A 144,179-nucleotide genomic window follows, 5' to 3' on the forward strand; every position below is an offset into this window, starting at 1 on the left:
AATTTAACACAGGTGGAGGCCAATTAACTTGGTGTGTGATTTTGAACGTGATTGGTTACACCTGAGCTAATATAGTATCGATATTACAAGGGGGGTGGACACTTATCTTACCAAGCTATTTAATTTGAATATTTCTATAGATAACAACAACCAAAAAACAGAATATTTTTTTCACTTCAAAGTTGTGGGGTAGGATGTGTAGATCAATGGAGAAAAATAACTATTTTAAATCATTTTATTTCCAGGCTATAAGGCAACAAAAGGTGACATTTTGAAAGTGTGTTTAGACTTTCTATAGGCACTGTATGTATGTTTGTTTTAGCTCTCATTGCAATTTAAGACTTTCAGTTTGTGTCCCAATAGTGTAGGTGGTGGCATTGTGGCAAAAATTAAGGCAGACCAGTTTAGGAGTATAATGCATGTTGGGGTTGGGGTCCATTCAGGGGATGTATTGACATTCAATTCATAAATAGAAGTTGGACATTCCTGTTATATGTGGACTTTTCTCTTCATGAGTTGAATTTTTATTTGCTCTCCTTTAACTTCCTGTCCTCTCCAGCTGGGTGAATGGGAGAGAGAGGGAGAAAGGGATGGAAGTTCTTAATCCCAGTGTAATCCTTGCCTAAATCTGAACGCATTAGGAAACAGCAGAAAAAGATAAAGCCGCCCAAGAGAAACACTGAGCTGAGGGTTGTTGGACAGATGTTGGGAGGGAAATACCTTATAATGACTGCAACGGCGTAGTACAGAAAAGCTTTCAGCAAACACTGTTTGAGTCCACATCTAGGAGGGATGGTAAAGGCAGTGGGGAAGGGGGCAGCTGTGGTTGAGACATTTAGTCTGTTTTGCAATGGAAAGCATTAGAAAGGCCATTTTGGCCAGAGATGGCTGTGAGACTAAAGGTGAAGGGTTTGCTTTTCAGTCTGCTTTAAACTGGTGCCTCGTGTGGACCTCTGCACTTACAGTAATACTGTACCTACAGATGGGTTTGGCCATTTGAAGTAAGGTCATAAAATATATATATATATACGTTTTAAAGGCTTTCGTGAACTAACACTCACACTTGACTTTATTCCCCCCTACTAGCACTGACTTTGCTAATAGCTACTTTATTAGGTAAAAATGTACTTACTATGACTGAGATATGTGGTTGTCCCACCTAGCTATCTTAAGATGAATGCACTAACTGTAAATCGCTCTGGATAAGAGTGTCTGCTAAATGACTACAATGTAAATGTAATCTGCCTGTTTGATGGATGTGTCAAGTGGACGCCACTAAAATTACTCTTTTTATATATTGAACTGTGTTCTACAATTTAGGGTGACTGTTACATTAGGCTTAGGGGTAACTATCGGTCTCTTTGAAATGCCTCGATCAGAATTTCTTCAGAAAAGAGGCGTCGTAGTCAAGTGAGATGTATTTTCCATTATCCTGTAGGAGGAGATACTTTGTCATTCGAGAGAGAAAAGGGGGAGCTGGAGGATATTTTAGAAGGTGTGTTTTGCCTGAAGGATGGGGGTAGGAGGACGGAGGGGGGCTATATTGGTGTTACAGACATCATGAGCTCACACTTTAGGGTTAATGGGTTTCGAGGAGTGCGTGGTGTGTGTGTATGCGGTTGTGGGGGGGGGGGGTTATGTTGAGGCGCAGGCATCAGCCCCGGGAGTCCCATTGCTGGGTTACAGGCTAACATTCTTAACACCTCGTAAATCTCACCTGGTGCAGCAAGGCTGCTGCTGACACAGTCTGCAGTGTTTGCACACACACACCCTTGCGCACGCACACACATGTGTCACACACACACACACTTACATTCATACACATGCATCGCACCCATGTGTCGTGCACACCCGCTTAGGCCTACACACGTACACGCACGTCGCACACTCTCCTTGAGTTCTGACGGGAAGTAAACTCTGTCAGCAGCAGGATTTGGTGCAGAATTGAAACGATTGAGATCATTCTTTGATAGATCATCTGATAGGCTTTATTATTCAAACAAAGTCAATCCCAAAATGTGTACTGGTGCTGGGCGAATAAAATACATCCACAAAATAATGAATTCTATTATAACAGACAGACATACAGGCAGGCAGGCAGACATGCTGGCAGACAGACAGACAGGATGTGTCATGTAATCTACACGATGAACTATAACCTATACTGTATATGACCTAGAACTGTCTATGTGGACAGTATTTGGGCGAAGAAAAATACTCCTACTGATTTATGCATCAGGCCTGGTATTAAGGCAAGCAGCTGACATTTTCCGCAGAGATTGGAGAGCATTCCAACCGGGGAAGAAGAATCACCGTAAAGGCCTGGTGTTGAACAAGTGGCATTTTACTGTTGACTTGGCAGCGACAGCCCCGCGTCATCCTGTAGATTCACCCGTTGGACTGTATGTGTGAACGTGCAGACCTATACATGGTCCATGGCAACTGGCACTGAGGCACTGTAGATCAAGGTCGTTAGCTAATAGATACTGTCTGGTCGTTCTGAACTGCTCCACAGTGACCCCATGTTATAAAAAGTGTTCCTGCTTTATAAACAGTGTTGAAAAAGCAGGTGGATGTGAACAAGGCTCTAATATGCCTGAAATATCGCATGGTAGTCATAGTTGCACTATGAAACACTGCCTTTCACCTCAAAATTGGTAGATCTTCTGCTCCTAACAAGCAAATATCACCATGGCAATGTGGTGTGTAAAATAATTGGATGACCCATGTTGTAGGTAGGCTACAGCAAGTTCTTCTAATGCCTCGTAGGCTACAGTGTGTTGGTGCTGGAGTTAACAAGGGCATACATCATATGACCTCAGTGATCTGCTGTATAGCTGAGGATGTTTGTCTACAAACATTTATCTGTCCACCTAGATCCCCTGCATGTTTGGCTTTGGGTTCCTGTGTGGTTTACTGTGTGTGCGCTGGCCTTACCTTCCTTTATGTGCGGATCAGAGGAGGCTGGTGGGAGGAGCTATACGAGTACGGCCCGTTCCAGCCATTACAATGAGCCCGTCCTCATATAGGTCCTCCCACCAGCCTCCACCAGTTTGTGAGTGTGTGTGTGCTTGCATGTGTGTCTGTGTCTGTGCAGGCTTTTGCTTCAACCCTGCTCTAACACTCTGGATTTTACTAATCAGCTACTCATCAGGGCCTTGATTAGCTGAATCAGGTATGTAAGAACAAAGCCTACAGTAGCTCTTTAGGAAGAGGGTTGGCCACCCCTGCCATAGACGGGTTAGCTGACAACGTCATGAAAACAATGCACACGCTTCAATGGGACAGAAGGCAGTGTGTTGTTGTGATTCTGGATGGCCAGATATCTAGGAACAATGACAAGAAGCTGCCATGTGGGGGATCGTAGGTGGCTTGTTTCAACTAGTTTTATCTTGTTCTTGATACCATGTCTTGTTTTGACTGATGTCACGTCTATGCTAATATGACTAACATTTGCTAGTTAGCTTACCAACAACTGTAACAATGTATTTGAGTGACAAGTGCTCATTGTGCAAATGTATTCATGTTTTCAATAAACATATATATTATTTACAAAAATTAATAAAGATTTGGTCATAAAGAAAAATGTAACATTGGAGACTAAATATAGTTTACATGTCAACAATCTAAGCCAACCCCGTCTGTTTTGCCCCATAGTTGCACACACGTCGGTTTTGTTGCTAAACAACCAACCCATCTATAGACCTAGGTTATAGATAGGGTGTTGGGTATCGCTGCAACAAGATCTCATAGTTTCCCTTCGGAATTCTATTTAAAAAAAAATAATTCTATATTTTTTACGCATCAATTCAGCGTGGTTACATGATTAAAACCTCTACGGGTCGGTGTCCCTATACCGGGACAGTTGCTGCTCAATATGCGATATGTGACAAGAATGACGTTGTAAACAACAGCCAACTTTCCGGGACATAGACATGTCTTATATGGGCAGAAAGCTTCAATTCTTGTTAATCTAACTGCAGTGTCCAATTTACAGTAGCTATTACAGCTAAAAATGCCATGCTATTGTTTGAGGATAGTGCACAACAACAAAACACTTTTATCACGGCAACTGGTTTGATACATTCACCTCTGAAGGTAAATAATGTACTTACATTCAGTAATCTTGCTCTGATTTGTCATCCTGAGGGTCCCAGAGATAAAATGTAGTGTAGTTTTGTTTGAAAAATCAATTTTATATTCCAATTTAAGAACCGGCCATCTAGAGGTGTGAAGGTTAGTGTATTTTCTGTAGGGAAGCAAATGATCCATCATGTAGGACATTACTGGGAGTGTGTAAACTTCCATTTTTTAGTACCATAGCATTTTTGTATATTCTCTGTAGTTATGTACATGAAAATGTATACATTTACCAATTCGGCACATTTGGGAAAACTCCTGGCAGACTTGATACAAAATATTGTGTAGTGATGTACAGTGAGGGAAAAAAGTATTTGATCCCCTGCTGATTTTGTACATTTGACAACTGACAAAGAAATGATCAGTCTATAATTTTAATGGTATGTTTATTTGAACAGTGAGAGACAGAATAACAACAACAAAAATCCAGAAAAACACATGTCAAAAATGTTATAAAATGATTTGCATTTTAATGAGGGAAATCAGTATTTGACCCCTCTGCAAAACATGACTTAGTACTTTGTGGCAAAACCCTTGTTGGCAATCACAGAGGTCAGACGTTTCTTGTAGTTGGCCACCAGGTTTGCACACATCTCAGGAGGGATTTTGTCCCACTCCTCTTTGCAGATCTTCTCCAAGTCATTAAGGTTTCAAGGCTGACGTTTGGCAACTCGAACCTTCAGCTCCCTCCACAGATTTTCTATGGGATTAATGTCTGGAGACTGGCTAGGCCACTCCAGGACCTTAATGTGCTTCTTCTTGAGCCACTCCTTTGTTGCCTTGGCCGTGTATTTTGGGTCATTGTCATGCTGGAATACCCATCCACGACCCATTTTCAATGCCCTGGCTGAGGGAAGGAGATTCTCACCGAAGATTTGACGGTACATGGCCCCGTCCATCGTCCCTTTGATGCGGTGAAGTTGTCCTGTCCCCTTAGCAGAAAAACACCCCCAAAGCATAATGTTTCCACCTCGATGTTTGACGGTGGGGATGGTGTTCTTGGGGTCATAAGCAGCATTCCTCCTCCTCCAAACAGGGCGAGTTGAGTTGATAGTCTCCCGAGTGGCGCAGTGGTCTAAGGCACTGCATCGCAGTGCTAGCTGTGCCACTAGAGATCCTGGTTCGAATCCAGGCTCTGTCGTAGCCGGCCGCGACCGGAAACCCATGGGGCGGCGTGCAATTGGCCCAGCGTCGTCCAGGGAGGGAGCATGGCGTTAGCAACGCCAGGGTTGTGGGTTCGATTCCCACAGGGAGTATGAAAAAAAATAATGTATGCACTAACTGTAAGTTGCTATGGATAAGAGCGTCTGCTAAATGACGTAAATGTAATGCCAAAGAGCTCGATTTTGGTCTCATCTGACCACAACACTTTCACCCAGTTCTCCTCTTAATCATTCAGATATTCATTGGTAAACTTTAGACGGGCCTGTATATGTGCTTTCTTGAGCAGGGGGACCTTGCGGGCGCTGCAGGATTTCAGTCCTTCATGGAGTAGTGTGTTACCAATTGTTTTCTTGGTGACTATGGTCCCAGCTGCCTTGAGATCATTGACAAGATCCTCCTGTGTAGTTCTGGGGTGATTCCTCACCGTTCTCATGATCATTGCAACTCCACGAGGTGAGATCTTGCATGGAGCCCCAGGCCGAGGGAGATTTACATTTATTTTGTGTTTCTTCCATTTACGAATAATCGCACCAACTGTTGTCACCTTCTCACCAAGCTGCTTGGCGATGGTCTTGTAGCCCATTCCAGCCTTGTGTAGGTCTACAATCTTGTCTCTGACATCCTTGGAGAGCTCTTTGGTCTTGGCCAGGGTGGAGAGTTTGGAATCTGATTGATTGATTGCTTCTGTGGACAGGTGTCTTGTATACAGGTAACAAGCTGAGATTAGGAGCACTCCCTTTAAGAGTGTGCTCCTAATCTCAGCTCGTTACCTGTATAAAAGACACCTGGGAGCAAGAAATATTTTTGATTGAGAGGAGGTCAAATACTTATTTCCCACATTAAAATGCAAATCAATTTATAAAATTTTTGACATGCGTTCTTCTGGATTTTGTTGTTGTTATTCTGTCTCTCACTGTTCAAATAAATCTACCATTAAAATTATAGACTGATCATTTCTTTGTCAGTGGGCAAACGTACAAAATCAGCAGGGGATCAAATACTTTTTTCCCTCACTGTAATTATTCACTGGATCAGTCTGAAACTTTGCACACACACTGCTGCCTTCTTGTTGACAACATCTAAAGTACACCTAGAATCCTACATCCCTGTCTGGCCTTTCTCTTGCATTCAAAGATGATTCAACAACAACAAAAAAATAGAAAATGCATGTATTATCTTTTACCATATCTAATGTGTTATATTCTCCTACATTAATTTCAAATTTCCACAAACTTCAAAGTGTTTCCTTTCAAATGATATCAAAAATATGCATATCCTTGCTTCAGATCCTGAGCTACAGGCAGTTAGATTTGGATATGTCATTTTAGGCAAAAATATAAAAAAAGGGTGTGATCCTTTTAATTCTGCATGGTTACAGGGTTAAAACAGAAACAACTCAAAGGTTTAGGCATTCATTCCAAGTGGTTAAGGTTGGGGCTATGGTTTGGGGAAGGCTTAAAACAAAATAATACAAAATGAAGCGCAATGGTCTGAGTGCGCTTTGGCTCCGAGCATCATGAGTTCACGCCCAGTGCTGGGCAATCATTTCAAAAAATTATTGTGAGCACCGATTAAGGCATATAAAAACGTTCTCAGGACTTTTTCAAACGTCCGGAATCTATTTCTAGTGATCAGGCTGATCTGTCTATGCCCCTGGTCCTCACTGATAAATGGGAATAACAGCAATAGAACTGTCACCTGCATGTTGACAAAGGCCTCATGCCCTTATCATTGACAGATGCCAGGATGTGGGCACTGGCCAATGCCCGACTCACCCCCCTGTTCCACAGCTGGCTACTGGAGATCCCCAACCCTCGGCACCTTATCTAGGCCCTGTTCTCACCAGCCACCAGCCAGCTTGCCACCACACACACACACACCTACAAATTAATATAGACATACACAAAGACATAAAAACGCAAACGCACCTACACACTCCATGGCAAAGGCTTATAGTGAGCTATTTAGTAAGAAGTATTTCACTTCATCGGCTCTATAGATCACAGTAGGACTCCTGGGGCCAAAAGGACTATAGTATGTGCAGCATTTTCCTCCCCAGTGGACTCTGTCTGCCACTTTACAATTGTTTGTGTTATTGTAAGGAACATTAGCCATGATCGATTTTCCTAGTCAGCACACACACACACACACACACACACAGACACACACAGACACAAACATATCAGTTCACCAATTTTAGCTCAGGCAGATATCAGTGATTTGTGAGAATGTGAAATCAGTTCTGCTAGATGTGTTTGGCAGGTCCCTGTTCAGTGGCTGATTATTCCTGTGCTCCCTCCTCCCTTAATCACTTCAATGTTGACCTGCTTTTGAATCTGAGAGAAACTCTGTGGTCTATAGCAACTTATATACACACAAAGACACACATACACACTGTACGCCCAGGCACCCTGCCACGTTTTTCTCCTTCCCCCGGTTTCAGAGTACATTGTGTCAGAGTTGTCCCAGCTAAACCCCTCTCTTCTCCCCCTTTCACATGCCCATGCAGAACACACACTTGCCTGTGAAGGCTTGCACAGTAACAGCAGGCCAAAGCCACCAAACCCATCCCGGGCACACACTTACAGACTCCCACACACGCGTGTGTTTGTGTGTGTTTGTGCAAGTGTGTATATACAGGGGCTGTGACTGCCTGACTAGTGCTGCCTATACAGCACTGAGTCTAAACTCCAGTAGGGAGTGTATAGCATTAGTGCCTAGCGGGCTAGTGGTTAGCGTCTACCTTTCACAGCTCATTGATTGTGCCCTCCATGTGCGATATGCCACTCTGCAATAACAAATGGTTTCCTGGTAAACAGACTAACACTGGCAGTATAGAGTTTGGACTGTAAAGACGTGTCCTAGCTGAGATAATTTTGTCAAGTAAGCAACCTTTTTACCCTTGCACCGCTAATATGGAAGATTGAATAGGGAAAATTAGGGAAAAAGTGGAGAGGGTCAAAGCTTCAAGTTCCTAGGCGTGCACATAACTGAGGACCTGAAATGGTTCCTTCACACCGGCATTGTGGTGAAGAAGGCGCAACAAAAATGTGGCTCCCAAGTCCCTCACAAACTTCTACACATGCACCATTGAGAGCATCCTGTCGGGCTGTATCACCACCTGGTACAGCAATTGCACCGTCTGCAACCGCAGGGCTCTCCAGAGGGTGGTGCGGTCAGCCCAACGCACCATTGGGGGGCACACAGGCTGCCCTCCAGGACATCTACAGCACCCGTTGTCAGGAAGGCCAAGAAGATCATCAAGGACCTCAGCCACCCAAGCTACGGCCTGTTCACCTCGCTACCATCTAGAAGGTGGAGACAGTACATGTGCATCAATGCTGCCCAGTACCCTACTCTGCCCCTCAGTCTCTGTCAACAGCCGGCTACCACCGGGCACTCTACCCTACACCTTAGGGACTGCTGCCCTATGTACATAGTCATTGAACACTGGTCACTTTAATGATGTTTACATACTATTTATATATCTAGTGCTGTACAAAATGTGGGATTATTTTTTTAAATGTTGGATTATTGTGTGCTTCTTGACATTTACTGCATTGATTGATAGGAACTAGGAACAAAAGCATTTAGCTGCACCTGCCATAACACCTGCTAAACTGTGTACGCAACCAATAAAATTAGATTCGATTTATTTTAGAATGTCAAAAATCCCTAGATGCTTATTTTGGCCTATTTGCTTTCTATTCACGGCCCAGATCATATTAATGATGTTTAATTGTAGCGACAAAGTTGGTACGTAATCAATCCTCTCGATAACGGTGTGTGTCAACAAGGTGGTTGTTGGGTGGTAAAGTCTAGCCTATAGACTAACCTATAGCATTCACATGTACAGTAGAAACATTCTACAGTACTGTACTGTACCTATTTTTACATTGTTTTCATTGACATGGTTCTGTCAAATAGCCTTAACACTAGAACCGCCATAGGCCAACGGCCACTGACGTTTGATTTTGTAAATTAGAAAAATCAGCCCCCCAAAAAAGCTATGTCCTGCTCCTTCCCTGACTTTTCCTAAATGCTTATATTTTACACTGCTCATTTGTCAGAATTTTGAAATAAAAAAGAAAATAATTTAGAGCCTTTTTACCTGTTTTTTTCACACCTATTCCCAACTTTACCCACCAAGACAATGTGCTGTAGGACGTTGGTACCCAGCCAGACACTAATGCGTCTCTCTCTCCTCACTGAATGAATGACAAATGGATGAATGGCCGATAATTGTGTAAAGGCATGCGTATAAGGGCACAATAGAGTGTCCGATACAATCAACAAATTACTGTTTTTATATCTTGTCATGAATATATTTCCACAAATAGTTCTTTATACAATTCATCCTTTACAATTGTTCATGCACTGGTGCTTTAGAATTACGTAAAATAATTTCACCTGTGCACCTGGCTGGTTATATTATTATTATCTTTGTCAAAAGAAGCTGTAACTGGACTTTATTAATTACTGTAACTCTATTACTAATCAAATCTATAAATAAAGTTGATCAAATGGATCACACTGTAATGTTTTTATTGTAAGGGAAACAAAAATAGATTATAGGCCTATGTTTTTTTCTAGGACTTTATAGAATTATACAAAACATATCCTTAACTCTAAACAAATAACTATTGTTATATTTCCACAAATATTTCTTCATATAATTAATCCTTTACAATAGTTTATGCACTATTTATCAAGCATTGGTGCTTATGTTTGCCCACTTTGTGGGTTGATATGCATCTGATACATATGCTAAAGAACGCCCGGCAATGTTCTCTAGTATGGACTTATAGGCTGAAAGGCCAGGCGGTTCTAGTGTTAAAGGGGCAATCAGCAGTTGCTACACCAATTTCTGGACTTAAAATGTATTATATGTACCCATTGATTCTTGAAGAATATACAGTGGGGAAAAAAAGTATTTAGTCAGCCACCAATTGTGCATGTTCTCCCACTTAAAAAGATGAGAGAGGCCTGTAATTTTCATCATAGGTACACGTCAACTATGACAGACAAAATGAGATTTTTTTTTCCAGAAAATCACAATGTAGGATTTTTAATGAATTTATTTGCAAATTATGGTGGAAAATAAGTATTTGGTCAATAACAAAAGTTTCTCACTACTTTGTTATATACCCTTTGTTGGCAATGACACAGGTCAAACGTTTTCTGTAAGTCTTCACAAGGTTTTCACATACTGTTGCTGGTATTTTGGCCCATTCCTCCATGCAGATCTCCTCTAGAGCAGTGATGTTTTGGGGCTGTCGCTGGGCAACACAGACTTTCAACTCCCTCCAAAGATTTTCTATGGGGTTGAGACCTGGAGACTGGCTAGGCCACTCCAGGACCTTGAAATGCTTCTTACGAAGCCACTCCTTCATTGCCCGGGCGGTGTGTTTGGGATCATTGTCATGCTGAAAGACCCAGCCACGTTTCATCTTCAATGCCCTTGCTGATGGAAGGAGGTTTTCACTCAAAATCTCACGATACATGGCCCCATTCATTCTTTCCTTTACACGGATCAGTCGTCCTGGTCCCTTTGCAGAAAAACAGCCCCAAAGCATGATGTTTCCACCCCCATGCTTCACAGTAGGTATGGTGTTCTTTGGATGCAACTCAGCATTATTTGTCCTCCAAACACGACGAGTTGAGTTTTTACCAAAAAGTTCTATTTTGGTTTCATCTGACCATATGACATTCTCCCAATCCTCTTCTGGATCATCCAAATGCACTCTAGCAAACTTCAGACGGGCCTGGACATGTACTGGCTTAAGCAGGGGGACACGTCTGCACTGCAGGATTTGAGTCCCTGGCGGCGTAGTGTGTTACTGATGGTAGGCTTTGTTACTTTGGTCCCATCTCTCTGCAGGTCATTCACTAGGTCCCCCCGTGTGGTTCTGGGATTTTTGCTCACCATTCTTGTGATCATTTTGACCCCACGGGGTGAGATCTTGCGAGATCGAGGGAGATTATCAGTGGTCTTGTATGTCTTCCATTTCCTAATAATTGCTCCCACAGTTGATTTCTTCAAACCAAGCTGCTTACCTATTGCAGATTCAGTCTTCCCAGCCTGGTGCAGGTCTACAATTTTGTTTCTGGTGTCCTTTGACAGCTCTTTGGTCTTGGCCATAGTGGAGTTTGGAGTGTGACTGTTTGAGGTTGTGGACAGGTGTCTTTTATACTGATAACAAGTTCAAACAGGTGCCATTAATACAGGTAACGAGTGGAGGACAGAGGAGCCTCTTAAAGAAGAAGTTACAGGTCTGTGAGAGCCAGAAATCTTGCTTGTTTGTAGGTGACCAAATACTTATTTTCCACCATTATTTGCAAATAAATTCATAAAAAATCCTACAATGTGATTTTCTGGAATTTTTTTTCTCAATTTGTCTGTCATAGTTGACGTGTACCTATGATGAAAATTACAGGCCTCTCTCATCTTTTTAAGTGGGAGAACTTGCACAATTGGTGGCTGACTAAATACTTTTTTCCCCACTGTAACTTATAAATGCCTCATGAGCTTAGTTCAACTGTCAGAACCCAAAATATAAGCTTGTTTTACTCCAACGTTTGTAAACAAAGAACATGTAAACAAACACTATATAGCCTCAAATTATGGTTAAAACTATAATGTTGATACCATGGAGGGTCAGTCCTTGCATCCATAGCTCTGTCTATGAATTTGAGAGTGATTACATTTCTCCAGCCCCATCCCTCAGGTTTTTACCGAACCAGGGGCATGGAGCCCACTTTGCTATTGTTTCTACTGCTCATTTCCACTTTAATGTTTTTGAAACTACCAAAATAGAGACAGTCCCAGGTATTACACTGTACATGTCGCAAAATAGTACTATTTTGCATGGTAGCCCAGAGATGTAGAGAGGCCTGAGTTTGCATTTCCAAAGGCAAATAGATAATTCAATCTGAGATAATTGTCTTTTAAACCCCTCTCCTTCTCTGATAGCAGGAAGGTTAATGCCTTCACATCTCTCCTCCTCCTGCTCCTTCCCTCCATCCCTCACTCCTCCACACAGGGCCACCATCATATCACTTCATTACACTGCTTTCCTGCTGCAAAATTCCTGTTTATTGAGAAAGCTGGCTTTGGAATCGGCCCCAAAACACCTATTGTGTGTGTGTGTGCATGCGTGTATTTGTGCGAGCATCCATTTGCGCACACGTGTGTTTTTTTCAACTATTTACAGCCTGGTACAACATCAAATATGAAAGACTGTCAATATTCCCACTTTGCTTGTTAAACCAACATTTGTAAGAAACCTACCTTCGAGGGAATAATGAAATCTTTGTTACACTGCCAAAACATGTTGTGCCGCTTTCTCCATCCATACAAAGAAGGAACCCAGAATTTTTTGCAGGGTCTGCGTTTTCCAACCAGATGGCCAGCTGTGTTACAGTATTCACCTGGGTGACTGGCAAGTGTTGATGACATCACAAAGGTCTTGAATGTGACTGTTGTCTGGCCATTGTCATATCGTCAAGGTTGGATATGTCCGAAGTGGGATGTGGAATAGTGTAGAAATAACTTAAGGTTTATGTTGAATTGCTCTAATAGTGTAGAGCCAGATCTCACTTCTCTGTACTGTGCTGATAGCCTGATACATGGGACAGATTGGAACACTAATACATTTTCTTTGCTAGGCTCTGAGATCTGCTAGTTGAAATTCACATATTAATCTAGTCAATGGACTGCTTGGTTAGTCACTTCATACGGCAATGGTTCATTCAGAGAAAACAGCAGTGACAAATAATTAATGGTCAGCCAAATATGTTCAATGGGACTTGGTTAGTATGTTTTATTGTGTTGTGTTGTGTAGATGCTCTTTTCACCATGCCCTTGAAGGCACATTCATCATAAGCCATTTTTACACTGTAATGAGACATTGTCCACAAACACAGGTCTACAATCAGCTCTCAGCAGCACAACCACAATCCAATGCTCCCAAAGTGACTACAGGAAACTGACCCAGGGTCTGTGCTTAGCTGGGGCTCCAGTGGTGATGAGGATTAGTGCTGGTTGACTGTATCAGGGCCGTTACTGTCTATCTGTATGATAGGCTAATTACCCTGATTATACACTGTGCCCCAGAGACAGGGCTACATGGAGAGAGGCACTAGGTGATCTCTCTGTTTTCTATCTCTCATTCCCATTTTATTATCTTTCCCTTACTCTCTCTGACTCTTTCACCATCTATCTTCTTTCACCTCTCTGTCTTTTACTATCTCAGCCCCTCTCTATCTTTTACTATCTCAGCCCCCCTCTGTCTTTTACTATCTCAGCCCCCCTCTGTCTTTTACTATCTCAGCCCCCCTCTGTCTTTTACTATCTCAGCCCCCCTCTATCTTTTACTATCTCAGCCCCCCTCTATCTTTTTTATCTCCCCCTTAAATTTGTCCTATCAATTCAATTTCAATTTAAGGAGCTTTATTGGAATGGGAAACATATGTTTACATTGCCAAAGCAAGTGAAATACAGTGCCTATTTTGTTGCATTACAACCTGTAATTTAAATGGATTTTTATTTGGATTTCATGTAATGGACATACACAAAATAGTCAAAATTGGTGAAGTGAAATGAAAAAAATAAAATAACGGAAAAGTGGTGCGTGCATATGTATTCACCCCCTTTGCTATGAAGCCCCTAAATAAGATCTGGTGCAACCATTTACCTTCAGAAGTCACATAATTAGTTAAATAAAGTCCACCTGTGTGCAATCTAAGTGTCACATGATATGTCACATGATCTCAGTATATATACACCTGTTCTGAAAGGCCCCAGAGTCTGCAACACCACTAAGCAAGGGGCACCACCAAGCAAGCGGCACCATGAAGACCAAGGAGCTCTCCAAATAGGTCAGGGACAACGTTGTGGAGAAGTACAGATCAGGGTTATAAAAACATATCAGAAACTTTGAACATCCCACGGAGCACCATTAAAGCCATTATTAAAAAATTGAAATAATATGGCACCACAACAAACCTGCAAAGAGAGGGCTGCCCACCAAAACTCACAGATCAGGCAAGGAGGGCATTCGTCAGAGAGGCAACAAAGAGACCAAAGATAACCCTGAAGGAGCTGCAAAGCTCCACAGCGGAGATTGGAGTATCTGTCCATAGGACCACTTTAAGCTGTACACTCCACAGAGCTGGGCTTTACGGAGTGGCCAGAAAAAAGCCATTGCTTAAAGAAAAAAATAAGCAAACACGTTTGGTGTTCGCCACAAGGCATGTGGGAGACTCCCCAAACATATGGAAGAAGGTACTCTGGTCAGATGCTTTTTGGCCATCAAGGAAAACGCTATGTGTAGCGCAAACCCAACACCTCTCATCACCCCGAGAACACCATCCCCACAGTGAAGCATGGTGGTGGCAGCATCATGCTGTGGGGATGTTTTTCATCGGCAGGGACTGGGAAACTGGTCAGAATTGAAGGAATGATTGATGGCGCAAATACAGGGAAATTCTTGAGGGAAACCTGTTTCAGTCTTCCAGAGATTTGACACTGGGATGGTGGTTCACCTTCCAGCAGGACAATGACCCTAAGCATACTGCTAAAGCAACACTCAAGTTGTTTAAGGGGAAACATTTAAATGTCTTGGAATGGCCTAGTCAAAGCCCAGACCTCAATCCAATTGAGAATCTGTAGTATGACTTAAAGATTGCTGTACACCAGCGGAACCCATCCAACTTGAAGGAGCTGGAGCAGTTTTGCCTTGAAGAATGGGCAGAAATCCCAGTGGCTAGATGTGCCAAGCTTATAGAGACATACCCCAAGAGACTTGCAGCTGTAATTGCTGCAAAAGGTGGCTCTACAAATTATTGACTTTGGAGGGGGTTGAATAGTTATGCACACTCAAGTTCTGTTTTATTGTCTTATTTCTTGTTTGTTTCATAATAAAACATATTTTCCATCTTCAAAGTGGTAGACATGTTGTGTAAATCAAATGATACAAACCCCCCCCAAAATCATTTTTAATTCCAGGTTGTAAGGCAACAAAATAGGAAAAATGCCATGGGGGGTGAATACTTTCGCAAGCCACTGTAGATAATAAACAAAAGTGAAATAAACAATAAAAAATGAACAGTAGACATTACACTGACAAAAATTCAAAAATAATAAAGCCATTTCAAATGTCATATTATGTCTATATACAGTGTTGTAATGATGTGCAAATAGTTAAAGTACAAAAGAGAAATTAAATAAACATAAATATGGGTTGTATTTACAATGGTGTTTGTTCTTCACTGGTTGCCCTTTTCTTGTGGCAACAGGTCACAAATCTTGCTGCTGTGATTGCACACTGGTATTTCACCCAATAGATATGGGAGTTTATCAAAATAGGATTTGTTTTCAAATTCTTTGTGGGTCTGTGTAATCTGAGGGAAATATGTGTCTCTAAAATGGTCATACATTTGGCAGGAGGTTATGAATTGCAGCTCAGTTTCCACCTCATTTTGTGGGCGGTGTGCACATAGCCTGTTTTCTCTTGAGAGCCAGGTTTGCCTACGGCGGCCTTTCTCAATAGCAAGGCTATGCTCACTGAGTCTGTACATAGTCAAAGCTTTCCTTAATTTTGGGTCAGTCACAGTGGTCAGGTATTCTGCCACTGTGTACTCTCTGTTTAGGGCCAAATAGCATTCTAGTTTGCTCAGTTTTTTTGTTAATTCTTTCCAATGTGTCAATTAATTATTCTTATTTTTATCATAATTTGGTTGGGTCTAGTTGTGTTGCTGTCCTGGGGCTCAGTAGGGTCTGTTTGTGTTTGTGAACAGAGCCCCAGGACCAGCTTGCTTAGGGGACACTTCTCCAGGTTCATATCTCTGTAGGTGCTGGCTTTGTTATGGAAGGTTTGGGAATCACTTAAGAGCTCTTTTCTGGATTTGGATAATTAGCGGGTAACAGCCTAATGGATGGTCAGTCCTTGCGTCCATAGCTCTGTCTATGAATTTTTTGAGAGTGATTACATTTCTCCAGCCCCATCCCTCAGCTTTTTACCGAACCAGGAGCAGGGAGCCCACTTTGTTATTGTTTCTACTGCTGATTTCCACTTTAATGTTTTTGAATCTACCAAAATAGAGACAGTCCCGGGTATTACACTGTACATGTCGCAAAATAGTGCTATTTTGCATGGTAGCCCAGAGATGTAGAGAGGCCTGAGTTTGCATTTCCAAAGGCAAATAGATAATTCAATCTGAGATAATTGTCTTTTAAACTCCTCTCCTTCTCTGATAGCAGGAAGGTTAATGCCTTCACATCTATTTGGTGTTTTATGTTGTACACTGAGGATATTTTTGCAGAATTCTGCATGCAAAGTCTCAATTTGGTGTTTGTCCCATTTTGTGAATTCTTGGTTGGTGAGCGGACCCCAGACCTCACAACCATAAAAGGCAATGGGTTCTATAACTGATTGAAGTATTTTTAGCCAGATCCTAATTGGTATGTCGAATTTTATGTTCCTTTTGATGGCATAGAAGGCCCTTCTTGCCTTGTCTCTCAGATCGTTCACAGCTTTCTCTTTCTCCTTCACTGCTCTTCCAACGCTCTTGGAAATGAGAAACACATTTCCCCCCTTTTAGCATAATCGATGGCTGCCGTGGCACTGTTACCTATGCTTCTGGCTGGTGTGTGTTAAGCCCCCCTGACCCTGGGGAAACAAATTACCATTCTTTGCATAGGAGCAGTTCCTGCTCGGAAGGATTAGGGTCATTACATGGCAAGTGGAGCTGACATTCCAACCCAGTGCATTATAGCCTTAAACTTTAACCTACATCTAATACCCAAAGAGCAGGAAAACAAACAACATTGACAGAAATGGGTTTCCTGGATTTTGTTTCCTTAAAGGGGCAATCTGAATGCAGAGGCAGGCGGTTGCCGAGCCAAAGCATACATCACATGCATTTCAGGACCCAGCCACCAGTTTTGTCTAGACTTATTTAAAAAAAAAAATGTTTTACTAACATTCCAGAACTTTGAGAGAAAATGCAGTTGTAGGCTCACGATTTAACCTCGATTCAGTTTGCTGAAGTTGTGGAATTACGAATTCCCCTATGTGCTAATGCACAAGTTCTTATATGTTTTCACACTGTGTAAAAAATGAGCTTTACATTTCTGCAGGATCGTTTCTGCATATATAAACGACAGCCAAGCACGGACCACAGACAAAAACCACATACTCTGGACCTATGGACGGCTTCTAATTTTAGAGGCTCGTTACGGAGGCGAGGTGTGGTGTAAAGATGGAAAGCTCTTACAGGTGATCCCACCGTTAAATCCCCTCTATAGGATAATACAGTGGGTACAGGGTGGACTCTTAGAAGATACCAAAAAATATGGACATGGGGGGATATGGTCATTCATTTTCTCCCTGTGCATCTGTGGAACTATTTGGTCGTATCCTTCCTTTGACAATCTGCTTGTCAAGGACACTATGACTCTTTCAGATCTTTCAGTCTGCCAATAAACATGTCATCAGTAGAGAGCTTTATCGTCCCCCAGGTGGGAATCAGTTTTGCTGCAAAATCATAAGTAACAACAGAAATTTCAACAAATATATTGGACACAAGATACGCAGTATGAGCATAAACCATAAGTCAGACATTGCACATGGTTGCTGGGAAGGGTTCCCTTGAACAGAAGTACAGGAGGTCAGGAGAAGCAGAGCATGTGATGATGTTTTGACTTGGATGACCACCGTCCTGGATCTGATGATCAGACATTCGGCCTAATACACCATGACTGTTACTATAGCGCCAAGGCTGTGTGCAGCAGGTGCGAACCATGCAAACCTGAACTGTAATTGCCATGCTGATAAAACTAGGGGACTGATGCCAGAAGCCACAACAAACAGTGAAATGTGGGCATGTGGGGGGTATGTGGGCATGTGGGGGGTATGTATCCTTCTCGGCCAATCAGGATATGTTCTTGAACAGGAAGTTGTCTTGTGCCACACGTGTTTCAGCAACAAAGAAATCAAGTCATGAGCAGCAGCTAGTGGGCAGAACGTACATTAAGGCTATTCTGTGCCAGGTGCTGCATCTGCAGTATTTGATACCATTCAGTTCAATGCAGTTCCATTTGAATGGTGCTGCAACAACTGCATTGTCAAAGAGTAACATATAGCCTACTGTGGCACACAGTCAAAATCATGTAATAGAATATAATAGGCCTATTGTGTGATCGTGTGTGAAGGGCCCTGCTGCATTTAAACAGACAGACACACACACACACACGATTGTTTACTATCCTTGTGGGGACCAAACAATTGATTCCCATTCAAAATCTTATTTTCCCTAAGCCCTATCCCTAACCCCAAACCCCTAACCCTAACCTAACTCCTAACCCTAAACCTAACCCCTAACCTTAACCCTAATTGTAAACCTAACCCCTAAGCTTAAAATAGCCCTTTTCCTTGTGGGGACCACCACACAGCACGTGTTCTATTATCCATTCATGGACAACCAGAGAATATTATCTTTGTAATCATTATTTCCCCTAGACAGTCATACAAAGACACAAAGACATCCTAGCACATAGCAACAGAGAGAGATGTAATGACAGGTACATACAACCCTGTGCTTGTCATTTGCCTGTACTGTACATGAAATATGGGGAATACAAAGAAAAACCTACTGTACATGTATAGCTCTAGCATGAGACACCTCAGCAGAGAATAATGAAAGAAAAGCCCACACATGGTAAACCGTGTGCCCCAGGGCTTTATTCAATAATATGTATTCGATAAACAACGTTTTGCCTGCAATAGCCTCCATCAGGAGCACAGCCTTGTAGTGAGCAGCCCTCCATGTGGAGGTGGGTGTGTGGTTGGGCAGGGCACCTGCACTTGGCATCCGTTATTGGTTTGGCCTGGGCATTTGCCTGGCATGGCACAGCGTGGGCAGCTGGTGGTCAGCCTGTTCCACGCTGATGAGTGTGTGTGTTCGACTCTGTGTGTGTGCGTGTCTGCGTCCTTGGTGTGTGTGTTGATGAGTGGATCGTGGGAAGAAGAGAGGAGGCCTGGCTGACTCTCTCTCTCTCCATCTCCATCTCCATTTCTCTCTCTCTCTCTCTCGTTGGAGTGCATGCTGGGAGTGAGTCGTGAAGCAGGAGTGATTTGTGAGAGCGACTGGAATTATTTTCACTCTATTGGGTTTTGGTGTGTGTATATATATATATATATATATATATATATATATATATATATATATATATATAGATTAGTTTAGTTGTTTTAAGGTTATCTTGTCTAACTATCACTAAGCACGTATATGGGTGGTGGGATCGTTGAGGTTGTTTTTCGCGAGGGCACAACCAGGTGGGGCTGGTTGCAATGGCCACTCGTGGAAGTTTGGAGTTTGAAAACTTTAGTCGGCGGCATGGAGTAAAGATTCCTGCTGCGGCAGGGTGTTCAGTGGAAGAATGTAGCTTGGCAGCGGGTGCTATCATTGGGTATGATAGCATAAAATCAGCCTCATGGATGAATAGCGCTGTAGTGATATTCTTAGATTCCATTGAAAAGGTGAATACGATAGTTGAGAGTGGTGTTGTGTTGCGGGAGACACAGACGCCGGTATTTCCGCTCATGAATCCGGCGAAGAAAGTTAGACTTTCTAACGTGCCACCATTTGTTAGAGATGAAGTGTTGGAGCGAGTGTTATCTCGTCATGGTCAAATTGTATCTACAATAAAGAAGGTTCTTTTTGGATGCAAATCTCCTTTGGTGAAACATGTCGTGTCTCATAGGAGACAAGTGCATATGATTTTAAAAAAGGACATTGATGAACTGAATTTAGCATTCAGTTTTAAGATTGATGGATTTGATTATGTCTTCTACGCTTCTACTGAATCAATTACATGCTTTGGCTGTGGAAGAGAGCGGCATTTGGTACGTAATTGTCCCGAGAACGAGCGCACAGAGTCTGGTAGCAGCTCTAGTGCTGGTGCAGCTAATGCACCACCGCGAAGGGATGAACATGCTAAGGGTGCAGGGGAAGGGAGAAGGTGGGCAGATGTGGTTGCAAAAGTAGGAGAGGAAGGCAGTGTGGATACGGGGGCAATTGTGGTAGATCAGAACAAAGAAGGAGGGGAAAAAGTCGGTGAGATTGTGACTGCCGTCGCTGAGATGGTACTGGAAAATGAAATTGGAGGTCAAGAGGAGATTGAAATAATGGAAAAGGAAGTAGCTGTTTTCAAAGTACCGAGGAGTAAGAGGAAGAATGTAAGGGGTGGTGAAGGGTCTAATTCCAAGAGGAAGGTAGAGATTGATAAATCAGTTGAGGATAAACAGGTTGTAGAGATGGTGGAGTTTTCTTCTGGGGAGGATAGCGAGAGTGAGTCATCTGATGCGTCATAACAAAATAGTGAGATAAATGGGGTGGAAGGGAGGTATGGGATTGAGAAGGTACGTTAATTTCTGAAGTTGACAAAAGGGAAGAAATATATGCAGGATTATAATGTAACATATTTTTTCCCTGAAAGTGAATTGTTTATTGAATCAGCAAAGTTTCTGATGTCAAAAATAACAGGGGGAGGTTTGACAAGCCCTGAAATTGCTAGACTCAAGAGTGGTCACGAGAGTGATAAGTGATGGAAATTCTAAAGAAAATGAAAGAGTTCAGTCGCAGCCTTAACTCTGTAAAGAGATGTGGTTTCTGTGTCTTCCTCTGTATTTTTTTTCCCATCCATGAGCAGTTTTAAGATTTCTTCTTTAAACGTAAATGGGGCAAGAGACATTAAAAAAAGAGCCATAGTGTATGAGTTAATTAGGGGAAAGGGAAGTGACATAAATGTTCTACAAGAAACGCATAGTAATTTGGAAAATGAAGTTATGTGGCAACAGGAGTGGGGGGGGGGGGGGGGGGACAGTGGTGTGTAGTCATAAAAACTCAAAAAGTGGGGGTGTGGCCATCTTGTTCTCAAAAGGGTTTTTGCCTTTGTCATATGAGGTTGAAGAGGTAGTTGAGGGGAGGTTATTAAAAGTTAGAGCAAGGTATGAAAACATCACTATGTGTCTGATAAATGTATATGCCCCTGTGGTGGCAGTTGAGAGGGTATGTTTTTTTAGAGACATTATCAAATACCATTGAGAAATGTAATAATGAAGAGTATTTATTTATTTATTGCTGGGGATTTTAACTGCACAGTCAGTGATTTAGATAGAAATCACAAAGAACCTCATATAGCCTCAAGGACTTTTTTAAAACGCCTCATTGTAACACATGAACTGTGTGATATTTGGCAGAGTCAACATGGAGACACGAGACAGTACACCTGGGCGCATGTGAGAGAGAACACCATCTCTATGGCCAGGTTAGATAGGTTTTATTGTTTTGAGCATCAATCTCAGGTCTGTAAATCAAGTGTGATAACCCCAGTGGGATTTTCTGATCATTGTTTAATAACAGAGGTGTTGTTCATTAACGATGTAAAACCCAAAAGTGCATACTGGCATTTTAATATAACTTTATTGAGTGATGCTCACTTCAGAAAATGTTTCTGTTTTTTCTGGGAGAGGTGGAGGTCTCAAAAGGCCAGTTTTGTATCCCTTCAACAGTGGTGGGATATAGGGAAAATCCAGATTCAACAATTCTGTAATCAATACACGAGGAATGTCACCAAGGATATCACCGGATCAATGAAAGCCCTAGAGACTGAAATAGTGGAACTCATGACATTGGTTGAGACCACAGGAGATCGAGGCCATACTCAGGCCCTCAAGAGGGAAAATGCTGCATTGGCAGACCTGCTGGGTATCAGAGCACAGGGGGCATTGGTGAGAAGTAAGTTTCAGGGAATCTCTGAAATGGATGCCTCATCCAAATTTATTTGGTTTAGAGAAAAAGAATGGACAAAGAAGATGTATTAATTGTCTCAAATCAGCTGTTGGACAGGAGCTCACTAGCCCTAGTGAAATTAGAAAGAGGGCAGTAGAGTTCTATGCTGAGCTCTACAAGTGTGAGTACAAAGAGGATAAAACAGTGACACAGCAGTTCCTTGATGGGCTCCCACGGGTGGCTGCAGAAGCTCAGGTTGAGCTAGAGCAACCATTGTCTTTGCAGGAGCTATACACTGCATTAAAAGGCATGGAAAATGGAAGGGCACCAGGCATTGATGGGCTTCCCGTTGACTTTTTAAAGTATTTTTGGGCTATGTTGGGAGAGGATTGGCTAGCAGTAGTTAATGATAGTTTAACCGGAGGGTTACTACCAATAAGCTGCAGAAGGGCTGTCCTCACCCTACTGCCCAAAAAGGGTGACCCTAGGGAGGTGAAGAACTGGAGGCCGGTAGCTTTATTGTGCACTGATTATAAGATCCTGTCAAAGGCTTTGTCCAACAGGCTGAGGGAGGTGATGGGGCAAATCATACATACGGACCAGTCCTACTGTGTTCCTGGCAGGCAGATAGGGGATAACATTTCTCTGATTTGTGATTTTTTGGATGTCTCTAGGGCTATTGGGTTGGATGCTGGTCTAATTTCAATTGATCAGGAAAAGGCATTTGACCGAGTGGAACATCAATACTTATGGCACACTTTTGAGGCGTTTGGGTTCAGCTCTGGTTTTATTGCCATGATAAAGGTGATATATGGTGACATTGAAAGTGTATTGAAAGTTAACGGTGGTTTGAGTGATCCTTTTAAAGTGTGTAGAGGTATTAGGCAGGGATGTGCTTTGTCGGAAATGTTATTTGCCATTGCTATAGAGCCACTATTAAATAGCATTAGAAGTCACATTATAATAATAATAATATGCCATTTAGCAGACGCTTTTATCCAAAGGGACTTACACTGAAGGGGTGTACCTTTCAGAGGATATTCCTCCTATTTGTCTCTCAGCCTATGCTGATGATGTAGTTGTTTTAGTGAAAAATCAAGCGGAGGTGGATAGTTTGAGTCTAATGGTTGATCGTTTTAGGGGAATATCCTCTGCAAAGGTACATTGGGAAAAAAGTTGTGCTTTACAGATTGGAGAATGGTCTGGAGGGATCATGGCTTTGCCAGGGGGGCTGCAATGGTGTAAGGGAGGTTTTAAGTATCTTGGAGTGTACCTAGGAGATGAGGGGACAATGGAAAAAAAAATGGATTGGGGTGGTTGAAATGGTGGAAGGGAGGATGAGGAGATGGCGTTGGTTGTTATCTCGTATGTCATATAGGGGGCGCACTATTGTGATTGCCTCTGCACTGTGGCATCGGTTGTCAGTTTTAGAGCCACCATCTGGCCTTCTGGCTAAGATACAGGCAATTATTGTGGATTTCTTTTGGGATAAATATCATTGGGTTCCACAAAGTGTTTTGTATTTGTCAAAAGAGGAGGGGGGACAAGGTCTTGTACATCTTGCTAGTAGGGCTGCTGCTTTCCGGTTTCAGTTTATTCAAAGGTTGCTTTATGGACCGGAAAATGTGGTTTGGAGAGGGGTGGCAGGTTTTGTATTACAGCAGGTTGGGGGATTAGGTTTAAAGAAGGCTTTATTTTTGGTTGATAGTAGCCAGATTTCTAGGGAGGGAGTACCTCTGTTTTACAGAGGCCTTCTTAGGGTGTGGAGCATAATGAAGGTGTCCAGACGAACTTCAGCGGAGTCAGTGCATTGGCTGTTGGAGGAACCTCTGGTGTATGGGGCAAGACTGGATTGTACAACTGCAGCTGTTCCACATTTCTCCAAGATTCTGGTGAAGGCCAAAATCATCACCTTATAACAGTTAATGGCCATGGCTGGGCCTGCCTTAATGGATGGAAGACGGGTGGCTGAACATTTGGGGGTGAGGTCGGAAAGGATTGTCGGACAACTGCTGGGAAGCTGCAGGAAGGCTCTGTCAGCAGAAGAGTGGGGTATGCTGAATAGTCACAAGAAGAAGGTACAAGATGAAAATGTCTCATTTCCAAGACTAGGGATTACACCCAATATCCCAGAGTCAGAAAGAAAGGCGTTATTACTGAATTTGAGAGGGTTGGAAGAGGTGGGTTTGGATGAGGTGAATGGGAAAGACTTATATAGGGGGTGTGTCAAGGTGTTGAATAAAGATACATTGAAAAATAGAAAAGACACTCCATGGAGGGTAAAATTGGGTATTGATGACAAGGTAAAGCCAGCATGGAGAGCACTGTACAAGCCACCGTTACAAAAGGGTACTAGGGATATGCAATGGAGGGATTTGCATGGCATCATTGCAGTTAATGCTTTTGTATCTGTTATTAATTCAGATGTTGAAGATGGATGTCCTTTTTGTAATATAAGAGAAACAATTTTTCACTGTTTTATGGAGTGTGAGAGGATAAAACCTCACTTGGAAATGCTGGAGTCTTTGTTTAAAGCTGTAGGGGAGATTTTCAATAACACCGTTTTTATTTTGGGGTTTCAATATAGTAAGCAACAGAAAAGAAAATGTCAACTGTTAAAATTTATTTTGGGACAAGCTAAGATGTCAATTTTTCTGAGTAGGAAACATAAGATAGAAACGGGATATGGGCAGGATGTAAGATGTGTTTTTAAAGGATTAGTGAAAGCGAGAATAAAAGTTTTGAGTTCTTCTCGGCTGTAAAAGATCTCCCATTGTTTGAGGAGAAGTGGGCCTACGAAGAAGTTTGTTTTGTGGAGGAGGGGAAACTATATTTTGTTGAAGAAATGAGTGAATGTATATGTTTTTTTGTATTTGTAATTATTATTATTTAATTTTTTTCATTTTTATTTAGGAATGACATTTGTTGTTTCATTTCTGAAAAGGCAGTGTGCCATTATTTATGTTAACACTTGAGTATAAAATAAAGGTTTTATAAAAACTCTCTCTCTCTCTCTCTCTCTCTCTCTCTCTCTCTCTCTCTCTCTCTCTCTCTCTCTCTCTCTCTCTCTCTCTCTCTCTCTCTCTCTCTCTCTCTCTCTCTCTCTCTCTCTCTCTCTCTCTCTCTCTCTCTCTCTCTCTCTATATATATATATATATATATATATATATATATATATATATATATATCTGTCTCTGTGCTGCAGATATCAGAGAGAGAGACAGGAGAATCTCAGGTCTCTGGTAATAGGGAGCCACAGCCGATCAAAAGAAGAGTGAACGTACGTACACCCAGAGCCCAGGCCTTACTGTTCAACTCCATTTAGACGCACATATCAGTTCTGTTATAGCTTTCTAAAATGAAGGGTGTGCCCTTTCCAGCAACAACCTAAAGGTACAGTATGTAATTAATTGGACATTGTGTCATGGCACTGTACTGGCCAGCAATGACATTGATTCATGATTTAAATTGACAGTATAACGCATTTTTCACACACTCAAAGACCTTTGAGTCATTTTATCCACCTACAATGTGTAGTACCCATCCACATATCATATTTGCCCTCATTGGTGTAGTTTACAGTCAGTGTGTTGGGCAGTGGTCCTTGCTAAAGAAGGGTACAGAGAGACCAGCGGGCTGCATTGTATGTTATGTCCGCTGATGTTATTGTTCCCGTGTTGGCCTGGGTATTAGACCAGGGGTTCCTCCATACTGGAAATCAGTCCTCCTGTCAGACGTGTAGGGGGTGCTGTTTTTTTGTGGGTGTATAATAATAATATAATATAATATGGCATTTAGCAGACGCTTTTATCCAAAGCGACTTACAGTCATGTGCGCATACATTTTTACGTATGGGTGGTCCCGGGGATCGAACCCACTACCCTGGCGTTACAAGCGCCATGCTCTACCAATTGAGCTACAAAGGACCCATCCACATACCTTCCTTCCTGTATGTGTTGGTGAATGTGGGTGTTGTGGGTGTTGATGATGTGTGCGGGAGGGTGTATCTGTGTACGGTCTATGCACCCTGCACTATCTCGAACTGCACATCCTCATTATGCACCTGACTCTTTTCATTTGTATATTTCCTCCACCGCACATAATCCTGTAATTTTTTTAATACATCATTTATAATGTAGCTTCGTTTTTATAGTGTAGCCTGTAGGTCTTAGCTAACAGTGTACATAGTGTACATTCCGCATGCGGATTTGTGTATATTCTACATATAAATATACAGTTGAAGTCGGAAGTTTACGTACACCTTAGCCAAATACATTTAAACTCAGTTTTTCACAATTCCTGACATTTAATCCTAGTAAAAATGCCCTGTCTTAGGTCAGTTAGGATCACCACTTTAATAATGTGAAATGTCAGAATAATAGTAGAGAGAATTATTTATTTCAGCTTTTATTTCTTTCATCACATTCCCAGTGGGTCAGAAGTTTACATACACTCAATTAGTATTTGGTAGCATTGCCTTTAAATTGTTTAACTTGGGTTAAATGTTTTGGGTAGCCTTCCACAAGCTTCCCACAATAAGTTGGGTGAATGTTGGCCCATTCCTCCTGACAGAGCTGGTGTAACTGAGTCAGGTTTGTAGGCCTTCTTGCTCGCACACGCTTTTTTATGTTCTGCCCACAAATTTTCTATAGGATTGAGGTCAGGGCTTTGTGATGGCTACTCCAATACCTTGACTTTGTTGTCCTTAACTTTGGAAGTATGCTTGGGGTCATTGTCCATTTGTAAGACCCATTTGCGACCAAGCTTTAACTTCCTGACTGATGTCTTGAGATGTTGCTTCAATATATCCACATAATTTTCCTTCCTCATGATGCCATCTATTTTGTGAAGTGCACCAGTCCTCCTGCAGCAAAGCACCCCCACAGCATGATGCTGCCACACCCGTGCTTCACGGTTGGGATGGTGTTCTTCGGCTTGCAAGCATCCCCCTTTTTCCTCCAAACATATCAATGGTCATTATGGCCAAACAGTTCTATTTTTGTTTAATCAGACCAGAGGACATTTCTCCAAAAAGTACGATCTTTGTCCCCATGTTCAGTTGCAAACCGTACTCTGGCTTTTTTATGGCGGTTTTGGAGCAGTGGCTTCTTCCTTGCTGAGCGGCCTTTTAGGTTATGTTGATATAGGACTCATTTTACTGTGGCTATAGATACTTTTCTACCTGTTTCCTCCAGCATCTTCACAGGGTCCTTTGCTGTTGTTCTGGGATTGATTTGCACTTTTTGCACCAAAGTACATTCATCTCTAGGAGACAGAACGCGTCTCCTTCCTGAGCGGTATGACGGCTGCGTGGTCCCATGGTGTTTATACTTGCGTACTATTGTTTATACAGATGAACGTGGTACCTTCAGGCGTTTGGAAATTGCTCCCAAGGATGAACCAGAATTGTGGAGGTCTACGATTTTCTTTCTGAGGTCTTGGTTGATTTCTTTTGATTTTCCTGTGATGTCTAGCAAAGAGGCACTGAGTTTGAAGGTAGGCCTTGAAATACATCCACAGGTACACCTCAATTGACTCAAATGATGTCAATTAGCCTATCAGAAGCTTCTAAAAAATAATTTTCCAAGTTGTTTAAAGGCACAGTCAATTTAGTGTATGTAAACTTCTGACCCACTGGAATTGTGATACAGTGAATTATATGTGAATTAATCTGTCTGTAAACAATTGTTGGAAAAATTACTTGTGTCGTGCACAAAGTAGATGTCCTAACCGACTTGCCAAAACTATAGTTTGTTAACAAGAAATTTGTGGAGAGGTTGAAGGTAGCTTAGTGGGTAAGAGCGTTGTGCCAGTAACCGAAAGGTCGCTGGTTCTAATCCCCGAGCCGACTAGGTGAAAAATCTGTCGATGTGCCCTTAAGCAAGGCACTTAACCCTAATTGCTCATGTAAGTCGCTCTGGATAAGAGCGTCTGCTAAATGACGTAAATGTAAAAACGAGTTTTAATGACTCCAACCTAAGTGTATGTAAACTTCCGTCTTCAATTGTATGTTTATTGTGGCAGCATCATTTCACCGAGTCAAATTCCTGTATGCGAATAAAGGTGATTCTGAGATGAACCTATGTAGGCCTATTTGTGGTTTTGGCTTCACATCCATATAGAGATGCTGGACTCTCCTCCACACACCAAACCCAAACACACATTACACTCTACTGGCTGTTTACTGTGCCTCTGTTTGATATCTAATGCTTCTCTTTAACCCGAAAAACACAGAGGACACGAGGTCACCGTGTGCTGCACCCAGATAGCTCTTAACTCATTAGCATATCCGTTTGTTCCTGACAAAACCTGCCGGCTAGTTACAGTAGCTCGCCTCTGGTCGCACAAACAACCTCTGATGTATTACAATGTCGAAGATGCAGAGGCACAATCGCAGAATGACACTGCTAACGGGTACCAATAGAACCATTGGAGTCATATTAATTAGCCGTAGAGGTGTGTGGTGGATGTGTGCCTTGTGTAGCAAACAGTTATGTACACTAGTTAATAGGGATAATCTCTTGGCTTTAGTTTAATGAGCTACATAATTACATATACCAGTACAATGTGATTAGCTTTAGCATGCAGACGCTAGGGTCAGAGAAAGGCCAGCTAGCGCACCGCGGCGGTGCTAAGGGACCTTTAGCGACGAAAGCCAGGAAGGCTCAGATGTTCCTATGTGCGGTTGTTCCCCAAGGGACCTGTGGCGCTAATGCTAACCCATCCATCCACTATGCATGTCTGGACTCACTAGCATAGCATCCAGCAGGCCCTCATGTGACCTCGCATGGTCTCTCTCGTCTCTATGTCTCTGGCAGTGTACACAAGGCAGACGAGGTGGAGGTATGTCTTTAGTCTGTACAGGGAGAAGCTATGCCTGGTGGGTGAGTCATCAGAGACATACAGAGTTCAGATGGGAGCGAACCAGTGGAGGCTGGTGTGTGGAGAAATCAGAGGAGGGGCTCTATAAAGTGACACCAGCCTCCACTGGACTGAACAGCTCTCCGTCTCTGCTCCTTTTAGGGACTGTCCTAGTCATGGAACAACCCACAGATCCCTCCTGAGATATGGCTAAATTAAAGCAACCCATTCAGATAGGGAGGGATTATTAGTGTATACAACATAGCAACTTGATAATGTACTTCAATGTTTTTCTAAGAATTAGCCAGACATATAGTAAGTAAGTATAGTAAGCTAAGTAAGTAAGGACGTAAGGAAGTAACTCTCACAATGACCAGCATTCACTGTGACAGGATTAGTGATTTAGTGTACACATGGCAACGTCAAGCTTCATATTTAGATGTTTTTCCAAGAATTAAAGCTGAAGTGACCCACTCTTACACTGACCAGCATTCATTGTGAGAGGATTGGACAGTGAAAACACCATGGCAACCACAGGTATCAAACATTCTATAGTATGATATAGATCAGCGGTGTCAAACTAATTGCGGGGCCGCATTTGGTCTTCGACAAGGTATTTCCTTGCTGTCAAAATTAGCAAACAATAGTCATCTATCCATTGGTTTGGGAATTTTCTATGCTCCTTGACTGTTTAGCTTTCATTTTGGTAGTGCTTAGCGAGCTGGACACAGTCAAGAAACTGTATGAACGTAGGTCCATTATCATGTCTACACAGTTTCGATTTGGTTTTAGTCATTTTAAATAATATTTCGAGGTTGTTACCCCCCCTTCCACACAGACACATTTTATATATAGATGTGTATATATAGTATTATAATGTACACCACTGGTCAAAAGTTTTAGAACACCTACTCATTCAAGGGTTTTTCTTTATTTCAACTATTTTCTACATTGTAGAATAATAGTGAAGACATCAAAAACTATGAAATAACACATGGAATCATGTAGTAACCAAAAAAGTGTTAAACAAATCAAAATATATTTTATATTTGAGATTCTTCAAATAGCCACCCGTTGCCTTGATGACAGCTTTGCACACTCTTAGTATTATCTCAACCAGCTTCACCTGGAATGCTTTTCCAACAGTCTTGAAGGAGTTCCCACATATGCTGAGCACTTGTTGGCTGCTTTTCCTTCACTCTGCGGTCCGACTCATCCCAAACCATCTCAATTTGGTTGAGGTCGGGGGATTGCGGAGGCCAGGTCATCTGATGCAGCACTCCATCACTCTCCTTCTTGGTAAAATAGCCCTTACACAGCCTGGAGGTGTGTTGGGTCATTGTCCTGTTGAAAAACAAATGATAGTCCCACTAAGCCCAAACCAGATGGGATGGCGTATCGCTGCAGAATGCTGTGGTAGCCATGCTGTTAAAGTGTGCCTTCAGTTCTAAATAAATCACAGACAGTGTCACCAGCAAAGCACCCCCACACCAAGACACCTCCTCCTCCATGCTCTATGGTGGGATATACACATGCGGAGATCATCCGTTCACCCACACCGCATCTCACAAAGACACGGCGGTTGGAACCAAAAAAATAAAGACTCCAGACCAAAGGACAAATTTCCACCGGTCTAATGTCCATTGCTCGTGTTTCTTTGTCCAAGCAAGTCTCTTTTTATTATTGGTGTCCTTTAGTAGTGGTTTCTTTGCAGCAATTCGACCATGAAGGCCTGATTCACACAGTCTCCTCTGAACAGTTGATGTTGAGATGTGTCTGTTACTTGATCTCTGTGAGGCATTTATTTGGGCTGCAATTTCTGAGGCTGGTAACTCTAATGAACCTATCCTCTGCAGCAGAGGTAACTCTGGGTCTTCCTTTCCTCTGGCGGTCCTCATGAGAGCCAGTTTCATCATTGCACTTGATGGTTTTTGTGACTGCTCTTAAAGAAACATTCAAAGTTCTTGAAATGTTCCATATTGACTGACCTTCATGTCGTAAAGTAATGATGGACTGTCGTTTCTCTTTGCTTATTTGAGCTGTTCTTACCATAAAATGGACTTTTACCAAATAGGGCTATCTTCTGTATACCCCACTACCTTGTCACAACACAAGTAATTTTCTCAAACACATTAAGAAGGAAAGAAATTCCACAAATTAACTTTTAAGAAGGCACAGCTGTTAATTGAAATGCATTCCAGGTGACTACCTCATGAAGCTGGTTGAGAGAATGCCAAGAGTGTGCAAAGCTGTCATCAAGGCAAAGGGTGGCTATTAGAAAAATCTCAAATCTCAAATATATTTTGATTTGTTTAACACTTTTTTGGTTACTACATGATTCCATATGTGTTATTTCATAGTTTTGATATCTTCACTATTATTCTACAATGTAGAAAATAGTAAAAATAAAGAAAAACCCTTGAATGAGTATGTGTTCTAAAACTTTTGACCGGGAGTGTATATCTTTTTTTCTAACTAAAAACCACACACGGGCCGGATTGGACTCCCTCGCGGGCTGAAGCATGGCAGCATCTGAAGTACTGTATTGCAGGTGTTTGAGGTTCTAGATTCTAAAAAAAATGGAAGTGAAGATTATGCTGGCTGCTTCTGGGTATGATCCAAGGATGAAACTGAGCAGTTACTGTAAGATAACTAATAAATAAAGTATGGTTGTTCAAAGCCCACTAAATAACTAAAATAACCCATAGGAGTCTGTTCAAAAGATCAAGTTCATAAGAACAAAGAGCCACTGGAAAATCAAAGGAGATCAAAGTACTCCACATCCACTTTTATCCCATAGAGACGAGGTAAGGCCTCCACAGACCAAATCACATGTATGTGGTGAACAGCATGAAGTTCTTATCAATGCTATGTGTTGACTTATTAATTAAATGCTTCTGATCTCTCTCCATAGAGCTCCTCTACTTGTTTTTGTGGACTTGAGAAAAAGAGAACAAGCTACGGTTGAAAGGGCCTTTGTCTGTTCAGGTGTGTGATTGAACGTACGGGTAAGAAAGTAAAAAATGTATGCTACCTCAGGCGATTTGTTAATTATTAGAATATTTTACTCATTTCTGTTATTGTGTATTGACTCGGTATACAATATGTTTCCATGTGAGAAATCTGCAGTTGATAAAAAAAAGATTGCAAGCTGTACAAATACCAGGCTGTACAGTAGGCCATAGGGCATATAGACAAATAGCAAAGTACAGTTAGATAACATATTCCCCAATATGCTATTTCCTCGCAAAATAGTAATTTGTATACTGTAGGTCTTTTCTATATTTTACTTAGGTCTGGGTGGAGTGGGGACACAGTAGGCACGTCGTCAACTCCCCACTTGAGAGGGGCCCCTTGAGAATGCTGTCAGAGTGTGAATTACAAGTGCCACTAAGCCGCAGAAGATACAGGGGCGGAGCGCAGCACTCAAGTGTTAAGGAAGCACTTTAGGGCACTAATTGACGTGGTGGTTGATGTTTATGACGTTGCCCTTGAACAAAGTAACATATGATGAATAGGCCATTTTAGCGGTCACACCGGTCAGCATTATAGATGGAGAATATTATACAGCACAGCATGAAGTCATAGGCAGGAGAAGCACCAAGGGACACATAACCCTAATATATTTTAGATGTATTATATGTGCCCTATAACACCTTTCCCATTTCATATGTCCACACATTAAACCTATATAATCTACACTTAGAAAAAAATAGTTCCAAAAGGGTTCTCCGACTGTCCCCATAGGAGAAGCCTTTTTGGTTTCAGGTAGAACCCTTTTGGTTCCAGGTAGAGCCCGTTTGGGTTCCATGTAGAGCCCTCTGTAGAAAGGGTTCTACCTGCCACCAAAAAGGGTACTTCAAAGGGTTCTCCTATGGGTACAGCCGAAGAACCATTTAAGCACCTTTTTTTCAAAGAGTGTAGTATAGATTGTTCTATAGATGTCCTACTCACATTGCATTTCAAAACGTTTCCTCACTCTTGTGTGAAATAAACCTATTGCCCGCCACTAACCATCCCTAACTTCCTAATATGAGGATATACACTGAGTGTACAAAACATTAAGAACACTTTCCTAATATATTGAGAATTTTGTGTAACTTCTGGCGCGCGTTTACAGTGAACACTGAGGCTGTACCGTTTTAGGCAGTAGCCAATAGGCTATTGTGGCTATTTGAGCATAATGTAGGCCTTCCAACAAAACTAATGGAGCAAAACCCATAACATTTTCACATGGAAATAGCTTTTGATTTCTATGAGCCTACAGTAGCCTATATGTGGTGTTCAATGCAGGCCTACATTGCATGAGACGTTTAAAAACATTTTTACATTATGAAGGGCTTGACATTAATTCATGATTTTTTACTTGGTCTGTAACACCATGGGCCATTGCATTGTATTGTTTTGTATGATGCAAGAAACCACTTTACAAAATAAAATGTATTATTATTACCATACAGTTTATTACACAATGTAGGCTTCCCCTCTGCCTATTGGCTTATTTGCAAATTCAAGCCTGTCTCAAAATACAACACTGCCCCTTTAATTAAGACTTAAGCTTTTTACCTGACTGGCTTTTCAAAGACAGCTTGAAATGTAGCCTACACATTTTGTGCTCTTGTAGGAAGCAGGAACTCCCCATTGCTGACCTATGCTTATCTATAACTGGGCTAATAACTTGCTAACTAGCTAAGAATATCAACAAATGTGCACACGTGCTGCTCTGGACTCTGATCTGAACTGATCTGAAAAGCGCATTAACTCTCGGTTGATTGAAAGACCGCTCGTGGGCTACCCCCGCCAATAGAATTCTATTCCGTTGCACTCTGGCTATGCCTACTACAAAATCACAGACTCAATCTTGCAAAGTTAGATTTGTTTTGGTTTGTTGCATTGAAAAGGGGATGATATAATTAAGCAATAAGGCACGAGGGGGTGTGGTATATGGCCATATACCACAAACTCCCGAGGTGCCTTATTGCTATTATAAACTGGTTACCAACGTAATTAGAGCAGTAAAAAGAAATGTTTTGTCATACCCGTGGTATACAACGGCTGTCAGCCAATCAGCATTCCGTGCTCGAACCACCCAGTTTATAATGTTGATTAGATCACAGAAGAAACGTTGATCTATATAGTGCAAACTAATGGGGCGAACTCAGTGAAGTTCAATCTCTTGCGTCTCTGCGCAGCCTGGCATTTCTTCTGTGTGGCAGTCCTGGAGGAGGTGCGAGGCCGCACACGCGTGCAGCTTAGAGACAGCATTGGTATGGACTCTACAAGGTGTCAAAAGCGTTCCACAGGGATGCTGGCCCATGTTGACTCCAATGCATCCCACAGTTGTGTCAAGTTGGCTGGATGTCCTTTGGGTGGTGGACCATTCTTGATACACACAGGAAACTGTTGAGCGTGAAAAACCAAGCAGCATTGCAGTTCTTGACACAAACCGGTGTTTTGTACACTCAGTGTATGTTTCACCATGCAGATACCGTATGGGTGTGAGCACTCTGTTCTATGTAGGCTTTCTCACCCTGTCAGAGTCGCACTTATCACTCTGAGGCAGTGACATGAAAAGGCGAGAGGAAGAACACCTGTGTGTGTGACGGAGCTGTCTCACTGTTCTCCTGTGATGTTTTATTCAATGTACACCAGCCAGTTTATAATCATTTTATGAGTAGCTTTCTCCAGCTTAGAGGTACCACGGGGAAATATGCAGTTGAGCACCTGGCCTACAGGAGAATCTCCTCTTATCTCTACACAAGTCTTCTTTCCCTATAGTGGGAGCATTCGCTTTAGCTCCCCCGGTACCTGGGGAAGGCTAAAACAAGCACACTTAGTTTAATTTGTAGGCGGGCCATACCTTACCCATACCCCTCAAAGCAACACCAAGGCCCTCCTGAATCCCTACAGCTAGCTAGCGACAACCCTGATGCTAACGCTAGCCCCCCATGGCTGTAATTGACTGTTCATTGTCTGACAGGTCACGTGATGCGGCTTTGGCACGGGCCAGTGTTTGCGATAGCCCCGCTGAAGCGCTCTGTTTGTCTTGGATGCAGCTGCTGTAATCCTGCCTCTGCAGAACGCTGTGTAATAGGCCCTGTTTATCTCCACATCTGGAATGAGAGAGCGAGGGTGAGAGAGGGGGAGTGATAGAGCAGAGAGAGAGAGAGTACAGTCAAAAGCCAGAAAGCGCACATTTGCTTTGATTATTTTTTTTCTTATAGGACAGGACACATTAGAGATGTGTGGGAGTTGTATTTGCTTTGTGGTTCTGTTATGGCTGCATGTCATACTTGTTAAACCGAGCAACGTCCCATTGCCAGACTTGGCTTGATATGTCTTTATTTGGATTTGGATGTGGGGTTGCTAATGTTGATTATCTACAGTAGAGACAAGAGAGAAACCTTCTTCACTTGAAGTTACTTTAACTAACCCTGAAACTTTCCAGATGGCTATCTCCCAGTGTCTTTTCTTTTCACAAAATGGTTTGTGGGGTTTTGGCTGTGGTGAGTCCCCTGCCTTTTTAGTGTGAGCTCTCCTTGCGCCGCCTATAGCTCAATGACGAATAGGAATTGAGTAACCCCTGAGTTTTTAAACCTCTTAAATGTAACTACATTTTCGATTACATTTAATCTACGTAATCCCCAAAAGTAATTATTTATCATGAGAGGGCCATAAACAATAACTAGTAATGCTGCATACTCCAAGAAAGGTTCAAATCTCACCTTTCTGGTAAAATAGTTATAAATTGCTGAGGTGTAGTCACTTTTGAGGACACAAGCTCAAGTACACAGTACAACTATGATAAAAATATGAAAATATGAAATATTTTACATGATGTATTTCCTATTCAACAAAACTGAATGAATAAGGCTTGAAATGACTTATATTTTTTCTAAATATAGTATAATAAATGTATAAAACGACTAACTATAAGATTTCACCTTCCATTTTAACTGTAAAATACATATTTGTATAGGTAGTGTTAGAGAAATGTGCATATTTTCTAAAGTTCTCTCTTGATCAAAACGTCTGCCCCCATCGCTGTGAACATCTCACAGAGCCTTAGCTTGGCTTCCTGAATTCGTCAGGAACCCGCCTTTCATCTCATATTAATATTGCCAATTTATGACAAACAGAAAGTGTTTTCTGTTTAAATGCTATTAATTATTTTAGATTACTGGCTGTAAATCGATCTCTGAATGTGCTACAGTGACAAAACCACTATCTCCTGCTGCGTTATGATGTAAGGATCCCAAGCATATGCATTGTTAGTGGCTGTGACATAGGGTTCAGCCAGGAGTTGATGGAGAGTCAGAAGAGCGAATGAAATGGTAGGAGGGACATCCCAGCTTCAAGTGGTGTCAGATTTCACATCCTGCTTCACACAGGCAGAAGAGACATACTCCTCTGTCCGTGGGAATCAGGGCTACCGCTCAATGCAAGCCATTTCGATCTATGGTGTCCATATATCGATTTATAAGCAAAAATGACGGTCGGAACCGGTACCAGAATCATGTTGGTCCCCAAAACAGCAGACTTTACATCTAAGATTAAACTGATGGAGTGATATGATATTGAATGGGGATATGATTTATAATGCTTGGAAGAGCAGCTGGCAGGAGACATAGAGAGAGAGAGAGAGGGAGCCCACTGGGCACACACTGGTTGAATCAACATAGTTTTCACGTCATTTCAATGAAATAACGTTGAATCAACGTGGAATAGACGTTGAATTGATATCTGTGTCCAGTGGGAGGGAGGAGGGCTTTGAGAGTGAATCCTCACCACTGTTAACACTAGGGCTGGGAATTGCCAGGGACCTCACGATACGATATTATCACGATACTTACGGTAGGTGCTGATGTGATATGTATTGCGATTTTCACGATTCTATATGTATTGCCATTCGATACTGTGATTTTATTGCATTTTGATGTTCCAAACATATTGCTCACTATATGTCTGCTGCAGAGACAAGAGAGAGCAAGAGAAAATTAGTTTTGATCAGTCATTGAAATAAAAGTGCAGAAAACATATTTATACACTATTTAAAAAGAAGATGGAGAACAAGCTATAGGATGACTAGCACTAGCTAACGCTACTTAAAAAAAAAAATATATATATATATATATATATATAATACACTACCTTTCAAAAGTTTGGGGTCACTTAGAAATGTCCTTGTTTTCGAAAGAAAATCATTTTTTTTGTCCATTAAAATAACATCAAATTGATCAGAAATACATTGTAGACATTGTTAATGTTGTAAATGGCTATTATAGCTGAAAACGGCTGATTTTTAATGGACTATCTACATAGGCATACAGAGGCCCATTATCAGCAACCATCAGTCCTGTGTTCCAATGGCACGTTGTGTTTGCTAATCCAAGTTTATCATTTTAAAAGGCTAATTGATCATTAGAAAACCCTTTTGCAATTATGTTAGCACAGCTGAAAACTGTTGTGCTGATTAAAGAAGCAATAAAACTGGCCTTCTTGAGACTAGTTGAGTAAAACTAGCCTTCTTGAGACTAGTTGAGTATCTGGAGCATCAACACTTGTGAGTTTGATTACAGGCTCAAAATGGCCAGAAACAAAGAGCTTTCTTCTGAAACTCGTCAGTCTATTCTTGTTCTGAGAAATGAAGGCTATTCCATGCGAGAAATTGAGGACAAATACATTAGAGTGTCTAGTTTGAGAATCAGGTGCCTCACAGGTCCTCAACTGGCAGCTTCATTAAATAGTACCCGCAAAACACCAGTCTCAACGTCAACAGTGAATAGGAGGCTGTTGAATTAATATTTTATTTTTATTGGCCAGTCTGAGATATGGCTTTTTCTTTGCAACTCTGCCTATAAGGTCAGCATCCCGGAGTCGCCTCTCCACTGTTGACGTTGAGACTGGTGTTTTGCGGGTACTATTTAATTAAGCTGTATACTAGGGACACATAATGCAGAGAAGTGAGAAATACTTATGAATAGATGCTATAGAGTTACTGCTTTAGTTAATCTGTCTAGCCACTCATTTTACTGGATTCCATATCGACCCCTAGCCACTACACCCTAGTCATCCTATAGATATGAGAGGATTGGGTAGGTAGTATGTCCTCAGGCTACTGCCCAGAGCTGCAACAGGTAAATCAATATTACAGTGGTAGAGAAAGGGTACGGTCACCCCTCATCTTGCCTCACACTGTCCCCTATAGGTCAGGTTAGGGTACTACACTGTGGCGCCCCAGCTCAGCTAAACGGCCTCATTTCAAATCAAATCAAATCAAATGTTATTTGCCACTTAATGCGCCGAATACAACAGGTGTAGACATTACCGTGAAATGCTTACTTACAGCCCTTAACCAACAATGCATTTATTTCTTAATAAAACAATAAAATAAAACAACAACAACAAAAAAGTGTTGAGAAAAAAAGAGCAGAAGTAAAATAAAATAACAGTAGGGAGGCTATATACAGGGCGGTACCGGTGCAGTCAATGTGCAAGGGCACCGGCTAGTTGAGGTAATATGTACATGTGGATAGAGTTAAAGTGACTATGCATAAATAATTAACAGAGTAGCAGCAGCGTAAAAAGATGGGGTGGGGGAGCAAATAGTCCGGGTAGCCATGATTAGCTGTTCAGGAGTCTTATGGCTTGGGGGTAGAAGCTGTTGAGAAGCCTTTTGGACCTAGACTTGGCGCTCTGGTACCGCTTGCCGTGCGGTAGCAGAGAGAACCGTCTATGACTAGGGTGGCTGGAGTCTTTGACAATTTTGAGGGCCTTCCTCTGACACCGCCTGGTATAGAGGTCCTGGATGGCAAGAAGCTTGGCCCCAGTGATGTACTGGGCCGTACGCACTACCCTCTGTAGTGCCTTGCGTTCAGAGGCCGAGCAGTTGCCATACCAGGCGGTGATGCAACCAGTCAGGATGCTCTCGACGGTGCAGCTGTATAACTTTTTGAGGATCTGAGGACCCATGCCAAATCTTTTCTGTCTCCTGAGGGGGAATATGCTTTGTCGTGCCCTCTTCACGACTGTCTTGGTGTGTTTGGACCATGATAGTTTGTTGGTGATGTGGACACCAAGGAACTTGAAGCTCTCAACCTGTTCCACTACAGCCCCGTCGATGAGAATGGGGGCGTGCTCAGTCCTCTTTTTTTTCCCTGTAGTCCACAATCATCTCCTTTGTCTTGGTCACGTTGAGGGAGAGGTTGTTATCCTGGCACCACATGGCCAGGTCTCTGACCTCCTCCCTATAGGCTGTCTCATCGTTGTCGGTGATCAGGCCTACCACTGTTGTGTAGTCGGCAAACTTATTGATGGTGTTGGAGTCGTGCCTGGCCATGCAGTCATGGGTGAACAGGGAGTACAGGAGGGGACTGAGCACGCACCCCTGAGGGGCCCCCGTGTTGAGGATCAGCGTGGCAGATGTGTTGTTACCTACTCTTACCACCTGGGGGCGGCCCGTCAGGAAGTCCAGGATCCAGTTGCAGAGGGAGGTGTTTAGTCCCAGGATCCTTAGCTTAGTGATGACCTTTGAGGGCACTATGGTGTTGAACACTGAGCTGTAGTCAATGAATAGCATTCTCACGTAGGTGTTCCTCTTGTCCAGGTGGGAAAGGGCATTGTGGAGTGCAATAGAGATTGCATCATCTGTTGTTCTGTTGGGGCGGTATGCAAATTGGAGTGGGTCTAGGGTTTCTGGGATAATGGTGTTGATGTGAGCCATGACTAGCCTTTCAAAGCACTTCATGGCTACAGACGTCAGTGCTACGGGTCGGTAGTCATTTAGGCATTTAGTCATTATGTAGGAAAATGCATTCACACAACCCACTTAAAATAAATCACACATTTTGGGAATTGTGTGCGTACCTGTTCCAAAATCTAAGCTATTTACATAGAAAGTTGTACTGCTCAAAATTGATACATGAGGTTTCAATGAGTTTGTTCAATTGATCCAATACAATCAGGCAAGTTCATGGCCTAGCCATCTACAGGGAGTGCCCTTATTTAGTCTACACATCATGGTATGGAGGAATCCATTATGCCAATGCTTCACACAGCCATGGCTATTACATTTACATTTTAGTAATTTAGCAGACGCTCTTATCCAGAGCGACTTACAGTTAGTGAGTGCATACATTTTCATACTGGCCCCCTGTGGGAAACGAACCCACAACACTGGCGTTGCAAGCGCCATGCTCTACCAACTGAGCTAAAGGGGACTGCTATCAAGGGCATAGCTGTATTTGCATTTGGGGGTAATGTGAATGGCTAAGGGTGTTTATCAAAGTGTGTGTGTCTGTGTGTGTTTTAGGCACTGCTGCATCTGCCCCCAACCTCTCTTTTTCTTTCTCCTCTGTTACAAACATGGGTTCAAATACTATTTAGGGTATTTCAATTACTTTCAAAGACATTTGGAAGTAAGTATTTTGATCATTTTTGGGGAAAACACAAGTAGTTGAATATTGGAATGTATTTGGAAATACACTTGGAAAGTGTTGGCATGTAAAATACTCAAATACACAATTTAATTTCAAATACAAATAAATACTCCTGTGCATTGAACCCAGATCTGTTTGGTGTTTTAAATAATGTATTTGGAAATAAGTATTTGAAAATATTTTCAAATAGTGGCCTTTTTATAGGAACTTATTTGAAAATACTTTTGCAAGCACACATGCACTCCGGTGGCCGTCGGTACCGTTTAAGATTAGGGAGGACAATATTTTTTTTAATGAGCATGGCCTTATTCTATTACAGCATATTGGATGACTGTCATTCATATTCCATTCACCTAGCTCAATGTATACCCATCATGAGGTTGCTACAACCTAGCCTACAAATTAAAGTTTACAACATAGGTGCACAGGTCGAGAGAAAAATGAGTAATCAGGGTGACAGACAGTGACACATTCAATACTGCCTTGCACACTCTTGCCTGAATCTAGCAGATTTAGGATGTAATCATTAGTTTAAACAGTTGCAAACAAGAGTTTCTATTGGACAAATCCAGGTATGTTTATCCCCATTTCATTCCGTTTGCTTCTGTTTAAGAAATGAATTGGCGGAATGAATACACCTCTGATCACCCGCACACACAGTTCACTTTCATAGCAGCCACAAACAAACAGCATGATCACTTTACTCATTGTAGAATTCCTTCTGGCATCTACACGCTCACCTCCAAACACCTTTTCCCTTCGCTTGTGGACTTCAGTGCACAACACAACAGCTGTCTGTGACCAGGCGAAGAAACCTTTCCAAGCCAAACCTTCATACCATAACCATTAACCGCTACACACAGCCTACATTGTTGTTACCATATTAGCTAACGTCATAGTCAGTATAGAAATTAGAACTAACACATTAGTAAACCTGCCACAGTCATGCAGTACAGTGTGCAGCAAGCAGTTTAGCAGTTACACCGGTGGCAATAAATTAATAAAACCAAAAGCTTACCTTGACTTTGAAGAGTTCCAGTGTTGGATAGCCTTAGCCAGCGAGCTAACATAGCATCCTTCTCTGTTAAAGCCGGGTTTTTGAGTGTAGGCTAAACTAGCTAGCTGCATTCGCTAGCTAAGTAAGTGAAAGTGAAGAAAATACAACAAAATATAGCTATCTCTCTCTTTCTCTCTCTCTCTCTTGTTCTCCTTCATTTTTTAAGAAATTAATTTGGTCAAAGCTGTTCAATTATTGTCAATTTCTCTCTTTGAGTCAACTACTCACCACATTTTATGCACTGTGGTGCTAGCTAGCTTTAGCTTATGCTTTCAGTACTAGATTCATTCACTGATCCTCAGATTGGGTGGACAACATGTCAGTTCATGTTGCAAGAGCTCTGATAGGTTGGAGAACGTCCCCTGGAAGTCGTCATAATTACTGTGTAAGTCTATGGAAGGGGGTGAGAACCATGAGCTTCCTAGGTTTTGTATTGAAGTCAATGTACCCAGAGGAGGACGGAAACTAGCTGTCCTCCGGCTACACCATGGTGCTACCCCAGAGAGTGCTGTTGAGGCTACTCTAGACCTTCATTGCAAAACAGTGTGTTTTAATCAATTATTTGGTGAGATATATTTAGTATAGTTTTATCTAAAAATGATAGTGAAACATTATAATTATTTATATTTTTATGATATTCACTCAGGAGGATGGTCCTCCCTTTCCTCTGCTGAGGAGCCTCCACTGACATACACACACACACACACACACACACACACACACACACACACACACACACACACATACACACACACACACACACACACACACACACACACACACACACACACACACACACACACACACACACACACACACACACACACACCAAGAGGTCCTGGCTCTAAAGCGTCTGTCTCACTGCAAGTCTTGAGGGAATCCTCTCCTATCCGTTCCCTTCCCCTCCCATCCATATGCCTTCAATCGGAACCCACTGATGTCATAACAATGACTCCTCCTGTCGTTAGCGAGCGCTCGTTAGCCAACCACCGGGACCACACCTTCTGTCAAGCTGTGTTGGTGCGCTGGGAAAGGAAACTGTAACACAAACACACTCTGAGGTATAGCGGCAGTTCAACATGATTTCAGTTCAATCGCCGTAAGGAGAGAGAGAGGGAGAGAGGGAGAAAGAGAGAGAATTAAAGAGATGTGTTTACATATCAATAAATAGACCCATACTCCCCACACAGAGTTGTACATGCCCTGACACACAACCCTAAACATCCACATTAATTACACCTGGACATGGTATAAATAGCCCCAGGGGCTTTCTAAGCAAATAGCCATGCGCTAACAAATGAGAAGATGACAATTAAACACACACACACATCATCATCATAGACAGGAAAAATACACACTAATACTGCTACACACATGAGAACACAGGCAGAGAAAATAACAGACAGTATACACGTGTCAACTCAGAAACACATATGGAATCCCACACATAACCACACACACACGCTGGTACCTACACACACAGACTGACTGACTTTCATCCGTTGGCTCCCTCTAGCCTTAATTCGATACAGTCTCTGTGTGTGTGTGTGTGTGTGTGTGTGTGTGTGTGTGCATGCGTGAAAAAATATGATTAAGTAACTGTTTCATTTTACCATGAAAACTCGCTCTTCCATCCAACCTCCCTGGCCCCTCTGTTTCCTCTCCTTTATTCTCTGTTATCTGTTTTCTATTTGCCACTATGTCTGTCTGTCTGGCTGGCTGGCTGTCTGGCTGGCTGAGCTTGACTGTATGTGTACAGGGGATTAGTCTGAGTGAGTTTGTGTGGGAGTGGATATTGTTTATCAGTGTGTGCGTGTCTACTGTTGTATTTCTGAATGTGTGTATCGATGTGTGTTTGAGAGCAGATTTGTATATACAGTGTCTGTATCAAAGTGTGTGTGTGCGCATGAATGTGCGTATATCTGTGTGTATACACCTGTGTGTGTGTGTGCAAGTGTGTGTCTATGTTTGTGTGTGTTTGAGTGGGCTGGGGCGCTACTCTGATCGAGGACCACACAGGCGCCTGAGCGAGAGCGGTCTGCCCCGGCCTGGTCCACAAGCTTTGCCAAGAAAATCACCTTCCAACCGCCGGCGCCTGCCAAGCCCACCACCTTCTCCTGTCATCAGGATCCGCTTCAGAGGGGAAGGGACCGAGGCACACACACAAAAACACACACACGCCGACCTCAATCCCTTTTAGGTCCCAATAGACCCCATCGGGACCGGCCCTGGGGCGGGGGGCTTACAGCTGTGTGTGTGTCTGGAACTTTCCCTCCCATCAACACTATTACTGTACCTCTTTTATTGCTCATTTTAGAGGTGGCTTAGATGGCTGGATTAATTGATGGGCCTCTTTTTATATTGAAAGGGTACAGGAGCTGTGGTGAGAGTGTGTGTGGGGGTGGGGTACAAGGCTGTTATTTTCTTTTTTGTTGTTGGGTGGGTGGGCGGTTGCATGTCTGCAATATGGGAAATTGTATGTGTGTGAGAGTGTGTGTGTACATGTACACTACCGTTCAAAAGTTTGGGGTCACTTAGAAATGTCCTTGTTTTCCATGAAAACATAAATGAAATGAGTTTGAATAGGAAATATAGCAAAATTAATAGGAAATGTAGTCATTGACAAGGTTAGAAATAATGATTTTTAATTTAAATAATAATTGTGTCCTTCAAACTTTGCTTTCTTCAAAGAATCCTCCATTTGCAGCAATTACAGCCCTGCAGACCTTTGGCATTCTAGTTGTCAATTTGTTGAGGTAATCTGAAGAGATTTCACCCAATGCTTCCTGAAGCACCTCCCACAAGTTGGATTGGCTTGATGGGAACCTCTTACGTACCATACGGTCAAGCTGCTCCCACAACAGCTCAATAGGGTTGAGATCCAGTGACTGTGCTGGCCACTCCATTATTGACAGAATACCAACTGACTGCTTCTTCCCTAAATAATTATTGCATAGTTTGGAGCTGTGCTTTGGGTCATTGTCCTGTTGTAGGAGGAAATTGGCTCCAATCAAGCGCCGTCCACAGGGTATGGCATGGCGTTACAAAATGGAGTGATAGCCTTCCTTCTTCAAGATCCCTTTTACCCTGTACAAATCTCCCAATTTACGACCACCAAAGCACCCCCAGACCTTCACATTGCCTCCACCATGCTTGACAGATGGCATCAAGCACTCCTCCAGCATCTTTTCATTTGGTCTGCGTCTAACAAATGTTCTTCTTTGTGATCCGAACACCTCAAACTTCGATTCGTCTGTCCATAACACTTTTTTCCAATCTTCCTCTGTCCAGTGTCTGTGTTCTTTTGCCCATCTTCATCTTTTATTTTTATTGGCCAGTCTGAGAATGGCTTTTTCTTTGCAACTCTGCCTAGAAGGTGAGCATCCCGGTGTCGCCTCTTCACTGTTGACGTTGAGACAGGTGTTTTGCAGGTACTATTTAATGAAGCTGCCAGTTGAGGACCTGTGAGGCGTCTGTTTCTCAAACTAGACACTCTAATGTATTTGTCCTCTTGCTCAGTTGTGCACCGGGGCCTCCCACTCCTCTTTCTATTCTGGTTAGAGCCAGTTTGCACTGTTCTGTGAAGGGAGTAGTACACAGCGTTGTACGAGATCTTCAGTTTCTTGGCAATTTCTTGCCTGTAATCGAACCCACAATTAATGATGCTCCAGATACTCAACTAGTCTCAAGAAGGCCAGTTTTATTGCTTCTTTAATCAGCACAACAGTTTTCAGCTGTGCTAACATAATTGCAAAAGGGTTTTCTAATTATCCTTTTAAAATGATACACTTGGATTAGCAAACACAACGTGCCATTGGAACACAGGACTGATGGTTGCTGATAATGGGCCTCTGTAAGCATATGTAGATATTCCATAAAAAATCAGCCGTTTCCAGCTACAATAGCCATTTACAACATTAACAATGTCTACACTGTATTTCTGATCAATTTGATGTTATTTTAATGGACAAAAAAATTGCTTTTCTTTCGAAAACAAGGACATTTCTAAGTGACCCCAAACTTTTGAACGGTAGTGTATGTGTGCGCGTGTTATGCTGTTTGCTAACTTATAAAGATACAGACCTGTGGCATCTATGGGGGCTACGCTTAATTAGAATGACCACACACACACACACACACACACACATTGAGAGGGCTGAGAGGCCAAACTCACTACTCTGGGCAACGTCTCAATCTCTTCCATGGAGCCTTGCCTAGATAAACAATTTTTTTAGGTTTTACACAATTTTATTCCATACATTGTATTTGCGCTGGTGTTTACTTTCTTGGCCCGAGCCTTTTTTGTTCACACAGCACAGGAACAATTGGTGCTGTTTCGCTGCACCGGCTGATAACTGGGAGCACTGTAACTTTGGGACCTGGACAACTTCTTGGGTGACTGCTCTTGGATGTGTGTGTGTATTTGTATTTGTGTGATGTCATGTGTGTGATGTCATGTCTGCTTGTCAATTAAATGTGTATGTTGTAAAGCGGGAATGGGGCTAATGGTATGTTTCGACCAGAAGCGGTGCCTCTGCTTGACAACTCTTCGCTCCAAAAGATTGGCCACTTCGTGTAAGTAAATACATTTATTTTATTTTATTATATATATATATATATTTATTATTAGCTAGCTGGCTAGCTACAGCAGGCCACTGTGTGTAGGCTAATGAGCTGCTTGTTAGCTAGCTAGCTAGCCAAGTTTACAAACTATAGCTAAGTGAAATATCATCAGCTAGTTAACTTCCTATTAGCTTGTTATCTTGATGTAGGCCTATTTATCGTTGTAAATTAAAAAGTCATGCTCCAGCTGTGAGAAAAGGGAGTCGGTGTACTAGTTAGACAGGGCAGGTTGGGGGATGACTTTATGAAAATATTCTCCAGTTTTAGTCCCTAGGGAGGAAAACTATGAAGACAGACAGAGAGATAATAGCCAGGGCAGTCTAATTGTAATACAATGATGCTTGTTTCTTTGTGATGTCTGTCCTCAGATATGGAGAGCTGCGAAAGCAGTCTGCAGATGAAGAGGTCCCAGTGAATGTCCCAAGAGACTGCTGGCACATCCTTGTATGCCTTGGGTTGTATGTGTACCTACAGTATGTCACACACAATGCAGGCTACAAACGTATAACAACTGTAGCAGGCCAATCCTTCTCCTGGAGGTATGCTGGGTGTGCAGGCTTCTGTTCCAGCCCAGCACTAACACACCTGATTCAACGTATCAAACCTAATGAGTTGATAATAGTGTGTATTATTGCTGGCCTGGAATAGAAGTCTGCTCACCCAGTAAATCAGGGAGTGGAGCAAGGTTGGCCACCTCTGGTATGGACTTTTTTGTTCACCCGAAATTATGCTTTAGTAATAATAGCCTACTTACTAAGATGTCTAACATTTACAAACAATTATTTGTACATTTTGAAATTACATTTGGATTAATTCAATGTTGGTTCATTGAAGTGAAGTGTTTAAACTTGTTTTAATTGTTAACATTATTCAAGATTAACTAGTGTCAATGTTCATTATTCACAGATCACTATTCTGCAATAAAAAGGTGTGAAGGGGATCTGTCTCTAATTTGTTTGTGTTTCTGTGTTGCTTTCTCAAATTAACATTACCTTTTTGTTTTATTTGATTGTCACTCTGTCTCAGGATATCTCAGGAACCCATTTTGCAGCTTATCACAATAGCATGCATCACCAATGCAGCCATAGGTCTACAGTATGATGACATTACTGGCCTAATGGGCATGTGCAATCAATGTGCCCGTTGTCATTGTACATCTGAAGCAGAGAATAGCTAAACTCACACATCACTTGCATATTGATGTTCTCAATTAAAAATGATAGACGTAGATAATTTATATGAGGCTAATCATAAGCCAGATTTTCTACATTATTTTTCTGACATGAAATTGTTTAGTGCAAATCCAACCCTTGTATTCTAGGTACAGTACTGTACATGAAAATAAGTAGCTAATTAAAAATGTCAAAAAGGGAAATAATGTGGCGTGGGGAGCATTGTAATTCTACCTCGTTTATTTGCCAATAATTATTTCAGAAGGTCAGTGGCATGGAGGAGGATTGCAAAGATGTTGATGGTGGGTAAAGATAGATTTGCAAAGCCACAATTTCCTTTACCCAAATTACCCATTCATGTGAAAATAGGCCTATGTATTTTATAGGAAGTGAGCTATAATCATCAATGTAACGCAGAAGTATAATGAAAGAGCCATAAGCTATAATATATGAGAATCTTAATGTTAAGATACCATAATCCAATTGGTAGCATATTACATGGGAAATTCAAGTTTAGTGTATCATTTACAATGCCATAATGCATGTTACTGGTTATTTATATCCTTTGGTGGGCAAATGTCACAATTTAATTAACTCAACACATTCACAAATGGTGGCTTTGATCAGAGTTTTGAGGTTTAGGTTGCTTGATGTTCGTAGCTAGCTAGCAGCATAAGCAAACATTGTTGCGCAAATCTCTATTTACCCACCATCAACACGAACAATCTCTGCAATCCTCCTCCATGCCATTGACCTTATGATTTTGTCTCTGTATTCTAGCAAAGCAAAATCATATAGAATTGGAAAACCAGACACAGCGATGATTTTTGGGATGTGCTTGCCCGGAACTAATGATAGGCGGAACTATGTTTCATTAACACAAGATTTTCTCCTCACCTGATTGGTTAACAGCAGTGGTGGCTGCATGCAATTTGCATAAAGTAGAGCAGAGCTGAACATTTTCTATTGCTAAACTTGCAGGGTACGCGCCGCTCACGTTCCCACAATCCCCTGCGCATTGCTCTGCGTGCTCCCGTTGAAAATGAATAGGGGCGGAACTTCATCTGGCGAATTGTGAAGTGGTGGGTGTCAGAGTGCGTTTGTAAACATGTATTTACGTGCAAACTTCATACTCTAATTAATTTGTTTCCTCTTCTCACATATGCCTAGTATATCAGATAGTGTTTGTTGGCATGTTGTGGACCAGGGGACTTTCCCTAGATCCTAGAACACAGCAAGGGCTATATTGAGTCACTGCCTTGGGCTGTTGAGAAGGCAACCCTTACCTCCAATTGGCTATCACTTGAGAAGGAGGCGGGAGGGAGGGAGAGAGACTGCCCGGATCGCTGGCACAGTTAGAAGAGGTAACTCACCATCTCATATCTGTTTATGAGTGTGCCACTGGTTTGGCTTTCTGCCTAGACAGTACCGCTCCCAGCCCCTGGCCTCATATTCCCAACCTGGCTGATGTCACACACACCAACCCAGGGCTGCCCTGGCTAATGACATCGCTAATACACACACACACTGGCGGCGGAATTCCCTTTGTATCCGTGCCTTGGCTTGGTTGCCCCATTCATAAAAGTGTACCTGCTGATCTGAGCGTCTGCCAATGCTCACCTAGCCTCCACTTTGTGACCATGAAATAAACAGACACACACAGCAAACGCACACAGCACAGCCTATGTTCCTGCATGTGCTTACCTCCCTCAGACTTCCAGTTGTTCCATCCTTTCCCATCTATAAGGATATGGGATATAGTGTATGTGTGTGTGTGTGTGTGTGTGTGTGTTGCTGCATACGTGTATGTAGGTGTATAGATGCATTTGTGTGTGGGATTTATAGAATGAGAGACAGACCCCATTACTATGCCAGTTGAACATACACAGACGTGAAATATATATTGTCCCTTATTCCCAGATCTCCCATTATTTTACAGCTAAAACATCTTCCAACTGGGTCAGCTCAGCAGTGATGGCTATACAATTTTTAGTTTGTTATTCATCTAATGTCATTTAGAATGATATTTTAGCTATTTAATTAGTCTTGTGAAATGGATTAATCCAAACAACAAACAAACTAGGGATGGGCACGGTTATTGAAAATTCAAAAATACTGTTGGAAAAGCATTCCAGTTGAAGCTGGTTGAGAGAATGCCAAGAGTGTGCAAAGCTGTCATCAAGGCAAAGGGTGGCTACTTTGAAGAATAAAAAATTTATGCATTCACTAACTGTAGGTCGCTCTGGATAAGAGCGTCTGCTAAATGACTAAAATGTAAAAATGTAAAAGAATCTCAAATATAAAATAATTTTGATTTGTTTAACACTTTGGTTACTACATGATTCCATATGTGTTATTTCATAGTTTTGATGTCTTCACTATTATTCTACAATGTAGAAAATAGTAAAGAATAAAGAAAAACCCTTGAATGAATAGATGTGTCCAAACTTTTGACTGGTACTATATACAGTGAGGGAAAAAAAGTATTTGATCCCCTGCTGATTTTGTACGTTTGCCCACTGACAAAGAAATGATCAGTCTATAATTTTAATGGTAGGTTTATTTGAACAGTGAGAGACAGAATAACAACAAAAAAATCCAGAAAAACGCATGTCAAAAATGTTATAAATTGATTTGCATTTTAATGAGGGAAATAAGTATTTTACCCCCTCTCAATCAGAAAGATTTCTGGCTCCCAGGTGTCTTTTATACAGGTAACGAGCTGAGATTAGGAGCACACTCTTAAAGGGAGTGCTCCTAATCTCAGCTTGTTATCTGTATAAAAGACACCTGTCCACAGAAGCAATCAATCAATCAGATTCCAAACTCTCCACCATGGCCAAGACCAAAGAGCTCTCCAAGGATGTCAGGGACAAGATTGTAGACCTAAACAAGGCTGGAATGGGCTACAAGACCATCGCCAAGCAGCTTGGTGAGGAGGTGACAACAGTTGGTGCGATTATTCGCAAATGGAAGAAACACAAAATAACTGTCAATCTCCCTCGGCCTGGGGCTCCAGGCAAGATCTCACCTCGTGGAGTTGCAATGATCATGAGAACGGTGAGGAATCAGCCCAGAACTACACAGAGGATCTTGTCAATGATCTCAAGGCAGCTGGGACCATAGTCACCAAGAAAATAATTGGTAACACACTACGCCGTGAAGGACTGAAATCCTGCAGCGCCCGCAAGGTCACCCTGCTCAATAAATTACATATACAGGCCCGTCTGAAGTTTGCCAATGAACTTCTGAATGATTCAGAGGAGAACTGGGTGAAAGTGTTGTGGTCAGATGAGACCAAAATCGAGCTCTTTGCCATCAACTCAACTCGCCGTGTATGGAGGAGGAGGAATGCTGCCTATGACCCCAAGAACACCATCCCCACCGTCAAACATGGAGGTGGAAACATTATGCTTTGGGGGTGTTTTTCTGCTAAGGGGACAGGACAACTTCACCGCATCAAAGGGACAATGGACGGGGCCATGTACCGGCAAATCTTGGTTGAGAACCTCCTTCCCTCAGCCAGGGCATTGCAAATGGGTCGTGGATGGGTACTCCAGTATGACAATGACCCAAAACACACGGCCAAGGCAACAAAGGAGTGGCTCAAGAAGAAGCACATTAAGGTACTGGAGTGGCCTAGACAGTCTCCAGACCTTAATCCCATAGAAAATCTGTGGAGGGAGCTGAAGGTTCGAGTTGCCAAATGTCAGGCTCGAAACCTTAATGACTTGGAGAAGATCTGCAAAGAGGAGTGGGACAAAATCCCTCCTGAGATGTGTGCAAACCTGGTGGCCAACTACAAGAAACGTCTGACCTCTGTGATTGCCAACAAGGGTTTTGCCACCAAGTACTAAGTCATGTTTTGCAGAGGGGTCAAATACTTATTTCCCTCATTAAAATGCAAATCAATTTATAACATTTTTGACATGCATTTTTCTGGATTTTGTTGTTGTTATTCTGTCTCTCACTGTTCAAATAAACCTACCTTTAAAATTATAGACTGATCATGTCTTTGTAAGTGGGCAAACGTACAAAATCAGCAGGGGATCAAATACTTTTTTTCCCCTCACTGTATATATACACACACTACATAACCAAAAGTATGTGGACACCTACTCATCGAACATTCCAAAATCATGGTGCTATAACAGCCTCCACTCTTCTGGGAAGGCTTTCCACTAGATGTTGGAACATTTCTGCTGGGACTTGCTTCCATTCAGCCACAAGAGCATTAGTGAGGTTGGGCACTGATGTTGGGCGATTAGGCCTGGCTCGCAGTCGGCATTCCAACTCATCCCTAAGGTGTTTGATGAGGTTGTGGTCAGGGCTCTGTGCAGGCCAGTCAAGTTCTTCAACACCAATCTTGACAAACCATTTCTGTATGGACCTCACTTTGTGCATGGGAGCATTGTCATGCTGAATCAGAAAAGGGTCTTCCCCAAACTGTTGCCACAAAGTTGGAATCACAGAATTGTCTAGAATGTCATTGTATGCTGTAGCGTTAAGATTTCCCTTCACTGGAACTAAGGGGCCTAGCCCGCCCCAGACCATTATTTCTCTTCCACCAAACTTTACAGTTGGCACTATGCATTCGGGCAGGTAGCATTCTTCTGGCATCCGCCAAACCGAGATTCGTTCGTCTCACTGCCAGATGGTAAAGCGTGATTCATCACTCCAGAGATCGCCTTTCCAAGTCCAATGGCGGCGAGCTTTACACCACTACAGCCAACACTTGGCATTGCGCATGTTGATTTTAGGCTTGTAAGCGGCTGCTCGGCCATTGAAACCCATTTCATGAAGCTCCCGACGAACAGTTATTGTGCTGACGTTGCTTCCAGAGGCAGTTTGGAACTGGGTAGCGAGTGTTGCAACCGAGGACAGATGATTTTTACGCTCTACGCGCTTCAGCACTCGCCGGTCCCGTTCTCTGAGCTTGGCTTGTGTGGCCTACCACTTCGCGGCTGAGCCGTTGTTGCTCCTAGACGTTTCCACTTCACAATAACAGCACTTACAGTTGACCGGGGCAGCTCTAGCAGGGCAAAAATTTGACGAACTGACTTGTTGGAATGGTGGCATCCTATGACGGTGCCACGTTGAAAGTCACTGAGCTCTTCAGTAAGGCCATTCTATTGACAATGTTTGTCTATGGAGATTGCATGGCTGCATGCTCGATTTTATACACCTTTCAGCAACGGGTGTGGCTGAAATAGCCAAATCCACTCATTTGAAGGGGTGTCCACATACTTTTGAATATATAGACTGAGTGTACAAAACATTAAGGACACCTCCCTAATAATGAGTTGCACCCCCACTTTTGCCCTCAGAACGGCCTCAATTCGTCGGGGCATGGACTATATAAGGTGTCGAAAGCATTCCACAGGGATTCTGGCCCATGTTGACTCCAATGATTCACACAATTGTGTCAAGTTGGCTGGATTTCCTTTGAGTGGTGGACCATTCTTGATACACACGGAAAACTGTTGAGTGTGAAAAACCCAACAGCGTTGCAGTTCTTGACACAAACCGGTGTGCCTGGCACCTACTAACCCTAACCCGTTCAAAGGCACTTAAATTTAATTTAATATTTTGTCTTGCCCATTTACCCTCTGAATGGCACACAATCCATGTCTCATATGTCTCAAGGCTTAAAAATCCTTCTTTAACCTGCCTCCTCCCCTTCCCCTAAATCCATTATTAAAAATTGATTTAATAAGTGACATCAATAAGGGATCATAGCTTTCACCTGGATTCACCTGGTCAGTCTATGTCATGGAAAGAGCAGCTGTCCTTAATGTTTTGTGTACTCCGTGTATGTATATATATATATATATATAGTTGAAGTCAGAAGTTTACATACACTTAGGTTGGAGACATTAAATCTCGTTTTTCAACCACTCCACAAATTTCTTGTTAACAAACTATAGTTTTGGCAAGTCGGTTTGGACATCTACTTTGTGCATGACACAAGTAATTTTTCCAACAATTGTTTACAGACAGATTATTTCACTTATAATTCACTGTATCACAATTCCAGTGGGTCAGAAGTTTACATACACTAAGTTGACTGTGCCTTTAAACAGCTTGGAAAATTACAGAAAATTATGTCATGGCTTTAGAAGCTTCTGATAGGCTAATTGACATCATTTGAGTCAATTGGAGGTGTACCTGTTGATGTATTTCAAGGCCTACCTTCAAACTCAGTGCGTCTTTGCTTGACATCATGGGAAAAATCAAAAGAAATCAGCCAAGACCTCAGAAAAAAAGATTGTAGACCTCCACAAGTCTGGTTCATCCTTTGGAGCAATTTCCAAATGCCTGAAGGTACCACGTTCTTCTGTACAAACAATAGTACGCATATAAACACCATGGGACCATGCAGCCGTCATACCGCTCAGGAAGGAGACGCGTTCTGTCTCCTAGAGATGAACGTACTTTGGTGCGAAAAGTGCAAATCAATCCCAGAACAACAGCAAAGTACCTTGTGAAGATGCTGGAGGAAACAGGTACAAAAGTATCTATATCCACAGTAAAACGAGTCCTATATCGACATAACCTGAAAGGCCGCTCAGCAAGGAAGAAGCCACTGCTCCAAAACCGCCATAAAAAAGCCAGACTACGGTTTGCAACTGCACATTGGGACAAAGATTGTACTTTTTGGAGAAATGTACTCTGGTCTGATGAAACAAAAATAGAACTGTTTGGCCATAATGACCATCGTTATGTTTGGAGGAAAAAGGGGGTTGCTTGCAAGCCCAACCGTGAAGCACGGGGGTGGCAGCATCACGCTGTGGGGCTGCTTTGCTGCAGGAGGGACTGGTGCACTTCACAAAATAGATGGCATCATGAGGAAGGAAAATTATGTGGATATATTGAAGCAACATCTCAAGACATCAATCGGGAAGTTCAAGCTTGGTCGCAAATGGGTCTTCCAAATCGACAATGACCCCAAGCATACTTCCAAAGTTGTGGCAAAATGTCTTAAGGACAATAAAGTCAAGGTATTGGAGTGGCCATCACAAAGCCCTGACTTCAATCCTATAGAACATTTGTGGGAAGAACTGAAAAAGCGTGTGCGAGCAAGGAGGCCTACAAACCTGACTCAGTTACACCAGCTCTGTCAGGAGGAATGGGCCAAAATTCACCGAACTTATTGTGGGAAGCTTGTGGAAGACTACCCGAAACGTTTGACCCAAGTTAAACAATTTAAAGGCAATGCTACCAAATACTAATCGAGTGTATGTAAACTTTTGACCCACTGGGAATGTGATGAAAGAAATAAAACCTGAAATAAATAATTCTCTCTACTATTATTCTGACATTTCACATTCTTAAAATAAAGTGGTGATCCTAACTGACCTAAAACAGGGAATGGTTACTAGGATTAAATGTCAGGAATTGTGGAAAACTGAGTTTAAATGTATTTGGCTAAGGTGTATGTAAACTTCCAACTTCAACTGTATCGTCTTTGTATCTCAAAATCATTGTAATGTGGTTAACCTTAAATTTAAATGTAAATGATTGAAATCTAAAAGATGAAATTCAACCAGAGAGTGCCCTTAGATTGTGGGAAAAGGCAGCACTTGACCGTTGCGCTTGAATTGGAATGATTCAAGTGCAACAGTCAAATGAGGCCTTTCGAGCTGTCATGTGACCGAATGCTGCAGACAACGCATTCACGGGTCACTATGGAGGAGTTTTGGTTTCTGACTCAAAGAGAATACCCTGCCATCTCCCTCAGAGCATTAAAACTCATGGTACCCTTCGCCAGCTCATCTGTGTGAAGCTTGATTCAGCAGTGCTCTTGTCTGCATTAAAACCAAATATCGATCCAGGTTGGATGTGACAGCAGAGATGAGGTGCGCACTGTTAACCACGCCCCCTGACTTTGAGAAGCTCCGACGCGGCATGCATAAAGCACACCCATCTCATTAGTGTTGGTGAGATAAGAGACGTTATGTCAGACTAATTTGCAATTGACTGTCATAGCCCCACATGAAAAGCATGTGATCGTGAGTTTAGAGGACAATCAGAAATACTGTTAGAATGTCTTGCAATTGACTGCCATAGCCTAAAACCTTGGCTGTTATTACATTTTCTTTTCACATGGGGTCACGAGAATTTTCAGATATCAAAATGGGGTCGCGGAACAAAAAAAGTTTGGGAACCCCTGAACTGGCATGAGTCAGTGGTTACTTTTTCTCTCTCTCCCTCCTGTGTCACACACAAACTGACCCCTGCCCATCCCCCATCCTGCTGCAGTGCTCACAGTCTCTCCCGAGTCACGCAGGCTGCGCAGCAAGTAAGTGTCCAAGTTTAAACCAAGTTAAAAAAACAAAAATGTTTTTGGTCTATCTGGATATCCAACATTGTTTTTCATTCATCTTATTTTAATAGTGAAATTATTTCAAATGCCCTTCCCTAAAACAAACTCACTGTTGTCGGCCAGACAGTGGGATTGTTTGTGTTGACACTTCAGATCTCTCTCTCTCTCTCTCTCTCTCTCTCTCTCTCTCTCTCTCTCTCTCTCTCTCTCTCTCTCTCCCTCAACCCCTTATCTCTCTCTCTCTCTCTCTCTCCCTCAACCCCTTCTCTCTCTCTCTCTCTCTCTCTCTCTCTCTCTCTCTCTCTCTCTCTCTCTCTCTCTCTCTCTCTCTCTCTCTCTCTCTCTCTCTCTCTCTCTCTCTCTCTCTCTCTCTCTCTCCCTCAACCCCTTCTCTCTCTCTCTCTCTCTCTCTCTCTCTCTCTCTCTCTCTCTCTCTCTCTCTCTCTCTCTCTCTCTCTCTCTCTCTCTCTCTCTCTCTCTCTCTCTCTCTCTCTCTCTCTCTCTCTCTCTCTCTCTCTCTCTCTGTCTGTCTGTCTGTCTGTCTGTCTGTCTGTCGCAAGTTAGGCAGCAGTACAAATATGTAGGCATTCCCCGAGTGTAGTTCGCTACAATTACACATTTCCAGTTGCCATTCGGAAATGAAGAACAAGAGGGGTGGGAAGTTGCCATATACAAAAACAAATACAGAGTATTAACAAACTCAGAACAGAAAGTGTGTTTTCACACAGTGTGTTTCCGTTAAGGTGGACTGGGGGAACATTAACTTTATGTCAAGGGGTTGGTTGGGTTGGGGTTGAAAAATATGTTGTGCTCAATCAAGTCAAGCAACCTGAAAGAGGGACGCTGACCTGTACCGTTTTTTATCCTTCCAAATCCCTATATTTTCCTCTTGGAGGTACCCAGGCTTGCAAGTGTTGATAGATCTACCTTTTTTTTAAACAGTGGAATTTGTTTTCTAACAACTAGTCACATTCTTGGCAGGGTCTTAACTTGTCTAAGCCAAAAACAGGCTGAAATGGGGCAGGAGGAGTTGGGAAAGGGAGGAGCGAGAGATGGAGGAGAGAGAGAGAGGAGGGAATTGAAAGGGGGATATAGGGCAGGCCTATAATCTTGTTTACATCTGTGCATTTACACTATTTTCCCTGTATATTCCCCTACTATCTACCCTGTACATTGACCCTATTTAGCTCTATGCATTTACCTCAGCTACCCTGACTACCATTGTCTATGTAAACCCCTTTGTTTATAATGCCCCACAAACTGTCCTTGTGTATCTATACCCCTGTGTGTTGAACCCTACAACTCTACTATCAGTCACCCACCCCTGCCTGCCATCTGAAGCCCTCCCCTCGCACACACAGACACACACACACACAGACACACACAGACACACACACACACAGACACACACAGACACACACAGACACACACACACAAACACTGCCCCACAACTGCCAGTCTCAGTATTTCATATCAGTCCCAGTGCCCCTCTCTCTATCTCCCTCAGACAGCTGCCCCTGTCTGTCTTTCAAGTAAGAGAAGTTGGTCCTAGATACTGATCTGTAGTCAGTTTTAACCCCCCCCCCCCCCTTCTCCCTTAAAGTAACTGTCCAGTGAAAATATCACTGTTAAAAGTTAATATTATGTTAACTCATACCCAAATAATGTTGTTGACTCATCCTATACTCATATTTTTGGCCAAAGCATAAATTGGAGAAAAAACTATTCAAAAACCCAACCTCCTTAGCACACATGCACTCATGCACACACACATGCACACACACACACACACATTCATGCTACACACACATCACAACTACCAGACTCGTATTATAATTGCTAAATACTGCACAATTGAAACACTCCCCACTTCCCCAAAACACATGTAAATATTGGACTATAAATTGTGCCTTCCTGTATTATACTTATGCTAAAATGTTTATTCTATTCTACTGAGCCATTTACTTCATGTTCATATTCTTATCTGTTCTTATTTTTTATTGTTGTGGCATGTCGAGAAAGAACCTGCAAGTAAGCATACCATGTGTACATATGACTAATAAAACTTGGAACATGAAACTCAAACTTGTATCTCAAACAAACCATTTCAAAAATGCTTGCTATTTCCTCATAGAGGATGATGAGCTGGCCAATCAGCAGACTACTTACATGAACATTTTTTATGACCGGTATACGGCCACACCATAGGTGGCACCACAGATCCAAGAGTGGTGGGGCAAATTTTTTGCTCTGGGGCCCAGAGTTTTTCCTGATCTGGTAACCTGATAGGGTATGACAGTGATTAATCAGTTGTAAAAGGTTTTATATGGGCTATGATTTACATTTTCATTTTAGTCATTTAGCAGACGCTCTTATCCAGAGCGGCTTACAGTTAGTGAGTGCATACATTTTCATACTGATGGGACCATAGTTTTTCTAATCAGGTCACTTGTTTATTTTTTTATCCTGGAAAAACTCCTGGCCCTAGGGACAGGCCTGGGACCAGGATAAAGTGACTAAGGGGGCATTTTAAATCGGCGAGGGGGCACCATTTTTGGGATGATATTGGGGTAATGTAAAATTTCATTTTTCAAACGCAGACCCTCCAGAAATCTGCATTTTGAATAGATTTCACCTGCATTCTAATTAAACAAACGTTTATTTATAATCCCCTTTATAATAAAGCATTGCATGCATCTATCATCAAATGTGCATAGTGGCATACAGTTGAGCAGATGTATTTATAGGATTCACACATGGTTAATTGTTATATTTTTTGAGGGTCCGGAAAAAAATTGGCCTTTCATAAATGCATTTCATGCAATTCTACGTCATTTAGCCTACATGACTGGAGACATTAGCAGACTATTTTTTTATTAACTGCGGTTATCAGTAGCCTGCCCAACAGTTGATCAGAGTGAAAAATCGTCTCGTTTTAATCAAATACAATATGTCAGAATGCTAATATTTAAGAATAGGCTGCTGCAACATTTCTGTATAGAGTTTTTATGTGTGTCATGTTTGCTAAATAAATACCTGAGGAAAGTGGAGAGCGCACTTTGCTAGAGTGCGCAACCTGTGATTTCCGTGAATCTGATTTTAAAAATCTGGTCAAAACACACACAGAACTTGCAGAAGGAAAACTATTTCACTCATATGTCATAGAAATCTGGAAACACTGGACAGTTACTTTAATGTTTAAGGTTAGAATTCGGGACGTGTAAGGTGATCCTGGATCTGTACACAAGAGCAAGTTTTAACTGGATCATATTATCTATCTACCCATAGAATACGTTAATGTCCTCTCTCTAACCCCCACAACCCCTCTGTTGTTAGGGATAAAAGGTCCCCTATTACTCTATGTGATTTGGGGCTCCGTTATGCCTTGGGGGCCTTGCTGCAATGTTGTTTCAAGATGTGAAACAATTCGCCTAGTATTACAGAGTGGGGAAAGAGACAGCTCTCTGAGAAGTTTGAGTTGCATAAGGGTTTCGCTTATTTGGCTATTCATCATCGTTTTCAAAAGGATCAAATAAAAGAGGAAAACAGATCAGCGAGAGGAGAGGGGGAGAGGGAGTGATTGAGAGAGACAGATTGATTACAGAAAATATGAGTCGAGTGAGATAGATATGTCAGAACAAAAGTATGAGAGAGAGCGAGAGAGAGCGAGAGAGCGATTGAACATGGTGCCAAGTGGCCCATACCCTGCCCTGCACACTGTACCTAGGGCAGAGCCTCTGCAGCACATCCCATATGCCCTCACAACACACACACACACACACACACACACACACACTATTTACTTTTTACTCTTTAACAACTGGTCCTAGGTCAACTATATTAATTACTAATAATTGTTAGGGTCCCCAGTGGGAGTATGGAAATCTGACACACACACAGAGGTTTTCTCTCTCTGCCTTAAGGTGGTGATAACACTGAGACGTGCATAATTACACACTAATATCAGTATGGTCTATACCGCCCTTAGCAATGGTGGCTCAATGCATTAGCTTCACCAACTGTAATAAGGCCATGTGAATCAGGGTGAATCAGATACACACTTGGAAAGGAGGAGTCTTAGGAGACTTCCACTTATCGCACTGCAGGAGATCGAGCAACCGCAGTTCTCCATGGTCCAAACAAAGCGACAGCCCTAAGATCTCTCTGTCTCTGCCAAGTTCCTCTTTACAGTTCAACCTAGTTTACTCCGTCACATCAACTTCACATCACAGCTCAGACATCCTTGATCTAAACTTCTCTCTCTTCCCTGTCGTTTTCCCGCCCAAATAAAGAACAGAGAGACATCAATCATATGAAAAAAGAAAGAAAGGGATGTTTCATTGATATGGAGGCAGCTCCACGCGCCAACATCATACCGTTCACTAGTTATCCGTTTTTAATGTGTTTTAAAGTTGCCAGTTTATAGTGTGCCAATTAAAGGAGTGCAGCTCGGGATCGAGGGTAGATTCTCAAGCCCCAATTAAAAGTTGGAGGGTTGATTTCAGAGGAGAGGGAAACAAGGTGCACAAGATCAGGCCATGTGAGTGAGAGTGAGTGACTGGAGAAATTGCTTGGCTCACATTGCTTAGATACAGATGTCGGATCTTAATATGACCCATTTCGTTGCAGGAGGAAAATAATCCTGCAGCAGGAGGATTCGAATGAATATTGAATATTTAGAATCGCCTCCAGGGGGCAGCTGGAAGCAGTTTGTAGGCTATAAAATGCAGTACCGTACCTAGGAGGCTATGGTTTGGGGAAGGCTCTGCAAAGCAACCGACCTCATACCATCCAGTACCAAGTATTCTCATGGCTTGCTAGAGCATTGTGAACTGCCGTAGTGCAGTGGTCTGAGCAGCAGTGCGGAGCAATCGTTTTGACACTGTATGAATGGAAACTAATGTTGGTGTAGCGTACTGTTATTTAACCAATCCAAAGGCAGCTGCCTGCTGCCTACCTGCCTCCAAAGGCACCTACCTTAGTACATAGCACTTTTCCAGTAGGTTACTGCTATTTAGTTGCATCACGTGATAACGCATTAAATTCTACCGAGCTCGAGTCGTTTGTAGCCCCTCTAGCAGCGTGAGCAACTAGTGCTAGCAATTCAGTGAACAACTATCCCAAAATGGAAAATTCTGACATGAATAACAAGTAACAGAATTGATCTCCTCAGTACCTGTTAATGAATGAAGTTGACAGCGACCAGAATAATTATCCTAAGGTATAGGGTCCTCCTCTCGCATATTGCTTGGTCTACTGCTCCATCGTTGTGGACATGACAGGTAAGCTTGCATGCATGATATCATACAGGCTACGATTTTTTTCGATAGCTAATTAAGCTAAGACTTTTTAAGAATGATTAATAGCTAGAATAGTGGTGTTTCACTGTGAGGCTAATATTGCATTAGAGCTGCACCCCATAATGACATAGTGAATACATGTTTTTGGAATTTTTTCCAAATGTATTGACACTGGGAGATGAATTCACACAACGCCAAATCTACACTGGAGTTGCTTACCAAGAAGACAGTGAATGTTCCTGAGTAGCCAAGTTAACAGTTTTGACTTAAATCTGCTTGAAAATATATGGCAAGACCTGCAAATGGTTGTCTAGCAATGATAAACAGCCAATTTGACAGAGCTTGAATAATTTTGAAAATAATAATGGGTAAATGTTGCATAATCCAGGTGTGGAAAGCTGTTAGAGACTTACCCAGAAAGACTCACAGCTGTAATCACTGCCAAAGGGGATTCTAACATGTATTGACTCAGGGGGTTGAATACTTATCTAATCAAGATATGTCAGTGTTTTATTTTTCATGAATTTTGTACAAATTTAAAAGTGTTCTTACACTTTGACATTACAGAGTATTTTGTGTAGATCATTGACAAAAATTACAATTAAATCCATTTTAATCCCACTTTGTAGCACAACAAAACTATACTTTCTGAAGGCACTGTATGTGCATAAGCCACCTGAAACCCTTAAATCTGTTATTCAGCGTTTTCACTCCCTTTTCCTGTTCTTGGTCTGTAAGCCCTGATAACTAAGTTCATTTTCTCTCCTCACGCCAACCAACAGTAACCTAATTCAAGCTCCCTCTTTACCTCTCATCAACTCAGTCTTCCTCTCTCTCTCTCTCTTTCTCTGTTCCCCTTCTCCCTGTCTCCCTCTCTTCTCTCTCTTTTACTGTACTTTCAGAGGAAAGTGTAGAATTACTGTGAGCTGTACTCTTTTTTTTTATCCCCTCCCTGTGGTCATTCTCTTGCTTTTCTTCTTGCTTTTTTTTCTCATCTCTCTCTCTCTCTCTCTCTCTCTCTCTCTCTCTCTCTCTCTCTCTCTCTCTCTCTCTCTCTCTCTCTCTCTCTCTCTCTCTCTCTCTCTCTCTCTCTCTCTCTCTCTCTCTCTCTCTCTCTCTCTCTCTCTCTCTCTCTCTCTCTCTCTCTCTCTCTCTCTCTCTCTCTCTCTCTCTCTCTCTCTCTCTCTCGAACAGATATTAAAACAAGCTTTAGTGGGGCTGGGCTGTTTGATAGTCTGTTGCTTTATGGGGTTGACCTTGGCTATAGGGAGAACTCTGCATACGCATGGGTGGCTGGTGGGGGTGCAGGCAAGGTTACAGCACTGATGAAACTAGAGATGAGCTAGTGATAGAAAAGAATGGACACCCTGCATAGAGGGAAAATGGCACATCATAAATAGACAAAATACAATTTCTATAGCCGAACTTATCTGTTGGACAGTATTGGAGATTTAACTGATGTTAATCATTCTTATACTTGAAAACCTGGTTGCATTATTTTTCTCCCTTTGACTGTAACTCAATGAGTCCCTTTATCCTCTCTCTGTTTTATTGCTGAGGACAAATTGTTCCAACAGCTACAGGCAGCAGCACGAAAGATAGCTATGTCAATGGATCTGATGAGAGAGAGGGAGGTTTGTTTATGTGTGGCTGAAGGCCACTCTATTCGTTTTCATGTGATAGGCCTTCTGGTGATAGTGTGTCATTACTGTAAAAAAAGAAAATTGGGCCACAATTTGTCCTCACATTTGTGATGTAGGGTCGCGGAAGGCTATATGACAATGCAGTGCTTATGTGCTGTGCTGGATTCTGTGTCTGTCTCGTGTTACCAGTTCCGAACCAGCACATGCTATGTGAGGTGGGGTTATAGGCCAGCTGAGCACTTATTAATAAAAAAAGATATATCAGTTCACCATAATATTACCCCACCACTGCATCAGATTATGGTGTACTGGAGTGCCTTGATACACCCTTGAACTCCCTGTAGAATATTAAATATCCAACATGAGGTCAATGTGCCATTATGTCCACACGGGCATATGGTTAGCTACTAGCATTATCTATCAGGGTCATGACATCACTCTAGGAGACCACCTTGTTTTCTCCCATGATGCCGTGCGGCTGGTAATGCCATAGTTAAACGCTTGTATTCATAGTAAATAGTCATGCTAACATGACCTTAAAATAAATGTCATGATTGTTTTGTACATTTACAATAAGAGAAGATCCATACACCCAACTAATTAATTTTCAAGTGAAATATAGATGGAAAATATTCAACCACTCTTGGAGGAAAACGGAATACATTAAAGACATAATAGGGTTCTCTTTCTTATCAAAAACCAACTCGTTCTGGCTTTAAATCAATCAATGTGCTATGAAATAGAACACAACAAGCTTGGTGATTTTCATGAAGCAATGTAGTAAATTGTAATCCTGTGGTCCATTAAAATCACAGCATTTCAACTCACACTGTTATGTGGGAATTACGTGTTACCACTATTATACCACAGATTTACTAACAACAATCTGATGCTCGCAATCCCTCCATCCTTCTGTTTGGGATTAGAAAGGTATTGAACGAGGGATTAAGGGAGGAAGAATAGAACTGAGGGAGGAGAGGTCAGAAAGATTGAATAAGTGAGGGGCTCATCTAGGACCACCAAGTCTCCACATCGGTCAACTGTGCCTAGCTAAATGGATCCTATCCTCTCATTGACAGATCTTGTCCGGTCCAGTCCATTCGTCAGTCCCAGGGCCAGCACAGGGGGGTCGCTCCAGAGGCCAGAGCCCATCCGGACCGGGACCCTGTGATGTCGCACTGACTGACCCCCCTATCTGCGAATGACCAGCAAGCATCTGAGGGTGGGGCCCGCCTCAGTCTCGCATGATTTGCTGCTGGATGGAATTAAGGTGAATGGAACACATGCCCAAGGAGCAGGACCCTAACCTATCAGAGGGAGAAGACAAACTGTGAGTCCCGCCCCCTACTTCCTGGTCTCAACCCTACAGGCTATGACCCTGCCGCTAACACCACGCGTGAATAGGTATCACATGGTCTTATAGTTTTAGAGGTCTTCTGAGTGTAGAATTACTGTGTGTTTTACCTTTTTGTTTCGAAAGTCTGCTCTCCGGTCTCTCTCTCGCTGTGCTTCTCGACTATGCTAGTATTTATTTTATCTCATCCATCTCTTCCCTCTCTCCCGGCTCCCTCTATTTCTTCTCTCCGTTTCCATCTCTCTCTGTCTCTGCCTTTCTCTCCTCTTTCTTTACTGTCTGCAAGTTGAAACAGCTCCAAAAAGTGATCTTGTTTTCTAAGAAACCTGTAAACTAGGCCTCCAGGCTTCCCAACCCTGAACACTTGGTTTGTGTGTAACTGCAACTTACAAACTGTACTGCACAGGCTGTTTCCCTTTTTATAATTAATTAAAACACAACGTCAGTGAAATGGAAGCTCCTCTGTCTCAACCAGTCAGGGTGTGGCAGAGTGGATCGGAGATTTTTATCAAAGAGCAACCGGCTCTTGCTCAAAGAGCACAACTATCAGTCAATCTGATATGCCTCGGAGCGATTGGGAACAAAGCTCCACCTGGCTAGGTTAGATTGATATCACATTCTGGTAGCGTAGCCTATAGTTTCATATGGTTGATAGTAGTGGTGTTTTTGTTCTGTTACTGTTGTGTTTATGTGTGTCTACATTATTTATGTGGTTGTATAAACTATGTTCATCAAAGTGTGGGTGTGTGTGTATGTGTGGGTGTTCGTGCGTGAGTTTGTGTGGGTGTGTATTTGCTTGCCCACATGAAAAAATACTATAATAATAATATGCCATTTACCAGACGCTTTTATCCAAAGCGACTTATAGTCATGCGTGCATACATTTTTGTGTATGGGTGGTCCCGGGGATCGAACCCACTACCTTGGCGTTACAAGCGCCGTGCTCTACCAGCTGAGCTACAGAGGACCACACTTTACTATAGAATATTACAGTATTTACTATAGAATTCTGTAGAATACAATACTACACACTGTAGTTTCCCTCGATCATGTGTAGTACTTACTATAGAATTCTGTTATATTATCCTCAAAAAAACACTGTAGTAAATACTACAGTAATGTCCGCACAAACACTATGGTCCGCAAAAACACTACCATTTTTTAACTATAGTAAATACTACAGTATTTGCTTTGCCTATACCCTGCCCATTCCCCTCCCCCATCTCCCAATTTCTGCCACCCATAAGTGAGAAATCTACATTCCAAGTATAGACCATATATTGTGTTCATTACAGGTTAAAGAAAAGAACAGAAGCTCTGAACTATCTGTTCAGACCCCAGTCCTACCTACCTGTGGGTTATGGAACAACTTTTAGTATTTTTCCAGTATGTTTCCTCAAGGAGAAAGCCTCTGCTTATAGCATGTTGACGTTTATTGTCACGAGTCTTGTCCTAGAGGCATAATTGAGCGATTTCCCCTTAGATAGGCCAGCTGCAAAGTCAAAATTGGCTATATTGTGAAAATTCATGACAACATAAATGTGCTTTTTGGTCTTAATTTAAGGTTAGGGTTAGGTTTAAAATCGGATTTTATGACTGTGGCTGTGCCATCTAGTAACCACTCTGCAGAGCTGCCTCCAGAACAATATTCATGATGAAAAACGCTAACCTGCCCACTTCTATGTCAAAGATAATAAAACAAAAACACTATAATAAATACCACAGTAATGTCCGCAAAAACACTACAGTAAATGCTACAGTATACTACAGTCCGCAAAAACACGACATGAATTACTATAGTATATACTACCGTTTTTTACTACAGTATTTATACTATAGTTAACTGTAAATACTACTGCATCAAATCAAATCAAATTGTATTTGTCACATGCGCCGAATACAACAGGTGTACACCTTACCGTGAAATGCTTACTTACAAGCCCTTAACCAACAATGCAGTTTTAAGAAAATAGAGTTGAGAAAATATTTACTAAATAAACTAAAGTTTAAAAAAGTAACACAATAAAATAACAATAACGAGGCTATATACAAAGGGTCCCGGGACCAAGTCAATGTGCGGGGGTACAGGTTAGTCTAGGTAATTTGTACATGTAGGTAGGGGTAAAGTGACTATGCATAGATAATAAACAGTGAGTAGCGGCAGTGTAAAAACAAAGGGGGTGTCAATGTAAATAGTCCGGGTGGCCATTTGATTAATTGTTCAGCAGTCTAATGGCTGGGGGGGAAGAAGCTGTTAAGGAGCCTTTTGGACCTAGACTTGGCGCTCCGGTACCGCTTGCCGTGCGGTAGCAGAGAGAACAGTCTATGACTTGGGTGACTGGAGTCTTTAGTCAGTGAATAGTACAGTAAAGTCAGCAAAAACACTACAGTGAATACTATAGTATTTATACCATAGTATGCTATAAAAAAAAGTCATGTGGGTGTGCTTGCACGTGTACCTGGGTGTGTGTGCATGTATGTGTGTGTATGTTGTTCCTATGTGCTTGTGTGTGGTGTGTGTCATGGTTGTGACACATGGGACCATGGAGAGGGTGTCTGGCTTCCTGGAATGCTATGTCAAATTCCCCAGTGCTGATCCCTGTGGCAAATTACCAGGGCACCAAATGAAAGGAAAGCCGGACTAGATTACTGAACCGCGATGGACACCTGTCGGTAGATTAACAACTGGGCTGGTGTGTGTGTGTGTGTGTGTGTGTGTGTGTGTGTGTGTGTGTGTGTGTGTGTGTATGTGTGTGTGTGTGTGTGTGTGTAAGTATGAGTGCATAAGTGTTTGGGTGTGTGTGTGTAGTGGACGTTCAGGGCTAAATTGAGCCTGCTGTCACTGTATTAAAGACGAGGAGGAATTAAAGAGCTTGCTAATCACACTGAAGTTGATTGAACTGTTTGCTACTGTAGTGGATTTCATTAAAGCTCTCCTTCACTGTGTTGTCCTTGCATATCTTCGAATCGATATTGGGGTTAAAGGGATAGTTCAACAAAATTACAGATTTAGACATTTGTTTTCACAGTCAAGTGTGATCAAACGCAGGGCCTGCACACTCATAAGCTCCACCACGTACCTTTATTAATAAAACAAACAACGTTTCGATCCTGCAAGGATCTTCGTCAGGTCATCCTTGCAGGATCGAAACATTGTTTGTTTATTAATAAAGGTAAGTGGTAGAGCTTATGAGTGTGCAACATTTGTTTCCTTACCTTGAATGCAGTCTATGAACAAGGAGTGACTGCAATCCACACTTTGGTTTTTGTTAAACTAGCCACTGTGGATTGCAGTCACTCCTGCTTTTCAGGTAAGGCAACACATATTTAAATACGCAATTTTGCTGATCTATCCCTTTAACTGCATTGCTAAGGTGAGAGTAGATCTTGTACTATTGCACTTGATAGAGGCATGAATAATAACAATGGCATACTGTAATATCATGTATTGTGGTTCTGTGGGTGCTGATGGTCGCAAATGGCTTAGCATGAGCTTTTTTGTTTCCTTATTGGTTTTTGTTTTCAGCCTTGCCAAAAAGGCACTGTCCTATCTCATTTTATGCAATTATAAGCTCCTTAACACTGTTGTCAATGATGTTACAATGAAGTCAATGAAATTGGATTTTCCTTATCAAATTTTAATAGCTGATAAGATGGCGGAAATTGAAGCGGTGTAGAGAGCACATTGAGAAACGGAGATGGGCTGAATTATCATTCTACAGCTGGAATCAAACGCGCACACACACGCACACACGCACGCGCACACACACACACACACACACATACACACACACACACATACACACACACACACGCGCACACACACGCACACACACACACACATGCTCATCCACTCCATTCAGATAAGACAACAACATTTGAATTTCGACACATTTGGCAGTGTGAAACCGACCGACTTCACTATCTAATGAGAGATCCATTCAAACAAGCCTTTTTATAAATAGATAGCAGCCGTCTAGCACATTGCATTTTACCTTCTTGAACTTCTCCAACCTCTGTGGCTCTGTTTAATTCAATTGCCATACCAAACAATGCAATTTTTGTCATGCAATTGAAGTCACTGGAGATATAAACAAGATTTTGGCCTAATTGTCTTTTCCTTGCCCTGATGACATCAGGATTTCCTGCCATGGCTTTGCTATAGGAGCTTTGTCCTCTCAATATTGCTTTTACGACTTCCTTGTGTCATATGGAATTTTTTATTTTATTTTTTTATTTCACCTTTATTTAACCAGATAAGCCAGTTGAGAACAAGTTCTCATTTACAACTGCGACCTGGCCAAGATAAAGCAAAGCAGTGCGATAAAAACAACAGCACAGGGTTACATATGGGGTAAAACAAAACATAAAGTAAAAAATAAAACAGAAAATATATATACAGTGTGTGCAAATGTAGCAAGTTATGGGGGTAAGGCAATAAATAGGCCATAGTGCAAAATAATTACAATTAGTATTAACACTGGAATGATAGATGTGCAAGAGATGATGTGACAATAGAGATACTGGGGTGCAAATGAGCAAAATAAATAACAATATGGGGATGAGGTAGTTGAGTGGGCTAATTTCAGAAGGGCTGTGTACAGGTGCAGTGATCGGTAAGGTGCTCTGACAACTGACGCTTAAAGTTAGTGAGGGAGATAAGAGTCTCCAGCTTCAGAGATTTTTGAATTTCGTTCCAGTCATTGGCAGCAGAGAACTGGAAGGAATGGCGGCCAAAGGAGGTGTTGCTATGGTGACCAATGAGCTAAGATAAGGCGGAGATTTGCCTAGCAGTGATTTATAGATGGCCTGGAGCCAGTGGGTTTGGTGACGAATATGTAGTGAGGACCAGCCAACAAGAGCGTACAGGTCACAGTGGTGGGTAGTATATGGGGCTTTGGTGACAAAACGGATGGATGGCACTGTGATAGACTACATCCAATTTGCTGAGTAGAGTGTTGGAGGCTATTTTGTAAATGACATCGCCTAAGTCAAGGATCGGTAGGAAATGAATAGCAGTGGATGCCCAGGTTGATAATGAACAATATGAAAAGCAACAATGCCTGTAGTACCCAATTGTTATCTTGTTACGCATTCATTGGACATGTGAGACAAACAATGTTTCGATTTCCTTTTGGCATGGACCAGAATCGTAATAATTGCTTGCTGTCTCTCTCTATGTTTCTTTTTCTGTCTCTCGCTCTCTCAAGTCAGTAATGACAAGTATTGACCTCTTCAAACCAATCCACACACATCACCACAAGAGGCTAGTCCTAGAGAGAGAGAGAGAGAGAGAGAGAGAGAGAGAGAGAGAGAGAGAGAGAGAGAGAGAGAGAGAGAGAGAGAGAGAGAGAGAGAGAGAGAGAGAGAGAGAGAGAGAGAGAGAGAGAGAGAGAGAGAGAGAGAGAGAGAGAGAGAGAGAGAGAGAGAGAGAGAGAGAGAGAGAGAGAGAGAGAGAGAGAGAGATGTGCGTGTGTGTTTGGCCTTCTCGGAAACTCTTGGAAAGCCCTGGTGTCGTGTGACCAGGGGTCAGTCATACATGTTAGGCCCACGTGTGTGTGTGTGTGTGTCATGTCACAGCTTCATGGTCTGCCAATACATATTTCGTGTCCAGCTAAAATAAGACAAATCCAAATAAAAACACCAGCGCAGTGGTGAATCTTGGGTAAAAAGGCAAATAAAAAGATACTCCTGTTCTGTCTCTAATTTGACTAGCATTATTTGTAAATAACCTCTCGAGCAAACAAGACCTTTCATGCCTGAAATCATATGATATGCAAATCTGTTTTTTTTCTAAGTTACAAGCTCTGGCTGCTATTGACATTGATTAATTGCTACAATATCGCTACACCCAAATTAAAGCATACTAGGCGTTATGTTTACGACTTAGAGGTTAGCCTACATCTGTAATTTATTCACCAGCCAGCAATTGTATTTCCCTATAGAGCTTTACATTACCAAGATATGAAGAAATCTCCCGCTAAACATGGTTAACATAAAGCCTGTGTTTGTTTAGAGGTTTGGAAGTCTATCTTTAGTGATCTGGTGTTCCGCTGTGTTTTGATAGAGGGAGTTGGCTAGCTCTAGTACAAGTGGTATGCTCCCTCCCACCGTACCCTGTAATTTAGACAATGGTGGGATGGCTAAAGAACAAAGTGACCATTAGAATGTGAATGTATGGGAGGGGACACCTCAGTTGGATAGTATGCACATTGCACTGGGAACAATAGGCTACTGTGTACTACTGGCCCTATATAGCCTGGTTAGTATACATAGATTAATGTCAGGGTTCTATTAAAGGTACACAACGTGTTTACTTTAGTATTAGTATTTCAGTCCACGAAGACTTGAGTCACACGATAGGTTTACAAAATCACATCTGTGCCAGTTTAAAGGGATCAATCAATGTACTTGTAAGTTTGATTTTATTTCTCAGATATTTCTTCACTCGAGTATTGCCGATCTCTGTCTTGCCTCGTCATTGTTTTGAAGCACAAAACTGGGTTGTTGGCAATTAGCTACGTTTCGAAATAGCCCTCATTTCAGGTTATTGAGCTGTTGGCTCTGTCGCTGAGGTACAAGAATAGACTCATCGAGCCTGCCTTGGGGTCAGAGCTGACAGCTACCTGTTAGTTGCCATATCAACCCACCGTCAATCATCCCCAAACCCACTGTCAAACCCTCAGGTGGAGAGGCTGGCCCACATCCAATCAGAGAGCATGGGCGGGTCTAACAGGAGAGTGAGAGCCACAGAAACGAGAGAGAGTGAGACAAAGTGAGGGTGAAAAGCACAGAGTTGGGATTCTTAGAGAAATGTACAAGGGAGTCAGAGAAACAGATCAGCCAGAGAGAGAGAGAGTCTGCAGGGATTCATACAGAGAGAGAGAGAGAGAGAGAGAGAGAGAGAGAGAGTGAAAAAGAGAGGGAGAGTGGGTGTGTGTACTAGAGAGCCAAAGTCTTTTCAGAGCTAAACATAGCGAGGTTGGCAGCAGTGTAGATGTGTCTCCTATTTGCCAGCGCTGTTTGAGGCCAGCAACTCTTCTCGCCATGCATATTCTACACTCGCACTGCGTTATAAGGTCAGAAATTGTCTTCTTTTTTGGACTGTCACCTTTTGTTTAGCAGATTAATTGTCTCAGTGTTGGTGTTGTTGGGGATCTGCTGTGTTGTAGTTTTGGGCACAGGAAGGATGGTACAGCTAGAAATAGGTAATGTTGCTTGGTTTACTTCTTGAGTAAAGATTTGCTGGGCAATGGGGGCTTGTGTAGGAGCGTGCGTGCGTGTGTGTGTGTGTAGCAGATGTGAAGACCCTGGTTGGGAAAACAGGGACGGAACTCTCTCTGTCTCTATGTGTGTGTATGTATCAGGATACTAAGTGGTGTTGTTCCCTGTGTGTGTGCTTAAACGTGTGTGTGTACTGGGCATGCTTGTGTGTTTGTGCGACACAGGCAGCATCAGAAGGCCACAGGGTGGGAGGCTGTACTATCAGTGGGTTGACAAATTGATGGCTTTCACCCCGGGCAACGGTATATCTGATGGCTTTTGATGAGGAAGCCAAAGCTGGGAGTGACATTTAACTTTGGCTGTCACCCAATGACAACACTACACTTGCTACACTGTTGTCACAGCTGGACATGTTCTATCGGTTCCTCCCATAGTGGCACTCGATGACACTTGATAAGGAACCTTGATAAGGAACCTTAGGGAGTGGGTTTATACCAATGATTTATATATACAGTAGAAGACTGACAGGGAGTGCTGTGTTGAAGCCACCGCGCCTCTATCTTGGCACTCCCTCACCATTGTAAAACATATTTTGGAAGCTATAGAAATGCATTTATTAATGTCTACATACATTTCTGACATGTTTATTCTATTACAGACACTTTGATATTGTATTATGTCAGCTAAATATACAAACGAAAAACTATATAAAAACAATGCAGTTTTAAAAAAGTAAGACAAATTTGCTAAATAAACTAAAGGAAAAACAGTAACACAATAAAATAACAATAATGAGGTAATTGAGGTAATATGTACATGTTGGTAGGGGTAAAGTGACTATGCATAGATAATAAACAGTGAGTAATAGCAGCGTAAAAAAAGGGGGGGGGGGGGGGGGGGGTCAAGGCAAATAGCCATTTCAGTAACTGTTCAGCAGTCTTATGGCTTGGGGGTAGAAGCTGTTAAGGAGGCTTTTGGACCTAGATTTGGCGCTCCGGTACCACTTGCCGTGCGGTAGCAGAGCGAACAGTTAATGACTAGGGTGGCTGGAGTCTTTGACCATTTTTAGGGCCTTCCTCTGACACCGCCTGGTATAGAGGTCCTTGTGATGTACTAGGTCATACGCACTACCCTCTGTAGCGCCTTGTGGTCGGATGCCGAGCAGTTGCCATACCAGGCGGTGATGCAGCCAGTCAGAATGCTCTCGATGGTGCAGCTGTATAACTTTTTGAGGATCTGAGGACCCATGTCAAATCTTTTCAGTCTCCTGAGGGGGAATAGGCATTGTCGTGCCCTCTTCAAGACTGTCTTGGTGTGTTTGGACCATGATAGTTTGTTGGTGATGTGGACTCCAAGGAACTTGAAGCTCTCGACCTGCTCCACTAAGGTCCTGATGATGTGAATGGGGGCGTGCTCAACCCTGCTTTTCCTGTAGTCCATGATCAGCTCCTTTGTCTTAATCACGTTGACGGAGAGGTTGTTGTCCTGGCACCACACTGCCAAGTCTCTGACTTCCTCCTTATAGGCTGTCTCATCGTTGTCGGTGATCAGGCCTACCACCGTTGTGTCGTCGGCAAACTTAACGATGGTGTTGGAATCGTGCATGGCCACGCAGTCGTGGGTGAACAGGAAGTACAGGAGGGGACTAAGCACGCACCCCTGAGGGGCCCCCGTGTTGAGGGTCAGCGTGGCGGATGTGTTGTTGCCTACCCTCACCACCTGGGGGCGGCCCGTCAGGAAGTACAGGATTCAGTTGCAGACGTAGGTGTTTAGTCCCAGGGTCTTTAGCTTAGTGATGTGCTTGGAGGGCACTATGGTGTTGAATGCTGAGCTGTAGTCAATGAACAGCATTCTCATGTAGGTGTTCCTTTTGTCCAGGTGTGAAAGGGCAGTATGGAGTCCAATAGAGATTGCGTCATCTGTGGATCTGTTGGAAAGGTATGCGAATTGGAGTGGGTCTAGGTTTTCTGGGATGATGGTATTGATGTGAGCCATTACCAGATCACTAATGATACTGTCCCCACTACAAAAACAAAATAATTAAATACATGTAATTTTGTCCTTGAAACCTTTTATTGAAATACTGTAGAATTCCATTCTATCCTATGGAGGACTGCTCCTACTGGGGAGTGCCAATATGTCTGACCGGTGGCTTCAAAGCCTCTCAATGGCCAATACATAGCATCAGCAATCCAGGGTTTACAGTGCATTCGGAAAGTATTCAGACCCGTTGATTTTTTCCACATTTTGTTACGTTACAGGATTAAATAGTCCCCCCCCCCCTCATAAATCTACACACAATACCCCATAATGATAAAGCAAGAACAGGTTTTTAGGAATTTTAGCAAATGCATAAAAAATAAGGAACTGAAATATAACATTTACATAAGTATTCAGACACTTTACTCAGTACTTCACCACCTCAAGCTGAACCTCGGCAAGACGGAGCTGCTCTTCCTCCCGGGGAAGGACTGCCCGTTCCATGATCTCGCCATCACGGTTGACAACTCCGTTGTGTCCTCCTCCCAGAGTGCAAAGAGCCTTGGCGTGACCCTGGACAACACCCTGTCGTTCTCCGCTAACATCAAGGCGGTGACCCGATCCTGTAGGTTCATGCTCTACAACATTCGGAGAGTACGACCCTGCCTTACACAGGAAGCGGCACAGGTCCTAATCCAGGCACTTGTCATCTCCCGTCTGGATTACTGCAACTCGCTGTTGGCTGGGCTCCCTGCCTGTGCCATTAAACCCCTACAACTCATCCAGAATGCCGCAGCCCGTCTGGTGTTCAACCTTCCCAAGTTCTCTCACGTCACCCCGCTCCTCCGCACACTCCACTGGCTTCCAGTTGAAGCTCGCATCTGCTACAAGACCATGGTGCTTGCCTATGGAGCTCTGAGGGGAACGGCACCTCCGTACCTTCAGGCTCTGATCAGTCCCTACACCCAAACGAGGGCACTGCGTTCATCCACCTCTGGCCTGCTGGCTCCCCTACCTCTGCGGAAGCATAGTTCCCGCTCAGCCCAGTCAAAACTGTTCGCTGCTCTGGCACCCCAATGGTGGAACAAGCTCCCTCACGACGCCAGGACAGCGGAGTCACTCACCACCTTCCGGAGACATTTGAAACCCCACCTCTTTAAGGAATACCTGGGATAGGATAAAGTAATCCTTCTACCCCCCCCCCCCCCCCCTCCCCCCTTTACTCCAACCCCCCCCCCCCCCCTCCCCCAAAAAAAACAACATAAAAAAAAAAAAAAAACATTGTAAAGTGGTTATCCCACTGGCTATAAGGTGAATGCACCTATTTGTAAGTCGCTCTGGATAAGAGCGTCTGCTAAATGACGTAAATGTAAATGTACTTTGTTGAAGCATCTTTGGCAGGGATTACACCCTCATGTCTTCTTGGGCTTCGCACACCTGTATTTGGGGAGTTTCTCCCATTCTTCTCTGCAGATCCTCTCAAGCTCGGTCAGGTTGGATGGGTAGCGTCGATGCACAGCTATTTCAGGTCTCTCCAGAGATGTTCGATTGGGTTAAAGTCCGGGCTCTGGCTGGGCCACGCGAGGACATTCAGAGACTTGTCCCGAAGCCACTGCTACGTTGTCTTGGCTGTGTGCTTAGGGTCGTTGTCCTGTTGGAAGGTGAACCTTCGCCCAAGTCTGAGGTCCTGAGCGCTCTGGAGCAGGTTTTCATCTAGGATCTCTCTGTACTTTGCTCCGTTAATCTTTCCCTCGATCCTTACTAGTCTCCCAGGACCTGCCGCTGAAAAACATCCCCACAGCATGATGCTGCCACCACCATGCTTCACTGTAGGGATGGTATTGGCCAGGTGATGAGCGGTGCCTGGTTTCCTCCAGATGTGACGCTTGGCATTCAGGCCAAAGAGTTCAATCTTGGTTTCGTCAGACCAGAGAATCTTGTTTCTCATGGTCTGTGAGTCGTTTAGGTGCCTTTTGGCAAACCCCAAGTGGGTTGTCATGTGCCTTTTACTGAGGAGTGGCTTCCGTCTGGCCACTCTACCATAAAGGCCTGATTGGTGGAGTGCTGCAGAGATGGTTGTCATTTTTGAAGGTTCTCCCATCTCCACAGAGGAACTCTGGAGCTCTGTCAAAGTGACCATTGGTTCTTGGTCACCTCCCTGACCAAGGCCCTTCTCCCCCGATTGCTCAGTTTGTCCGTTTCTTCCATTTAAGAATGATGGATGCCACTGTGTTCTTGGGGACCTTCAATGCTGCAGAAATGTTTTGGTACCCTTCCCCAGATCTGTGTCTCGACACAATCCTGTCTCTGAGCTCTACGGACAATTCCTTCGATCTAATGGCTTGGTTTTTGCTCTGACATGCACTGTCAACTGTGGGACCTTATATAGACAGGTGTGTGCCTTTCCAAATTTTATAAAAGACAAAAACTTTCTGAGCATGTCATCCTCAAAGCACCATGAATCAGAATAATCATCATCAGAGATCTCATGATCCATTTCTTCCCCGCCATCTGAGTCATTTTCATTCAGATCTTGTAGCAACGCATTCGTCTTGGTCTTGCCATTGTAAATTATGCACGCTCTCACTGTGTAGTCTACTCCAACTAGGCCTAGAGTAGACTAATAAGTCTGCTTGGATTTGGTGGACTGATACAGGGTACACAGTTTTGAGATTATAATTAGAATAGGTGAATACAATAGAATGGCCCATTCTGTTCTTCATTCATAATTGGTGATTACAAAATTATGCATTGTTCGCTTCCCCTCGCTCATCAACTTACCCATTCTCCCCTTTTCTCCCCCATCATTCTATACTTCATGTATTTCACCTGTTGTTACATGTGTGAAATTAGTTTTGGTATAGTTTTGGTTCAGTTTCAAGGCAATTATCGGGGTGATTATCAACTGGGCATGGCACATTCAACTATCGGAGAAGGAGCGGAACAGGCCAGGGAAACCATTCAAATGTTATATAGACTTATTTAGGAAAAGTCAAGGACTAGGGCGACATGACTTTAAAAATGGCAGAGTAAGTAAATATTTTAATGTGTTTTAAGTCATTATGACGCTCTCTGCCTTTCTAGTATTAATATACACAATCACAAATAAATCCATTAATATTTAATTTAGGAAGGTCATAAAAAAACATGATACAAGGCTATTTATTTTAAAAGAACAGAATAGCATGTTTGAGTTGTATGTATCTGTGCTTAGTAGCCAAGGCTATGGCTGCGCCATGCCAATGCAATCAACTTGTTCCTTTAGCAGACATCACAGGCCCTGCCCTACCACGGACAACACATGTATTTTACAGTAAGAATATAATGGACTATCCCAAATGGCTATTGCTGATTGTCACCAGTAGCCTACTCACATGAGGATTGCATGGAGCCATGGTTATTCTAGGAAAAAGTTATATTTTAAAACAGAGACCATCCACGCAATTTGTACAGTTATTTGGCAAAAACAGGTTCATTAGAAACCTTGGAATCTGCACTTTCAGATATTGTATAGCAATCAAAATGTCTGGCCTGCATGGACCTCTGTAGGATGATATGGAATAAGTGCTATTTGGTAAGCTCCTTGCTTCTTTGTCAATGCACACTGTCAATGCACGCAGTCAATGCAAGCTGTCAATGCATGCTGCGCAGGTCATCAGTCTCTTCATTTTCTATTCGACAATTGATAATATTGTCACCCATCATTGACTATTGTAAATGTAATCTTGTCTTTAGGCCATATCTATTACTATAATAATAATAATTATTATGTGTGTGAAATTAGTTTCAATATAGTTTAGGTGTAGTTTGGATGGTCCAGCTGGGCAGGAGACTGTTATCTTACCGTCAGAAAATACACTATCATCTTATTTTAGTATTTACAGTCTATGCGCTTCTGGATCAAACAATTCATTTTATGAACCTGAGGTTTCTTATGACCTATTTTAACATAATAAATGCATTCATTTAGCAATTTATTATTTATTATGGAATATTTATACAATTGAAATATCAAATGGTCAGAATAACCGTCATGGACATTCTAGTAGTGATGGAATTCCGTGTTAAAGTGAACTCTGGCATTAAAAAAAGCGAAATAACTCCGCTCTCTTTGTATTCACACTGCTCTTGCCTTTGAATGAGGACTCAACTCTTTTGCCAATTCACTTCACCCATTTTGTGGTCCGAGTCCTCTTTGCATTCACATTGCTATGTTTAGAAAGGAACCAAGATCTTTTTCCAACATTCACTCAATGCATTCTCGGTTTTTACAAAGTGCAGGACAAGCCATTTCATCAGAATGTGTTATCGGACAGCTAGATATACCTACTTACATTTTGGAAGCTAATAGATTGCATTTAGTTAAAAGATGAGATAATAATTGTAATCAAAAGATACTATTAACATGTAAATATTATTGGTAACAAAATAAATAGCAGAAGAATAACTGCAGATTAAATAATGCTGTAATTGAAAAGTGTACACCCAATGTAGGCTACTGCCCCTTTAAGAGCTATAATTTATTTTGTACCTTATTTTGTGATTCTCACCAAATATGTTGTCTTCTCACACTATTCAAACCCCACAATCGAATAAACAGTTTATGAAGTTCTCTTATATATCACATAATCTGACTAAAAACTCTGTGCATCCTCACATTGGCAGTGATGTAAAGTAATTAATACTTTAAAGTACTGCTTAAGTAGTTGCTTTGGGTATCTGTACTTTACTTTACTATTTATATTTTTAAAAACGTTTGCTTTTACTCCACTACATTCCTAAAGAAAATAATGTAATTTCTACTACATTTTCCCTGACACACAAATGTACTTGTTACACTTCGAATACTTAGCAGGAAAATGGTCCAATTCACGCACTTATCAAGAGAACATCCCTGGTCATCCCTACCTCCTCTGATCTGGCGGATTCACTAAACACACATGCTTAGTTTGTAAATTATGTCTGAGTGTTGGAGTGTGCCCCTGGCTATCAGTAAAGAAAATAAAATAAAGAAAATTGTGCCGTCTGGTTTGCTTAATATAAGGAATGTGATTTATACTTTTACTTTCAATACTTAAGTATATTTTATCAACTACATTTTCTTTTCATACTTAAGTATACTGAACAAAAATATAAACGCAATATGTAAAGTGTTGGTTCCATGTTTCATGAGCTGAAACTTCTGCACAAACTGTCAGAAACCGTCTCAGGGAAGCTCATCTGCATGCTCGTCATCCTCACCACGGCATTGACCCCTCTGCAGTTTGGCGTCGTGAACGACTTCAGTGGGCAAATGCTCACCTTCGATGGCCACTGGCACGCTGGAGAAGTGTGCTCTTCACGGATGAATCCCGGTTTGGGACAACATTCCACAGGCCACAATCAACAGCCTGATCAACTCTATGTGAAGGAGATGTGTTGCCCTGCATGAGGCAAATGGTGGTCACACCAGAAACTGACAGGTTTTCTGATCCACGCCCCTTCCTTTTTTTTTTAAGGTATCTGTGACCAACAGATGCATATCTGTATTCCCAGTCATGTGAAATCTATAGATTAGGGCCTAATGAATTTATTTCAATTGACTGATTTCCTTATATGAACTGTAACTCAGTAAAATCGTTGAAATTGTTGCATGTTGCGTTTATATTTTTGTTCATTGTAGATTTCAAACCAAATACTTTTAGAGTTTTACTCAAGTAGTATTTTATGGGGTGACTTTCACTTGAGTCATTTTCTATTAAAGTATCTTTACTTTTACTGAAGTATGACAATTGAGTACTTTTTCCACCACTGCACATTTGTGCCTCAAAAGAGAGAAGATGATGATGTGCAGATTCACGGAAAAAAAATGTGTGCTGTTTTTGGATAGTGATCAAGTATGCCCAAAAATTCCAACATTTGTGTGGAGTTTTTAGTTCAGATTATTTGTTTGCAATATGTGATATATAAGGGAGCTTCATAAACTGTTTATTCGATTGTGGGGTTTGAATAGTGTGAGAAGACAACATATTTGGAGAGAATCACAACATAGGATACAAAATAAATGTTGCTCTTAAAGGGGCAATAGCCTACATTGGGTGTACAATTTTCAATTACAGCATTATTTAATCTGCAGTTATTCTTCTGTTACTTATTTTGTTACCAATAATATTTACATGTTAATAGTATCTTTTGATTACAATTATTATCTCTTCTTTTAACTAAATGCAATCTATTAGCTTCCAAAATGTAAGTAGGTATATCTAGCTGTCCGATAACACATTCTGATGAAATGGCTTGTCCTGCACTTTGTAAAAACCCAGATTGCATTGAGTGAATGTTGGAAAAAGATCTTGGTTCCTTTCTAAACATAGCAATGTGAATGCAAAGAGGACTCTGACCACAAAATGGTGAAGTGAACAAGCAAAAGAGTTGAGTCCTCATTCAAAGGCAAGGGCAGTGTAATACAAAGATAACTGAGTTCGTTTTATTTTTTGTTTTTTTTACCCCAGAGTTCACTTTAAAGAGGACTGAGTTCGGTCCTTTTAAAGAGGACTATATGTGAAAACACCCTAAGACTCGATTAGGCTCACTGTGGCACCGACATTACTGTCATTGAAAACAACTCAGTCGGTAATGCAACAAGAAGGCATACACACAGGTTCAGACGCAGTTGGCATTTCAGCCCAATTAGGGAGTTAATGAAACAACCACTTAAGCCCTTTTTCGCTGGCAACGATGGATCACTATTTACTGAGAACAGAGAGGGGGAGAGAGGGGGAGATAGTCCAGACAAACTAGTGTCCAAATTTACTTTAGTAAGCTATATTATGTTTTATTAAAACATTTTTTAAAGAGCTTCTCATGGTGAGAGATGCTGAAGTGCTCAGGAGAGTCTGGATGGCTGCAGAGGTGGGACCCTAGGAAGTCTACTAGTGTTGACATCTGATAGATCCTACAGCATGACTTATTAGTGCACTCTCCCAGGCTGTGTGCTTCCAGAGCTCCCTAAGGAGCTCACAGTCTGCTCAGTTCTCCTCTTACAGAGCTATGTTCAGATGTGCTACGGCAGCTTGTGTGTGTGTGTGTGTGTGTGTGTTTTTGTGTGCGTGCGTGTGTTCGTGCATAGGTGTGTGAGTAGGTGTGTTTTTGTATGTATGTGTGTGCGTGTGAGTGTTGCCGACTTTGTACGTGTGTGTGTGTGTTTCCGCGTCGGTGTACGTGTGCATGTGTGTGTGTTGTTGTTGTTCTTGCCTTCCCCGCTAATGTACATTTTCTCACCACAGGCACTTAGCTAGAGCACTGCTACAGTCCTGCAAGACTCCTGTAGGAGAACTGGCAGTAGAAAACCTGTCCTTCACACCACCTGTGTTTTGAATTCCTGTGTGTCCTCCTATACATATACACTAATGTCGCTCTCTCTCTCCCTATCTTTTATTCTCTCCTTCTGCAGGTGGATCGATGGCCCGAAAAGGAAAAGAAAGAACAGTTCATGTTCGGTGAAGAGCATGTCTGGTAGGTACAGTTACGGTACATTTACAGCCATTTGCACACAAAAACACTATTTACACAATGTGGGTTTGATTGAATTCCAACCTTAGACTCTTCAACTCTGAAAAAACAAAATCCGGAATTGTGTTCCCAACCTGTCACCTGGGTTGTCCGGTGTGTGCTTGTGTGGAAGACACAGATGCCTCAGCTCATAAATCACTGCCACCTTCTTTACATTTTGAGTCTGTATTTATCACCTAAGAGGAGAAAAAGGGGGATCTCTTTCAACGAGGGGCTGTCACTCTGCTCCCTTTCTTCGTGCGGCAGAATGCACTGACTAACAGCTTGAAGTGCAGGGAGTTGAGGGAGAGAGGGTGAAGAGAAAGAAAAACAACTTTGAGGAATCTGCAGGATGCTACACGTCGCCTCTGCCGAGATGCCATAAAACCTCTGTGTTTATCAACTCCTGAACACGCCCGGGCCGACAGACCAATGAGGAAGCCTGTAGCCCCCCCAAAACCTAGCATGCTCTCTGGCAGCTAGACCTGAATCATGTGACCCACCACGGTCCATCTCAGCTGGGAAACTATGACAATATGTCTGAGCCGGGCTTTGAGGGGTGGTGGGGCATAGTGCAGGTCCTTATTGCCTAAGTGTTATAGGTGATGTCATTGGCACATGGCGTGGCAAACCTTTTTCTAGAGGGTCTTGTTCGTCTGAATACCCCATGATGGAAATGGTTTTCTTAAAAAAAATATTCTGGGAGAAGTGGTTTGTTACCAAAACTGAGTAGAGGTTTAGCTGCTGCCTAAAATAAACAGTATGTCATTTTGCCTGAAATTGATTTTGTATCTAAATTAAGTGTAGTATCTTTCTATGAAGAGAGCATTGCCCCTTCCATTTTGTATTTGGTGAAAATAGATTTAAATGTGACTTTTCTTTTCTAAACAGAAATGAATGGATACGGACAGACTGGGTCAGAGAATACAGGTCAGTTACATACATCCTTTCGGAGCATATCGACTTGGGATTTGAATAGATGGGACAGTACTTAAATTGAGCTATTGGAGTAGGGGCAACTATAGCAGTGGGTTTGGGCTGCAGCAGCACTATTGATTTTGGGCTCAGGTTCCTAACAAAACCCACACAGACTGGCTTGTGATCAGCCTGAGACTGAGACTGGGCATCCCTACCCTGCCTTACCCTGTCTTGCCATGCCTTCTCCCTGTCCAGTGTCCACTCCTTCGCCTCTGTTTTTATGCCATAAGGGGAGGGCCAGACTGACACTAGTAAGACTGTACTCAGTGTGGGCCAGACATAAACACACACGCACATGCCAAAACACCCACACGTTTACTCCCTTTTTACTCTCTCTCTCTAGGGAGAGTACACACACGTGTGCATACAGTGGTACACACACTCACACACACACACACACACACACACACACACACACACACACACACACACACACACCACCATGCAGCAATGCAGAGAGAGGAGCCTACACAGACATTACTTATTGGCTCCCTAATCTGCGTCCAAGGATCTGCTATTGGCAGTGTGTGTGTTTGTGTAAAATGCAGCGTACCATTTCCTCTCTCCTCCCCTAGTATATATTTTATTAAATGGCGGGCTATAGGCTGTTTCCTGTTCCTACGCACTCCCCCACTAAATCCCAATGTTCTGTATGGAAAAAGTACAGATTGACCTTTTTCCTAAGGTGGCTTGGGAAGTGGAAGACTAGAATAGCACTGGCCTAAAGGAGGGAGGAGAAAGAGAGAAAGGGAGGAGATAGAGAGAGAGAGGCTGGCTGGTGAGTGTTTTTGTCTTCTACTCGAGGGTGAGGCAGACTTGATTGCTTTGGAGTGTCTCTCACACTGAAGGGTACTTGTTGGAGTCTCTCTCTGCCAATGTACCATTGCTCAAATGAGGAGATTTATTTTAAGGACTTACTCCTTCATTACATGCCAGGAAAAGAAAGACAGTACACAATAGGTTAACCTCCTCTCTCTCAGGCGAACACAAACACACATTGTCACACTGTCGTCTCCTCTAGTGGTTTGTATCCTGACTCTCATGTGATGGGGTCCTTAGGCCAAGATCTTAGGATATGATCATTAGTTTTTGTTTGACTGTGTTCTATTGTATGTCTGCTTATACCTTCGTTGGGGTCAATTCCATTTCAATGCCAGTCAATTCAGAAAGTAAACCCAATTCCCATTCCCATTTTTCCTCACTGAAAAACATTGAAGAGAATTGGAATTGGAATTTCAGTGTACTTCCTGAATTGTCTGAAATTGAAATGGAATTGACCCCAATCATGGTTGGTACTTTATACAGTGGCTTGCGAAAGTATTCACCCCCCTTGGCATTTTTCCAATTTGTTTTGCCTTACAACCTGGAATTAAAATGGATTTTTTGGGGGTTTGTATCATTTGATTTATACAACATGCCTACCACTTTGAAGATGCAAAATATTTTTTCTTGTGAAACAAACAAGAAATAAGACAAAAAAACAGAAAACTTGAGCATGCATAACTATTCACCCCCCCAAAGTCAATACTTTGTAGAGCAACCTTTTGCAGCAATTACAGCTGCAAGTCTCCTGGGGTATGTCTCTATAAACTTGGCACATCTAGCCACTGGGATTTTTGCCCATTCTTCAAGGCAAACCTGCTACAGCTCCTTCAAGTTGGATGGGTTCCGCTGGGGTACAGTAATCTTTAAATCATACCACAGATTCTCAATTGGATTGAGGTCTGGGCTTTGACTAGACCATTCCAAGACATTTAAATGTTTCCCCTTAAACCACTCGAGTGTTGCTTTAGCAGAATGCTTAGGGTCATTGTCCTGCTGGAAGGTGAACCTCCGTCCCAGTCTCAAATCTCTGGAAGACTGAAACAGGTTTACCTCAAGAATTTCCCTGTATTTAGCGTCATCCATCATTCCTTCAATGCTGACCAGTTTCCCAGTCCCTGCCGATGAAAAACATCCCCACAGCATGATGCTGCCACCACCATGCTTCACTGTGGGGATGGTGTTCTCGGGGTGATGAGAGGTGTTGGGTTTGCGCCAGACATAGCGTTTTCCTTGATGGCCAAAAAGCTCAATTTTAGTCTCATCTGACCAGAGTACCTTCTTCCATATGTTTGGGGAGTCTCTCACATGCCTTTTGGCGAACACCAAACGTGTCACCAGCTTCATCAGGAAATGCATCACAGACATCGTCCCCACAGTGAAGGTTCGCTGCTTCCCCAATCAAAAGCCCTGGATTAACTCCGAGGTGCGCGGTAAGCTAAAGGACAGGGCTACCGCTCACAGAGCTATCGCATCCAACCCAGAGGCTACGGCTGAGGACACGAACATGTACAAGAAGTCCCGCTACGACCTCCACAGAGCCATCAAACAGGAAAAAATACAATATTGGAACAAGGTGGAATCCTATTATACCGGCGCCAACGCTTGATGCATGTGGTAGGGGATACAATACTTTACAGACTACAAAGGAAGTCTGATCTGCCCAACGATGCCTCTCTACCAGATGAACTCAATGTATTTTATGCATGCTTTGACGAAAACAACACAGAGCCCTGCATGAGGGCCTCCGCTAATCCGGAGGACTGGGTGATTTCTCTCTCTGAGGCTGACGTAAGGTTTTTAAATGGGTCAACCATTAAGCACTGCTGGGCCATACACCATTCCAGGGTGTGTCCTCAGAGCATGCCAGACCAGCTGGCAGGCGTCTTCACAGACATTTTTAACCTCTCCTTGTCCCAGTCTGTAATTCCCACATGTTTCATGCTGACTACCATCATTCCTGTTCCCAACAACAAGTCATCCTGCGACAATGTCTACCACCCTGTAGCACACATCTGTGATATTGATATTTGAAAGGCTGATCATGGCACACATCAACTCTATCATCCCAGACACCCTGAACCCACTACAATACCTATGTGAGGGTGTTGTTCATCGACTACAGCTCAGCATTCAACACCAAAGTGCCCGCCAAGCTCGGGACCCTGGGACTAAACCCCCCCATCTGCAACACACCCAGGGGTGTGTGCTTAGCCCCCTCCTGTACTCCCTGTTTGACACATGGTATGGCACTCTAAATATTTTTCTAGAGGGTCTTGTTAGTCTGATTAACCCATGATGGAAATGGGTTTCTTAAAAAACAAAATCTGGGAGAAGTGGTTTGTTACCAAAACTGAGTAGAGGTTTAACTGCTGCCTATAATAAACAGTATGTCATTTTGCCTGAAATAGATTTTGTATCTAGTCTTTTTCTATGAAGAGAGCATTGCCCCTTCCATTTTGTATTCATTGAAATAGATTTAAATGTGACTTTTCTTTTCTAAACAAAAATGAATGGATACGGACAGCCTGGTCAGAGAATACAGGTCAGTTACATACATCCTTTTGGGTTGGAGCATATCGACTTGGGATTTGAATAGATGGGACAGTACTTAAATTGAGCTATTGGAGTAGGGGCAACTATAGCAGTGGGTTTGGGCTGCAGCAGCACTATTGATTTTGGGCTCAGGTTCCTAACAAAAACCACACAGACTGGCTTGTGATCAGCCTGAGACTGAGACTGGGCATCCCTACCCTGCCTTACCCTGTCTTGCCCTGCCTGCTCCCTGTCCAGTGAATTTCAGCGTACTTCGTGAATTGTCTGGAATTGAAATGGTATTGACCTCAACCCTGGTTTGTACTTTATACAGTGGGGAGAACAATTATTTGATACACTGCCGATTTTGCAGGTTTTCCTACTTACAAAGCATGTAGAGGTCTGTAATTTTTATCATAGGTACACTTCAACTGTGAGAGACGGAATCTAAAACAAAAATCCAGAAAATCACATTGTATGATTTTTAAGTAATTAATTTGCATGACATAAGTATTTGATACATCAGAAAAGCAGAACTTAATATTTGGTACAGAAAACTTTGTTTGCAATTACAGAGATCATACGTTTCCTGTAGGTCTTGACCAGGTTTGCACACACTGCAGCAGGGATTTTGGCCCACTCCTCCATACAGACCTTCTCCAGATCCTTCAGGTTTCGGGGCTGTTGCTGGGCAATACGGACTTTCAGCTCCCTCCAAAGATTTACTATTGGGTTCAGGTCTGGAGACTCCAGGACCTTGAGATGCTTCTTACGGAGCCACTCCTTAGTTGCCCTGGCTGTGTGTTTCGGGTCGTTGTCATGCTGGAAGACCCAGCCACAACCCATCTTCAATGCTCTTACTGAGGGAAGGAGGTTGTTGGCCAAGATCTCGCGATACATGGCCCCATCCATCCTCCCCTCAATACGGTGCAGTCGTCCTGTTCCCTTTGCAGAAAAGCATCCCCAAAGAATGATGTTTCCACCTCCATGCTTCATGGTTGGGATGGTGTTCTTGGGGTTGTACTCATCCTTCTTCTTCCTCCAAACACGGCGAGTGGAGTTTAGACCAGAAAGCTCTATTTTTGTCTCATCAGACCACATGACCTTCTCCCATTCCTCCTCTGGATCATCCAGATGGTCATTGGCAAACTTCAGACGGACCTGGACATGCGCTGGCTTGAGCAGGGGGACCTTGCGTGCGCTGCAGGATTTTAATCCATGACGGCGTAGTATGTTACTAATTGTTTTCTTTGAGACTGTGGTCCCAGCTCTCTTCAGGTCCTGCCATGTAGTTCTGGGCTGATCCCTCACCTTCCTCATGATCATTGATGCCCCACGAGGTGAGATCTTGCATGGAGCCCCAGACCAAGGGTGATTGAGCGTCATCTTGAACTTCTTCCATTTTCTTCTAGTTGTTGCCTTCTCACCAAGCTGCTTGCCTATTGTCCTGTAGCCCATCCCAGCCTTGTGCAGGTCTACAATTTTATCCCTGATGTCCTTACACAGCTCTCTGGTCTTGGCCATTGTGGAGAGGTTGGAGTCTGTTTGATTGAGTGTGTGGACAGGTGTCTTTTACACAGGTAACGAGTTCAAAGAGGTGCAGTTAATACAGGTAATGAGTGGAGAACAGGAGGGCTTCTTAAAGAAAAACGAACAGGTCTGTGAGAGCCGGAATTCTTACTGGTTGGTAGGTGATCAAATACTTATGTCATGCAATAAAATGCAGATTAATTACTTAAAAATCATACAATGTGATTTTCTGGATTTTTGTTTTAGATTCCATCTCTCACAGTTGAAGTGTACCTATGATAAAAATTACAGACCTCTACATGCTTTGTAAGTAGGAAAACCTGCAAAATCGGCAGTGTATCACATACTTGTTCTCCCCACTGTATACACTATATAAACTCAGCAAAAGAAGAAATGTCCCTTTTTCAGGACCTTGTCTTTCAAAGATAATTCGTAAATATCAAAATAACTTCACAGATCTTCATTGTAAAGGGTTTAAACACTGTTTCCCATGCGTGTTCGATGAACCTGTGGAATGGTCGTTAAGACACTAACAGCTTACAGACGGTAGGCAATTAAGGTCACAGTTATGAAAACTTAGGACACTAAAGAGGCCTTTCTACTGACTCTGAAAAACACCAAAAGAAAGATGCCCAGGGTCCCTGCTCATCTGCGTGAACGTGCCTTAGGCATGCTGCAAGGAGGCATGAGGACTGCAGATGTGGCTAGGGCAATAAATTGCAATGTCCGTACTGTGAGACGCCTAAGACAGTGCTACAGGGAGACAGGACAGACAGCTGATCGTCCTCGCAGTGGCAGACCACATGTAACAACACAAGCACAGGATCGGTACTTCCGAACATCACACCTGCGGGACAGGTACAGGATGGCAACAACAACTGCCCGAGTTACACCAGGAACGCACAATCCCTCCATCAGTGCTCAGACTGTCCGCAATAGGCTGAGAGAGGCTGGACTGAGGGCTTGTAGGCCTGTTGTAAGGTAGATCCCCACCAGACATCACTGGAAACAACGTCGCCTATGGGCACAAACCCACCGTTGCTTGACCAGACAGGACTGGCAAAAAGTGCTCTTCACTGACGAGTCGCGGTTTTGTCTCACCAGGGGTGATTGTCGGATTCGTGTTTATTGTCGAAGGAATGAGCGTTACACCGAGGCCTGTACTCTGGAGCTGGATCGATTTGGAGGTGGAAGGTCCATCATGGTCTGGGGCGGTGTGTCACAGCATCATCGGACTGAGCTTGTTGTCATTGCAAGCAAACTCAACGCTGTGCGTTACAGAGAAAACATCCTCCTCCCTCATGTGGTACACTTCCTGCAGGCTCATCCTGACATGACCCTCCAGCATGACAATACCACCAGCCATACTGCTCGTTCTGTACGTGATTCCTGCAAGACAGGAATGTCAGTGTTCTGCCATGGCCAGCGAAGAGCCCGGATCTCAATCCCATTGACCACATCTGGGACCTGTTGGATCGGCGGGTGAGGGCTAGGGCCATTCCCCCCAGAAATGTCCAGGAACTTGCAGGTGCCTTGGTGGAAGAGTGGGGTAACATCTCACAGCAAGAACTGGCAAATCTGGTGCAGTCCATGAGGAGGAGATGCACTGCAGTACTTAATGCAGCTGGTGGCCACACCAGATACGTACTGTTACTTTTGATTTTCACCCCCCCTTTGTTCAGGGACACATTATTCCATGTCTGTGGAACTGAGTTTATGTCTCAGTTGTTGAATCTTGTTATGTTCATACACATATTTACACATGTTAAGTTTGCTGAAAATAAACGCAGTTGACAGTGAGAGGACGTTTCTTTTTTTACACTCCTTCAAATTAGTGGATTTGTCTATTTCAGCCACACCCGTTGTTGACAGGTGTATAAAATCGAGCACACAGCCATGCAGTCTCCATAGAAAAAACATTGGCAGTAGAATGGCCTTACTGAAGAGCTCAGTGACCTTCAACGTGGCACCGTCATAGGATGCCACCTTTCCAAGTCAGTTCGCACATTTCTGCTCCGGTTAACTGTAAGTGCTGTTTGGCGGATGCCAGGAGAACGCTACCTGCCTAAAATGCATAGTGCCAACTGTAAAGTTTGGTGGAGGAGGAATAATGGTCTGGGGTTGTTTTTCATGGTTCAGGCTAGGCCCCTTAGTTCCAGTGAAGGGAAATCTTAACGCTACAGCATACAATGGTATTCTAGACGATTCTGTGCTTCCAACTTTGTGGCAACAGTTTGGGAAGGCCCTTTCCTGTTTCAGCATGACAATGCCCCCTTGCACAAAGTGAGGTGCATACAGAAATGGTTTGTCGAGATCGGTGTGGAAGAAGTTGACTGTCCTGCACAGAGCCCTGAGCTCAATCCCATCTAACACCTTTAGGATGAATTGGAACGCCGACTGCGAGCCAGGCATAATCGCCCAACATCAGTGCCCAAACTCACTAATGCTCTTGTGCCTGAATGGAACAATGTGCCAACATCTAGTGGAAAGCCTTCCCAGAAGAGTGGAGGCTGTTATGACAGCAAAGGGGGGACCAACTCCATATTAATGCCCATGATTTTGGAATGAGATGTTCGAAGAGCAGGTGTCCACATACTTTTGGTCATGTAGTGTATATGGAGATACAGGTAACTGCCAAAATAAAATAAACACCAACATAGTGTTACTCAACCCACTGTTACTCAACCCCTCCTGTACTCCCTGTTCACCCAAGACTGTGTGACCACACACGACACGACAGTTGTCAGCCTGATCACCGATGGCGTTGAGACAGTCTATAGGGAGGATGTCAGAGACCTGGCAGTGTGGTACCAGGACAACACCCTCTCCCTCAACATCAGTAAGACATAGCAGCTGATCGTAGACTACAGGAAACGGAAGGCCGAGCACGCCCCCATTCACATCAATGGGGCTGTAGTGGAGCGGGTCGAGAGCTTCAAGTTCCTCGGTGTCCACATAACTAAGGATTTGTAATTGTCCAATCACACCAACACAGTCGTGAAGAGGGCACGACAACGCCTCTTCCCCCTCAAGAGGCTGAAAAGATTTGGCATGGGCCCTCAGATCCTCAAAAAGTTATACAGCTGCACCATCAAGAGCATCTTGACCGGCTGCATCACAGCTTGGTATGGCATACGACCGCAAGGCAGTACAGAGGGTAGTGTGTACGGCCCAGTACATCACTGGGGCCGAGCTCCCTGCCATCCAAGACCTCTATACCAGGCGGTGTCAGAGAAGGCCCACAATGTTTTCAAAGACTCCAGCCACCCAAGCCACAGACTGTTCTCTCTGCTACCGCACAGCAATTCTGGAACCAACAGGACCCTGAACAGCTTCTACCTCCAAACCATAAGACTTCTTAACAAGACTGCTAAATAGCTAATCAAATGGCTACCCGGACTACCTTTATTTATCATTTTTTGCACTAACTCTGTTGCACTGATGCTATGCACACACATTGAACTCTACTCACACATACCTACACTGACACCCCAACACACACATACACAAGTACACACACAACATACACCCACCACACATAACATGCACACACATACATACTGACGCCACACACACACACTCTCACACACACTTTCACACTCACCACATACGCTGCTGCTAGTCACCTTATACCTACCTATGTACCGTACATAGCTACCTCAATTACCTCGTACCCCTGCACATCGACTCAGTACTGGTACTCCCTGTATATAGCCATGTTTTCTATTCTCTATACAGTGCATTCGGAAAGTATTCAGACCCCTTCGACTTTTTCCACATTTTGTTACGTTACAGACAATCTAAAATTGATTAAATTGTTGTTTTTCCTCATCAATCTACACACAACACCCCATAATGACAAAGCAAAAACAGGTTGTTAGAATTAAAAAAAAAAATAATAATAACACATTTACATAAGTATTCAAACCCTTTACTCAGTACTTAGTTGAAGCACCTATGGCAGCGATTACAGCCTTGAGTCTTCTTGGGTTTGACGCTACAAGGTTGGCACACCTGTATTTGGGGAGTTTCTCCCATTCTTCTCTGCAGATCCTCTCAAGCTCTGTCAGGTTGGATGGGGAGCATCGCTGCACAGCTATTTTCAGGTCTCTCCAGAGATGTTCGATCAGGTTCAAGTCCGGGCTCTGGCTGGGCCACGCAAGGACATTCAGAGACTTGTCCCGAAGCCACTCCTGCGTTGTCTTGGCTGTGTGCTTAGGGTCGTTGTCCTGTTGGAAGGTGTGTATCAAGAATGGCCCACCACCCAAAGGACATCCAGCCAATTTGACACAACTGTGTGGAAGCATTGGAGTCAACATGGGCCAGCATCCCTGTGGAACGCTTTCGACACATTGTAGAGTCCATGCCCCGACAAATTGAGGCTGTTCTGAGGGTAAAAGTGGGGGGTGCAACTCAATATTAAGAAGGTGTTCCTAATGTTTGGTATACTCAGTGTATAGCCATGTTATTTTTACTCTTTATTTTTATTCGATATTCACTGTGCCACTATTATTATTATTTTGTATTTTTTTATATTATCTTTAACACTGCATTGATGGAAAATAACCGTAAGTAAACATTTCACTGTTAGTCTACACCTGTTGTCTACGAAGCATGTGACAAATACAATGTTATTTGATTTTGACACACAGACACTCACCGACCACTTATGCTACTGCCATACTGTTTACTGTTACTATTACTATTTATTATTATTTATCCTGCTACCAGTCAGTTTCTCCTAATCCCCCACCTACATGTGCATATGTATCTCAAACTACTCCAGTATCCCTGCACATTGTACATTTGGTATTTGCACTGACCCTGTGCTTTATCTCTTATTTCTTATTTCTTGTGTTTTTGTTTATTATATATATACACTGAACAATAATATAAACGCAACATGTAAAGTGTTGGTCCCATGTTTCATGAGCTGAAATAAAAGATCCCATACATGTACCATACGCACAAAAAGCTTTTTGTCTAAAATGTTGTGCACAAATTTGTTTACATTCCTGTTAGTGAGCATTTCTCCTTTGTCAAGATAATCCATCCACCTGACAGGTGTGGCATATCAAGAAGATGCGTAAACAGCATGATCATTACGCAGTTACACCTTGTGTTGGGGACAATAAAAGGCCACTCTAAAATGTGCAGTTTTGTCACACAACACAATGCCACAGGTGTCTAAAGTTTTGAGGGAGCGTGCAATTGGCATGCTGACTGCAGCAATGTCCACCAGAGTTGTTGCCAAATAATTTAATGTTAATTTCTCTACCATAAGCCGCCTCCAAAGTCGTTTTAGAGAATTTGGCAGTATGTCCGTCCGACCTCACAACCGCAGACCACATGTTACCACGCCAGCCCTGGACCTCCACACCTGGCTTCTTCACCTGTGGAATTGTCTGAGACCAGCTACCCGGACAGCTGATGAAACTGTGGGTTTGCACAATCAAAGAATATCTGCACAAACTGACAGTAAAACCGTCTCAGGTAAGCTCATCTGCGTGCTCGTCATCCTCACCAGGGTCTTGACCTGACTGCAGTTCGGCGTCGTAACTGACTTCAGTGGGCAAATGCTCACCTTCAATGGCCACTGGCACGCTGGAGAAGTGTGCTCTTCACTGATTAATCCAGGTTCCAACTGTACCGGGCAGATAGAAGACATTGGCGTTGTGTGAGCGAGCGGTTTGCTGATGTCAACATTGTGAACAGAGTGCCCCATGGTGGCGGTGGGGATATGGTATGGGCAGGCATAAGCTATGGACAACAAACACAATTGCATTTTATCAATGGCAATTTGAATGCACAGAGATACCGTGACAAAATCCTGAGGCCAATTGTCGTGCCATTCATCAGCCGCCATCACCTCATGTTTCAGCATGATAATGCACGGCCCCATGTTGCAAGGATCTGTACACAATTCCTGGAAGCTGAAAATGTCCCACTTCTTCCATGGCCTGCATTGAGCATGTTTGGGATGCTCTGGACCGACATGTACGACAGCATGTTCCAGTTCCCGCCAATATCCAGCAACTTCACACAGCCATTGAAGAGGAGTGGGACAACATTCCACAGGCCACAATCAACAGCCTGATCAACTCTATGCGAAGGAGATGTTGCGCTGCATGAAGCAAATGGTAGTCACACCAGATACTGACTGGATTTGTGATCCACGCTCCTACTTTTTAAAAAAGTTATCTGTGACCAACATATGCATATCTGTATTACCAGTCATGTGAAATCCATAGATTATTTCAAGCTGAGTGCCCTTCTTGATATGTATGCTGAAAGTCAGTAGTTAAATTGTTCTCTGAAAAATAGCATTGTATTTGGTCAAACACAATCCTCTCCATCAGTTTACTAACAATCCTCCTGAGTGGCGCAGTGGTCTAAGGCACTGCATCGCAGTGCTAACTGTGCCACTAGAGATCCTGGTTCAAATCCAGGCTCTGTCACAGCCGGCCGCGACCGGGAGACTCATGGGGCGGCACACAATTCGTCCAGGGTAGGGGAGGGAATGGCCGGCAGGGATGTAGCTCAGTTGATAGAGCATGGCGTTTGCAACGCCAGGGTTGTGGGTTCGTTTCCCACGGGGGGCCAGTATTAAAAAAAATATGTATTCACTAACTGTAAGTCGCTCTGGATAAGAGCATCTGCTAAATGACTAAAATGTAAATGTAATCCTCTCCATCAGTTTACTAACAATCCTCTCCATCAGTTTACTAACAATCCTCTCCATCAGTTTACTAAGAACAGGTAGCAAACTGATTGGGTGGCTATTAGAGCCAGGAAAGGGTGCTTTACTATTTTTAGGCAGTGGAATTACTTTAGCTTCCTTCCACACCTGTGGACACACACACTCCTTTAGACTTTGGTTAAAGATATAGCAAATAGGGGTGGCAATACAGTCTGCTACCATTAGTTAGTTTCCCATCAAGATTGTCTATACCTGGTGGCTTACCATTATAGATGGATAACAATCGTTTTTCCACCTCTCCCACAGTGTTGACCAAATTCAAAATCGCAATCGTTCTTTTTCATTATTACATCTTTTATACAAAAATGTGATGGTTCACTGTTCAATGTTGTCATTTCACTTCTGAGTTTTTCCACTTTACAAGTTAAATGGTCATTGAACAGATTGGCAATATCGAAAGGTTTTGTTATAAATGACCCATCAACTTCAATGAACGATGGAGATTAATTTGATTTTCTGCCCGTGATGTAATTTAAGGTACTCCAAAGTATTTTTCCATTGTGTTTTATGTCATTTATCTTTGTTTGCTGATATAATTTCTTCATTTCATCGTACTTGTGCATGTGACAATAAAACTTGAACTTGAATAGGGTGTTGGGTCACCACAAGCAGCCAGAACAGCTTCAATGCACCTTGGCATATATTCTACAAGTGTCTGGAACTCGATGTGACACCATTCTTCCATGAGAAATTCTATAATTTGGTGTTTTGTTTGGTATTTTGGGTATTGATTAGGATGCCCATTAGCCTCTGCAAAATCATCAGCTACTCTTCCTGGGGTCCACATGAAACATGACATAATAATGTACATAGTACAGAACGTTATTAGTCAAGGACTGAACTACATAAATGTAAAACTTCACACATAGCCTACATATCAGTACATACACACAATATCTAGGTCTAATTCATAATACAGTGCCAATTACAATACAATATATATTAAATGGCTGTGTCTCTTCACAGTCCCCTTTGTGCAGTAAGGTGTTCTTTATCTGGGGTTTTTTTTTAAATCTGTTTTTATTGCTAGCTTGAGTTACCTGGGGTGGCAGAGAGTTTTATGTAGTCATGGCTCTATTTAATACTGTACGTTTCCCAGCCTCTGTTCTGGACCTGGGGACTGTGAAGAGACCTCTGATTGCATGTCTTGTACTGATGAGTGTCTGAACTGTGTGCCTACTGTTTGGACAGACAGATCGGTACCTTCAACAAATCAATACTTCACACAAAGACCAATAGTGATGCAGTCAATCTCTCCTCAACTTTGATGTTGGTGGAAAACGCTGTCTCAGGCGTCGCTCCAGAATCTCCCATAAGTGTTCAATTGGGTTGAGATCTGGTGACACACCCTTTAAACCCCCTATGCCCTTTTAAGACCCCTCTTTCAAAGTCACTGAGATCTTTTCTTCTAGCCATGGTAGCCAAAATAATGGGCAGCTGGGCTTTTTTATACATGACCTTAAACATGGGATGTTGATTGCTTAATTAACTCAGGAACCACGCATGTGTGGAAGCACTTTGTATCCCTCATTTACTCAAGTGTTTCCATTATTTTGGCAGTTACCTGTATCTATTACACATACAGTGAGGGAAAAAAGTATTTGATCCCCTGCTGATTTTGTACGTTTGACCACTGACAAAGACATGATCAGTCTATAATTTTAATGGTAGGTTTATTTGAACAGTGAGAGACAGAATAACAACAACAGAATCCAGAAAAATGCATGTCAAAAATGTTATAAATTGATTTGCATTTTAATGAGGGAAATAAGTATTTGACCCCCTCTCAATCAGAGAGATTTCTGGCTCCCAGGTGTCTTTTATACAGGTAACGAGCTGAGATTAGGAGCACACTCTTAAAGGGAGTGCTCCTAATCTCAGTTTGTTACCTGTATAAAAGACACCTGTCCACAGAAGCAATCAATCAATCAGATTGCAAACTATCCACCATGGCCAAGACCAAAGAGCTCTCCAAGGATGTCAGGGAAAAGATTGTAGACCTACACAAGGCTGGAATGGGCTACAAGACCACCGCCAAGCAGCTTGGTGAGAAGGTGACAACAGTTGGTGCGATTATTTGCAAATGGAAGAAATACAAAATAACTGTCAATCTCCCTCGGCCTGGGGCTCCATACAAGATCTCACCTCGTGGAGTTGCAATGATCATGAGAACGGTGAGGAATCAGCCCAGAACTACACGGGAGGATCTTGTCAATGATCTCAAGGCAGCTGGGACCATAGTCACCAAGAAAACAATTGGTAACACTACGCTGTGAGGGACTGAAATCCTGCTCAAGAAAGTACATATACAGGGCCGTCTGAAGTTTGCCAATGAACATCTGAATGATTCAGAGGAGAACTGGGTGAAAGTGTTGTGGTCAGATGAGACCAAAATGGAGCTCTTTGGCATCAACTCAACTCGCCGTGTTTGGAGGAGGAGGAATGCTGCCTATGACCCCAAGAACACCATCCCCACCGTCAAACATGGAGGTGGAAACATTATGCTTTGGGGGTGTTTTTCTGCTAAGGGGACAGGACAACTTCACCGCATCAAAGGGACGATGGATGGGGCCATGTACCGTCAAATCTTGGTTGAGAACCTCCTTCCCTCAGCCAGGGCATTGAAAATGGGTCGTGGATGGGTATTCCAGCATGACAATGACCCAAAACACACGGCCAAGGCAACAAAGGAATGGCTCAAGAAGAAGCACATTAAGGTCCTGGAGTGGCCTAGCCAGTCTCCAGACCTTAATCCCATAGAAAATCTGTGGAGGGAGCTGAAGGTTCGAGTTGCCAAACGTCAGCCTCGAAACCTTAATGACTTGGAGAAGATCTGCAAAGAGGAGTGGGACAAAATCCCTCCTGAGATGTGTGCAAACCTGGTGGCCAACTACAAGAAACGTCTGAGCTCTGTGATTGCCAACAAGGGTTTTGCCACCAAGAACTAAGTCGTGTTTTGCAGAGGGGTCAAATACTTATTTCCCTCATTAAAATGCAAATCAATTGATAACATTTTTGACATGCATTTTTCTGGATTTTGTTGTTGTTATTCTGTCTCTCACTGTTCAAATAAACCTACCATTAAAATTATAGACTGATCATGTCTTTGTCAGTCGGCAAACGTACAAAATCAGCAGGGGATCAAACACTTATTTCCCTCACTGTATCTTGAAACTTCTGAGGTCAGAATATTGACTATCTTTACAGCATCAGTACAGCGTGGCAACAGAGTGAACTTCAGGGCTTGTCCTCATACTCACTCCTTCTCATACCGCTCACCTTCTCCACCTCTCTCTGTGTGTTGCAGGGTACATCCCCAGCTACCTGGAGAAGGATGAACCGTGTGTGGTGTGTGGAGACAAGGCCACTGGCTACCACTACCGCTGCATCACCTGTGAGGGCTGCAAGGTGAGACACACAGGGCCATATGCACTCCCTATAGATCACGACTTTTGAATGGAGCCTGCACCGTTTATTTTCACTTCAAGCACTGGGTCATTTAAGAACGAGGTTGGGATAAGGCCAGGAAATACTAAATACAAAGATCAGATGGGGGAAGGGTTCATCACAACATCAACCATAAATAAACAAGGATATTCACATGCAATCAATTCGGGGCAGGTTTTTTGCCTGTATTTAATGCACACACAGACACACACACACACAGCGTGACAGCTTCCCCAATATTTACAGTATGTCATCTCTATGTCAGTTCTGTCATCCTCACTCTAGTCCAAGTGACAGCCTGACACCCTCCCTCTGCTGTCCAACTTCAGATCTCTCTCTCTCTCTCTCTCTCTCTCTCTCTCTCTCTCTCTCTCTCTCTCTCTCTCTCTCTCTCTCTCTCTCTCTCTCTCTCTCTCTCTCTCTCTCTCTCTCTCTCTCTCTCTCTCTCTCTCTCTCTCTCTCTCTCTCTCTCTCTCTCTCTCTCTCTCTCTCTCTCTCTCTCTCTCTCTCTCTCTCTCTCTCTCTCTCTCTCTCTCTCTCTCTCTCTCTCTCTCTCTCTCTCTCTCTCTCTACCCTTCAACTCTGCATCATGGTCTGTCTGCCGTGTTTGAACTCCCACCACCCCTGTCAAATCCTCACACACACTCATACAAACAGACATGCCCACATGCATGTACGCACACACACCCTCTGGCTCCATAACAGCTCATAACAGGTAGCACTGAACTGTGTTGTGCTGAACTATTTCTCTCTCTCCTCTCTTACCTCCCTCTTTCTTCCTTCTTCGCTTTCTGTCCCTCCATTTTTTCTTCACCCTCTCCCTCCCCTCTGTCTCTCTCTCACTCTCCCTCATCTCTTTCGCTCTTCCCTCTCTCTCTCCCAGGGTTTCTTTCGGCGGACAATTCAGAAGAACCTCCACCCCGCCTACTCCTGTAAGTATGATGGCTGCTGCATCATCGACAAGATCACCCGCAACCAGTGCCAGCTGTGCCGCTTCAAGAAGTGCATCGCAGTGGGCATGGCCATGGACCGTGAGTGTCTCTCACACACACACACACACACACACACTCTCACACTGGTACGTATACACACACGCGCACACACACACAAACACTGTGTCATGCACAATGTCATACATATTACACATTCACAAACATTTTACAAGTCATATGGATGCCTTCACTCGTGACTCCTTGATGTAAGTGAAATCATTTTCTTTCTCCGTTTTTTTTCTCTCTCTCTCTCTCTCAGTCGTCCTGGACGACTCTAAGCGGGTGGCAAAGCGGCGTCTGATCGAGGAGAACCGGGAGAAGAGGAAGAAGGAGGAGATGGTGAAGACCCTGCAGAACCGGCCGGAGCCCACTGGCTCGGAGTGGGAGCTGATCCGCATGCTGACCGAGGCCCACCGCCACACCAACGCACAGGGCTCCCACTGGAAACAGAAACGCAAGTTCCTGGTAAGAGGATGAAGGACTCAGTGTAATCAATCATGAAGAAAGATCAGGATGGCTTCCAGACTATGAGATGTTTTAATGACAAAGACAAGCACAGACATAACAGGTGTCGAAGCAAGCAGACATGACAGGCACTCGGGAGAAAACTCTAGTACAGATCTAAAGTACATTTTCTCAAAGCCTTGCTTCCTTGTTCATCTCTGTTTATACCTGGTTTTGCGTCATAATGTGCCTTGCAATAATTGGTAACAGTAATCAAATTCAACATATCACAACAGCTTGAGTGTAGAGTTTCAATAAACCGGTACACCATATTTGGCTAAGCTTCCAGGTGACGAACTTAACCATTACATCAGTGTTGTTGACATGAGACCACTGATACAAGTAGCTTGTTAGCGGCTGGAGTGTACAACAGGGCCTTCTCTCTCGACCGTGGGAGGAAACTCCTCCCTAACTTACACTCAATGGATTTTTACAAAGATTGAATATGTTTCAGGAACCACCTGCAGCATGACCCCATATTCTATGATAGTCAGAGAAAGTATTTTGTTTTTCGAAGGCCCATTGGACATCACTGCTCAATGTCCATTTGAGCTTACAAACTAAACACACAGAGAAATATTTGTAGCCTATATGCCAAAACATTGTGGTCTATTGCTACAGTGCCTTCAGAAAGTATTCATACCCCTTGACTTATTCCACATTTTGTTGTGTTACAGCCTGAATTCAAAATGGATTAAATATACTTTTTTTTTCTCAACCATCTACACAATACCCTATAATGACAAAAGGAAAACATTTAGAAATGTTTGCTAATTCATTGAAATTGAAATACAGAATTATCTCATTTCCATAAGTGTTCACACCCCTGAGTCAATACGTTGTAGAAGCACCTTTGGCAGCGATTACAGCTGTGAGTCTTTCGTGGCGGCAGGTAGCCTAGTGGTTAAGGGTGTTGGACCAGTAACCGAAACGGGTTCGAATCCCCTAGACGACTAGGTGACAAATCTGTTGATGTGCCCTTGAGCAAGGCACTTAACCCTAATTGCTCTGGATAAGAGCATATACTAAAATGTAAGTCTCTAAGAGCTTTCAACACCTGGATTGTGCAACATTTGCCCCTTATTCTTTTCAAAATATTTCAAGCTCTGTCAAAGTGGTAGATTTCCAAGTAGATTTAAGTCAAAACTCTAACTTGGCCCCTGAGGAACATTCAATGTCTTCTTGGTAAGCAACTCCAGTGTAGATTTGGCCTGTTTTAGGTTATTTTCCTGCTGAAAGGTGAATTTATCTCCAAGAGTCTGGTGAAAAGAAGACTGAACCAGGTTTTCTTCTAGGATTTTGCCTGTGCTTAGCTCCATTCCATTTTTTCCCCTGAAAAACTCCCCAGTCCTTAACGATTACAAGCATATCCATAACATAACATGATGCAGCCACCACTATGCTTGAAAATATGGAGAGTGGTACTCAGTAATGTGCTGTATTGGATTTACCCCAAACATAACACTTTGTATTCAGGACAAAAAGTGAATTGCTCTGCCACATTTTTTGCAGTATTACTTTAGTACCTTGTTGCAAACAGAATGCATGTTTTGAAATATTTGTATTATGTACAGGCGTCCTTCTTTTCACTCTGTCAATTAGGTTAGTATTGTGGATTAACTTCAATGTTGTTAATTCATCCTCAGTTTTCTCCTATCACAGCCATTAAAATCTGTAACTGTTTTAAAGTCACCATTGGTGTCACGCCCTGACTCAGGGGACTCGTATATGTTGAGTCAGGGTGTGTATATTCTTTGTTATGTAGTATTTTCTATGTGGGATCTAGTATGTATAGTTCTATGTTGGCCGGTGTGGTTCCCAATCAGAGGCAGCTGTCGCTCGTTGTCTCTGATTGGGGACCATACTTAGGCAGCCTATTGGCACTGTCTAGTTGTGGGATCTTGTTTCCGGTTAAGGTTTGTTGTATCTACCTTAGGACTTCACATTTCGTTTCGTTTCGTTTCGTTTCTTGTTTTGTCGTGTGTTTATTTAGTTGAATAAACATGTACGTATATCACGCTGCGCCTTGGTCTGTCCCGTCATTAAACAAACGTGACAATTGGCCTCATGGTGAATTCCCTGAGAGATTTCCTTCCTCACCGGCAACTGAATTAGGAAGGACGCCTGTATCTTTGTAGTGACTGGGTGTATTGATACACCATCCAAAGTGTAATTAATAACGTCACCATGCTAAAAGGGATATTCAATGTATTTTTTCTTAATTGTTAGCCATCTACCAATAGGTGCCCTTCTTTGCCAGGCATTGGAAAACCTCCCTGGTCTTTGTGGTTGAATCTGTATTTGTAATTCACTGCCCGACTAAGGGACCTTACAGATAATTGTATGTGTGGGGTACAGAGATGAGGTAGTCATTCAAAAATCATGTTAAACACTATTATTGCACACAAAGTGAGTCCATGCAAGTTATGTGACTTGTTAAGCAAATTTTACTCCTGAACATATTTAGACTTGCCATAACAAAGGGGTTGAATACTTCTTTTCATTCCCGAGGCTCACATGGGAACCCCCAACATCTAGATCACCCAATAAAGCCCCCTGCTTCTTTCCAGGGCTTAGTGTCAGCTATGCTGTGAGTGAGTGAAGTGCCCAGCTGATACCTCAGCACCTGCTAGGCCTAATCCCTGGCTACAACATCCTGCCGCTGTGTTCCCAGAGCCACCTGGCCAATGAACAGCACATCAGATCAATAGGCCTACCATTACTACCACAGGGTATCCTGACAGGGCTAGCCCGGACAACATGGGAACTAGGGATATAGGGCTGTGGCGGTCATGACATTCTGTCAGCCGGTGATTGGTCAAGCATATAACTGCAGGTCTCATGGTAATTTACCGTTCATTAACATAAACACATGTAGCATCTCCTGGCTTCCACACATAGCCTACAAGCCACTGATGCAGACCTTTGGAACATCTACAATTTAAAAAGTTGAATAAATCCATGTAATATAGCCTAGACCTTCACAATAAATCCATGATTTATTTTACAAAGGTCTAAAGAAGCATGATATGAAGAACAGAATAGCATACTCTGAGTTGTCCTTATGTTAGGCCCTGATCTGGCTATGCCAAATGGCTGTGGGCTACACTAGTTCATTTAGCAGACAAGATTTACTTAGAATTCCGTGGCATTATTTTATATTATTTTATAGTATGACAAATACAACTTAACACAGCAGAATATTTTTTTTTACAAATGATTTGAGGGAGTGCGCACATGAGGCTATTCTGTGTTGAGCGGTTAACAAAGAAACAGGTCCTCCTATATGCTTAATTTAAAGATATTTATGCAACTTTTGTTGTGATTGGGCTATATGTTTTGATTTTTAATACATTCTAAGGCTGCATGATGTGACTCTAAACACCAGTCTCAACGTCAACAGTGAAGCGGCGACTCCAGGATACTGAACTTCTAGGCAGAGTTGCAAAGAAAATGCCATATCTCAGACTAGCCAATAAAAATAAAAGATTAAGATGGGCAGTCTGAGATATCGCCTCGTCACTGTTGACGTTGAGACTGGTGTTTTGCGGGTACTATTTAATGAAGCTGCCAGTTGAGGACGTGTGAGGTGCCTGTTTCTCAAACTAGACACTCTAATGTATTTGTCCTCTTGCTCAGTTGTGCACCGGGGCATCCCACTCCTCTTTCTATTCTGGTTAGAGCCAGTTTGCGTTGTTCTGTGAAGGGAGTAGTACACAGCGTTGTACGAGATCTTCAGTTTCTTGGCAATTTCTCGCATGGAATAGCCTTAATTTCTGAGAACAAGAATAGACTGACGAGTTTCAGAAGAAAGTGATTTGTTTCTGGCAATTTTGAGCCTGTAATCGAACCCACAATTGCTGATGCTCCAGATACTCAACTAGTCTCAAGAAGGCCAGTTGTATTGCTTCTTTAATCAGCACAACAGTTTTCAGCTGTGCTACCATAATTGCAAAAGGGTTTTCTAATGATCAATTAGCCTTTTAAAATTATAAACTTGGATTAGCAAACACAATGTGCCATTGGAACACAGGACTGATGGTTGCTGATAATGAGCCTCTGTACGCCTATGTAGATATTCCTTTAAAAATCAGCAGTTTTCAGCTACAATAGCCATTTACAACATTAACAATGTCTACACTGTATTTCTGATCAATTTGATGTTATTTTAATGGACAAAAAAATTGCTTTTCTTTCGAAAACAAGGACATTTCGAAGTGACCCCAAACTTTTGAACGGTAGTGTATGTGTGAAATTTAGAATGGACCATTATCATGCACCTGTCTCAAAACGGGCAGGGGGAAAAAATACATGTCATCTATGCACTTAAATAGCGAATGGAGGATGCTTTTCCCATGGTTCATTTTCATGCCAGCCAGGTAGGCTATACTCCTGTTGTAAAGAGAAACAATGTGCTTAATATTAGGAAAGTTGAGAAATAAATATAGTAGGCCTAGCCTATAGAAAGCTGATGGGAACCTCCTTTTTTTTAAGAGGCCATCACTCTGTTTTCTCATAGCCTATACAAATGTTGAGCAACATGAGCTCATGGGCTCTCATGAAGTGTTTGATTAGATTTTCGATATCATTTGCATTGATGTCAGAGTGATTAGAGGGACAATAGAGTGCTGAGTACGAGGCAGTTAGCAAGTTTGGTAGGCTACTAATGACCAGCAGCAGGATCAGAGCTTGGAGAAGCCTAATTACCATGACTAAAATGTCACATCTGTAAGTTTGCTTTTGCGTGAGCAGGGAACAGCAGCCAGTTCCTACAGCTGGGAGTGCAGTGTGTGTGTGTGTGAGTAATTTAAATCAGAATGCTCAAAGGCCAGAGAAAGTGACAGGACACAGCGACAATGACACCACACCATAACAGAAATGTCCCATCAATTTATACACTGAGTATACAAAACATTAAGAACACCTGCTCTTAAAGAATTATTTTTAAGCCTTGAGACAATTGAGACATGGATTGTGTATGTGTGCCATTCAGAGGGTGAATGGGCAAGACAAAAAATGTAAGTGCCTTTGAACAGGGTATGTTAGTAGGTGCTGGGCGCACTGGTTTGTGTCAAGAACTGCAACGCTGCTGGGTTTTTCACGCACAACAGTTTCCTGTGTGTATCAAGAATGGTCCACCACCCAAAGGATATCCAGCCAACTTGACACAACTGTGGGAAGCATTGGAGTCAACATGGGCCAGCATCCCTGTGGAACACTTAACCACCTTGTAGAGTCCATGCCCCGACGAACTGAAGCTGTTCTGAGGGCAAACTCAGAATTAGTAAGGTGTTCCTAATGTTTGGTATACTCAGTGTATACATGTACATCCCAAAATAGCCTACAACACGGTCCATTAGAAATGCTCAGCGATACAAAACATCTGTGGGTCTACACACAGCAGTAATGATTTAATGGGACTCAAATGCCAGGTATTAGAAGAATGCTGAGAGCATTCCGGAACCACACCAACTACCAAGATAACACATCTAGCCTGAAGTCACATGATTAACCTAACAGATGATTATACTACTCTCCTTCTAACACTGTTATAACATTTTTAGCTAGTAACTATCTCCTACTTATTACTTAAAATCCATCTGCAGTATATAATACATAAAACTATTAGAACTAACAGTCTAATAAGGATCTATTTAGTACTTAATATACATTTTATACAGTATGTAATGTATTTTGTTTACACTTGCGGTAAGTCGCTCTGGACAAGAATGTATGCTAGTAAATAACTTACATTTAACAGTAGCTAACAAGCTGTAGACTACCTTCATCCACTTGGAATCAAAATCACCCAACCAGATCAAAAAGGCTACAGTTCACTGCACCTCCCTCCTCCAGCCCTGTGTCCTGGAGAGGATCCATATATTTTGTCTAACCTATTTGATTGAAGGTGAGTATGTAAATTGCCAAATTGAATTGCTCCACATGAGTGATAATGAGGTAGTTTCAGGGCATTGGTTGCAATGGATTTTGGACTATTACTTGTCCTTTGTGTGCCAGTGCCCCCTGAAATGCCACTGTAGTCAACCAACCTAGTTTTAAACCCAGTTTGCTGCTAGGGGTTTAACAGACATTTACATTTGAGTCATTTAGCAGATGCTCTTATCCAGAGCGACTTACAGTGCATTCATCTTAAGATAACTAGGTGAGACTTAACAAGCGGCTTAGACAGTGTTAACATACTTATGTTTACCATCTTTAACCCCTGAATGACTTTGTGAACCTTCAGACCATAGACCGGTTCGTTTTGCAGTTGGTTTGAGTTAGTTGAGTCAAGAGAGACCTATTTCTTAACTCTGAAACATAAACCCGTCTGACCCCGAACAATTTAAACTCTGCCTTATTTAGGATGAGAAAAATGAATGTACTGTTATCAAAGCCATTGTTGTATTATTCCAGGTAATTGCGAGATTCTCGGGTGCATACTCCAGATTGCTTCAAGTCTGACTCAGTCACGCAATCCATAAGCTCTGTATGGATTGTGCGTCATTCATTGTTTAAAAGGATAATGCCTTTTTATTTATTTAACCTACAAACTACCTGCAGTGAAGCCGCTCAACATTTACATTACAATACACTATTTACATGTGTGCATGTGTGTGTGTCCCCGTGTGTGTGCACGTGTGCGTTTTAATGCGAGTGTGTGTGTATGCATGTATACGCGCGTACAAGCACCTGCGCGGCATCAGCCTCAGGCAAACAGGCATTGGATGTAACAGCGTTCCCTTTAAGTGTCATTCAAACTTTTTTTTTTTACCTTCATTCTACCCCCCGCCCAGCAACTCCACTCCCACTTGTCTCCATCCCAACCCTCAGTTTCCCTCAGCCCATCCCACCTATAACGCCTTTTGTTACATATCAGTCCTTTCTCAACTCCCAATGAAATTGGCTGTACCAAGGTTAAGAGTTTGAGTCTGATGTGCCTTTTGCAAAGGTCCATAGAATCCCATCTGCTAGTCGTGCATGTAAATCAACCACTTATTCTGAATATGACCATGAGCTTTGCGTCTCTAAGTGTATTTTCTTTTGTGCTCTGAGGAGCTGTTAACTACACATGATCTCATGCTCCTCAATGATGTCAACCATTACTTCAAAATAAAAATGATTCAGTCATTGTAATGTGTCTGCTATGTCTAATTCCATACTTTTGTTGGATGTGCTTAATTTATGTAATCTTACCAGCAAACAAATTAATAAACTCTCATGGAATAACAAAGGACTTAACTCAAGTCTCTTGACTCGTGTTCCTAACCGCAGCTGCTGGCTATCTGTTGACATGTGTTGTGTCCATGTGTCCCCTGTCCTGTCCCCTAGCCGGAGGACATAGGTCAGTCTCCGGTGGCCCCCACGTCGGACGGAGATAAGGTGGACCTGGAGGCCTTCAGTGAGTTCACCAAGATTATCACCCCTGCCATCACCCGCGTTGTCGACTTTGCCAAAAAACTTCCCATGTTCTCGGGGGTAAGGCCCTAAGTATGTGTGTGTGTATGCAGTGGGGTGTGCGTGTTGGCTGGGTGTGATTTTGTTTGTCTGTGTCTGTGTGTGTGGGTGTGTGTGTGAGTTGGGTCTGTGTCTTCCTTATATCAGTTCTAAAGACTGCCTCTATCTTTGTTTGTGTGTTTGAATTGAAGCCTGTTGACGTGAGTCTCTGTGTGAGTCTTTCCTCAATAATGAGCCTGCATTGTGTTTGGTGTATTGCTGCAGTGTTGTTGCTACTAACGACAGTATGATTACTATGGTCATTATTCAGTGGAGACTGTTGCAGTGTGTGTGTGCGCTCGCACGTGTGTATATGGCTGTGTTTACTCAGGCAGCCCAATTCTGATATTTTTTCACTAATTGGTCTTTTGACCAATCAGATCAGCTCTTTTGCCAAAATGTTTGCAAAAGATCAGAATTGGGCTGCCTGTGTAGACACAGCCTGTGGGTGTGTGGGCGGGCATAGCAGTGCGTGTGATTCTGAATGCCACCGAATGTGAACCTGGGATGTAAGCCCCCTTAGCACACTGTATGAATCACAGCACATCTAAAGACACACACACACACACCACAATGACATATTGTCACACTGAATACACTACATTTATGCATGTGGAAAGTGCATGTTGAAATATGTATAATGTACATAATGTACATTTTCTCTGACTACACCCTAAAGCAGGGCTCTCCAACCCTGTTCCTGGAGAGCTACCATCCTGTAGGTTTTCGCTCCAAGCCAAGTTGTTACTAATCTGATTCATCTTATCAACCAGCTAATTATTAGAGTCAGGTGTGCTGGATTAGGGTTGGAGAGAAATTCTACAGGACGGAAGCTCTCCAGGAACAGTGTTGGAGAGCCCTTCCCTAAAGGAACAACATCACAAGCCCCAAAAAATTGCTGAATCGGTCCCACCCGGTTACTCTACCCTGCACCTTAGAGGCTGCTGCACTATGTACATAGTCATAGAACACTGGTCAGTATGTTTACATACTGTTTTACCCACTTCGTATGTATATTATCACAGCTCAGGAAAAGACCCAGATGCAGACAGTTCGAATAACCGACGTTTATTATATAAACAGGGGGCAGGCAAAGGACAGGTCAAGGGCAAGCAGAGGTCGGTAGTCCAGGGCAGAGTCCGTAAGGTACGGAGCGGCAGGCAGGCTCAGGGTCAGGGCAGGCAGAGAGATCAAAACCGGGAAAACAGGGCTCAAAACAGGAGTATGAAAAACACGCTGGTAGGCTTGACGAGACAAAACGAACTGGCAACAGACAAACAGAGAATACAGGTATAAATACACTGGGGATAATAGAGAAGATGGGTAACACCTGGAGGGGGGTGGAGACAATCACAAAGACAGGTGAAACAGATCCGGGGGTGACATATGTACTGTATTCTAATCTAGGCCTATCCTATTTAACTATTGCTGTACATATACTATTCTATCCTACATATTCTACAGATATACTACATATTCTATCCATATACTGTCCATATATATTGTCCATACACCAACATGTTGCAGATGAAACTCCGAGGGTTACTTCCATTGAGTGGCGAGAGGATCCATAAACCCATCAACTTCAAGACACACTCATGACTTAAATGATGCAATTCATGTTCCACATTTCAATAATAAAACACGCATGAAATTCAAATTAAGAATTTCTGCTGTCGTTTTACAAGATAATAAACCTCAGTAACAGTTAAACATAACATTTAGGAGGTATTTTGTTTGTTTTATGTGTCAAGCCTTGAAATAAGAGACAAACAAATGCACGTCATATAATTAGGCACGCCTCTCAATTATTTTGTATGAAATTGTGCAAACTCCAAACATATCGCAGTGCGTGTTGAGATAGCATTTCGCTCTGGAGCCTGCAGCCTTGCTGGCTCGGTCGAAGTGGCTATCGGAGGGTCTAATTAGCTCTTACACCCTCGATCATTTTCACTCCCTGAGCTTTGGGACACATAAATGTTTATTTGTCACATGCTTCGTAAACAACATGTGTAGTGTAACAGTGAAAGGCTTACTTACCGGCCCTTCCCAACAATGCAGAGAGAATAATAGAAAAATAATAACACAAGGAATAAATATACAATGAGTTATGATACACGGGGTACCAGTACAAAGTCGATGTGCAGGGGTACGAGGTAATCAGTGGTGGAAAAAGTACCCAATTGTCATACTTGAGTAAAAGTAAAGATACCTTAATAGAGAATGACTCAAGTAAAAGTGAAAAGTCTAAAAGTATTTGGTTTTAAATACACTTATGTATCAAAAGTAAATGTAATTGCTGAAAAAATATACTTAAGTATCAAAAGTAAAATAAGAAATCATTTCAAATTCCTTATATTAACCAAACCAGATGGCACAATAAAAAAAACAACATGCAGACATAATTTACAAATGAAGCATTTGTGTTTAGTGAGTCCGCCAGATCAGAAGCAGTAGGGATGATCAGGGATGTTCTCTTGATAAGTGTGTGAATTGGATAATTTTCCTGTCCAGCTAAGCATTCAAAATGTAACGAGTACTTTTGTGTGTCAGGGATAATGTACGGAGTAAAAAGTACATTATTTTCTTTAGGAATGTAGTGAAGTAAAAGTAAAAGTAGTCCAAAAATATAAATAGTAAAGTACAGATACCCAAAAAAAACGACTTAAGTGGTACTTTAAAGTATTTTGACGTTAGTACTTTACAACACTGGATGTAATTGAAGTAGATACTGTATGTACATATAGGTAGGGGTAAAGTGACTAGGCAACAGGATAGATAATAAGCAGTAGCATCAGCGTATGTGATGAGTCAAAAGAGGTCAATGCAGATAGTCTGTGACTGGGTAGCTATTTGGTTAAGTATTTAGCAGTCTTTTGGCTTGGGGGTAGAAGCTGTTCAGGGTCCTGTTGGCTCCAGAATTGGTGTATCGGTACCGCTTGCCGTGCGGTAGCAGAGAGAACAGTTTATGACTTGGATGGCTGGAGGATTTGACACTTGTGCATATGGCAGAGGCTCGCGTTAACGTGTAAATAGAGGGCCGAGGGGAAGGGGGTGATTTGGGATTCAGACAGAATTATATATACAGACTTGGAACTCGACACACAAAGCCTACACCACTACAGTTGGAAAGTATGTAGGCTTACGTAACTGTACTTTGAAATTCCAATCGAAGAATGGAAAAGTGCCTTTAAGTTCACTTTGTTTACATTCAGTAACAGTCTCTCTCGCCCTCCCTTCCTCCCCCTGAAAACTCTAATAACACAAACAGGATGCTACCAGATCGTACCCATCCCATTATTCACCAAACTGATCAATGTACACACCACATAGCCCAATGGCTTTTGTAAAGTCTACCAAATAACTCAAAATTAGAACTAATGTTGTTTTTAAACCTGCCACTCCAAATGTTGTCGTTGTAGGATTGTATTCGAATTATTAGAATGATGGTGCTTTTTTAGGATCTTACTATTTGAATAAAATCTGATTGTAAATTGGTGTACAATTCAGTCTATGACTGCAAGCAACCAATACTCTACTATTACTCTTCTCCTTTTCCTTCCTCCCTCTCTCCTCTCCTCCGTCCAGCTGCCTTGCGAAGACCAGATCATCCTTTTAAAAGGCTGCTGTATGGAGATCATGTCGCTGCGCGCCGCTGTGCGTTACGACGCAGAGAGCGAGACGCTGACCCTGAGTGGCGAGATGGCGGTCAAGCGGGAGCAGCTGAAGAACGGCGGCCTTGGCGTGGTGTCGGACGCCATCTTCGACCTGGGCAAGAGCCTGGCGCAGTTCAACCTGGACGACACAGAGGTGGCGCTGCTGCAGGCTGTGCTGCTCATGAGCTCAGGTGAGGACGGGGTCAAGGGTAAATGGCCAGAGGTCAATTGAGGTCATTCAGGTCAGAGAGGATTCAGGCCGAGTTCCAAATCCCAATTATGTACCATATTACATATTGGATTGTTAAAATACATCATTTTTACATTATCTTGTAGTTTACCAATAAAATGGTCTGATGGTGAACTAGACATAATTGGTATTCATATCCCTAAAGATATAAATTAATTTACCACAACCAATTTCAATAGAAGGTTAGCAAAATTAGGCAAGATTCTGCAACCATGGATAGGTAAATACCTGTCTAGTTATGGAAAAATCACATTGATTAACTCTTTAGTCCTATCACCGTTGACTTACTTAGGGCTCTGCCTACTCCAGACTACTAGTTTTTTAAATCATATGAGCAAAATAAATGTCACTTTATTTGGAACGCTAAACCAGACTAAATTAAACGTGCCTATTTATATAATGAACATGAGTTTGGGGGGCTGAAATTATTAAATATTAAAGCAACTCTCACTAAAAGCTTCACTCATACATAAGTTCTACTTAAACCCGAACTGGTTCTCCAGTACATTACTAAGAAAGCTTTATCCTTTGTTCAAAAAAGGCTGTTTTGCCTTTTCACATTTTCGATTAATTGAAAATGAAACTTTGTTCAAAGTTTCTTAAACAAGCCATACAAAGCTGGTTACAATTTCAATTTTATCCTCCAAAAAAGACAGAACAAATATTACAACAGATATTATGGTTAAACTCAAATATACTGATTAATAAATAAATAAATAATGTATTTTATTTATTCATGGTATTATATTTATTAATGATATTATGAATAGGAATGGTGGAGTTGTCACACATGCAGCTATTGAAAATATATGGGAATGTTTGCTCAATCCAAAGTTACAACCAACGGATTGCAGCATTACTGCAAAAAATGGAGGAGGCAAGTGGAAGGGGGAGAAGGTAGGGAACTTGCTTGTCTGCCATATATTAAAGACAAAAACTGGCTGAAAAAAATTGGCATGAATAGAAAAATATACCAGTTCTATTTGAGGACAAACATGTTGACAGCTGCGCCATACAGGTTGTACCGATATACCGATTTCATTGCACATGGTGGTGTATGAACTGATACAAAAAACAACACTTGATTCAACACTTGAAGTTTTTCTATTTAAATTATTATACAAAATTATTGTATATATGGGGCATACAACAGTCTCAGCTCTGCAGATTTCGCTGCGATGAGACAGAAACATTAGATATTTTATTCTGGTATTGCCCCTATGTAGCTTATTTCTGGTCACAGGTTCAGGAATGGCTAAACAAATCACAACATTTATTTTAAATTAACCCTACAAATAGCAGTGTTGGGTGATTTGGAAAGCCATAGTCAATCAATCAACAATATAATAATACTCCTAGGAAAGGTTTTCATCTTTAGCTCACAATCTGTGGATACTATACGATTAGAATGGTTAGAAATGCATGTAAAACATCACAGAACAGTTGAAAGATATACAGTACCAGTCAAAAGTTTGGGCACACCAACTCATTCCAGGGTTTTTCTTTATTTGTACTATTTTCTGCATTGTAGAATAATAGTGAAGACATCAAAACTATGAAATAACACATATGGAATCATGTAGTAACCAAAAAAGTGTTACACAAATCAAAATATATTTTATATTTCAGATTCTTCAAAGTAGACACCCTTTGCCTTGATGACAGCTTTGCACACGCATTCTCTCAACCAGCTTCATGAGGTAGTCACCTGGAATGCATTTCAATTAACAGGTGTACCTTGTTAAAAGTTAATTTGTGGAATTTCTTTCCTTCTTAATGCGTTTGAGCCAATCAGTTGTGTTGTGACAAGGTAGGGGTGGTATACAGAAGATAGCCCTATTTGGTAAAAGATCAAGTCCATATTATGGCAAGAACAGCTCAAATAAGCAAAGAGAAACGACAGTCCATCATTACTTTAAAGACATGAAGGTCAGTCATTCCGGAAAATTTCAAGAACTTTGAAAGTTTCTTCAAGTGCAGTTGCAAAACCATCAAGTGCTATGATGAAACTGGCTCTCATGAGGACCGCCACAGGAAAGCAAGACCCAGAGTTACCTCTGCTGCAGAGGATAAGTTCATTAGAGTTAACTGCACCTCAGATTTCAGCCCAAATAAATGCTTCACAGAGTTCAAGTAACAGACACATCTCAACATCAACTGTTCAGAGGAGACTGCGTGAATCAGGCCTTCATGGTCAAATTGCTGCAAAGAAACCACTACTAAAGGACACCAATTAATAATAAGAGACTTGCTTGTCTCCTGAGTGGCGCAGTGGTCTAAGGCACTGCATCGCAGTGCTAACTGTGCCACTAGAGATCCTGGTTCGAATCCAGGCTCTGTCGCAGCCGGCCGCGACCGGCAGACTCATGGGCGGCGCACAATTGGCCCAGCGTCGTCCAGGGTAGGGGAGGGAATGGCCGGCAGGGATGTAGATAGAGCATGGCGTTTGCAACGCCAGGGTTGTGGGTTCGATTCCCATGGGGGGCCAGTATAAAAAAAATAATGACAAAAAAATAATAAAAAATTGTATTCACTAACTGTAAGTCGCTCTGGATAAGAGCGTCTGCTAAATGTAAAATGTAACTAATGTTGCTTGGGCCAAGAAAGACGAGCAATGGACAATAGACCAGTGGAAATCTGTCCTTTGGTCTGATGAGTCCAAATTTGAGATTTTTGGTTCCAACCGCCGTGTCTTTGTGAGACGCAGAGTAGATGAACGGATGATCTCCTCATGTGTGGTTCCCACCGTGAAGTATGGAGGAGGAGGTGTGATGGTGTGGGGGTGCTTTGCTGGTGATTTATTTAGAATTGAAGGCACACTTAACCAGCAGGCTACCACAGCATTCTGCAGTGATACGCCATCCCATCTGGTTTGCGCTTAGTGTGACTATCATTTGTTTTTCAACAGGACAATGTCCCAAAACACACTTCCAGGCTTGGTAAGGGCTATTTGACCAAGGAGAGTGATGGAGTGCTGCATCAGATGACCTGGCCTCCAATATCACCCGACCTCAGCCCAATTGAGATGGTTTGGGATGAATTGGACCGCAGAGTGAAGGAAAAGCAGCCAACAAGTGCTCAGCATATGTGGGAACTCCTTCAAGACTGTTGGAAAAGCATTCCTCATGGAGCTTGTTGAGAGAATGCCAAGAGTGTGCAAAGCTGTCATCAAGGCAAAGGGTGGCTACTTTGCAGAATCTCAAATCTCAAATATATTTTGATTTGTTTAACACTTTTTTGGTTACTACATGATCCCATATGTGTTATTTCATAGTTTTGATGTCTTCACTATTATTATACAATGTAGAAAATAGTAAAAATAAAGAAAAACCCTGGAATGAGTTGGTGTGTCCAAACTTTTGACTGGTACTGTAACTACATAAGAAAAACCTATATCTTTGTCATGTGAATGTTGTATATAAAAGTACCATGTATGTAGTATGTAAAATGTATATGTAAAATGTATGTATGTAACAAAAAAGCTGTAAAAAATTTGTTTTCTTTTTGACCTCCAAAAAATAGAAAATAATAATATGCCTTTCCCTATGATAGGCTAGGTTAAATATGACCCTCATCGTTTACTGACACAAACCTTTTTCTCCCTCCCTCCCTCCCTCCCTCCCTCCCCTTGCCTTTGGTCACAGACCGCTCGGGCCTGACGAGCAGTGACAAGATCGAGAAGTGCCAGGAGACCTACCTGCTAGCGTTTGAACACTACATCAACTACCGCAAGCACAACATTCCCCACTTCTGGCCTAAGCTGCTGATGAAGGTGACGGACCTGCGTATGATCGGGGCTTGCCACGCCAGCCGCTTCCTCCACATGAAGGTGGAGTGTCCAACTGAACTTTTCCCCCCGCTCTTCCTGGAGGTCTTCGAGGACCAGGAAGTTTGAGTGGCGCCCCCCGCTGCCGAATAGGAAGTAGTGGGGTGACTTGGGGCGTCTTGGGATAGGAATGGCTGTTTTTCTGGAGCGGGGAAGGGTTTTGGCAGGACTTGCGTTTCTCCAACATTTACGTGGTAAACAACAAACAACAGGCAACAACCACACACCAGCAGCAGGAGTCAAACAAACAATGATTTTTGCTTTTAACCAACCACCTATTCATACCTGTTTTGGGGAATCAGTTTGGCGGCCCTCCCTGTCTGAGCAGTCTTATCCAGTGGGATGTCTTATCCAGTGGAAGTTGCAGCCCTTTGCCAAGGCGCGCACACACTCACACACACACACACACACTCTGGGTCCCTTCCCAGAGCCCTATTGGAGGCACCTCAGTTGTCACTCTGTGCCACTAGATGGTGGTCTTCACAGCTTTGCACCGGTTTGAAATTATGGCAGCCATGTTTTAAACTGGTCCACTAATTTCAGTCTCAGAATTAGTGTAAAACAATAATTCAGGAGACGCTGTCACTTGCAACAGAGACACACACACAAACAGAGGTCCTGAACGTGTGCCGTATAGCGCCTACCGTAGAGCAAAGCTACCAGTACCTACTATCACCTCTGAACGCAACTGAGACATGCTCAGACTGGAGCGTGATCATGTTTTAAACAAGTCAGGTGCTATATTTATAAGTCTACTTCAATTGTCTGAAATGTGTAAAACTACAGACCATGGCTCCGTATCTACCTTCAGTTCTGTCATTAGGCCGGTTCCTGTGACTGACACACACACACACACACAGGGCAGACGTGCCTTGTCATTCCCTGTGCTGCTGGTGCCAGCAGTAGACCCTCTTATGAATGACAATTGAGCCCTGCTCTCTCCAAGGAAAGTCATCGCAGTGAAGGAAAGAGGGAAAGAGGGAAGGGGCCCACTGACAGGAGGGAGAGTGAAAGAGAAGAGGGGAGGAATATGAGTGAGAGAGAGAGAGAGAGAAAGCGAGAGTTAATCGCAGGCAAGTAGATTCAGTGGCTGGAGACTGAACAGCATCCATGTAGACTCCCACACCCTGTCTGAATAGCAGTGAACAAGGCAGGGAAGCTCATGTCTCACACACACACACATCCTCACCTCAGAAACTCAAATTCCATGTTTACTGTACGCACTGCAGTGATGTAGCCCTGACCTGCAAGGTAAGTTAGTCTGAGTCTGCGCCTGTGTGACTCAGCTCAGTATGGCCCTTCCAAGCTTCCATACTCAATTGTTGTTAGTGTAGCTGTCACTGAGAAAGGGCAAGGCCAATGACGTCTGCCATTTACCTCAAAGTGGGCACACCCTCAAGGCTGGGGCGCCGCCATTGCTCCTGTGCCGACAGGCTCTACCTCACCTCTGGACACAGGGCAGCAGCCCCCAACCTCCTCACCCACCCATCTACCCACACACACACTCTTAAGAATACTCAACAAACACACATAGGTGCATGTGCATGGGTGTAAACTCGTAAGCACACATATATTAAGACGAATCCCACAAACACACAGGACACACATTCTCAGTACTATCACTCAGTCGAATCAAAATACCACTGAAGACAGGAGGGCCTGCCCTTCCCTATGGTGATCTCATGGGTTTCACTGACTTCTCTCCTCTTTTTCGGGGGAACGGTGGATGGTAACCATTACGTTCGGCTTTTCTCTTTTTTGTTATGTGGGACCAAGTGTCACTTTTCTTATTTGGAATCCCTATTTTTTTCCAGTTAAAACGGAAGTAAATAAATCACACAATGGAGGAAAATGGATGTACAGTCCAGCTGTCGCCCTGGAAGAGGATTGGTTGGAGGAGCGATACACTGTGAGCAAGCAGAGAACCCCAAGGTTGCCAGGCCGTAGCCGGGCAGGTTTAGCACTGTTTTTGAGGAAAGAAAGTTCAAAGACAACCAATCTTTAGTGAATGCTAAGCAGTAGTTTGTGAACGACTGAACAAGGCGGAGGGAGGGATGAATGGATGGATGCGTTTCAGCATTCCGGGAGCATATGGAGGAATGCGTGAAGACATGGAGCGGCGCCGCGAGTGGGATCAGGATGGCGGGTACTCATAGCAGATGGCCAAGCCTCACTGCAGCAACCTCAACCGCCGTAGGAGGAATCAACCGGAAATCAACTGTTACCAGACCTCAGAGCAGCCAGAGCCCCCCCCCCCCAACGCCCCACCCTAGACTGCCACTCCTTCCAGTCTCCCCACCCCCAGCCCTGGCTAAGCCCCTATAGAGCCTAGCTCTACGTTTCACCAACACCACCACCAAACCCCTCCAGCCAGGCTGGTGTTGTTGTTTTTAACACTACTGCAGTAGTCCCAACCCCTCTCCCCAACCTCATCAGCAACTATACAACCCCTAATCCTCAAACCTAGCCCCAACTCATCTGTCAGGCATGCCCCCTCCTCTGGGAGTCCTGGCCTACTCTGTATAAAATAGGCCACTGGGACGGGGCTCCCAACCAACCCTGTCACATTTTCAGTATTAAACCAACAGCCCTCCTCCCCAACCCTCATCCACTCTGGGCTGGAGACGTCCCTGGGTGAGCGAGGGATGGTCCGGGGGTGGCCTGTTTTTCACTCAAACACTCCTCTCAGCACTGGTCTCCAAGTCTACCCAGATCCAGCGTCAGTACATACTCCTTCCCCTGCCCTACCACCCATTCACCCATTCACCCAACCCAATGTAGGAGGCCAACGGTAGGTCAGAAAAATTTACACCAAACGGAATCCATGCCTTTCCCTTGTGAGACAAGGCTGGCCATAACCGCTCACTTAAGGCAGTGTTACCGAATGAATGTGAACGGCAAAGCAGCAATGGGAGCAAGTGAACGAGAGAGCGTAAGGGAGCGGGACAGCCCTTCCTCCCGTCCTTCATATGGTGTGGGTTAGAGGGGGATTGCCGCCCGTTGTCAAAGCACCGTTATGAAGTTGGAGGAGGGGGAGATGATCAGATGGTCTCCCCCTTAACTCCCTCATTGTGACATGAGTCGTCCCCCCCCCCCCCCCCACCACCTGCCCATTTCCTCAAATACCCCCTTCAGCTCTCCATAAGGAGAGCCACCAACTTTCACATGGAGACGATCGGCAACTGAAACAGAACCGGCATTCAATGGATGTGGGTATGAAATTCCAAGCTTCTTTGAAAAATAGCCAGTGTAAAAAATATCTTGCAATATGTCCTTCGTTCTTGTGAGCCTATTGGGCATGTATGTGTGACAATAGGGGTTGAAATGCTGCTTTTACCTTCGGAGTTGAATTTTTATTGAGAAATAAATATATGATGATAATGACTATGAACCAAGAAAAGTGAAATGAGAAAAATATGACTTTAAAAAGACTCCTGAACAAAAGTTAAATGCTTGGAGACTAAGATTTTTTTCCCTTCATTTTATCTCAACGTTTTTTGTTGTTGTTGTGATGTTGTTGTTTTTTTACGCTTAAACTGCTTTGTGTAAAAGAGAAAAAACAACAGCCGTGCAGTGTAACATAGACAGACATTTCACTTCTTTTTCACATCACCTATAGTTTGTGTTGATAAGCCAACTGTTCTGTTGTCTGTGTATCTGTCTGATTGTCCGTCCCTTTTACCAGGAGGAATTTACAACAAACAAAAACAGGAATATTTTCTTTTTATATATATTTGGTTTCCTTTTTTATGAAAGAAGACTTTGAAAAAAAATCACAAACAGGAAATATAATGCAACCGAAACACAATCTTCTCATACCTCACACAACACAAAACTCAAAAGGAACTTGAGAGGAGTGATGATTCACAGGCACATGTGGAAGTGCGTAAATGCATAGAAAAATGTACATTGAGGTATATATGTGCTTGTGGCGCGTACGCATCTGTAGTAATTACAAAAAGACTCACCCTCAAGCCTTGGCGCTCGCTACCTATTAAATTGATTCTAGGAGGATTGTGGATACAACACAACATCAGTAAAGTCTTGCATCATCAGCAGGTGCTGAAATGGATTGCTGGCAGTTGGCCTCTCCCAGGTGTATCCACGACCATAGATAGTGAAGTCAAATGTGAATGGCCCAGAGCTTGGGGGATGTCTTTTGTAATGGCTGAGTGCTCTATGGTATTGAATGTAGCTGACAGGACGGGGCTGGATCTGAGCCCGGTACCCACAACCTCACTTCCGCTCACCAGCAGAATGGACAGTGGTGTCACATAGACGTTACACACAAACAAACTGAGAATATTGCCCATCTGCAAGGTGCAATATATACAGTATGTTCTTTTTATTTTTTTAGTAAATCATTTTCTGTTTGTTTTTATTCTTTTTTGTTTTATTTTGGCCATAACCAAGGATGTAAATACAAAAATGGAAATATGAAAAACCATTATATGTAAAATCATATGCAACACTCACAAACTGGGTGTTGAGGCTTGAGCACAACCTTGCCGGCTCCAGCATCCCACCATCATGTAAAGTAAGAGAAAAAAATGCAATGTATATTAATGCTTCATACATCTTTGTGTGCTTGTGTGTGCACTCTCACATGCGCATGTCGATCCGTATTCAAAAGTGCCCCGTGACATGAATCATCCCTGTGCCTCCTATTCTTTGCAAAGAGATAGCTAGCCATCCCTACATTATGTCCTGGCCACGACTCTAAGCGCTATACGGTCAAGGTTATACAGTGTGTCCACCAACAGAATGGTCTGTCCAGGTTAACGATGGCAGTGGGTAACAGCCACAGTAGGTAGAGGATGTGAAGGTGCAGTGGATATTGCCGTTTAGAAGGCGAATGGCAAGACCTCGCTAAAAGAGAAGTCAGCCAATATTTCCAATATAAAGCTACGCCTAAACCTCAGCTTGCCTGGCTACTGCCCGCTACATCTTCATTTGGGAAAGCCCATTTAATAGAATCCCCCAACACCCCTGTCCTTTCATCAGCAGTCTTAGCATGGTTCAGTCCAACAGGCTGACACATGGGAAGAGGAAGGAGATTATCTGTGACGTTTTGTTTTTTGGGGTTGTGTTTGCTCCACCTATGCCAAATGTAGAGTTTTGTGAAGAAAAAAAAAGAAACGCAAGTAGCAAGATGTCTATGCAAATCCCCTACAACCCCCCCAAAAGTGTGCTCCCTTTACTGGCGAGGCAGACTGGCAGTCATGTTTATATTAAAGCAGTTTCAACCTTGTCAACTCAACTGCATGAATCCCAGTGGTCCTTATTTGATCTGGGAGCAAAGACCCTTGCTAATCTGTGCGGGCCGAGGGTCAGGGCTGTCAAGTGAGTGGGGCCCAGGGTTGACGGGATACTCAAAGGCTCTGGTTCCAACCATGACCCAGCTCACCGGCTGGTCCCTGGGGTCCAGCAAGTCTACTTGTTGAAATGGCAAAAGGCCAAGTGTTGGAAGGGCACTGTCGTAGAAGAGTTGTGCTGTTGTAAACTGCTCCAGAATCAGTGTGTGTGTGTGTGTGATGTGTATGTATCTGTGTAACAGTATTCGTCTACATGATACAACGCTCTCATGGTTCAGTGGATCGATTCGGTGCTACCTAACAAGGCCCATGCAGCCTCAGACGAGTCCCTAAATTCTATCTTTGTATCGTTCTTTTAGAAAGATACGTGAAAAAAAAGAAACACTTGCATAGATGAGCTTTAAAATATTTAATCTAGTGGCCAAATGAATGTAATTCAAGACGTTATGGTGCTCAGTGGGTGGTGAGTGACGTACGTTGGTGAGATGCGAGTAACGTGTGCAATGGCAGGATGATCTCTCACCTCTCATCATGGAGGTCAAAGGCCAGACAACTCGGAGACACGAGCGAATGCACTGATGAACAACCATTGAACAAACCAAGTCACCACACATAAACAAGACAGCTTCAACCCGCTGTGAAATGACATAGCACAGGGCTGCCCAACCCTCTTCCTGGAGATCTACTGTCCTGTAGGTTTTAAGGTTGGACTGAAAACCCACAGGACAGTAGATCTCCAGGAAAAGGATTAGGCAGCCCTGACATAGCAGCATGTATGTAGTTGAGATGCACTTTCAGTAGCCTAGATTCTAGAGTCTTTCTGGAGAATATAATATAAAAACAGTTAATGATTGTGTCAGCACAAAGAGTTTAAATACACTGATTGCACCCGATAATGGCCAAATAGCGCTTGCAACATTTGAACTATTACTTTGAATTAGTTTAACCATTATATTTGTGGCGCTGTAGCCTCGAAGCCATAGCAGTTGACAAAAAAATTTAACAAATGATTTTGGATGAGCTTTTAATGAAGTGCAATATGTGAGCGAGTGGTGCTGTAGTTTAACTGGTCTTGTCAGACCCTATTAGGTGATTTACTGTGAGACAATATGAATTTGCATGGCTGGTTTTAACACTCATGACCCATGAGAGCGTTGGCTACAACACCGTGACCCACTCTAAACATGCACACTCACAGACACACTTGTTTCTCGGACTGGATAAGAAAGTTATTGAAGGGTTCTCTCAGGTAAAAATAACATTTTCTAAATAAATGATGATAAACCTTAGATGAACCACAATTGTTAGCTCATATTTTTTGCCCTATGGATGGAGAATGTTATGTTATGTACTGTTTGTACTGTGCTCCCTCTCGTTGGTTTTCCATTTCTTTCCCCTTATCCTTTCTCATACTGATCATGCAAAGAAACAGCACCATAACCTCATAGCTTTGTTCAAATGAGAGAGTATTTCTGTGCGTGTGTTTGTGCGTATGTCTCTCTGTCTCTGTCTGCCTGTATTCATAATGTCTGTCTGCTTCAGTGTGTGTGTGTGTCTGTGAGTGAATGTACGTGCGTGTGTTTGTGTGTTAGGTGATAAACACTCTGACAGCACGGTGAACACTCACACAGGAGTTTTCTGTGTTTGGGCCAGTTCCTTGCCCCCAGACAAAAACAATTATACCCTATGGTCCAGAAGGAATCACATGTCCCACCTTTGCTTACTACACACAGACACACCTTTGCTTACTACACACAGACACACAGTGTACAAAATAAATTGCAACAATCACAGACAGTGGATCCCTGCTTGATTTTCCGGTCTATGCGCGTTCCCTTTACAGCTACAGTGCAGGCAGCAATACTCAGCTCCCCCACACAGTTAGCGAATGGTCCATTTCATGGCTTCCATCCAATATGGCAGCAATTCACCATCTGAGGAAAAGCTTTGCTCCTCTGTCCACAGGCCTGTTCTATTTAGGTGTGCTTAATGCCAATACTTAGTGATGCATTGGAAGCTTGGTATGGCTCAAATTTATTTGTGGTGTGTGTGTGTTTGTGTTTGTATGTACGTGTGTGTTGCGTGCGTGTCCGTCTTTGTCGGTTTGTATGTGTATGTGCCTCTGTGTGTGTTGTGGATGCTTGCTGTGCTGACCATGCACTGACCTGTGTTCTCCCCTACTCCCTAAGCATCTTTTGAGGCCGCAGTACGAGACAGATTTCTGTAAAACAGCCTTGTCATAGACTAAAATTATTATTTCCCTTGAAGAATGTAGCCAATAACGTGTTAAATAGGTCAAATAGGGAGTGCTTATATTTGTCCCGTTTCACTCCATGTACAAGTGGGTAACCTGGACGAGTGTGGAAATGTGTTTTTTGCATATCCCAACTCCCCGAGACACCCTAGAAGAGTGGGGTCACAGCCAGGGATCAGCCAATATTGACGGCAACCCTGGAGCAATTAGGGTTAAGTGCCTTGCTCAAGGGCAGATCGACCGATTTTTCACCTTGTTGGCTCTGGGATTCTAACTAGAAACCTTTCGGTTACTGGCCCAACGCTCTGACCGCTAGGCTACCTGCCGCCCAATAGGCTGGGGAGGAGGGGGGGGATTGGGAACCGTTAGGGGTTGTAACTCACAAGTGCAGAATGCGAGTGGGTAGTAATGCTTTAAAGGGGCTCAGCTGGAATTACTTTCTGCTTGCAAATGGAAACCAGACTGTTCATAGTGTTACATCTGTCCTGGGTTCTCTTGTTTTTGGCACTAGAGGCATTGCAGGTTTTGAAACGGCTGCCTTACTGATTGCGTTTTGGATTGCTCCTTTGTGACACTGTACTGCAGTATTTTATATAGACATCGATGATTCGTGTGGATGTTCATTGGTTTGCTTTGAAAAAATGCAGGTAACAGAGTTGGGATCTTGGGGGAAAGATAGGCCTATGTATGTTTGCTTGGTTTTTCCAGGTTAGGTTTCCTGAGAATAACCTTATGAGGATATCGTCACAGAGAAGTAGAAATGACTAGAGCAAACACCCCCATGAAGGCAATTCTGATGCAACAGATGCAAGACAAAACCTCTCTGAGTTCAGAGATCGGAGGGATCTAATGAAAGAACCAGATTGCCATGTTAATCCTGCCAACGATAACAGGAAAAAGGAGTTAGAGGGAGTGTGTGTGTGCGCGCGTGCCTGCATCCGTGTGTGTGTGCATGATATAGAGAAAGAGGTAGCTCACGCTCTTGTGTGCGACATTTTGTGTTGTGAAGTGCTTTAACTGTTAAAAGTTGTCTCTGTTAGGTGTCGGTAAGCCCTCCTCGAGATGTGCTTGTGTACAGTAGTAAGTTGAGTAAGAGGGGACACGTGACTATAGTCATTACAAAGCACTATGACCCCTCTATGGCACATGGAGCTCCTCTCCTTGACCTGCACTGTGGCCTGCTCACTGTCTCAGGCATGGAGAGCTGTGAATATTATAACGTGTGAAGATCTATGAATGGGAGTGAAGCAATTGCTCTGGCGATTCGTCAGATTGTCCTGTATTGAGTCTGTTACCTACTAGGCCAAATTTGTCCAATTAGTTATTAGCAGAAATAGGTAGTGCCTTTAGGAGCTTTTGAAGACAGGTGATTATAGTTGGTGAGTTGGTTGCTCGGCTTTATGCTGCTTGGACTACCTACAGTGGCTTGCGAAAGTATTCACCCCCCTTGTCATTTTTCCTATTTTGTTGCCTTACAACCTGAAATTTAAAAAATGTGGGGGGGTTGTATCATTTGATTTACACAACATGCATACCACTTTGAAGATGCAAAATATTTTTTATTGTGAAACAAACAAGAAATAAGACAAAAAAACAGAGACTTGAGCATGCATAACTATTCACCCCCCCAAAATCAATACTTTGGAGAGCCACCTTTTGCAGCAATTACAGCTGCAAGTCTCTTGGGGTATGTCTCTATAAGCTTGGCACATCTAGCCACTGGGATTTTGACCCATTCTTCAAGGCAAAACTGCTCCAGCTCCTTCAAGTTGGATGGGTTCCGCTGGTGTACAGCAATCTTTAAGTCATATCACAGATTCTCATTGGATTGAGGTCTGGGCTTTGACTAGGTCTGGCCATTCCAAGACATTTAAATGTTTCCCCTTAAACCACTCAAGTGTTGCTTTAGCAGTATGCTTAGGGTCATTGTCCTGCTGGAAGGTGAACCTCCGTCCCAGTCTCAAATCTCTGGAAGACTGAAATAGGTTTCCCTCAAGAATTTCCCTGTATTTAGCGCCATCATTCCTTCAATTCTGACCAGTTTCCCAGTCCCTGCCGATGACAAACATCCCCACAGCATGATGCTGCCACCACCATGCTTCACTGTGGGGATGGTGTTCTCAGGGTGATGAGAGGTGTTGGGTTTGCGCCAGACATAGCGTTTTCCTTGATGGCCAAAAAGCACAATTTTAGTCTCATCTGACCAGAGTACCTTCTTCCATATGTTTGGGGAGTCTCCCACATGCCTTTTGGCAAACACCAAACGTGTTTGCTTCTTTTTTTCTTTAAGCAATGGCTTTTTTCTGGCCACTCTTCTGTAAAGCCCAGCTCTGTGGAGTATACGGCTTAAAGTGGTCCTATGGACAGATACTCCAATCTCCGCTGAGGAGCTTTGCAGCTCCTTCAGGGTTATCTTTGGTCTCTTTGTTGCCTCTGATTAATGCCCTCCTTGCCTGGTCCGTGGGTTTTGGTGGGCGGCCCTCTCTTGGCAGGTTTGTTGTGGTACCATATTCTTTCCATTTTTTATTATGGATTTAATGGTGCTCCGTGGGATGTTCAAAGTTTCGGATATTTTTTTATTACCCAACCCTGATCTGTTCTTCTCCACAACTTTGTCCCTGACCTGTTTGGAGAGCTCCTTGGTCTTCATGGTGTCGCTTGCTTGGTGGTGCCCCTTGCTTAGTGGTGTTGCAGACTCTAGGGCCTTTCAGAACAGGTGTATATATACTGAGATCATGTGACACTTAAATAAAGTCCACCTGTGTGCAATATAACTAATTATGTGACTTCTGAAGGTAATTGGTTACACCAGATCTTATTTAGGGGCTTCATAGCAAAGGGGGTGAATACATATGCACGCACCACTTTTCCGTTATTTATTTTTTAGAATTGTTTGAAACAAGTTATTTTTTTCATTTCACGTCACCAATTTGGACTATTTTGTGTATGTCCATTACATGAAATCCAAATAAAAATCCATTTAAATTACAGGTTGTAATGCAACAAAATAGGAAAAATGCCAAGGGGGATGAATACTTTTGCAAGGCACTGTATGTGTCTATTAAAATTTCTAATCGTGGAGATATTTTTGTAAATGGTGTGGCGGAGATTATATGCCTAGACAGCAAGGAATGTACACTATTAGGGAAAAAATGGATTAGAGAATTAGCAAACCATATGTATGAATGCATATGTAAAGTTTGATCGGTTGGGACTGCTCAGGTTTGAAAGTGAGGCCTCAAAGGGTGCTTTCCTTAACCCCTCCTGTTCCCATGCTGTCCATCAAATGTGTTTCCTGTCTTTTTCAAGGCACTGCTCTGACATGCACCCTCCTAGCACAGATTGCACCCTGCAATCCAATTGGCTAATACTCTACTATAGCATTTTATTGTATGCAAAACCAGAGAAATCCTCTGTTAAGCTAGTTTAGAATTCCAGCAAAAGGATCAAACGTTTTCACACAGAATTTCCACACAGACTAATTGAGTCCATAGTTTACCAATACCTAGTACTGTACTACAGTACTTTACCCACTACTAAATCCAGTCTACAGTAGCTGGTGCTGACAGAAGGGTCCATGTCAAACTGCCTCTCTTACTATGTCTCCACTGTTCTCCAGTCCTGGAATAGGGACTACATTCTGGCTGATGTTTTGTTGTACAGATGTGTGTGTGATCATTTTGTGTCGCTGTCTATCACCTGAACTTTTGCAATCCACTGTTCTATCCAGAGAGAGGCCACGTGCCAATTTTCTTCAAAAGGTCTTGACGGTGCACTTCAACATGACACCTGATTCAAAGCTATGGGTTTTATCTTGCCAAATTTGACTAATGGAAAGACGCAGAGGTGACCTCAATATCGATGGGTTCAATTTTATTTTCTCTGGTTCGAGTCATTTTTGTGTCACTTGATGTTGTTTTGATGGATATTTGTGTCCTTTTTCTAATGATTGTTTTTTTTTTCTTCAAAAAAGTTGTTTAACCAGTCCGTTAGCTAATTTCTCATTATATTTGTGGTTATTGTTACATAAAACAGAATTCAAACCCTTCAGCCAGCAGTACATGTAAATCTATCAAGGCTTTAGTCTTGATCTGAGACTGCCGTAACCTATGGTGGCCAGAGAGGACACAGTACCCTGCTGAAAGAAACAGTATTGACCAGCATAGGCTGGTGACCAGCCTTCGTTATGTTTTTCACTGGAAACCAAACTTCGTTGTGGTTTCGCTGGTGACCAGACTTGTTGTGTTTTCGCAGGTGACCATCCTTTAATGTGTTTTCCCCGGTTGACCAGCCTTTGTTGTGTTTTCACTGGTGACCAGCCTTTGTTTTGTTGTTGCTGGTGACCAACCTTATCTGTGTTTTAGAAACTGGTCACCAGTGTACCAGCATATGCTGGTCACCCACAAAACCTGCGTCAAGTCACATTATGCTGGCCTGCAAAGTGATGTCTAATTCCTACTGGAATCCAATCTGAGTGGGGATAGCCAATAATTCGCTAGAATGACTGCCTAGGTTAAAAAGACTAATAAATGACACTACCTAAACCATCTAAACTGGAACAACCAATTCAGTAACGGGTGCAATAAATCCAAGTAACAGATTGGATTAGTTTAGAAAAATGTATGTTATTTATCTTTGTGTAATTAATTGATTAATGAATCGATCAATGTACATGCAAAAACACAGATATTGAAACAAACAATTATAAAAAATAAAACTGCAATAGAGCATGATGGGAAATAGGATAATTATGGGTGTGGTTTTGCAGACCAGCTTGACCAGCTAGACAATGCTGGACCAGCATACACAAAAAAAATAATCAGGAAGGGTTCTTTACTGCTGTGATGGTTGTGAAGAACCATTCTGTTCTTTCCCTCTCCGCCATGTTTTCCTTTCATGCAATGAAATGCTACACTGTTAAAAAAGTTCCTGTAATTTTACGGTACACTACTGGTTGCAGTGAAAGTACGGTAAACGACAACTAATTACAGAAGTTTTACAGCTGAATTAAGGTGTTATTGCTGTAAAAGGACAGTATGCTGCTGAATGCTGGTTACTTGAGACTATACCTAACTTGGGATTTGAACTCACCACCTCTTGGTTGCTAATGGTTGGCCATAGATTTAATGGCAAAAATAAATTTCTGCACTTTGCTAAAAGTTGCCCAGAATCAAGTCAATAATTGTCAGATTATCTGACAACACAAACTTTAAAAAATTGCTTTAGGACACAGTTAGGGTACAGTGTTGTTCCCTGGGGTACAAAAAGGTCAAACTCCCATGGTACTTGTCGGTTCCTTTTAGGGTACATGTGCAGATAATCTAGTATAATGTCATATTTTTTTACCCAATATTTTGAATATAAGGTACAATCATCACTGCACTTTGAAATGTAGGTGGGGGCAATGTACCAGTGGGGCATATTTGTGTGTGTGATCTAATATACATGTATTTGTGCCAACCGTCAGTAGAAATGTTGTACCAGTTTAAGGGGTTGATGGTTATGTTGTCAAAGGTTGACCACCTCTTTTAACACTGTCAGTTCTGGAATCTTTGTAAAGAGCATGTGACATTAAAGAAATGCAATGTTAAGAAGTTACTGTGCATTTCACAGTCACTTAATGGAAGTTAGTTGCTGTGAATTTTGCATTACCTAATTGGCAACCAGCTGTCAGTAAGTTATTGTAAAAAGCACAGTAACTTACTTGCAACTAGCTACCAGAAGCTTGCGGTACCTTCAGTGAACTTTTCTGATTACAAGAAAGCTTATAACATTAGCTGACAACTAACAAGCATTCTTTGTGGTGAGCACACTTGAGACCCAGCCTCACCTGGCCTCAACCTCTTGGTTGGCAGCAAATCGACCTTCCTGCAACACCATCAGGTCAGCGAGCGTGGCAGAGATCAGCCACAGTAAGTTACTGTGAATTGTATAATAACTACTTGCCGCAAGCTGACAGTATGTTATTGAACATTAAACATGAACTTCCCAGTAACCAACTGCCATTAAGTTACTGGAACATGCAGTCACCTCTTAACAATGTAGCGCTTGATTGTCACACGCTCTTACAAAGATTGCAGAACTGGGAGTGGACAAATGAGGTGCTCAACCATCATCAACATTTTACATTGGTACAACACTTCTACTAACGGTTGGCACAAATACAACATATTTTAGATCATGCCCCCAAATATGCTAATGAGCCCCCGCCAGCACATTGCCCCCACCTACATTTCAAAGTACTGTGAAAGTAATGCTGTGTTCGTAACCAAGTGGGAGGTGGAAATGTACCAGTTGTGAAGTCATAAATACCAGTTGGATGCATTCACGTGCTTTAAACTCTTTGAGAAATGCCAGTTGGCTATTGGCCAAAAAGCTGCGTAAACCGTAAACTAAAAGTACACTTTAAAAAACATAAGTTGTTTTTACGGTAACTTACTGGCAGCCAGTTACCTGTACGTTACTGTACAAAAAGTTACAGTATGTTACTGTAAATTCCAAAGAAAATTTGGTTGAACAGTACATTTGTTTTTTTACAGTAATGTACTGTTAAACCAGGTAACGCTGCCAGTAAGTTACTGTAAAAACAAGTTATGGTTTATACAATGTGGTCACCAGCAAAAACACAACGGTTATGCCAGCTTAACCAGCTAGACCATGCTGGTAAGACCAGCTTGAACATGCTGGTCTGCCAGCATAACCAGCGACCAGGTGTAGGCAACACTGGTCCTGGAGTGTCGCAGGCACTTCCAGGGCCGTAGCCAGGGTTTGAGTTTCAGTGAGAAAGTTGAAGCTCATTTACTGCATTTCTATACACTTTACAAACTCTAAAATGCTATTTGGAGAACAGCAAAAATAAGGAAAAATGATCCCAGCCATTATCACATTGGTTGCTGTAGCTTCATTAACCTCAGTCGATCTACAAACGCATAGCCTATTTAGCTATACAATTAGCAGCTACACATTAACTCACCAGGATTATAAATGATCATTTAATACTTAGTATTTTATTAACAAAAGGTAAACAAATAAGTTCTAGACATTTTGCCATGACTTATGCCATGTTAATATGATATCTGAGCGTGACTAACAAAAGCAATGGGGGCCCCCTGGAGGTCAGGGCCCCTGGGCACGTGATTACTACAAATTTAGATAGCTGGCTAGACTAACTACCCTAATTTACCAATCTAAATATTGTTTACTGACATGGGCTAATTGAATGACTGACAGTGAGTGACATATAACAAGAGGAAAACTTCTAATGCACAACCAAGTTTCGAAATAGCACCTTGTGTATTCTACTATTCTAACTCTCATCAGTAAGTTGAGACCCTGACTGAGTTCCCCCCCCCAAAAAAAATTAATCTCGGTGTCCTCATATGTAGCTCCTACGGCCTTGGGCACTTCATGTTTTTGATTGAACCGACCTGGGAGACCAGGTGTGTTGAATTTAGGCACTGATCACTGAACTGATTTTTTTGGGACATTTTAGTCATTTAGCAGATGCTCTTATCCAGAGCGACTTACAATTAGTGAGTTCATACATTTTTCATACTGGCCCCCCATGGGAATTAGCTCCAGGAACAGGGTTGCCTAACCCTGAGCTAGACCATGCTGGTCGGCCAGCAGAACCAGGTAGACCATGCTGGTCAGACCAGCTTGACCAGCATCCAACCAGTACTGACCAGCATAGACCAGCATGGACCAGCTTGAAATGTATGCGGGTCTATGCTGCTTTTTTCAGCAGGGTACACAGACAAACATGTGGCCTTCAACTGGTTAAAGACAGTGCACCACCAGTAGGGATCCGAGACTTTCTATTTGTTTCTCTATCTCAGATGCAGTCACTGTTACAAGGACATGACAACTGTATTCAGAATCCATTCCCACAAAGCACAGGGACAAACACAAGCTAGTCAAACACAGGCAGGCTGTAGGCAAGCTCTGGGCAAAATACTCTCCTCTCTCTTAAAACACACACACACACACACACACAAAACCTCCGAATATCTACTGTGATCTCCTCTCACACCACCCACACTGTCATCACACCTACCAGCACGAACCAACCCCACCCCAAACTCCACCCCCTTCCTCCTGAACCTGTACCCTCGTCCCATCCCCCTTCCCGCCCTAGCATCTGAACCCTTCCCCCTCCAAGAGTCCAGTGGGTGGTGTGATGTCAGGTTATTGTGGTGGGCTGCTTATGACAGGTCCAGACAATCAGCGTGTTTGTAAATGTCAGTGTGTGATTTTCAAATCTTTGTTTATGGTCAGGATTTTAAAGGAAGATATTTTTATGGTAATTGTCGCTGGTCTATTTTACTATATATATTTATGTAATAAATATGTGACTAAATTTACATTCCCCCGCTCCCTGGTCTGTTATTGTCTCCTCCTCCTCCTCCTCCTCCTCCATACCTTTGTTAACAGTGGGTAACCTGAGCCTGCCAATATCATGGGGTAAGCAGATATACAGTTGAAGTCGGAAGTTTACATACACTTAGGTTGGAGTCATTAAAACTCGTTTTTCAACCACTCCACAAATTTCTTGTTAACAAACTATAGTTTTGGCAAGTCGGTCTAAATAGATGGCATCATGAGGAAGGAAAATTATGTGGATATATTGAAGCAACATCTCAAGACATCAGTCAGGAAGTTCAAGCTTGGTCGCAAATGGGTCTTCAAATGGACAATGTCCCCAAGCATACTTCCAAAGTTGTGGCAAAATGGCTTAAGGACAACAAAGTCAAGGTATTGGAGTGGCCATCACAAAGCCCTGACCTCAATCCTATAGAACATTTGTGGGCAGAACTGAAAAAGCGTGTGCGAGCAAGGAGGCCTACAAACCTGACTCAGTTACACCAGCTCTGTCAGGAGGAATGGGCCAACATTTACCCAACTTATTGTGGGAAGCTTGTGGAAGGCTACCTGAAACGTTTGACCCAAGTTAAACAATTTAAAGGCAATGCTACCAAATACTAATTGAGTGTATGTAAACTTCTGACCCACTGGGAATGTGATGAAAGAAATAAAAGCTGAAATAAATAACTTTTCCCTACTATTATTCTGACATTTCACATTCTTAAAATAAAGTGGTGATCCTAACTGACCTAAGACAATTTTTACTAGGATTAATTGTCAGGAATTGTGAAAAACTGAGTTTAAATGTATTTGGCTAAGGTGTATGTAAACTTCCGACTTCAACTGTATCAGAAGAAAAAAAGCTTTGTCTCAGCTTAGCAAGCTATATTTCTGTGCCCGTGCATTGCAGAGTGGGTATTATATAATAGTAGCTGGCAGGTAATAAATAGGGGGGAGAGAGAAACTCCTGATTGTTATTTTAATTCATGATTAGTAGTCGTGATAGTTGGGTAGACGTGAAGCTCACATTGGAAATGTAATTTTAGATCCAGTGTTTCCTACACAAAGAAAGGCCTGGCAACAAGTCCCCCCACCAGAACCCTTAACCTCTCTCTCCATCCCTCCCAGACACTGCACTGCTTTACTGAAACAGTATATAAACCAAAGACAGATTATGTGGGCACATTGGCTCCCTGAGTGAGCGGTTGTCACCCACTCCACTAAGCATTTATAGACGGCGACATCTTTTGGACGTCTTTTTATACTAATAATAATAATAATAATTTGGTCCTTTTCGGACTGGCCTTGATTTCAACGTCCAAGGACGTTGATTTTTGGTCTGGACTGGATGGCAGGAAGCTTGGCCCCAGTGATGTACTGGGCCGTACGCACTACCCTCTGTAGTGCCTTGCGGTCAGAGGCCGAGCAGTTGCCATACCAGGCGGTGATGCAACTAGTCAGGATGCTCTCGATGGTGCAGTTGTAGAGCTTTTTGAGGATCTGAGGACCCATGCCAAATCTTTTCAGTCTCCTGAGGGGGAATAGGCTTTGTCGTGCCCTCTTCACAACTGTCTTGGTGTGTTTGGACCATGTTAGTTTGTTCGTGATGTGGACACCAAGGAACTTGAAGCTCTCAACCTGTTCCACTACAGCCCCGTCGATGAGAATGGGGGCGTGCTCAGTCCTCTTTTTTTCCCTGTAATCCACAATCATCTCCTTTGTCTTTATCCTGGCACCACACTGCCAGGTCTCTGACCTCCTCCCTATAGGCTGTCTCATCGTTGTCGGTGATCAGGCCTACCACTGTTGTGTCGTCGGCAAACTTAATGATGGTGTTGGAGCCGTGCCTGGCCATGCAGTCATGGGTGAACAGGGAGTACAGGAGGGGACTGAGCACGCACCCCTGAGGGGCCCCCGTGTTGAGTGCCTTGTGGCCTCTGACCGCAAGGCACTACAGAGGGTAGTGCGTACGGCCCAGTACATCACTGGGGCCAAGCTTCCTGCCATCCAGTCCAGACCAAAAATCAACGTCCTTGATATTTGGTCTGGACTGGACCAAATCTGAACCAATCATAGACGTCTATGTTTGGTTCAGATTTGGTCCAGACAACATTTTCTTGATATCATGTTTCTTTAGACCTGTCTAAAATAAATAATGAATTTATTGTGAAGGTGTAGGCTATATTAAATGGATAAAATGTAGATGTTCCAAAGGTCTGCATTAGTGGCTTGTAGGCTATGCGTGGAAGCCAGGAGCTGCTAAATGTGTTTATTTTAATTAACGGTCAATTACAGTGAGACCGGATACAGAAGGTTGTGCGTACGGCCCAGTACATCACTGGGGCCAAGCTTCCTGCCATCCAGGACCTCTATACCAGGCGGTGTCAGAGGAAGGCCCTAAAAATGGTCAAAGACTCCAGCCACCCTAGTCATAGACTGTTCTCTCTGCTACCGCACGGCAAGCGGTACTGGAGCACCAAGTCTAGGTCCAAAAGGCTTCTTAACAGCTTCTACCCCCAAGCCATAAGACTGCTGAACAGCTAATCATGGCTACCCGGACTATTTGCACCTGACGCTCCTTTTTCCTATATTAAGACTCTTAAAAAAGTATTATTGTGATATAATGAGAATGTACACACTCTGGGTCTTCCATTCCTATGGTGGTCCTCATGAGAGCCAGTTTCATCATAGCGCTTGATGGTTTTTGCGACTGCACTTGAAGAAACTTTCAAAGTTCTTGAAATGTTCCGTATTGACTGACCTTCATGTCTTAAAGTAATGATGGACTGTCGCTTCTCTTTGATTATTTGAGCTGTTCTTGCCATAATATGGACTTGGTCTTTTAACAAATAGGGCTAACTTTTAAGAAGGCACACCTGTTAATTGAAATGCATTCCAGGTGACTACCTCATGAAGCTGGTTGAGAGAATACCAAGAGTGTGCAAAGCTGTCATCAAGGCAAAGGAGGGCTATTTGAAAAATCTCAAATATAAAATATATTTTGATTTGTTTAACACTTTTTTGGTTACTACATGATTCCTTTTGTGTCATTTCATAGTTTTGATATCGTCACTATTATTCTACAATGCAGAAAATAGTAACAATTAAGAAAAACCCTTGAATGAGTATGTGTGTCCAAACGTTTGACCGGTAGTGTATGTGCTGTTGAAATTTGCCCATAAAATCAATGACAGAAAAATACATATTTTCAATGTCTGTAAATTACATATTTTCACCTTTCATTCAGCACGTAAAATGCACCTGACGTCAACGTCTGGAAAATACATCTAAAAGACGTATTTTCAACGTCAATTTGCTTACTGGGATATCTGTATTTCCATACACCACATATTTCCACTGCAATAATAACACATATAAACAGACTATACAGTTGCACAGCCCTTTATATTTTTTCATCTTCAAGATTTCAAAAAGGATTGTGGAAAAGTGGAGGCTTTCAGAAATGTTATGGAAAAAAGTACACTTGTGGTGCTTTTCCAATTAGACTTACCCCTACACCAGTGGGTCGCCACTCTTCTATGTTAATGTAGGCTCTAGTGTTATTGTGTTTCCATCAGCAGTATGACACTAAAGACTTGAGGCGAGCAGTATCAACAACCTCTGCATCATTCAAGACTGTTGCTTTGTGAGAAGGTGTTAAAGCTCACAATTAGCCATTGTTATGTCAATGCCAGTTGGAAAGTACCAGTGGCCTGGCTTTGGTCCCAAGTTAGAGCTGGTCCGCCAGAGCCATGCACGGGTGCCAGCCCGCCTAGATGGAAACAGAAAAGTCTGAGCCTTTTGGGTAAAACACTGGGTAAATCCTAATTGGAAATGCACCATTGCTAAGCTCAGTTTACATTTACAGTCAGCCAAGGATGGAAATGCATCATGCACGCATTGCAGCAAATGATGAGTAAACAGAACCTGTCATGTCACATTGCTATGGGACTGAATGGATGGGACTGCTAACACTGTTCAGTTCATCAGTACGTCACACTGCATTCTCCCCATGACTGATCAACTCTGATGTCTGGTGTTTTTTAGAAGTGCTGTCTAAGTTTTCTTCATGTTTTCATGTTGTTGTTTTTTGATGATTGCATGCACTAGATTGCAGGTGAAATCTAGCATGTTATGTTTTACAATAAACACTTGATGCCGTGGGTATCATCCCAATTTCACACTCCCAGACAGCAAGCATGGTGTGAGGGTCCCGCAGGTGAGGACATGGCCAGCCTGACTGTGTGTCACCCTCTGGTGGCAGAAATACTGCATTACCCAAGCGTGACAGCTTCAGGTCAGCATGTGCAAGACAATAAAAAGAGCATGGGCAAGCTCTCACCTTTGCACACATATACACCTGATATGATTGAACAAAAATCAGAAGTGGGTGGACAATATATGCTGAAATTTGCGTTCTCTTTTTTTACAAGGCCTAGCTCTACTAAAACACATTTTCATCAATGTGAATGTCCATTATCTAGTAAATTTGAATGAGTCACATAGTGACACATAATAACAGATGCGCAGGCGTTTTCTCATTGATACTTTTCTTGTCTCAGAATCTTTAGCAGGGAGCCCGCTCACTCATCATGTGGGTGGAAGCTGTTGTGGGGGCTGTGATCTCACAAAGGCAGCTTTCCTGCCAACCAATCCCTCCATTGCTTTTCGGACCCTAGCCCTGCCCCCTCAGCGGCCCCCTCCTCCTCTCTTCCCTATTTCCCTCTCTCCATACTCAGTTGTAGCAGGAATTTTCCACTCAGCATCAGTCAAACAATGCAGCCAGCTGTGCTGTCAATTCAAGAATATGCTCACATGTGTACGCGCATTCAGACACTTTACCTCTCTCTCATACACTCCTCCTCCCTCTCACTCGCTCTTTATCTGACACAAACACATTGCCATACTGAACATGTAGCACCATTGTGAATTCACTTCCTGCCTGTAGGTCAACAGCACATTTGTTTGGAACCCCATCTTTTCTCTTTTTTTTTTTTGCCCCATGCTCACTAATGTGGCAAAGAGCTCGGATGAAGTGACAAGAAATAAACATGGAAAAACCCCTGCATTCCATCCACTTTTTTTTATGTATGAGTGCGGGGATCTTTTCCCATGACGGTTAAACAGGGGAATGTAAAAACAGACACAGGGAGATGACTGCCTGTCGCGCGCCCCCCTTCCTCCCCCGCGTTGCTTGTAAACAAGCAGGAAGGAATTTACTCTGACAGTGATACTCTCTCTCTCTCCACTCCATTCCCCCCCCCCCCCCCCCCCCTTGTCACTCTCCAATTCTACTCCCTCTCCATCCCTCTCTCTTTCTCTCTCTCGCATACACATAGGCTAAACCCACACATCTGCACATGTATAAGTCCATTATGAAAGAGTCTCTACTCCCTCCTCAGCTCCACTCTGCCGGGACAGAACAAGACAGGGGGCTTCAGCTGCACCACCCGTCCCCCCAGATCCACTTCAAAACACATAGGAATATGTAGGCTACACCACGCTGGATAAGAGAAGAGGGAAGTGGGGGATGATTATACAAGCCATTGGCTGGGACCTAAGCAGTGGGCCAGGGGGTAGAGAATTAAGGGAGATATAGGATATCCAAATCTTTAATGAAGGAGGGGAGGAAAGAGACTTTAGAAGAGGATGGGGAGCAAGTGGGTCTCTTGAAGGGAAGGAAATAGATCTCAGAGACGGCAGTGCAAAGAAAGCGTTTGAAATTCAGGGCAGTTGGGTAACTCAGCATAACAAAGTAAGACAATGAAACCTGTTCAATTATCTCTAGAGTTATAAAAAGAGTGTGGCGTAAGAGAGATGATGTATTTGTGGCAACAGCTCTTCCTAGATAGCAGTGATTCAGTGCTGCTGTGTGTTCAGGGTTAGGCAGGTTGCTTTCTAAATGTAATCTGTTACAGTTACTAGTTACCTGTCCAGAATTGTAATCAGTAACATAACTTTTAGATGACCCAAACTCATTAACGTAATCTGATTACTTTCAGTTACTTTTGGATTACTTTCCCTTTAAGAGGCATTAGAAGAAGACAAAAAGGATCCATCAAATGCATTTGGTCTGTCATCATAGTGGTCTCTGACCTGTGGTCAGACTCGTTCAGGTGGAACAAACTTAAATATATGCCTTTTTTCAATGCTGAATTGAGTGTCATAATGTATTTAAAAGTGTGCCACAATTTCTGAATTGAAAAGTCATCCAAGAAGTAATCATCTAGTTTTTCAAAAGTGTCTGTAATCTGATGACAATATTTTTTACTGGTAACATAACTGATTACAGTTAAGAGTTTTTTGTAATCTGAATACAGTACATGTAACTGATCAGTTACTTCCTAACCCTGTGTGTGTTTATGAACAGGGCATAAGGCGCTTACGGCCCAGGGAGAGAGAGGATAAGTAGACAGACAGATGAGAGGAAGCAGGGGTCCTGGGACTGGGTCAATGGGTGCGGACATGCAGAGAGAGGAAGGAGAGGAGGAGGGTGGGTTATGGTGGGACATGCAGGAAGGATGCCACATCTGTCAGGTTACATCATGCTTCCAACATCTCCCAGCCATCTATTACATAACGGAGAGGGAGAGAAAGATAGATAGAGAGAAAAAAGTACATGTCTCTTCTCTTGACTATGTAATATGTGGCTTTTTCTTGTCATCAGGGCATGAGAGGCCGCAAACCCCCCCAGAACTGCTCTCAAAAACTACGATGTATGCCACATAGTTTGCTGGGTCCTGTAATTCAAGGCCATGTGTGAACTGACTAGAGCTGTGTAAAGCAAGGTGTATGAATGTCATTGTGGCAGTCAAAACATCCTGTAAACTCTACTGACTTTGTTATTATGCAGTTCTATAGAGATAGTGTCCATCTTGGGAGATATCTTAAAAACACGCCCCTTCGATACAGTTACGACTTTTTCGTAGCAGATTAGGAGGATTACGCAACAAGTTAGGATAATTAGGTTAAGATAATTAGGTTAAGATTAGGATTAGCGAAAATGCTAACTTTACCTGCTACGAAAAGTCACTTGTATCGAAGTGGAGTGTTTCTAGTGAGTCCCATTTTGTGAATGGTTTTACCACCACCAGGTGACAAAATAGAAGAACTACACCACACATACTAATTTCCTGTAGAACCGGAAATGGTGTCATACTCCATCATCAAATTCCAAATATGTCTGCTGCTGTTTTGTTCTGACTACAAAACAATCTCGTGGAGAATGGCAAACATCGGAGATAACGAGCTAGAACAGCTCGAATACCTCTCGTTGGTATCCAAAGTGTGCACAGAACTCGACAACCATCTGGGGATAAGTGATAAAGATCTAGGTATGTAAAACTGAAAGTTGTGTTTTTGTTTAGCAGTTAGCAAGGTAGTTAACCAGCTAAGTTAGCTACCTGTTATCCAACGATAGATAGCTAGCTAGCTACCCAACTGTCTACTGTCTAGCTACCCAACTGTCTACTGTCTACTTACTAGCTAGATAGTATTTGACCCAAAACGAGTCCAAGTAACTCGCTTGGCACTAACTTGTGGTTGTCTTGTTGCCGAGACAAAGTTCACCGGACTAACGTTAGCTAACTAACACAACATTGGCATATTTCGCTCTGTCTGACCTAGCAAGCTCTCAACTCAAGGCAGCATTCTGGCTTCTCCCGACAGTTCTCAGGCAACATTCGACTGCCTCATGTGAACAACAATCCCGACGCTATGTTTTAACGTTTAGAAACTAAAATAATCATTGCTTGTGATATGGCTTTCGAGACATATGGCCCTTAATTTTCATAAGCGATAAAGAATCCTTCAAATACAAAAATATACACTTACTGTCAATTTTGGACAGATCCATAGACCTATGGATGACTCCATCTACGAAACGACACTTCCGGTACACTTCCAGAGTTACACTTACACCAGGTGTTCTGCGAATGTTAGATGGCTAATTAGCGCAAGTGGTCGCCTCTTGTCTGTCTTCTGTTCTGTAAAAAAAAAAGTGCTGTAACATGGATATATGGCAGTGTGGGAACACTAACTATAAAGGTGTGTATCAATTTAATCATTTTTTAAAATATATATATATATATATATATATATACACACACTACTGTTCAAAAGTTTGGGGTCACTTAGAAATCACCTTGTTTTCTAAAGAAAATAAATTTTTGTCCATTTAAAATGACATCAAATTGATCAGAAATACAGTGTAGACATTGTTAATGGCTATTGTAGCTCGAAACAGCTGATTTTTTAAAAATGGAATATCTACATAGGCGTACAGAGGCCCATTATCAGCAACCATCAGTCATGTGTTCCAATGGCACGTTGTGTTTGCTAATCCAAGTTTATCATTTTAAAAGGCTAATTGATCATTAGAAAACCCTTTTGCAATTATGTTAGCACAGCTAAAAACTGTTGTGCTGATTTAAAGAAGCAATAAAACTGGCCGCCTTGAGACTAGCTGAGTATCTGGAGCATAAGCAATTGTGGGTTCGATTACAGGCTCAAAATGGCCAGAAACAAAGAACTTTCTTCTGAAACTCGTCAGTCTATTCTTGTTCGGAGAAATGAAGGCTATTCCATGTGAGAAATTGCCAAGGAACACCAGTCTCCGTCAACAGTGAAGAGGCAACTCCGGGATGCTGACCTTCTGGGCAGTCTGAGATATGGCTTTTTCTTTGCAACTCTGCCTAGAAGGTCAGCATCCCGAAGTCGCCTCTTCACTGTTGATGTTGAAACTGGTGTTTTGCGGGTACTATTTAATGAAACTGCCAGTTGAGGACCTGTGAGGCGCCTGTTTCTCAAACTAGACACTCTAATGTATTTGTCCTCTTGCTCAGTTGTGCACCGGGGCCTCCCACTCCTCTTTCTATTCTGGTTAGAGACAGTTTGCGCTGTTCTGTGAAGGGAGTAGTACACAGCGTTGTACGAGATCTTCAGTTTCAGAAGAAAGTTATTTGTTTCTGGCAATTTTGAGCCTGTAATCGAACCCACAATTGCTGATGCTCCAGATACTCAACTAGTCTCAAGAAGGCCAGTTGTATTGCTTCTTTAATCAGCACAACAGTTTTTAGCTGTGCTAACATAATTGCAAAAGGGTTTTCTTTATGATCAATTAGCCTTTTAAAATGATAAACTTGGATTAGCAAACACAATGTGCCATTGGAACACAGGACTGATGGTTGCTGATAATGGGCCTCTGTACGCCTATGTAGATATTCCATAAAAAATCTGCCGTTTCCAGCTACAATAGCCATTTACAACATTAACAATGTCTACACTGTATTTCTGATCAATTTGAAATTTTAATGGACAAAAAATGCTTTTCATTCCAAAACAAGGGAATTTCAAAGTGACTCCAAACTTTTGAACGGATATGTGTATATATGAATAAATAAAATAATAATGGTCAAATATTTGTATCGCTAACCCAACATCGACCAGAGCTTGTCGTCTCCAATGGGAGCAAGTTAATCATAGTGGGCAGAGCCAAGCACGAGCTAGTGAGATCCTATTGGTGCGTTTATTTGCATATTTCTGTTTAGGGAACGCCTACCCTGATGTGTGCGTGTGCAATAACTCAATTCGCCCTAGCACTCCTTCTAAATAATGCAATGTTTTTAAACTTTAGCAAAGGGTAAAGTCTACAAAATGCAGTCCACTCTGTTTGTTACAGATTCTAGTTTTGGAAAAAACTGTATGAAGATAAAATGTTTCATTGATGAGTAATTTGCACGATGTCGGCCAAATTCCATCTTCTCCCACTGCCGGCCACTTGGCTTCCTCCCATCACCATATTTGGTAGTGAGTGGAAACGCCAACTGGAAGCTTCACATTTATACATCCTGTGAAATATCTGTCTCATTGTTCTATCTGTGATAAGGTCCTTATGCTTCCAATACCCTACCGCAAGTGACGCGTGTTAATGTTCTTAACAAAACTTCCCCATACAGAGGACGTCTTCGCCCAATGACTCTTATGTGTAATGGAACTGAGTCATGATCTAGGGCTATGTCTGACCCTAAAGTTGGCTAGCTAGCTGGTGTGATAGCCCCGTTAGCAAGCAAACAAGGCTACACTCAAAATGTTTAGGGTTAACGTTACTTGGCTAATCAGATTAATATTGAACTAATGTGTATGTTCTTTGCCTCACAGCCGAGTTTGTCATCAGCCTTGCTGAAAAGCAACCAACATTTGATGGCTTTAAATCACTTCTGTTGAAAAATGGCGCAGAATTCACAGTAAGTACAGACTACCTGTCTGCTGCTATCTACTGTAACTAGCTAGCTAGATAGTAGCCAGCAGATCTGACCCGCTTGCGTACCGCTGAGCTAGGGTCGTACAGACTTCCTGTGTAGATTAAGACACCGCGGAGCCGGCGCAAGATATGGCTAAAAAAAGTACCTCGATCCAGGGATGAGAAATACGGTGTACCGTTATACCGAGAAGATTGAATGACTGATAGTTTGAGTAAACTGCCATTTTCATCCTCACGCTAACTAGCAGTAGCTACAGCAGCCATTATGGAATGGCATGTCACGTTGAACAACAAAGGAGCTGATTGGCTGACACTACCATTCCAAAATGGCTGCTGTGGCTTCTGCTACCTAGCATGAGGACGAAAAGGGCAATTTTCTGGGAAAATGAGCAGTCGTTCAATCTTCTCGGTGTAACAGTTGGGATAATGGGACAAGTCGGAGTACAACACATTTCACATATCTCGAGCCGGCCCCGTAGTGTCTTAATCTACACAGGAAGTCTCTCCGACCCTAGTGCAGCTGTAAGCAAGCGGGTCAGATCTGATGGCTATGTACATTTTTCTATGAACACAGTAAATTCAATTTATTTTTCCATGTTTCAGGATTCACTTGTCGGCAATTTGCTCAGACTTATTCAAACGATGCGGCCTCCACCAAAGGAATCTACAAGCAAAAGTATGTGCGCTATATTCCACCTATATCATTTGATAATTTATAGTGATGTATGCTTTTCACTTACTCTATGCCAATTGCAAAGGAATGGGCTTTTGCGAAGTATTCAGACACTTTGCTATGAGACTTGAAATTGAGCTCAGTTGCATCCTGTTTCCATTGATCATCCTTGATGTTTCTGCAACTTGATTTGAGTCTACCTGTGGTAAATACAATTGATTGGACATGATTTGGAAAGGCACACACCTGTCTGTATAAGGTCCCACAGTTGACAGTGCATGTCAAAGCAAAAACCAAGACATGAGGTCGAAGGAATTCTCCGTAGAGCTCCAAGACAGGTTTGTGTCGATGCACGGAGCTGAGGAAGGGTGCCAAAAACAAATTCTGCAGCATTGAAGGTCATTCTTAAATGGAAGAAGTTTGGAAACTGGCCGCCCGGCCAAACTGAGCAATCTGGGGAGAAGGGCCTTGGTCAGGGAGGTGACCAAGAACTCAATGGTCACTGACAGAGCTCCAGAGTTCCTCTGTGGAGATGGGAGAACATTCCAGAAGGACAACCACCTCTGCAGCACTCCACCAATCAGGCCTTTATGGGAGAGTGTCCAGACGGAAACCACTCCTCAGTAAAAGGCACATGACAGCCCATTGGAGTTTGCCAAAAGGCACCTAAAGGACTCTCAGAGAAAGTGAGAAACACGATTATCTGGTCTGATGAAACCAAGATTGAACTCTTTGACCTGAATGCCAAGCATCACATCTGGAGGAAACCTGGCACCATCCCTATGGTTTAGCATGGTGGTGGCAGCATCATGCTGTGGGGATGTTCTTCATCGGCAGGGACTGGGAGACTAGTCAGGATCGAGGGAAAGATGAACGGAGCAAAGTACAGAGATCAATGATGAAAACCTGTTCCAGAGCGCTCAGGACCTCATACTGGGGCGAAGGTTTACCTTCCAACAGGACAACGACCCTAAGCACACAGCCAAGACAGTGGCTTCGGGACAAGTCTCTGAATATCCTTGAGTGGCCCAGCCCGAGCCCGGACTTGAACGCGATCTAACATCTCTGGAGAGACCTGAAAATAGCTGTGCAGCAATGCTCCCCATCCAACCTGACAGAGCTTGAGAGGATCTGCAGAGAAGAATTGGAGAAACTCCGCAAATACAGGTGTGCCAAGCTTGTAGCGTCATACCCAAGAAGTCTCGAGGCTGTAATCGCTGTCAAAGGTGCTTCAACAAAGTACTGAGTAAAGGGTCTGAATACTTATGTAATTGTGATATTTCAATTTTTTTTTATATTTGCTCTGTTATTATGGGGTATTGTGTGTAGTTTGAGGGGAGGGGGGGACCAATTTAATCCATTTTAGAATAAGGCTGTAACGTTACAAAATGTGGAAAAAGTAAACGGGTCCGAATACTTTCCGAATGCACTGTATATGCTATTGTTACTATGTTGTAGACTTGCTGAGTTGCTGACTCTTTACTCTATGATTCTAGCCTTTGAGCCTATGGTCAAGCAGAAGAGTGAGAAGGACAAACTGAAGGAGTTGTTTCCAGCATTATGCAGGCCAGACGATCCTGCTCCCATGGTAAGTCTTTGTGTTATAACTTAGTTAATTTGCAGGTGAAATATACAGTATAGGCTATACTTTGGTTGACTGCGTGACCTACTGACATTTGCTCTACCATTTCTGACCCCCCCCCCCCCCCCAGGCCATACTAGATGAAGATGATGTGAAGATTGCAGACGCCGCCATGAAGGAGTTGGAGATGTTCATGCCCAGTGTGAGTAGATCAGACTCAAAGAGCAAGAGCAGGTAAAGAGATTTCACCTATTAAACTCTTATTGGCTTCAAGTGTACATTTTGCTCAGTTACATAGATTGGAGCTCATAAATTGCATTCCTCAGGTCGGACAAAAAGAGGCGGCACAGCAGAAGTCGGAGCCGAGACAGGGACAGGAGGAGGCGTCATCGTTCTCGGTCCCGCTCACGCTCTAGATCTCGCTCTAGGGAACGTGATCGTCAGAGAGACAGAGACCGTGAGAGGGACCGCGACCGTGGTAAGAAACGTGCATCTCGCTGGAGTGAGCGCAGTCGCACCCCCAGCCCCCACCGAGACCGAGACAGGGACCCAAAGGAAGGCTCTGACCGGTGGAAGGACAAACACGTGGACCGCCCTCCACCAGAGGAGCCTACTGTGGGAGACATCTTCAATGGCAAAATCACTAGCATCATGCAGTTTGGCTGCTTCGTGCAACTGGAGGGGCTGAGGTCAGTAAAGGAGTTGTGTTAATGCTAAGCCAAAAGTCATTAGTTCAATAGTAAAGAACTTGTTTCGCGTTTGAGTGGCCAATGTTGAAAGCCTTATCTGTTTTGCATTGTAGGAAACGCTGGGAGGGGTTGGTGCACATCTCTGAGCTACGCAGAGAGGGACGCGTTGCCAATGTGGCTGATGTGGTCCAGAAAGGTCAAAAGGTCAAGATCAAGGTGCTGTCCTTCACTGGCTCCAAGACCAGTCTCAGCATGAAGGTGAGTGTATTCTACCATATTGAGCCAAAGTGCCTTCAGAAAGTATTCGTACCCCTTGACAAAATGTTGTTACAGCCTGAATTCAAAATGGATTAAATATTTTTAAAAATCTCACCCATCTACACACAATACCCAATAAACTTGTTTTTAGAAATTTTAGCAAATGTATAAAATGAAATTCTGAAATATCTCATTTCCATAAGTATTCACATCCCTGAGTTAATACTTTTGTAGAAGCACCTTTGGTGGCGATGACAGCTTTGAGTCGTCTTGGGTATGTCTATCAGCTTTGCACATCTGGATTTGGGGATTTTCTCCCATTCTTCCTTGCAGATTTTCTCAAGCTCTGTTAAGTTACAATAGATGATGAGTGGCGGTGAACAGTGATCTTCAAGTATTTCCACAGATTTTCAATAGGATTCAAGTTGGCTTTGGCAGGACCACTCAGACTTTCACATCTCTTGTTCTGAAGCCATTCCAGCGTTGCTTTGGCCGTATGCTTGGGGTCATTGTCATGTTGGAACATAAATCTTCACCCCAGTCTAAGTTCATTTACACTCTGAAGCAGGTTCTCATCAAGGATTTGCCTGTATTTGGTGCCGTTCATTGTTCTCTCTATCCTTACCAGTCTCCCAGTCCCTGCCGGTTAAAAAGCATCCCCATAGCATGATGCTGCCACCACCATGGTAGGGATGGTGTTAGGTGGGTGATGAGCTGTGCCTGGTTTTCTCCAGACATAGTGCATTTCATTCAGGCCAAAGAGTTCAATTCTTTTGTCCCATCAGACCAGAATCTTTTTCACATGCCTTTTTGCAAACGCCAGGTGTGATGTCGTGTGCCTTTTTCTCAGGAGTGGCTTCTGTCTGGCCACTCCCATAAATCCCAAATTGGTTAAGTGCTGTAGAGACTGTTGTCCTTCTGGCATGTTCTCCCATCTCAGCTAAGAAACTCTGTAGTTGTGTCAGTGGTCATTGGGTTCTTTGTCACCTCCCTGACCAAGTTCTTTCTTGCCCGTTTGGTCGGACGGCCAGCTCTAGGCAGAGTCTGGGTAGTTCCATATTTTTTCAATTTCCCAATGATGCAGACCACTGTGGGGTTTCTGTTACATTTGTTTAATTATTGGAGCGGGTCGCCTCGCGGATATTTATTTTCATTTCGGCAGTAAGAACAAGCAGTTCACTCTGATTTCGCTGTCATGCAGCCTCTGAGTGCCACTGCCATAGAGGAAAAATGGAGCACAGTGACAGTCATGCTTGTTCCTTTTACGTGAAACTGAAAACCATTCAAAAGTTATGCCCAATATTACTGGAGCTACCTTCTGCCCTTTCTACCGCTATTAGTGCACATTTTATCATTTTATAAACCATCTAGCGGGCT

The 144,179-nt window shown here is 42.8% G+C and overlaps 2 protein-coding genes across 5 annotated transcripts in view; both read left to right on the forward strand.

The window, feature by feature from the left end:
* Positions 1-63,795: 63,795 nt before the first annotated feature.
* Positions 63,796-113,475, forward strand: LOC311100634 (thyroid hormone receptor alpha-like; the record flags this gene model as incomplete). Of its 4 annotated transcripts, none has more annotated exons than XM_084141558.1 (9): positions 63,796-63,851; positions 80,512-80,573; positions 81,501-81,539; positions 96,542-96,642; positions 97,565-97,712; positions 97,933-98,138; positions 105,510-105,656; positions 109,263-109,521; positions 113,225-113,475. In XM_084141558.1, 9 exons carry the CDS (start codon positions 63,796-63,798, stop codon positions 113,473-113,475), a joined length of 1,269 nt encoding a protein of 422 aa, XP_083997684.1. The 4 variants fall into 4 exon arrangements, with proteins under 4 accessions (XP_083997684.1, XP_083997687.1, XP_083997686.1 ...); XM_084141559.1 differs by lacking the exon at positions 63,796-63,851 and adding an exon at positions 70,649-70,954; XM_084141561.1 differs by lacking the exon at positions 81,501-81,539 and having other exon boundaries at positions 80,512-80,588.
* A 23,011-nt stretch (positions 113,476-136,486) lies between these two features.
* Positions 136,487-144,179, forward strand: part of LOC311100801 (ATP-dependent RNA helicase DHX8) — a gene marked incomplete at its 5' end in the record, with an annotated part of 17,567 nt that continues 9,874 nt past the window's right edge. Inside the window, 7 exons of the mRNA XM_084141767.1 lie at positions 136,487-136,673; positions 139,498-139,583; positions 140,204-140,276; positions 141,770-141,861; positions 141,986-142,089; positions 142,182-142,544; positions 142,658-142,802. Coding sequence (XP_083997893.1) covers positions 136,487-136,673; positions 139,498-139,583; positions 140,204-140,276; positions 141,770-141,861; positions 141,986-142,089; positions 142,182-142,544; positions 142,658-142,802 — 1,050 coding nt within the window. The remainder of the gene's footprint in view (positions 136,674-139,497; positions 139,584-140,203; positions 140,277-141,769; positions 141,862-141,985; positions 142,090-142,181; positions 142,545-142,657; positions 142,803-144,179) is intronic.

The sequence above is a fragment of the Coregonus lavaretus genome (assembly GCF_964263955.1).
Source record: "Coregonus lavaretus genome assembly, chromosome: 25".
NCBI classification, from domain to species: domain Eukaryota; kingdom Metazoa; phylum Chordata; class Actinopteri; order Salmoniformes; family Salmonidae; genus Coregonus; species Coregonus lavaretus.